The sequence below is a fragment of the Nyctereutes procyonoides genome, unplaced genomic scaffold, assembly GCF_905146905.1.
Source record: "Nyctereutes procyonoides isolate TBG_1078 unplaced genomic scaffold, NYPRO_anot_genome, whole genome shotgun sequence".
Lineage (NCBI taxonomy): Eukaryota > Metazoa > Chordata > Mammalia > Carnivora > Canidae > Nyctereutes > Nyctereutes procyonoides.
In genome coordinates this window covers 44,422,648-44,551,737 of record NW_026575140.1, presented here as the reverse complement: position 1 = coordinate 44,551,737, position 129,090 = coordinate 44,422,648, and the positions used below count along the sequence as shown (strand labels likewise).

General features: G+C 41.1%; 1 protein-coding gene and 1 long non-coding RNA gene across 3 annotated transcripts in view; one reads left to right on the top strand and one right to left on the bottom strand.

Moving 5' to 3' along the window:
- Positions 1-8,132: 8,132 nt before the first annotated feature.
- Positions 8,133-73,454, bottom strand: AK4 (adenylate kinase 4). Of its 2 annotated transcripts, none has more exons than XM_055306058.1 (5): positions 72,926-73,454; positions 37,513-37,632; positions 15,903-16,075; positions 12,121-12,239; positions 8,133-10,722 (listed from the first exon to the last, which is right to left on the bottom strand). In XM_055306058.1, exons 1-5 carry the CDS (start codon positions 73,068-73,070, stop codon positions 10,608-10,610), a joined length of 672 nt encoding a protein of 223 aa, XP_055162033.1. In that variant the 5' UTR covers positions 73,071-73,454; the 3' UTR covers positions 8,133-10,607. The 2 variants fall into 2 exon arrangements, with proteins under 2 accessions (XP_055162033.1, XP_055162034.1); XM_055306059.1 differs by lacking the exon at positions 72,926-73,454 and adding an exon at positions 72,442-72,679.
- A 53,620-nt stretch (positions 73,455-127,074) lies between these two features.
- Positions 127,075-129,090, top strand: part of LOC129497474 (uncharacterized) — a 3,671-nt gene continuing 1,655 nt past the window's right edge. Inside the window, exons 1-2 of the long non-coding RNA XR_008661949.1 lie at positions 127,075-127,261; positions 128,214-129,090. The exon at positions 128,214-129,090 is cut by the window's right edge and continues 647 nt beyond it. This is a non-coding gene — a long non-coding RNA (uncharacterized LOC129497474). The remainder of the gene's footprint in view (positions 127,262-128,213) is intronic.

Sequence of the window (129,090 nt, the reverse complement as noted above, 5' to 3'; positions counted from 1 at the left end):
GAAATCTCCCCCAATTTAGTATTCAGAAAAGGTTCCATCTACATAAAAATTAAAAGAATACTACCCTGGGTCCCCTTCACCCAGAATCAGCAACTATAAACATTTTTTGCCACATTTGCTTGATAATTGAAAGTCAGCTTGGCTTGATATAAAATCCTTAGTTCACACTTTCTTTCTTTGACGATGGCTCCATTGCTGTTTTGCTTTCTATTTGAACCACTTGGTCTTTTCGTCTGGAGGCTGAGAGGTGTTTTCCTAGATTTAGTAGAATGTCTTAAAGTTCACTGTTCTAAGTCAATTCTGACAGTTCCACAGTGTACCTTTTTAATATGTAGATTCAGAATTTCTTTCATTTATTCATCTTTTGGTAAGTTTTTATTAGATTATAGCTTTAAACATTGGTTTTGATTTATTGTTTTTTGTTTCTTAGATAATTCAATTATAGGTCTGTTAGATCTTCTTTGTCTTCTATAGCTATTATTTTCTTTCTGAAATTTCCACTTCTTCTTATTTTAATTCTCTTGGAAATTTCCAGTTCACATTCCTATGTCTTCTTGGTATGCTTTGTTGACTCTTTTCTTCTTTGTGCATGTTGTAGTTTAGTTCTAATTTGGGGGATCATTGTCTTTTCCTTCACTTTTCTGTGTTCAGACAATTGTTATTTCATAAATTTTTATTTTGTGTCACCTTTCTTCTGCATTTGTGAATATCTGATTTGTATTTTTTCATACCTGTTATTCTCTGACCAGACTTGGCTCATATTGGAGAAGTGTGGTACAGTTTCTTCTGCCTCAAGGTTAGGTCTTGAGTATTTTCATTGACTGAAGAATTTTTATTTTAATTTATTCCTTTTAAGAGTAACTTTGTGTGGATATTGTTTGCCTTTTCTTCTTCATTTTCACAACTTCTGGATTTTCTTGGATCAGGTATTTCTACAGATGGGGTTGAAGGATTTAAGTGGCTTACTAGTTTCTTAGTTCAAGAGTGCCCTCTTCAGTTGGTACAATGAAATGCAATTTCTTTAATGAAGAGCATCTTTTGAGGGTGGGGAAGGAGTATTAGGGAGAGTTGAGTAGGTCAACTTTCATGAAACTTATTTCTGTAGAATCCTTAATTTCCACCAAAATCTTTATTCTCCCCTGTTCATCACCAGACCTCTAAGAGATGCCTCTTCCTTTCAAGTTCCTTTGTTGTCTCTCAGAAGCTGTGCCCTCTCAATTCTTTTCCCAAATATTTCCTGCCTACCTCCCCACTTCCACATGGGCTCCACAGCTGATGCTACTGATTTCAGATATGTATTTTCCCACTCAAATGAAATGGGAATTTTCAGTCTTATATTTCCTGACTATGTAGTAGATATAACTAACTGTGTTGTGTGGTGAGTTACTTATGATTTTATTTGCTGTCCTTGGTCTCTGTGGTTTTTGTAAAGTGTATAGAAAGATTAAGGTTTAGACATCTGCCATTTATCTTCAAAGAATCTAACTATCTAACCCCAATTCATAAATGCCAACATTTACAAATTTTTAGGTGAGACTTTCATATGAGCATTAGATAACTGGGCTGGGTTTTTTGGCTTTAAATAGGAGAAATGCAGCAAAAGTTTTTATACAGATAACACATAGAAGGTGGTTCTTTCAAGTCTCTAAGCAATTTTAGCCTGCGCCCCCTTCTCTCTGACCCTGTCACACTGATAAAAGTTTTCCATAATGTGGTGGGTGCATATGATCAGATTCCAGAGTAGTTATGTCTGGTGGCCAACATGTCAAGAGTAGTCTGATACGGTAAGTACCTAGGATGGTTGATCTAGAGAGGTCAGTGTATGTGGGTCATTACTATGACAAGAGTGGCTGACCTGTCCTGATTTAGAGATGGACCATTCATTTTTCTATCACTGATTTTTCCTTGTCAAGAAACTTTTTTCTTTTCTCAGGGTACGTGGCTCTGAAATGGGGGCATGCAAAGTGTCAGTTCTTGATGGACTATGAGATCTAATCTTTCCATGGGAGGCCTTCCAGGCTCGTTAAAGGACTTGGCCATAGGATTCTGGCTAGGAGAAAGGCTGGCCATTGGAGACTCAACCCAGCTCAAGTCCTAGTCACCTCCAGATAGCAGGGTTCTCCACCCTGACTCGTGGTATTTCTGCCCAAGGCCAAAAGTGCCTTGGTTGCAGAGCCCTTAATTGTGGTTCCTCAGTGTCTTTGGGCAGTGAGAATCAGAATGAGGAAGAACAGCTGAATAATCATAAGTGTGCACTTGGAATTGGAGTCTCCATTCCACCACTTACTGGGTGAATGATCTTGAGCAAATAGCTTAATTTCTCTGAACCTAAAGTTCATTACTTGTAGCTGATATACAACACTTGGCCTATTGGCTGACACCACAGAGCAATCCTTCAATAAATTTTAGCTACCCCCCCAAAAAATTTTTTAGCTACCTTCTATTACATACACACACGTATTACATATATGTGTGTGTGTGTGTATATATATATATATACACACACACACACAAACATACACACACATTCATAATACACATGCATAGTTTAAGGAAGTTTACTCAAGTATGGGCATGGTTTTCATTTAATTATTGGATGCTTATATATTTACAGGCTAAAAAGAGTAAGAAAAATCACAGTGAAACCCTGGGATAAAAAGAACTCAGACTTATTTGAATAGATGGTACCCTCTGACAAAGCAGAATTCTATAAAACTACACAATGTTTTTGTTAATCAAAGGTAGAAAATCCTCCCTTCATACTCTCTTCCCTTTACACATCATACCTCCTTACTTCATAGACATCTATCCAGCCACTAAGATCCTCATTCCTAACCTCCTATGTGTCTTTCTCTAAACCAGAAGTCTCAAATTGACTTAATATGCTGTTTGGCCTGTGGAATGCTTTTTGAAAAAATTTAAATTGTAAACATTTAAAAGATTTCACATGAAAACATGGATTTCTGGCTTCTCTTAACAAACTGAATGATGGGGCAGCTTTGGGTCAGTATGCCCAACGTGGTGACAATGGGCCAGAGCTGAGCAGCAGTGACTCCCCTTTGAGAAAAAGCGGTATACTGCAGATTCATGGCTTCTGTCACTCCCTACAGCCTTAAACTCACCCCCCATTTCATTGCTTCCCCAACCTGTCCCTTGGAGATATTTAACTCTTTTTTTACTCCAGTTATAATCCAGCCTTCCCTTTGTTTGAGCTATACCACATTTTAGTTTAGACCTGTAATACAATTTTTTCATGTAAATGTGATGAGTCACTTTCTGGCATAGTCTACTGTCTACTGCAAACAAAGACCAGGTCAGTATTAAAAAAAAAAAAAAAAAAAAAAAAGACGAGGTCAGGACATCTTCCCAATACAACCTTTTTTCCCCAGGCCTGCCTGATACTTTTCTGGCCTTCACCTGGCATAGGTGCTAATACTTCTGCCCACACACCATTCCCTCAGCTTGGGTACCCTCTTTCCTGCATCATCCAGCTCAAATGTTAGTTCTTACTTGGTCTTATTGGCCAGACAAGAAAGTCACTACCTCTGTATTGTCTCCATTATAAGCCAGTGATTAATTCCAACAGTTATGTGTAGTTATCTATTTCCATCTCTTCCAGGAGACTAAGTGAAGGGTGAAAATTGGGTCCTACTCATCTTTGCATCCCCAGAGCCTAATGGTGCTTAATAAGAGAATCAAAGTTATAACTCAGTGACATGATATACTAGTCTTAGGCCCATTTTGTATCAGTCAGCATGGACTAAATTATGCTGTTGTACCAAACTCCACCCAAATCCCAGTGGATGATAAAAACAAAGGTTCACTTTTCATGCACACTACTAATCCATCCCAGAAAATCCTGCTCCACATCCATTTTAGGATCCCAGTTGAAAGAAGAGCCCCAGGACACGGACAGTCTCATTGGAGAGGGAAAGAGATTGATGACCATGCTTTGGCTCCTGACTTCCACTTAGAAAGTGGCACACTTCATTTCTGCTCACATTTCATTGGCTAAAGCAAATCAGTATGCCCAAGCATAATGCCAATGGGGCAGAAATGTAAAACTCTCCTAAAGGGTGAATGGCTTTAACATTAATAAAGTCTACCGACATTGCCATCATATCCAGTTTACCTTTCCAGGGGCATGGAGCCTGTGGAACATGTTTCTGTGGTTCCTATGTCAGCTGACTTTTGAACTCAGCTAATGGGAAGCCTCTGCAGGAAACTGGAGAAGGAGGTTAGAAGCCAGGGCATCCTCCGCACCCAAAAATCATAGAGAGGCTTCTGCAAAGGCTGCATTTCCTCCATGGCTCTAGCTTCCACTAGCCAGGCCTGCTGACTTTTCTGCTTCTGCTGAAAAAGGTCCTGGACACTATGACCTTGGACTCACACACTCTGATCCAGTCTCTTGATCTGCAAAACAGGGGGAGAATCTACTCACATCATTCAGTTGTTTCAAGAACAAAATTAAAGAATGTTTATGAAAATATGTAAAGAATAAAGTGCTAGACAAATAAGGTGCTTGAGTGTATACGAAGTGAGGCAACATGGTGTTGCAGAAAAGGAGACTGGGGATCACAATGCTTATGTGTTCAGGTCTTGCTCTGCTACCACTGTCACCTCATCCAGGTGACAGTGTGTTGTTCTCTATTCTCCTCATCTGCAAATTGGAGATAACACTGTTGATAATGAAGTGGCTGCAGAATAGCATAAATGAGAAGATGTATACTCTCGAGTGTAAAAATCTATACAAATGTTAAATTAATGCACTAGTTATAAGCAGAAAAAAAAACCTTTATTTCTATCAAATTAAAAAGGAGGAATCAATCTTCAAGCAAGATAACCAAAGTAGTCAATAACACAATTTAACAGTTAGGAGAGCATGTACAGATTAGAATACAAGTTTAGATACTTTTAAGCATGTACACCCAAATCAAAAGGGCTGACAACTTTCACACTGAGGAGAAGCAATGACTCATCATAAACACACAACTTCTGGGAAACTGGAGCTGACTTTTCACAGGACAGTAAACCGAAGTGACAAGCTGTCATTGGCTTAGAGAACAGATTTGAGCTTGATAGGGGTCACAGTGAAACACCATTGTAATGCAACAATTTCCCCCAGAGATCTGTTCATCTCAAAAATAGGAATATATAAAAATCAGTAGTACAAATTCTCATGAAACTAGAAAAGCCCTCTAAGCCCTAACACCTTGAAGCTTACATAAAGAGGTTTTTTCTTCCCTTTACTTCTCTAAATTAAATACAGTTTTTATTTAGTACATTTCTGACGTTACAGCTAAAGCTTCAAAACGAACAGTTTTATGAGATGGAATTAGACACACATCAACCCCAGGGAGAATTTCAAGGTGCACTACTCCTTGGCAAAGTTTTCAACAGGAAACCTTTTTATTTCCAGAATGACATTGTTGCCTGGAATAGCTTAATTATTACCAGAAGGAATGCATACCCATGTCATCCAAGGACTCTCATCCTTTTGGAGATGTTTACCATCTCTCCATCTCCCTCTCTCCCTACTTCTCCCTCCCTCCCGCCCCAGATGCACACACAAACACACTGATCAAATTGGGGGGATTCCCTGAAGCATACATACAGATAATGGCATTTATTTTGGCAAGACTTGTGCAATTTGTTAAAAGAGAGATAAGGTATGGCATTTATGAACAATTGTAATTATAGTATATCTCAACAGATGCAGGAAGCAGATTTATCTTCATAGTTGAAACACAGCTTCATGGTTTCCTGATATCTGGGTCTTGTAACATTTTTCATCTAGAAACCAGACTGAATCAGTTATATGTGGAAAGGGATGATAACTTATGACCAGACCACACCTCCATTTTAGAAAAAGTCTCCGTTGCTAAATTCTTCTTTTGAGACACTAAATAGACAAGGGAGTTACTAAAAATGCAGGGGAATTGAAAGTAATTCATACTAAGAACGTGACTTGGCCTTATGAATTAATTGCATTTCTGGAAAAACTGTGGGAAGAAAAAATACTGAAAGGTAAATATCAAAGTAAATGAAAGGTAATAAATGAAATCATCAGGTAGATAGGAATGTCTCCCAAGATCCTGTAACTCAGCAGAGTGCAGATGAGATGTATGCCCTCTGTTTATACAGTGTGCAACTACCACCGGGACCCACTGAGTGCTCATTTCTTACCTCAGCACCAGAGCACCAAAAGCAAAGATTCCAGGTACAAATAACACTGTTTTACCCATTAATTAGTATGGGGAGCTCCAAGGAGGAAAAGGTACAAAAAAAAAAAAGCCTTTTTTAATTTCCTGATTAATCCCTATAGGTACATGAAAACACAAGTTTAAGTAAACAGGATGTCTTCAGTTTTTACACAAGGAGGCAGGATAACCGAAGTATCTATCATGTAGGGTAATTGTTGAGGATTTAATTAGACAATGCATATAATATGCTTAGCATGAAGTACCAATCAATAGTAATTACCAAGACTCCCCGCAGGCTGATAAGCTGTTTAGCCAAAGTCAAATACTGAAATCAGTATACAGTGAACTGAATTTTATAAAAGTTCTATTCATGATTTTGCACAGGTACCCTTGTCCCGACAACTATCCTGTCTCAACATTTTAAGAGGTAGGAGAAGCCACAGCAGTACCTCTTTCCGAGAATCCTCCTCAACCGTGGCTCTTCTTACCTTTTTCCTTCCCTACCAAAAGCGGCACAGCCTGGGTAAAGTGGAGCTCATGTGAGCTTGGTTGCTGGAGGGTGGCAAGGAGTGACCTTGGGGAAGGTGGGAAGCGTTTCCCCCAGTTACTGCCAGAATTGTGCACGACAAGCAGAGCCACCATATCGGATGGCAGGCAAAGGTGTGAATTTGGCATTCAGAATCATGTTGATGTGTAGTGTGATATAGGAAAGATGGTACAAAAATCAAGGATTACCCTATGTTAGTGGCTCAATGGCCTTCTGTTCACCAGTCAGCACTTCAGGAAGGGCCAGTCTTTTATCAGGGCCTTATTAGGGGGTAAGAGTGAGGTACTGATTTGTTCTGGTATCAGGGGGAAAAAGTGAGTAGCATGTGGAGATCTCCCAGCAGCCCAGGTCTACAGTGAACACTGTAGCTGGGGGTGGCTCAAGGATAAAGGTCCATTCAGGGGTATAACACCATGAACACCAAAAGGGTAGGTGAGGAACAGGAACCTGACTCCTCCACAGATTTCGCTTGGACACAAGCCTAGCCTACTTCAACAGCCATTCATTTTATAAGTGAGTAGTTATAAAAGATCAAGGCTCAGACCTTCCTCTAGCAGCTCCCTTTGCTTAAGCAAAGGGGGGAAAAAAGGAACAGTCCTATGTAGAGCTATGTCACTTTTGCTCCTTTTGATGTGAGGCCGCTTGGAGCTACTAACAAAATCAAGCAGGCTCATCACCCTGGGTTGGCTGGGATAGGACACAGTAAACATCCAGGAGCAAAGTCAGGCTGCAGGTTAGGAAGCTGCAGGTTAGGGAAACCTGGGTGTGAGTCCTGGCTGTGCTGTTTACTGGCAGCAAGAGCCTGGGCAAGATGCTTCACATCTCTGACCCCTGCCTTCTTTGTTTATAAACATGGCATCATGCCTATCCCAAAGGGTGCTTGAAAGATTAAATGGGATGTTTGTAAAGGTCCTAGAACTGCTCCTATCACCCCCAAAGGCCTTCCATAAATGGTACTTATTTTATGTATGCCTTAGTGTTAAGAAAATATTAAACACAGCAATGTTTCCAAGTTCTAAGTACGTGGGAAGCCTGTTCAGATAGTGGAAAACAAAATGAATTCAGAGCTGGCTAGAATCTCAGAATACGGGGACAGGTTAGGAATCATAGGGACAACTACTTCCTTTGCGTAACTCTGAAGGAACTGTATGTGTGGCAGTAGAAGGAAAATGAAGGAAAAATGTTCCTTTTTGGGCAGCCCAGGTGGCTCAGAGGTTTAGTGCCGCGTTTGGCCCGGGGCCTGATCCTGGGGTCCCGGGATCGGGTCCCGCGTTGGGCTTCCTGCATGGAGCCAGCTTCTCCCTCTGCCTCTGCCTCTGCCTCTGCCTCTCTCTCTCTGTGTCTTTCATGAATAGGTAAATAAAAAAAAAAAATCTTAAAAAAAGATGTTCCTTTTGTTTTTGTCAAAATATTTTCAAGGGAATTTTAATTTTTCACAATACTGGAGGAAAACCTAGAGAGCTTGTTGAAGAAAATCAGACAGACTTTTTAGGCCACTGTGCATGAAATAAATTATCATCTTTCAAAGACCATGGGAAAGGTGTCTGTCTTTTTTATTGGTCTCACCAAGCACAGGACCCTCAATTGCTGGGCTGCCTCAGAAACAGCAAATGCCACTGACACACTGAAGGACTCTAATGCTGACTGTAACAGTCTGTTTTGCTGGAGGAGAGGAGGCAAGGACAGAGGACTAGGGCATGGTATCAGGGACCAGCCATTTCCCATTTCCCGTACCTCTCTCACGAACTCCAAAGGGAGTCTGGTAAAGACCAAAGAACTAAGGGAAGCATTTGTGAAGATCGGTCTGCTTCTAGTAGGACACAAACTTTCCTTTCTTGTATTCCCCATATAATAGCCTTAACGCTCTACTTTTCCTTGTTTGTGGAAATTGTCTCCATGGCAATACTAATCTGAATTGTGCAATTTTCCTCATTTCAGACTTGTTTTCTCTATATCTGGTTCCCCAGGATACCTGAGCTGTACCTATCTGTCTGATTTTCACCCTGATCCCACCAACTGACATTCAAACATGGCTCTTCTGAAGCACTCGGAAGACTGTATCACGCACTGATGTTTCATGGACCTGAACCGGGCACTTCTATTGCATAAACCTATAAAGTAACATGGTGATTCAGAGAATGAGGAGACCAGTCTACGTTTCCACTAGGGTAGTCAAAGAACAGTCACATGAAGGAATAGAGGGAGAGGAACCGGCAAGGGTGGGGCAGTTTTTGTAAGGAAGACGCAATCATTACTATACAGAACAGTTATGCCAGGGAATTAACTGGAGATTTGCTGGGACATCTTCAGAAAATAAATAACACATTGCAACACAATTGGCATGCTGAAATAGGTTTTTTTTTTTTGCCTCTCCAGTATGAAAAGTTAGTCAGAAGTCGCTCCCAGGAATAGCAAAGGACCTTCCTTAGGGACAATCACAATGCATGGAGAAGGGTATTTATTTTTAAGGCAACAGGAATAAATTTCATTGTCCTTCCCAGAGGAGAGCAAGAATTACATTAGGTGGCCACCAAGTCTGGAAAGTAGGCAAATCTTTAATAAATGATTTATTGATATTACAATTACAAAGAATGACAAAATTGTATTATCTATATTTCTAGACTTAATGGCCACCCCATAGAAAGCATCTTTGGAATAGAAAAAAAAGCTCTAAGAATTTGTTTTCCCATAATCATCAAGCTGTCATACTTAATCTGGACACAGCTAGTGCAACATTTTCCTCAACCCATAGGCTCCCTTCCCCTTACCAACTATTTATAATATGCTTGGGTCACTCACAGGAGAAAAACACTGTCAGCATCAATATTTAGCAGCATCTCAAAATACATTTTTTTGTCTTGAATAAAAAGCTAAACCATTCTTTTAGTGCAATAATTTCATATGGTGTTATTACTTCTATACACAAGATATACTTTAACATTTATGTCGGTAAGCATCTCTTTTTTTTTTGAAGACTCCCAAAGGCTTGGAGGATTTTATTTTTTCACAATAAAAGCAAAGGGCAGTGTCACCCCATAAGAGTCAGCCCAGCAGTGTAAGTAGACCCTTTGCAGAACTCTGTTCCTGGTGCAGGAAGCGATCTGACGCCCTCCCCTCGCTCTCAGTTCTTAGAAAGGGATCTGAGAGGGATAAAAGCAGTAACTATCTGTATTGCTTCATAGCCTAGGAAGGGAGAAAACAGATGTAAAAAAAAAAATAGTTTAATAAAAATAGTAGAAGCCAAATCCTTTCATTCCAGGATGTCTGCAAAGGAAAGACTCTATGGAGCATGGATGCAGAAAAGGTATCACTCCTAAGAGAAAAAAATAACTTGTGGACAGTCACTCAAGGCCAGAGCAGCAACCACAAAGAGCAACTGGCTTCCATCGCACAGTCAGCAGGAGGGGCACCTACCAGAGAACTTGGGACAAGGCTGTGGCCACTGCCCTGGGCCTTTTCAGGCCTCCTGATGCTGTGGTTCAACAGCTTTTGGGGGACAGGGAAACCAGAGGCCGACAGTGTCACGTGTGAGAAGGCTACTATGGCAACAACATGACGAGTGTAAATCAGCGAGAGTTTGGGTTAGACGCCGTTGGCAATTCAGACTGGACTTGCTTTCCTGTGAAGTGCTTGAGATGTGCAGAGGCATCTTAGACAAGTGTAGGTGACCCTTCTTGTGAAAGGCAGAGGAGCCTCTTCAGGAACGCATTCTACTCATTCATTTTCATTTCAGTCCACCAGTTAAACTAGAAAAGACGCTGAAAGCTATCCCCACTAGCTTCTAACTTGGACACGGCACCAATACTACACATACAACTGAAAGAACAACTTTTTCCTGGTTCTTCCATTGGGCGGGCTCAGTATGCTTCTTTGGACTGGATAGGGGTGATCTTGTTTGAGAAAAGTGTGTAAACATAGGGCCAGATTTTGTTAGTCTCCGTTCCAGAAAATTGGTGGAGCACTCCTCGGCTTCTGAAAAACAAAACCCAACACATGAAGGCATTTTAGTCTTCCTTATAACATGGTATTGGAACAGGTGAAGATCCTGGATATACAGCAAGCATGATCTCATGGTCTATCACACACACTGCCAAGTGCCAAAGCAGCCCCCTCAAATCTATCAACACCCGCACTGAGCGTTTTTACAGTTCCGGCATGCTTGCCATGACACCGCCCCTCTTCTCCTGTTTAAAACATATCCAAGAGTAACATTATATGAACAATCCCAAATCTGCCTCAGTATGCACTTTCAAAAAACAAATCATTGACAAACTCTGGTACTGTAAAACCCTTATCACTTAAAATAGATCACAAAACACAGAATGTATCATAACGACATGATCAAGAATTTCTGATCTAAAGACTTACTAAAGTATTTGGGAGTTAAAAGGTCAGCAGGAAAAAAAAAAAAGGAGGTCAGCAGAGGCTGTAGACAGCTGTCCTGAATGCAGTCTGCACATGGGTTTTGCTCAGTTTGCAAGATGTTAAAAATGTTATTTGTTGCCAATATAAAAACTGGGTGTTTTTTTTTCTCCCCACACAGCCAGATTTCTGCTTCTCTTGAAAAACAGGGATCACTGGCCACTCTGGGCCTGAGTACCCTGTGGTAATAACTGGCTAGAACAGCATAGGAGCTGTACAGTTCAACTGTCATTCAATTGCCCAGATTAACATCGCCCACGGAGTCTGACACTCATTTCTAGTAACTGCCTGGCCCGTGCAGCCATTTGAATTTGTCATCTGTAGCTTATAGCTTTAGCCTTTTTTGTTGTTGTTGTTAAATTCCCTCTAGACAGGGACGCCTGGGTGGCTCAGTGGTTGAGCATCTGCCTTTGGTTCAGGACATGATCTCCGAGTCCTGAGATCGAGTCCCACATCAGGCTCCCTGCAGGGAGCCTGCTTATCCCTCTGCCTTTGTCTTTGCCTCTCTCTGTCTCTCATGAATAAATAAATAAAATCTTTTTTTTTAATAAAATCTTAAAAAAAAAATTCCCACTAGGCATATCTAGGCAAAAGTACCCTTCTAATCTTCTATCCAAATGAGATATTTACATGTGGCAGTATCAAAATATAAACCATTGTATTTCAGATCCTTGAAAAGAACGATGACAATAATCCTAGACAGAATTTTACAACCACACAAAGATGATCAGGTTTTGGTCCCTGTATTACAAGAATTTCAGCATAAAAGACCGGACTGTTTCTCTCAGATACAATCCCAGCATTTCACTGGACTCCCAGGGAGATACTGGGCCTTTCGGGTTTATCTAGCTTAAAGAAACACCACCCTACCTCAGCCTGGCATCCTTCCCACTGGGCGCCACACGGTTCTAACAGCCATCTGCCATGAAAATGTTGAAATACACTCACTTGTATAATTCAATGACTGGCTTTGCCACATCCTTGTACTGCCTTAGCCTGGCAGCCACCGCTTCAGGTTTATCATCCTCCTGCTGGACTAATGGCTCACCCGTGATGTCATCAATCCCCTACAAATACCAGAGACATCAGTTAATACAGCCAACACCTGAGTCATTCCAAAAAAAACCTTTCTGTGCAAAAAAAATCCATGTATTCACCTTTGACCCTTACCACATGATGAATCAGGCCTGAGCGACAATGGTAACAGTGAAAGTAATTGAAAAAGAAATAGCACTCTTAACAGTAATGTTAACCTTTTGTGAGAGCTGACACGAAATCTTTATGAACTTCTCAGATCTTTCCAAACATGTTCCAGTGCTGTTGATAAATGATACTTTATTTTTTTATTTTTATTTTTTTTTTAAAGATTTTATTTATTTATTCATGAAAGACACACAGAGAGAGAAACAGAGACACAGGCAGAGGGAGAAGCAGGCTCCATGCAGGGAGCCCGATGTGGGACTCGATCCCGGGACTCCAGAATCACACTGTGGCCCAAGGCAGGCACTAAACCGCTGAGCCACCCAGGGATCCCCCGATAAATGATACTTTAAATTTACAGTTTAGGGCAGCCTGGGTGGCTCAGCGGTTTAGCGCCACCTTCAGCCCAGGGTGTGATCCTGGAGACCCAGGATGGAGACCCAGGATCGAGTCCCACGTCAGGCTCCCTGCATGGAGCCTGCTTCTCCCTCTGCCTGTGTCTCTGCCTCTCTCTCTCTCTGCATCTCTCATAAATAAATAAATAAAATATTTAAAAATGAGTAAATTAATTAATTAATTTACAGTTTAAAGCTCCATGCTGCCTCTTCCAACAAAAAACAGCTTTTAGACAATGTCACTCTGGCCCTCTAAACATTCCTCAAACTGCCTTGTTTTCTAAAGTTTGAATTATTAATATGGAAAATCGAATGTCTAGGGAGTGCCTCGGCTCAACTGGTTGAGCATCTGACTCTTGGTTTCACTCAGGTCATGATCTCAGATTTTTGAGATGGAGTCCTCCTCCCCCATCAGACTCTGCACTCAATAGGGAGTCTGTTTGAGATTCTCTCACTCCCTTCTGCCCCTCCCCACTCTTGCACACTTTCTTTCTCTAAAATAAATAAATACAATCTTTAAAAGAAAAAAAAGAAAAATGTCTCAAAAACCAACTAGTTTCCTTTGGATAACACAAATCTAGGAGAAGGCATCTCAGCCTTGCCTCTGCTAGCTTTCAAATTCTTCCCTGAGATTAGGCTTACTCAAGTTATTTTACTAGCTCACATAATGATGTACCTAAAGGTAGATTAGAATAGGCATGGATTATATACCTATGATAATCAGGAACAAACATTCTGAGAATAAAAAATTGCAATTTAGAAACCCTAATTTTTTATGTATTTTAACCTCTTCAGGAAACGTACCTAGTTATAAACAGCAACACAGACGTATAGAGGATCTTGCTTCCATGTCCATGATTCTTACCCACCAGGGGAGACAGTCACAAGAAACAAATCTATCCAGAAGCAGGCTAGAGCAGAACCAAAAGGCTCAGGAAACTCAACTGGATAATCAGAAACCAGTTATAAATTTGAAACACACTAAAATTCCATTATAGCTCAGGGCCTTGGCACATAACTTGTACTTATGATTTATTGGTGAGCCCCATAATCATCACATGTGTATTCCATGGTTGTTATCCTGACCCAACAGGTGAGATGGGGGTGGGAGAAGGCTGTACATCACCTATATTCTCTTCAATTTTATTTTACTTAGAGCTGCAAAGCTCAGAAGTCATTTCCAGGACCTCAGATCACCTGTAAATATAACTTTTTTTCTAGAAAAAGCAGAATGATGCTAGGGTGACAGCATCCCTCCTTCTGGGAGAGCTGGGCCACAGTGGCTGGTAGACAAACACTTTCACTGCGGTCTTTGGAGGCACCACTGTAATTGCAGGTGTTCTTTTAGGATACCCAGTCTTTGAATAACAACTCAGTGTTAAAGGTTCTCAAACTTTACTAGAATCTTTGCTTCAGCAAGTCTAGGCAGAGCTAAAATGTGAAGTATCTGTGCTGGACTTCAGTGCATATTCAGAATCCTCTTTACCCCTCCATCTGTTTTTTCCCCCATACTAATTTCTTGAGAGAGAAAGGAGGAAGGGACCTAAAAAAGGAATTCCAGAAGTATTTATTAGATTTTAAAAAGAAGACTTCAAAAGGCAACTAGTGCTTTGCCCAAATGAACAAGACTCACTGGAACTTTACCATATCTATGGCACTCGGGAGCTGGGAAGGCATCCCAGCTCTTGAAGTTGGTTTTCTGTAGTAATTATTGACTGACTATAATCAGGTCTACCAATTCCATATACATTAATCCAATACAACGGAATTGTCACCCCTTCCACATTTGGATGATCGCAAGTAACACTAACACGCAATAACTAGAGGTAAGAATCACATTGAACTAATTCATGTCTTTACCAGAAAGAACAAGCTCTTTAAATGAATTTGTTCACTTAAAAAGCTCCTTTAAACATGTACCTTTACATAGGTTTATTTCATGTAAACACATGTCATTTTTGGAACTGTTTATTCTTCTAGTCCTCCCAGTCCCTTTACACCCTCACTGTCATCACTCCCATGATATCACCCACTATGACCCCAGGTCTTTATGCAGGCCTAGCCCTATTTATCCCTGCTCTTATGAAGCTGGAGAGCACATATCCACATACAAACAGATATGTGTAAAGAAGGAGGGTCACTGTTTTCCAAAAATGGAATCATTGTGCTATTTACTTTTTTTTTAAGATTCTATTTATTCATGAGAGACAGAGAGAGAGAGAGAGAGAGAGAGAGGCAGAGAGAGAAGCAGGCTCCATGCAGGGAGCCCGACGTGGGACTCGATCCCGGATCTCCAGGATCACACCCTGGGCTGCAGGCGGCACTAAACCGCTGCGCCACCAGGGCTGCCCAATATTTACTTTTCATATTCAGTAATACTTGGAGGAAATAGTACTTCAGATCAAAGCGGAAAGCAAGAAGCCATTCTTTTCACTGAGTACATGATATAGATATTCCATGATATAGATATTCTCTCGTTCATTTAGTCATCCCCTATAAGTGAACATTCATTTCTGTTTTCAGATTTTGTTTTTTCTCTAAAATCATTACTGAAGTAAGCATCACTGTGTACAGGACCTTACCTGCTAATGCTTTCATTTCTACAACCTATACTCCCAGCAGTGGGTTGAATGAAATACATATTTTAAAATGTTAATGTACGTTGCTAGGTTGCTTTCTAAAAACACTATTAAGGGACACCTGAGTGGCTCGGTTGGTTAAGCATCTGCCTTCAGCTTAGGTCATAATCCCAGGATCTTAGGAACACACCCTGAGTCCAGCTCCCTGCTCAGTGTGGAGCCTGCTTCTCCCTCTCCCTCCACCTGCTGCTCCCCACTGTTTGTGCTCTTTCTCTCTGTGTCAAATAAATAAAATCTTTAAAAAAATAAATAAATTAAAACACTATTAAAACATTATATGCCTAATAAAGATGAGAGTGCCATTTTCCAGATCCCCACCAGCAACAGATGTTATAAACCTTAATTTGCGTTTCTTGACCACTGGTGAATTAAAAAATTTCAAATACCTGTGGCCATGTAGATTTGCCCTTTTTTGAATAACCTATTCATATCCTTCCTATACTTTACAACTTGCCTCTTTCTTGTCAGTCTGTAAAAGTACTTGGTATATTCTTACATGTACGTGAGGTGGATTGAAGTCCAGGTTATATACCCTTCCACTAGGAGGGTGAATCCAACGTCGGCTGAGACGATCTTTGAGTGTTTCAAATGGAATGTTCAAAGTGATCACTAGATCCAGCTCACAGATTTTGTCCAGGGCTTCAGCCTGAACTAATGTCCTAGGAAAACCTAAATGCCAAAAACAAAACATAATCAAATGCAAGACATTTCCCAATTCCAATGAGTCAATGAAATATTTTCAGTTGATAGAATAATCAAATTTATATGTATACCACCCAGAAAGAAGTTTTTATCAGGAATTTCCAAATTTTTATTTGGAACCTCCAAAAATTTATTAGAAGAAAATAGGCTACTTTATAACCCAGCTTTGGCATTTGAGATACTCCAAGATTAAGGAGTTACACGACACAAGTAGAGAGTGCCCTAAATTAAAAATCACCAAATTAGTCCTGACTTTGCTCTTAACTACTCATGTAACTTTAGGCAAGTCATATCACCTCCATTTCCTCTCCTATGAAAGAAGCAAAGAACAAAATTATATTTGTGTTCTTTTATAGCTTTAACAGCGATTAGTGTATTAATCTTATGCTACCCCCAAAATTATAGATATATATATGTGTAATTATATATCATATATTTTTTTATCTGTTCCCTACTGCTTGCAAAACTCAACTGTGGTCTGCAATCTAGCACAGTAACTACAGAAATAAGAAAAACGCATTTAGGAATTTTATAGCAATTTCACAGTAATTCACTTACTGTATTTGATAAAAGGATTGCTGCACAGTAGATTAGAAGGAAAAAAAGAAACTCAGCTTTCACTACACATAGTTCATTCTAGGCTTCCCTTGGAACTTATTTTCTAATTTCTCCCATAAGGGAAATTATCCAATGGTCCCCGCAATATCTAACTTGTGATGCTATTTATTATAGAAGGGATATAGAATAAGTTACATCTCTTCCAAAAAGACACAAGAATGAAGAGAGCCAACCCTGGGGCATGTTCAAACTCTACTGTTATGACAGGGAAAGAAAAAGCAAGTTTCAACAGAGGTGAGGAAAAGCTTATCTTGCGGGCAGATCTCAGTTCACTGGCTATGATGTGCCTAACCCAAGGTACTCACATGTTCCCAATGGGCAAAAGGGTTACTCCAGCATTACAGGTAACACCAGAAGAAACTGCTTTCACATGCTCATATGCTGTCTTTTGTGATCCCATCATGCATTCGGACTGGCCTCAACATAGAAATAGGTATTTCTAATCTTGCAGCCCAGGTGCTGCTTCTTGTACCAACAGCCATCTACTTGTACTGTCTCCTTCCTCTCATAGTGGCTCTATGCCTAAGCATCCTCTTCACAAAAAAGGTGCCCACATGTTGGGAAATTATGTGGGAAATATGTTCATGTGTTTTTTTCTGAGGTGGGAACATGAGTGATTCCTTTCCACTCTTCTAGTTTCTAATATTTTTTAATTGAGCATATACTTTCAGAATGGAAAAAATACTGCCCTTAATAAAGAACTGCTGACTAATTAGACTTTTTTTCAAATCTCACCATCATTTGTTAGATCAAGTTAGGACTACCTGACATTTAGGGAAGTGAAAGATCAAACTTTATCTGCCTAAGATCAAGTACATTATGGCCACTTGGCCTTAGCACTGGAAGACAGCAATGCCTGGCACACAGTGGGCAAACACTGGCATGAAACACTAGCATAGTTGTCTTCTAGTCTTCCCTTTGGTGGCCATACTTATTTGTCCAGTTGCCTTATTTTAAGCTCCCAATTTAATTCTATGAAATTATAGTACTCTGTCAAGCCCTGTAAAAGTATGTCATTTTTTTTCTTTCCACTCTGGAATGGCTTGACTGTTTGCATCCTAATTTATTAAGCAACTTCTTTTTTAATCATTAAGTACAAAGACAAACTTAATTTTAGAATTGGGGCTTCACAATACCTAGGTATATCCTAAAGCTTTAAATTTGTGATAGCTGCCAGGTAGATAACAAAGTGATACTATCTGGGTCACCAAGGAGTGAGATTTGGCTCCAGGTGGGCCCTCAGGGCTCAATTCCATCTATGGCAACAGAGGTTGTGCAGTGGGCAAGGAGTCCAGATAAGAGTCCACATATCCTCTTTCCCACCAAATTCCTTATTGAATACTATACACAGCCTCAACCAGGTGCTTTTTGCCACCTCCACCTCCCTTCCCATAACTGCTCACTGTAAGCCAGGTCTGGGGATGCTGTGGGAAAGTTCAGTACCTGGGATCTATGCTAAGTCTATGAGTCAACTTTAGCCTAGCTTCCCCTACACTATACACCACAGTCTGCTTTAGAAAATGAGTTTCCTGAAATGGGATTTAAGACACGCCTCACTCCCTTTGTTATCCTCTGGTACTGTACCTGGACATCCAACACTGAAATTCCAGCAAAGTGAGAAAGGCACTCTCTCACAGACGGCCAGGGCCCACCTTTTTCCCCATATAACGCGCTCTTCATGAAGGCTTCAAATTGACAACTGGAGCCTGCAGCCAAAACAGTCCCAATCTTGGGAGATTAATCTCCATGCCACTCCCCCAAATCCCTTTTTAAGGAAAAACCATTTTCTAAAGCAGTGGCTTCCAAAGTGACCCTCACTGGAGGGCAGAATGAAAACAACCTCTGTTGCACTGTTGTTTTGTTCATTCTTTTTAAAATTTTATTCTGGCGGGTATATTTTATAAGGCATATATTAATAAAATCATATTATGATTAGGCACATAATTCACACAATCCATATACTGAAGAAGTAAAGTCAACATTTTTACTGATAAACGTGCACAAAGAACTTAAGGGTTCATTCCTCTAAAGACCAAAGTTCTCGGCCTCGGTCCCTGGCCTTGGGTTCTACATCACTAACCACTACTCTGACAAGAAAAGACTGTTCTTTATCCTTTGGATAGAGGATGAAAGCTGAAGAATGCAGTAGGAAAGAACAGGAAGCCCTGAATGAGAATATAACAGTTCCTCCAAGGAATACAAACTCAGATTTTATTGGCTACAGTTTCCTACTCTACTGGATAGAAGCCAGTCTGCTCAACAACCCTACAACAGTTTCTAAACTCTGGAGCCCTCTGGAGGAATGGGTGGAAAACACAACTGTATATAATAAAAGTTGAACTCAGAAGGAACAGATTTCAAAAATGTTGGGTAGTGTCTACCTTTGGGGCTCTCACATTCAGAGCTGCTAAAGACCAGAGAATAATTATGGTGGCTTAGAGGTCTTCTGTTAGGACAGTGGCTCTCATCATATCCCCCTATCCTTGAAATAGGTTAAAGTAGAAAGAACCAGGGAAAACACAGAAACCTACAATTAAAGCTAAAATGGAAGAGTTATATTTTAGGATGTTAATGCTGTTGGAATGCAATCATGTTAATGGTTAAGAAGTACCAACAAGAGAACTAAGTCATTCTACAACTTTAAGAGTTTTCCATCTAAAAGGGGACATCCACATTATCAGGGAAGACTTAAAATGGTGGTGGTGGTGGTGGGGGGGGACGGAGAGCTTATTACTGCCCAGATTCCATGCCATTCTTCCCAGAATGGAATACCTAGGAGCAGGGCTTAGGTGTTTTTTAAAAAGTTATCCAGGTAACTCTGGCTGGTTAAGAACCACCAACCTTCTCAGTGACAGCAACAGTGGAAGAACAATACTAACTACATGTATCTATCCCATTTGGGGGAAGGTTTAACACCACTTCTAAGCAGGTTCAAACCACTTTGAAGAGTTTTCTTTACCTCAGTTTCATGGCAAGAGCACCGGGAAGTAAATTCCCAAACTGAGGCAAATCTTTCCAGATTCACTAAGCCCCTATCTCAAGTGACCTGTTTATGCCATTCCTGTCCGGGATCTTACCTCTAAGAAAGTGGTGTGGCAGGGGACAAGATACAGTAGAATAGTGAAAACTGGACAAGTCAGAGACCTGGGTGCCAGGCTGCGATTTCAAAAGTGAAGAGAAGCAGTGGTAAGCTGGAAAACTCAGAGCTCAGTGGAACATGTTAGTTATGGGCACAAGCTCTGGACCCAGACACCCCTGGATTTCAAACCCAGTTCTACCCAGCCATGACTGCAAGAACTTCCACTAGCTTTGTAATCTCTCTCTGGTCCTTAGTCTTCTCAGATATAAAACAAGGGTATATTAATTTACTAGGGCTGCCATTACAAAGTGCCACGGAACAGGTGGCTTAAACAACAGAAATTTATTTTCTCATAGTCCTCCTGGAGGCGAGGAGTCTCAGATCAAGGTGTTGGGAAGGTTGGTCTCTTCTAAGGCCTCTCTCCTTGGCTTGCACATATGGCTGCCTTCTCCCTGTGTCTTCCAAAGGGCTTTTCCTCTGTGGAAGTCTGCATCCAAATCCTCTTCTTATAAAGACACTACAGTACTCTACAGTACTCATATTACATTAAGGCCCACCTCAAGAACTCATTTAACTGAATTACCTCTTTAATGACCTCATCACCAAAGAAGAGTCAAATTACAAGGTACTAGGGGTCAGGATTTGAACAGATGAATTAAGAGAGGCACAACTCAGCCCATAATAAAAGGTAATGCCTACTGCATAGGGCTGTTGGAGAATAAAAGAGACAATCTTTGTAAAATGTGTAAGATGTAAAGTGTTAGGCCCATAGTGAGCACTCAATAAATGGCTGCTGTTGCTCTTGCAGAGCTCTTTTTTTTTTTAAAGATTTTATTTATTTATTCATGAGAGACAGAGAGAGAGACACACACACACACACAGAGAGAGAGAGAGAGAGAGAGGCAGAGACACAGGCAGAGGAAGAAGCAGGCTCCATGCCAGGATCACACCCTGGACGGAAGGCGGCGCTAAACCGCTGAGCCACCCCAGGCTGCCCATTGTAGAGCTCTCCTGAGAGTCCTGCTGGTTCCCCAATTCAGGCAGAAGGCAGAATGAAAGAGGTCTTCATCCCCCAACTTGCCTTGATTTAATGCCTTTCCTGAGATTTGCTCATCTGGGGAGTCCCTGGTGTTTTGTGCTCTCTACCACAACTACAGCTCAGCCCCTGCAGTCATTAGCTACACAGTCTGCACATTCTAGGTCCCACACACTCAAAAGGGAGTGCAACCCAGGCAAGCTCTGGATTGGGCTCAGCATGGCTGCTTCTGCCTCAAGCTTCCCACTCTGCTATTTGCCCCTGTCATTACCTACCTCATGTTTAACAGTAAAGCACCCTAAGTCTACTTTCCTCGACCCCGTTCAATACCTTATGATGATGAGCTTTAATCTGAGTTAAAGTTAAACAGGCTGGTAAAATTCAGCACAGAGGCTCAACCTTACGCTGACAGCAGCAGGACGTCAGTTCCAAGGGCCTAATCCATGCACAGGTTGCATTAACCGGAACACAGAATCCATGTCAAGAAAGGTGACATTCATGCAGTCTTCCCCAGGAAGCCTCATTTTGGGAAACATTCACAGATGAGGTAACTGTGTTTGCGGAGAACCTGGACTCAATGGCTTCTAAGTCCACGTCCCCACAGTAATTCAGCAAATATACCTATGCGTTGTGGTCTACTGTTTACAAAGCATTCGCAGAGATTTAGTTCTTATTCTTCACACCCACCCTGGGAGGAGGTGGGCAGAGCAGGAACAAGGAGCCTGGGTTTAACAGATGAGTAAGCTGGAACTCAGTGAGGGTCAGCAGCAGAACAGGATTTAGGGTCAGGTCTCTGGTCTTGCAAGTGCTCTCTCTAGTCTACTATGCTGCTGTTCCGTGGGTATAAAAAAATAATTATTAAAAGAATCCTAAACGTCACTCCATCTAACTTGCTTCTACCCAAAAGAGCGGAGCATCCTGATAGCACCCTCACCAGCACAGTTAGTATTTGCTGAACATCCCTGACATGTCGAAGAAAAGCCAAAAGTATGCAGGGACCTAGAGGGCCTACTCTTGCTCCTGTCACCTCTCTCCCCTCATGTCTCTGCCCATCGCTGTGCCGGCCACACTGACATCCTGGTCATTCTCAAACCGGCAGCCTGTTATCGCCTTGAACACTTAGTTTATGTTCCCTCAGCTTGACACACTCTTGCTTTAGGTACCTATGTGTGCCCTCAGCTCCCCCAAGGCTTGGCTTAATACGTGCCTTGCCCGGGAGAACTTCTCTAACCACCCTCCTACACTGCTGCTCCACCCGACCCATGGCGCCCCTCCTCCCCCTCCCTCCCTCCTTTTCTTTTTTCTTCTTTCTTTCCTTTCCTTTTCTTCCTTCCTTCCTTCCTTCCTTCCTTCCTTCCTTCCTTCCTTCCTTCCTTCCTTCCTTCCTTCCTTCCTCTCTCCTTCTTTCTTCCTCTCCATAGATTTCAACGGCATTTACTCTATATGACTTAACTTTATTTTATAAGTGTTTCTACTCTCACCAGAAGGTGAGCTAAATCAGGGCAGAACCTTTACAGTTCTTTACTACTACATTCTTGAATACTCAAACAGTGCCCGGCACAAAGTGATGCTGCATAAATATTTGTTGAATGAGTAGATAAATTATGTGAATAGTTACAATAATTCTGCAAGGTCGGTATCACTCCCATTTTAAAGTTATAAAAACTGAGGCTCAGAAAAGTTAAGTGACTTGCCCAAAACCACACATTTAAGAACTGAGGAACCTAGACCGGAACCAAGGGCTGACTCCCAGAATCGCACGCCACATGCCACCTGATGCTGTCTTCTTCCCATGCAGAAAACTGCAGCCCAGGAGAAATGCCTGCTCATGAGGACTGCAGGAGTCCACCTACGAAACAGCTGGAGAAATCAAAATCCTGTGCAACTTCAGGGACACCACCTGGCCTGGTGCTGCAGGCACAGCCACACAAGATTCTCCACACACACACACACACACACACACACACACACACACACAAATGTCTGGCACCTGGCTTTTTTCTTTTAATGTATCTTGGAGGTTTTTTCCTATATAGTACATAATGCTCTCTCACTCCCCCAGATAATTGCAGAGCATTCCACGGTTTGGATGTACCATAATGCAACCAATTCCCAACTGATGGACATCTAAGTTGCACATGACTTGAAGCACACTAGGGGAAATAGCTTAGCATATGGAATATAGGTTCCAAACTGCCTGGGTTTGATGTGCACTTATGCCACCTACTCACATTGTGACCCTGTATCCATCTCTCTGCACCTATAAAACAAGCATGGTAATGTCCAATTCAGAAGGTTGTGAGGAATAAGCAAATTACTATATGTAAATCCCAGCACAGGAGCTGACACACGGTAAACAGCAGGGGGGCCGACTGGCAAATGGGGCAAAGAGCCAACACTGGGGGAAAATGAGGCGATAACAAGAAAGACATGAAGGAAAAGATAAGTTCAAACTTTTAGAAAAGGATGGAAGGAGCAGGGGGAGACAGGTTAGTACCTGTCTACAGGTACACTACCATCACCCAACACGCTATGTTCACATGGGAGAACAAGTCTCCCCCATAACAGAAGAGACAAGAAGGTCGCATCCTAAGGGGAGACTCAAGTTTTCTTTAAGGCAGAAGATAGAGTATTCTGCAAAGAGTCAGAGAAAACTCAGGGAGGAGGGTAGAGAATGTTATAAGGAAAGAGGATCTAGAGGGTACAGTGGAAAAATAAAGAATTAGGAGGAAGGAAGAGGGGAATCAGTAATAAAGAAAGCAAAGAGGATAAAGAAGACAAAGGACACTGAGGGATGACTTACCCTTCCCTTAATAACCAAGCACCACAGATATAAAAGGCACAGTTGGAAGTTACTAGGATCAAATAGTACAATTTTCAGGGCAGGTATGGTGTCCTAGTCTCTGACGGTGTTACAAAGGCCCTAGCAATGGGCTGGGGCTCTTTCTGAAGTCTGAGATGCAGAATCACAGGTCCTCAAGAGCAGCCCTGCTACCCTGGTTAGGCATGAGGCAAAGGCTCCATGAAGAGAGAAGTGGTTATATGTCTACAAGACTCTCAAAATAGGAATATTCTTCAGCCTACATATCCTAATTTAAGGCTTCAGGTCATACCATATGAAACAGCATCCTAAAAGGCAGCATCCTTTGAAGTGATTTACATCAGTGTCTCGAGTTGTGCTGAGCAAATCAAAGCAATTCAGATGCAATTCTCTTATCAATCAGCTACTAAGAACAGACTGTCAGGTAAGGTGGAACCTGACCAGCACATTTTAAACCATTTTTAGCAGAGTATTATTATCCAGCAATACCTTTTTTTTTTTTTAATGAATATATTGTCAGAGGAGCACAATATGAAGACTAGTGGAAACTGATTATCAACAAAGAAGGCCCCTGTATCGGGGCATGAGATGTTCATTTTGACTTTGGTGAGGGAAAATGTAGGTATTTTGCTCTTTAATACATTTAGTTAGCATTTGATAGTCACTGATCTGAGTTCTCTTCTAAAGATCTATTCCTGCTATGAGATTCAATTGCTTTGCACCTCAAATTGCTAGGATATTGGGATTTGAAAAGAAACCAGTGATGTAGACTAGACAAGAGAATTTGCCACTCTACGTACAGGTGTGTATTCTTTAAACCTTGTTGTTTAGGGGGATCCCTGGGTGGCGCAGCGGTTTGGCGCCTGCCTTTGGCCCAGGGCGCGATCCTGGAGACCCGGGATCGAATCCCACGTCGGGCTCCCGGTGCATGGAGCCTGCTTCTCCCTCTGCCTGTGTCTCTGCCTCTCTCTCTCTATCTGTGTGTGACTATCATAAATAAAAAAAAATTAAAAAAATAAATAAATAAACCTTGTTGTTTATAGCTCTTACTAAAAATTACAAACTCCCTGAAGGCTGGGGCTGTGTTTACTCCGGAAGTGCCCAGGATATAGTCAGACTCCATGAGGATCTGGTATTCCTCGTGAGCAGGGATTACTGACCAAGGGGTCTAGATGCACAAATTATGTCAACAAGTGGCAGCATGAATAATTCTTCTATTTAGCAAGAGCTGCAATAAATTGTGGTATGCTTTTATCTTTACTAAAAGTAATCCTCAAAGACATGTTTTCTAAAGGACTTAAACAGAATTCCAGCTTCCTTAGATAACCTAATCCAAGTGAACATATTCCGCTAATTGTTAAGGAAACCAGAAAATCCAATCAGTAAAGTAAATAAAGAACCCACTTAAGTGCTGAAAGAGTTTGCTTTCCTCCCTTTAACTATACATGAGACTGTTCATCACATGGTTTCTTACCAGGAGGATAGAAAACCCACCTCATGCTTCCTACTAAGCTATCCCTCTCCTAACCTAGCCCTAGAAAAGCTGCTATGTCCTGTTGAATCAAATAACCAATCCATGTTGAACGCTGAAATTTTATGTAGTTAAATTTCTCCCAAAATTTGTCATGTATCACTAATTATGGTACCTACATATTATTTTTTAACCCCCCTCCCCACAAAAAAGATTCACCATGTGATGTAGGAAGATGTTGCTAAATCCCTAACGTGGTATGCTCCCAGCAGTGCCAACCACTGGGCCTTGGCACCTGCTCCTCTCAGACATGCCAAAAGCCTGAGGGAGGGCAGCCAAAGCAGGAGGTGCTGCAACAGCAAGCTGAGGCAGTGGAGGGGAAGAGGGAACTAGGACACTTCTGTTTTTCTAATTTGGAGTGCATTTACTCCAGAGGAAGGGTGCAGAGCCAGAGTCCACCACCACATTCCCAGGCAGAAAAGCAAGCCCTCTCTGCTTGATAGAAATAAAAGGGCAGTTCTGAAGGGCAACTTCCAACATCCGCCTGGGATTGGCAACTGGTGAAAAGGCCACACAACATCAAGGCCCCCTTCCTATGTCCATTAAGATCTGGGGCCAACAGGGACGCCTGGGTGGCTCAGCAGTTGAGCATCTGTCTTGGGCTCAGGGAGTGATCCCGGAGTCCCAGGATCGAGTCCCACATTGGGCTTCCTGCATGGAGTCTGCTTCTTCCTACTGACCACTCATCTCTTCCCAATTGTTGGGGAACCAAGAACCAAGTTACAAATATGCAAGCCACTGTCCATCACAATCAATCATTGAATGAATAAAGTTGAAAGCAGGCAGTTATTCTTGCAGTCCTCCCTAACCTAGGGGCATTCAAATAATTTACACCACCGACCATAAGCCCCCAGTAGCAACTTAAAATTAACACCGTCAAAACCTGTTTTATCAAGGCCTTTCCTGTCTTACATCTTATAATTACCTTATCTGTTTGCATAATATTTATTTGTACATGTATCCAAAACCTCCATATTCTACTTCATCCAGTTTTTATTAACAGATGGTGAAAAGAATAAGACACAGCTGTGCTCCAGATGTTGGCAAAAAGAGCTTCAGCTAACATCATATCACTTTGTGAGTTCCACATTTCCCACTGAGCAGAGAGCTTAGGACCCGCTTCCTGTCACTGAAATCTTTCAGGGACACTTAGAACTCTTCTATTACATTGAGTTTATCCTAGATTTGTAATAAGTAAGTCCTGCTCTCAAGGAATAGTAAATGATTTGAAAACCGAGGTATGCTATAATCACTTACTTATGGACCTACTGATAGAAGATAAATACTACCGAAAATTTGGTTTTAATCCATAAATTTGGATATTCCAAGTGGCTTAGTGATATAAAAGATGAATTCCTATTAGGTAGGGATTCTTGGGAGAAATCCCCAAATGGTGTTGAGAACTCTGACATCAGTGTAATGATTCTTCCTGTTTAAGGATACAGATGAAACCCTCTGCTTAGAACCTTTGTTCTTAAGTTATACTAAAACCATGAAGGCCCTTTCCCAGTGAAGGAAGATGCATACTACACTGCAGTATGGTAATCCTTATTATTGTTATGAAACAAGCAGTTAGGTAATCCTTTGCTTAAGGGCCCTTCCATTTAAGGATTCTGTTGACTTGTTCTTTAAACCTAAGGTTCTATATAAACAAATTAGGGGAAAACTGGTCTCACTCCATCTCAATTAAGACAAAAGGAATTCGTAAATGTTTGCACTATAGGCCCATATTTTTACTCCAAGTAAAAGAACAGAGGCCAACTATCCCCTACATAAGCCAGCTACCGGCTACAGGTGAGACCTCTCATCATCACACCATGTGCTTACAAGCTTTTTCTATGTGTCAAACACAACTATATGTACAGGATGGTACAAAATATCAAATACGCAGATAAATCCACAAGTCACATGATTATAAGGTAAGAAGAAAGAATGAAATGGGTAGATAGGATGGTACAGCAAGGACTCAGTGAGGAAGGGATATTTGAATGAAGCAATTCTCATGACAATCCAGAGGCACAGTGTTGTGTTGTGCAGTACCTACACTGCAGGTAGAGGAAATGGCAAATAAAAGGGCCCTGCATCATTAGCACACACAGCACATAAAGGTAAAGAAATTCTGAAGTGGTTATGGAATATAAACCAAGTTTTGCTCTCTCCTGCCCTCAGGAAAAGAGATCTGAACATATATGAAGACAAAAGGAACACAAAGGCTTGAAAATTTTCAACAAAATAGGATAAAGACAAAAAATATTCAATATAATATCCGATAAAACTGGCATCCTTGAAATAGAAAAATTGAAAAGGACAAAAAAAGATATAATATGGGACCCTCCTCTGAAAGGTTAGGTAGAACTGGAAATCAAGAGGACACACTACATATAGGAGGAAGGGCAAAAAAACAACACTGAGGTATTCTATTTACTTCATGTATAAAGAAACAATTTTTCAGGAAGTCTATATAGGAAAAAAAAATCATATTCAAAAAGGAGGAAAAGTCAGACTGGCCTTAGGGCTTTCCAGAGCAATAATCCCGGCAGGAAGAAGACCAAACAATGGCTACAAAGCTCCCAAGGCCACGAGGACCGCCCAGGAATACCACAGCCAACTGAACTGCTGTGATGAGGAAACATTCTCAAACATGAGAACTCAGGGAACATAGCCCCCGGTAAACCCTCTGCTATGAGGGAGGGAAGGAGGAGGGAGAGAACACAAGGAAGAGAACATCCAACGAAATCCAACCAACCAAGGTAATGATGAATGGAAAAGGGTGGTTAAAAGTAGTGTAGCTTTATCCAGATAGTATTTGCATGCAAACAATTCCTCATTTAAAGTGTATAATTTGAGGGGCACCTGGGTGGCTCAGTTGGTTACACATCTCCCTTTAGCTCAGGTCATGATCCCAGGTCCTGGGGTTGAGCTTCCCATTGGACTTCCTTGCTCAGCGGGGAGCCTGCTTCTGACTCTCCCAGCCAGCTTGTGCTCTCACTCCCTCTCTCATAAATAAATAAATAAATAAATAAATAAATAAATAAATAAATAAATAAATAAATAAATAAAATTTTTTTTGGAAAATAAAGTGTATAATTTGAGGTTTCTAGTCTATTCAGAGATATAACTAAAAGATGAATCAAAATAAGCGAACAGAGATGTGGTAGTAAGAAAACCAGAGCACAGAATTCATTTAAGTCTTGTAGATGTATGACCCAAAAAAACCTAGGAAATTCAAGTTACAGAAGAAAATTTATAATAGATTTTAGCAACAAAATCCAGCGAAAATTCAGATGAAGGGAGGGGAGAAGATGTGGGAGGAAGTATAAGTACATTAATCCTCTTACTGTTCACTGCAGAAAGACAATATCTCTCTGTCTCAATCTGAAATGTGAAATAAAAAAACAAATGTCCATCTCTTAATGCCTTTCATAATCTTAAAGAGCCCCTCAGGAATTAATATCCCTGGTGACGAAAAATTTATCTGAAATACAGTAACAATTCCTTCAGGTTCTCTTTAGCTTTGCTATTGTTAAATTTGTGTAAAACTAATAAATACTTTTAATAATACTGTTTTAAAAATGTTAAATTGAGTAAAACTAATAAATACTTTTAAAAAGTACATAAAATGTGGTGTCATTCTTACACACTTTGAGGTGAATAGGTACATGAGGTGATTTAATTGTTAATCCTATTATTTCTCCCTAGTGGGATTTTAGGTGAATAGGTGACTTCCCTTATATTTTTCTATATGCTTTGAATGTTTTATAGTAATCATGCATTACTTTTATAAGGACAGTGTAAAAAAAAAAAATTCCCTACATTTTTTCCACTTCTTATTTTTTCACATCTTTACTCTTTTTACCCTAATCAACTTTTTCATCTCTCCAAAATCTGGGTTTTTCTTATTAGTGATAGGACAATTAACAGAGTTTTATATTATTCTGTTTTATATTATTAAGTAAGGTTTAATGAGGATGGAGAATTTTGTTTAGATACACTTTGTCCTGGTGAACTTAATGAGGGATGAATATAATGATCTTATTACAATGACATTTTTCAGTTTCTCAGCCATTTATTAATGAAATTCTAAGTTCTAACATCTATGTCAGTGTCAGTATGTGTTTGTATGTATATACAACATCGATAGTAACATGTAACTACCACTTGACCACCTACTATGTTTCAGGATTCTACTAGGAGTTTTACATTTGTTAGCCAATCCTCGTACACCTATGCCATAGGTGCTCCTACTATATTATGGATGAGGAGAAAGAATCCAAAAAAGGTAAGTTTGCTCGCTCAAGATGACATAGTTAACAATAACATAATGATATTCAGGTATGAGCTAGAAGTCCATGCTTTTTCCACCATACTTCTGTTTTCCCAGTTTGGTGCTTTGTGTATAGTAAATGCCCAGTAATTGTTTCATTATTAAACTAGCAAAGTATGCTTCAGGTGCTTTGGATGAAGCTTTGCAATGAATTTTTGCAATTCATTCAATTCCTGAGATACCTGTTTCATAAATTAGGGAAGTAGGCTCACCTACCATCTAAAATTAGTAGTTTCATCCCTGTGTCTTACTTTATGGGCTTCTAATTAAGTGGCAACAGCACATGGGCTAAGTGTGTCTCAAAGTGTATGAGATTTGCCCAGATAGAGAGATATTATAGTTTAATATCTAAAGTAGATCAGGGCACCTGGGTGGCTTAGTGGTTGAGCGTCTCTGCCTTCAGCTCAAGTTGTGATCCCGGACGGAGTTCTGGGATAGAGTCCTGCATCAGGCTTCCCATGCCCGAAGCCTGCTTCCCCCTCTGCCTATGTCTCTGCCCCTTTGTGTGTCTCTCATGAATAAGTAAATAAAATCTATAAATATATACTTATATATTTTATATTTATAATAAATCATTATATATTTATATAATAAATAAAATATATATTCTGTGTCTCTCATGAATAAAATCTTATATATATGTATCTAAAGTAGATCTAAATTTAACATGTTAAAAATCTAATTAATTTTAGGGGTGCCTGGGTGGTTCAGTCAGTAGAGCATTGACTCTTGATCTCAGGGTCAGGAGTTCAAGCCCCACACAGGGCATAGAGCCTACTTAAAAACAAAAGAAAAAAAACCAAAAATCTAGTTAATTCTAAAATGTTGGTTAGAAAGTTAAAAAAATAAGTTATTCTTTCAAACTCAAGGTTTTAAATTTTAAACTTCCTTCTAACTCATTTCTAATATTAACTTTGATGTTTCCTCAGTGCCTTGCTTTTGAATTTTGTGAAGTGTTTAACTTTCTGACCTTGTATGCTCATATTTTCAGCTCTCAGACTATCCGATTACCTGTTGGTTTCCGGGAACACACATCGTTAAAACTCTATATCTTTTGCATATGATGTTCTCTCCACCAATAAAAGGTGCTTTTTATTCTCACTTTCAAAATTTAGCCCTTGGTGTCACCTTCTCCAGGAAGCCTTAATAAGCTGCCTCCCTCACCCCTAAGATAGGGTCAGTTCCTTTCTCCTCAGTGCTACCCTTCACCTTTCACTCCCTCCACTGGGGCCCCCAGGGTCCTAGACTCCAACTGTTTATGCAGTATTTGCTCCTCTTGGACTAAGCCCAGAAAATATGTTCTTTCCTCCTCAGACCAATGCCAAGCTCATTGGGACACACAAAAAATGTACACTCAATTTGTGTTTTGATCTCTGAACCAAGTTTTTCTAGGGTGAGTTCAAATATCTGTATACATATGTTTTCCATATGGTCCTTAATGCTTTGCTTGTTAATATCATTCTCTGAAAACACAGAGCAAATAAACAAAGTCAGGGTTGCCTACTATATGAAAATTGTTCCTCAATCCACAGCAGCGGTCAGAGCAATCAGAAGAAAGCCATTGGAAATGGATATGGGGACAGAGTCAGCAAAGAATTCAACCAAAAGAACAAGAGAAAAGACCCAAGGTTTTACCATGTTTTTTTGTCAGATCCTCAGAGCTCATACAGACACCAAGGACACTGAATGTAGGAAAGTCATAGGATAAAAACAAAGTTCTTATAGCTTGGATTGATTGATTGACTTATTTCTTTATAGTTTTATTTATTTATTCATGAGAGACACACACAGAGAGAGAGAGAGAGAGAGGGAGAGAGAGAGGCAGACACACAGGCAGAGGGAGAAGCAGGCTCCATGCAGGGAGCCCATTTGATCCCGGGTCTCCAGTATCACACCCTGGACTGAAGGCGGCGCTAAACTGCTGAGCCACCCGGCCTGCCCTAGCTTGGATTTAAAGCATAGAAATCAAGGACAATCTTTACTACCTAGGGAAGCACAAAAGTGGAATCATCACTAGATCCTAAATGCCACAAGGGCCAGGTTCTACCCACTATGTTGCTCTACTGTGGTGTCTTGGTGGTGCCTGGCACAGAGTTGGTGCTCAATAAATACTCAGTTGTAGGAAGAATTATGGATACTTAGAACCAAAAGCAATTTGCACAACTGCCTGGGACCATTAACAAAGAGGTTGCAGTAGCCTTAATGGAATCAATAGCTAGACATAAAGTCTGAATGGGCCCCACACTTTGGATAAGGTATATCACAAGATAAAAGCATGCTAAATTTCAAGTCAGGCATCACCAAAATGACTCTTCATAATATAATCTTGCTAAGTAATGGTCTTTTCCTGTGTAACTCATTATTATTCCCATTTAGTTTTATTTAGAGTAGATACAGACACCATTTCTTCTTTCTGCCTACTTTCCTCTGATGAAGTCATGTGTTCTCCCCGGTACACTATTCAATCTGAAATTAATTACATGACTATAAATCCTTTCATTTAAGAATATCTGAATATTTAATAATGTTAGAAAATATAATCAAATGTAGGTATTATAATTCCTCAGGTATTATAATTCCTTCTTTCAAGAAGGTGATTAAAAAAATGTCAAGTTTGTTTTAAAAGAAACTTTCAGATGCTCATTTTGGAGAAGATTATTATGGCTACATGGCGACCACATGCAGTTCGGTTTCCTGGCATTCACTTTTTACTTGCTTACCCAGGGCTCTGTGTAAATACGAACCTTGGAAATAGCGCTGGTCTGAGATCATTTAACTCTGAGGGAAAACAAACACACACACAAACACTACACACATTCAAGCAGGTCTGACTTTTGCTTAAAAAAAAAAAAAATCCCAGAATTAATTACAGAAAGCACCAGTTAGTCAGTATTCAACACTGTGCTGAACCACAAATGGAACATACCACCATGGACCCAATGGATGACTCTCGTTCCAAAGGGACCTTAATTCCAATGAAAGGCTTAAATTATATTCCACTCATAATGCCAGAATTTAATGCTTTTTCATAAACCAAATTCTGACAACAAATTTGAAATATTTTGATACCTCACCTATAATAATATGGTAAACAATTCTGTTATATCTTGCTACCTGGAGATAAATTAAGACTGAGTTTAAGAACCTGCAGGTTTACTATTTTAATACACAGGTCAGTAGTCAAATTTAGAAATGAAAAGCTCTATTACTAATACCTCTCCCCACTCACCCCAACCTGCTACCAGCCCGTTCTGTAAAAAGTGAAGAATTTATATTTGTTTTAGAGACGGTTACTGTCTCTTGAGGTTATGGTTTCACCTCAAGATCACCTAGTAAGCAGTAAATACTCTCTTTATATGAAACTAAAAACAAACAAAAAAAAAAAAAAACATGGGATTATAACAAAATTAGAAGGCTTATAGCACATTCCATTTCCCTAGAATATTTGTCTTAAAAATTAAAGAAAACCATTTTTTAAACTGTTCTCACACATTAAAGTTCCAAATAAATTAAAGAAAGACAGAAAAGTAGGAATAACCACACACACACACACACATATATATACATGTATTGATACATAAAACAGTGTTTCTTGCCCAGCTGAAAGTACACTGCAAAGATAAGGTAGTTAGTGCTGAACCATTTTTAGCAAAGACATAGCTGACCAAACCACAGAGCACTCAGCCACCCCATCCAACAAGCCCCCTTGGCTTGCATCCACTCTACTTGGTTCCACCCACCATTTGCAGATGCCTCTTTACAGACATATGGACTGAAATGATGAGTCATCTATCATCCAGAATTCTTTTCTTGATCTTTTCACATTCAATCACCTTTAGCACTCTCAACAGGCACGTCCTCCGCAGAGCATGTGCCCTGTAACATAAGGAGTCTAAGGCTGAACACAGAACGAGGCATTCCTAACACTCCTCGCTTTGCCAAATGGATTTCTTCCAGAGCTTTAAAGGAAAATCACAGCTGAAAAAGTGGCTAGATGAGTCTTCAAGAAGAAAGATACAAACTAAATCAGCTAGGATACTGACGCATTTCACTAAAAACAGGCCTGTGATGCAAAAGAACTTTAGTTATTTGCCCTGAGAGGATAAGTTATGGCAAGAGAAAGCACAAGAAGCATTCCATAACTGAAAATGATTTCCAACTTCACATGGCTAAATATTTTTTAAACTATTTCTGAACTTAACACTTCATGTAATCACACACACACACACACACACAATTCAGGACCTGTATATCATGTAGAACAAATAATAACAAAATATCAGACCTATATATAGCACTCATTATATGGCAAGCATTCTTCTAAGGATGTTACATTACATTCATTTACTTCATCCTTACAAACCCTTTTCTAATCCCTGCTAGAAAATGAGGAATAAAATGCCCACAGAGGAAAGATCATTTGCCAGGTCACAGACTGGCAGCAAATGGCAGAGCTGGGATCTGAGCGGGCAGTCTGGCACCCAACTGGAGTTAATGGTTATTACATTAACCACCCTTCCAAAGGAGTTTAACACAGACGATCCTTTTTTAAAACAGACGTCTATTCTAAGTTTACTAAAACTACACCAGTTTGCTTAACAAGGTGACAAACTTTACAATTAAAGAATTTAAACCAGTCAAGTGGTAGCAAAGCCAAAGTTTATCCATCATGTAGATATCCAAATATCTACACAGTGAGGATTAGAGGACTACCTTGTGTGAATCAGTGTGTAGCGCCTAGAGAAATTAACGTGGCCTAGAGAACTATAGGGAAGGTGAGGACAGCCAAGAAATAAAAAGCTCAAAGCTCGCAAGGCAGTAAAAGAAAACCCCAGGGCTGTAGTAGCTAACCTCAGTCATCATAATTCTTGTCAATTCTTCCCCTTCAATCCTTTCCATCCCACTGCCATTGTCAAACTCAAGCTTCCAATCTCCTTTGGTCCAAACATTCCAACAGTCTCTCTTATTTGGTTTCTAGCCTCACTTCCTCCCTGCTCCAGCACCTACTCTTTCCTCTACTGCTAACAGAACAGTCTTTCTGAAACACAAATCTCATCATATTATAGCCCTACTTAACAACTTTAGCCAACAATTTCTAGTTCTGCCATCTTTGTAGTGAATCAAACACCATCCACTCCAGGAATTCCCCTGCCTGCCTCTGCTTGCAGGCCCAGGAAAATACTAAGTTATGTCATCCTTCTCTTACCCAGTTCATTTGCACTTCTGCAGAGAAGATCTGCCTTCCAACCCCATTCATCAACCTGCAGAACCTCTACTCGTTCTCTTTTATCCATAGTTGATCCAATCCCTCCTCCCACCGCTAGAATATAATTTTCTTCTCTGTGCCTGCAAGGTTCCACATGCATATGCTTCTATGATGCTATCAGTAATATTTTACACATCTGATATAAGCCCCTTAAGGGACAGGAACAGTGTCTTAGCATTTTATCAACAGTACCTAATAGTTTCTGACACACAAGAGAAGCTTTATTCATTACTGCCTAAGGAATAAGAGCAGGCCTTCCATAGGCCATGATGGCCTTTCTCTTCTGGTTCTCTCTAGTCCCATGAGAACAAAGTTCCACATTTTTTTATTAAGATTTTATTTATTTATTCATGAGAAACAGAGAAAGAGAGAGAGGCAGAGACACCAGCAGAGGGAGAAGCAGGCTCTATGCAAGGGAGCCCAATGTGGGGCTCAATCCCGGGACTCCGGGATCATGCCCTGGGCAGAAAGCAGGTGTTAAACCACTGAGACACCCAGGTGTCCCAAGTTCCACATTTTTAAATCCAAATTCTAGAAAGATATGATCCACTTTATAGTCAACTTTTCAGAATGCCTAAAAAGTGAGGAATATATGTTAAATAATAGTTCACAAAGAATGCTGCATAGAACAAATCCTACAGGGTCTCGGTAGGTGTTGGGAATGAGGTGGGGGATTCTAAGATCCAATAAATGCAGAAGATGCCTCATGATGTCTCCTTCAGTGAAGAGTTAAACTGCATTGTGAAGAGCTAAACTGCATTATCATATTAGAGTTAAGTAAAGAAAACTTGTTTAATTTTGGTACTTACTTCCTTTGGGCACAGTAAGTGCTCAATAAATGCTAGCAATTTTTAATATTTAACTTTAGTTTTTTCTTGTCTAGCAATTACTAACACTGCACACTACATACTGTGAGAAACACTGATATAGAATTAAGATCCCATCATAGGGATGCCCGGGTGGCTCAGTGGTTTGGCGCCTGCCTTCAGCCCAGGGCATGATCCTGGAGACCCAGAATTGAGTCCTGCATTGGGCTCCCTGCGTGGAGCCTGTTTCTCTCTCTGCCTATGCCTCTCATGAATAAAATCTTTAAAAAAAAAAAAAAAGACCCCACCATATTAGTCATTTTGGAGATTCATGGCTCCAGAATTTAACAGAAATACAGGCAATCGTTTTAAATGTAGGATAATTCCTCTAGCTTCTCTGTGGCAGGTGAACATCAAGGTTTCAACTGTCACAACTTTCTGAAACTTCAGTTTCACCAAATTAAGATAGGATTGACTGCCTTGTATGAACTAAAAACAACTGCTCTGCAATGGAAAGAAGTTTCTTACAGATAAATCTCATCTGCCATGTTGGGTTCCTAGAAAGTAGTATATTCATCAAGTTTCTATTTTCATTATACCAAGAAATCTTACTATTTAAGAGTAACACAAATAATCCATCCAGTCCATTTTTTTACCTTTATTAATGGGCAAACTTAAAGTAGAAGACTCTTAATTATAGCTCCATGGAGAATAAAACTGCAATTTGTTATGTGTGAGCATCTGCATACATTTCCTATGTGAAATATCACAGCAGTCATCAAGGGGCCCACATGCCTGAAAAGCTTAGGAACCACTGAGTCTTTAAATCAGGTCCAAGTATTATTTAAATTCATATTTTTTTAAAAAAATAAAACAGTATCAGAGATTGTATCTGTTTTTTTATATCCTTTCAAAGTTAGCTTATGCATGTATTTCCATGGGTATATAGTAATACCATACCATCCTTCTGTATTTACATAAAAACAGTATATGATATTTATTCTACTGCACCAAGCTTTCTTCATGCAACATTATATCCTAGAGATCTCTCCACATCAACACAGAGGTATACAGTATTGGGTTAACAGACATACCAATATTTAAGGCATCCCTATGATACTTATGTTGTTATCAGAGTCTTGCTACTTAGGAACAATGCTGAACATAGACAACCCTGATGAGACATCTTTAGGAAGAAAGCTTGTAGGGAACAGCTGAGACAAGGAGTATAAAGATTGCTAAAGAGCCCCCCCAGAGGTTGCCAGTTGTATACTCTCAACAGTATTTATTTTCTATACCATCAATACAAGACTTGTAGGTTTCCTATCTTTGTTAACCTAACAGGTGAAAAATGCTAACTCATGGTTTTGATTTGTGTGGCCTATGAGTGAAAGAACCTCCGATTTAAAAGATGAGTTGTAGGGCAGCCCCGGTGGCGCAACGGTTTAGCGCCGCCTGCAGCCTAGGGTGTGATCCTGGACACCCGGGATCGAGTCCCACATCGGGTTGGGTTCCCTGCATGGAGCCTGCTTCTCCCTCTGCCTGTGTCTCTGCCTCTTTCTCTCTCTCTGTGTCTCTCATGAATAAATAAATAAAATCTTTAAAAAAAAAAAAAGATGAGTTGTATGTATGACAATAAGCACCACTGGAACTGGAAAACTGGGAACAGTAGTGGGAATTCAGTAAAGTCCGCTTCACGTCAATGGTTCTAGGAATGGTGGTCTGGCGACAGAGAAATGAAACGGCTTCACCACAGTGGGTTTCCATCATGTTGCCAAATTGGAATATATATGCCTAAGTAAACTGACTGAAAATTGAGAAGAAAAAGTGTTTTGCAATGTGTAAGAAACTACAGGAATGTGCAAGGGACTGTGCATAAGCAACTCTTCACAGAAATCCAGCTTACCCACAGGTTCAACTCACCATCTAGTAGCCAGTGCTGGAGGCGCCTGTTCTCCAGTTCTGACATCATCAGGCGTGTGATCACATGATCTGGAACCAAAAGACCCTTCTCGATGTACTGCTTTGCCATATCACCAACTTCTAGTAAAAAAAAAAAAAAACAAAAACAGGAAGAAGAGACACTCAAAAAAAAGCTTAAAAAAAAACTTACGTGAACTCCTTTCTGACGGTTTTGCCTTCCCTCCCATTCCTCCCTGCTGGTATGCAGGGAAAGTTACAGGTAGACTTTTTGGGGGTAATTTTTAAAATACTGGTTTCAATAATAATGGCTTTGTCTCCCATAGAATTATAAAAGCAGCTTTTAAAGATTTACACAGACAGAAATAAAAATAAGAATACAGATTAAGCAGAAAAGATAAAAGCAAGGAATAAAGCTGAGTCCCAAAGGAAGGTGGTACACAAAGGTCAGAAGAGAAGTCCTGGTATTTCCTCAAACTAAATCACGAAGTGGACATTGAGCTTCCCAACAGTTTATGACAACAAGGAAATGTGATTAATGACGCAGTTCATGGTTTACAAAGACTAACAGAAGCTGAGAAGCACAAGCAATCCTTAGGGACCAAAGGAAAACATTTCCACTGGTCTTCTAGATAGAATCCTGGATAATCCAAATAGGTTTATTTCTTTTCATGAACCTCAATATAAGTAAATGGCACCTAGCTGACACGGTTGTAAAAGCAACTTAGTGTTGTTAGTGGAATGCCAAGTTCATAAAAGGATATGCATTTTTTAATAGGGGGAAAATGCCTCTCTAATTTTAAAATAATTTCTTCTATGTGGAAATCATGAGTTGGTTCAACAGAACAAATTATCAGTTTAAATCTCTTAAATTTCTAGGAACTATTTTTTTTTTTTAAACCAAGATGAAGTCCTCTACTCTCTAGAGAAATGAAGAGTAGAATGAGCCACTGAGAACCATACTCATGACAGGCCAATTATGTTCTTATAAAAACATAAAGCAGAATAATGTTACTGGAAAAAATAGCTCAAGAATCACTTTGCCCCCCACCTTTACCTTGAATTTAAGGTAGAACCTTTCCTTCCCCAGACTGAGTCTATACTCCAAACTCCAACTTCAACCCTGAAATATGGGCTGTGAAGAGCTCCGTATCACTTGATTACTACTATTGGACAAGTAGCTCAAAGTTAGATCCAGTGATGCTAATTCAGTAACATGCAATGGAAACAACAGCAAGACATAGCCATCAGTGAATGTACTTAAGCATGCATGTGAACAAAATGCATTCATTAACCAAGTATTTACTGACTATACTAGGTGATAAGTAATAAGGTACAAAGGGAGCAGTGAATGAAAGTTGCACCTTACTGATATGTAAGTAGTGTTACTTTCATGAAGAGTAACAATCATTTAACAAAATAAGTAACTCACGTAATACACTATACCAAGCACTGTGCTTTAAGCACTCCAAATGTATTGTTGCATTTAATCCTCACAAGTTCCTCACCTTCAGATAGGAATACTCATATTTTTATGACAGCTTTATTGAGATAAAATTCGCACACCATAATACCATCTTACAGTGTGTAACTCAGTGATTTTTAATACATTCTCAATATTGTGCAACCATCACCACTATTAATTTCAGAACATTTTTATCACCCCAGAAAGAAACCCTATACCCATCATCAGTCCCTCTCCATTGTCTCTCTCCTCCCTTTATCTAGCCCCTGGCAGCTACTAATCTACTTTCTTGCCTTTACAGATTTGCCTATTCTGCATATCTCATATAAATGGAATCATGTGGTATTTTGTGTCCAGTTTCTTTCACTTAGCATACTTCAAGGAGTACTTCACTCATTTTCATGATTATTATTATTATTATTGCATTATATGGATCAGGTAATGGGCATTTGCACTGTTCCCACTTTTTGGCTAATATGAATAATGCTACAATGTTCATGTGCAGGTTTTTGAGTGAATGTATGCCTTCAGTTCTCTTGGTTATACCTATATGGTATGTATGTTTTATATCTGAAACATCACTGTCAGATAGTAGGCTGGGAGAAACTGGCAAGTTTGGTGCTGCCCTACTCTGCAGTGGGCAGGCCAGCCCCCCATGCCCTGTTCTTAGTCCCAATTGCCAAGCTTTAAGATAGATTTAAATAAAAAAACATACATATTCCAAGGTGAGACCAAGATGTGAACTGGCTCCAAAATCCCATGAGGAGACAGCGAAAGAGTAGGAAACGTCTTATTTGGAAAAGAAAAGACTCAGAAGAGGATGCAATAACAATCTGCCCATATCCTGACACTTGACACTTGGAAAAGGCATTATCTTACTCTGATCCCCAGGGCTCTAGATCAGGACTAGTTATGGGAATTACAAACAGACAGAAAAAGTTGTGTAAGAAATGTCTGAATGGAGATTCAAAGACTGCCTAAGAGGGGATATTGTGGAGTGATTCTGAAAACTTGTTGGAGATTAGGCTACACTAATGTTTAAGGTTCCTTCAGTTGAATATTTATGATATTGGGATACCTTTGGACTCAGGAGTCTAATGTAGAACAGTATTCCAAATGGTGCCCCTGAGGCCTCTGAGTATCTGCCAGATGGCTCAATATGTACTCCTCTGACACCTCAAACTTATCACAGCCAAAATCATTCTTTCCCTTCCTACTCTGTGCCCTTGCCCTGGTATTTCTTGCCTCAGTCAGTAACATTATTCTCCTCAGATGTCACCGAAGAGCAAACACCAGTTGTCTTCATTTTCTTGAGTTCTCCCTTCTTTTCATCTAACTGAACATGAAGTTCCTGCCATTCCAGCTCCACAGTCTGTCATATCCCAGACAAATGATCAAAACATAAAAGTGCAACAGTCTTGTGAACAAATGATTAAACTAAGGGGATGGATGCAGAACAAGTGAGGTCACTGTGAGGAAAGCACGATGGCCCCGGATGGCCATGGTGGTTAACGGGAAGGCACAGCTTATTAAAAATCAGAGCTCAAAGAATGAAGCAGTGAGTTATACTCCAAAACTGGTTCACGTATCTTTACATGGTGAAGAACTGACAACTGACCAAAGAATTAATAAAGGATCTCACAGCTAAGATCAAAGTGGGTCCTTTACTCATAGCAATCCTTGACCTGCTACAAAATCAAGACTGCTTTTCTTGTCTATTGTATATAAGTCAACCAAAAGAATAATTATATTAAAGTCAATTCTCAATTCTTAACTTACTTCACTTCTCAGTAGCATCTGATCTTGCTCCTTTGCATAATATTGTTAAAATATTAATATAATCCTTTAAAAAATCTGTTTTAATTATTTTTTTTTAATTTTTATTTATTTATGATAGTCACAGAGAGAGAGAGAGGCAGAGACACAGGCAGAGGGAGAAGCAGGCTCCATGCACCGGAAGCCCGACGTGGGATTCGATCCCGGGTCTCCAGGATCGCGCCCTGGGCCAAAGGCAGGCGCCAAACCGCTGCGCCACCCAGGGATCCCTAATTATTTTTTTAAAGTAATTTCTACACCCAACATGGGGCTCAACCTCACAACCTTGAGATCAAGACTGGATGTTCCACCAACTGACCTAGCCAGGCACCCCCTAGAGGAATCCTTTTAAAATGCAAGCCAACTGTGATACACCAATGGCTTCCCCTCTCATCTGCAGTATAAACCAAAGTCCTCACCTTAGTCTACAAGGCCTTGTGTAATCAGGCCACCGTTCTCTGACCCCATCTCCTACTCTTCTCTCCATTGCCCACTCTATTCCACCCACACTAGCCTCCTTATAGTTTTCAGAGGATCACAAGCATGCAGTCACTTCAGGGACTTTTCATTTGTTGCTCCCTCTGCCAAGAGCACGCTTTCCCCAGAATTTCACATGGATCAAGCTCTCACTTCATTCAGATCTCTGATTAATAAGTATTACCTCAAATACTTATTGAAGTAATAATTGATAGGCTTTCTGCCCTATCTAAATAGCACAAGGACAAACATATTCCCTCATCATCCTCTAGTCTCTTACCCTGTTTTGCACTATTTTCCAAAACTCCAGATCTTACATATTATATATTGATCTATTTTTTAATCCACTTTCTATCTCCCCCAACCAGAATACTATTAGCTCATTCAGAAAAAAATGGAATACTTTGTTCAATGCCATATCCTCAGTACTGAGTATATAGTCTGACATGTATGAGATACTTCGTAACAATTTGTTGCACAAATGAATGAATGAACAAATAAACACCTTGAAGATGATGGATAATCTCCCCGCAAACAAAAAAAATCAGTCTAATCTTTTTGTACATCTGGAACCATGATCCCAAGATCAAACATGGCTCTCTACCTTGCCAGGTATTAACTTTTCCAAGGGAGATAGGAGACAAAATATGAGTCAGTACTACTTGAGAAGGCCATGTCACATTTCACAGTTCAGTCTTATTTCATCAGTATTTTAAACCATGTATACAGATGAACCAGGTCAAGTAGGCAAAATGGGGAGAAGGTTACGCCATGAGCCAATGACGCAAAAGCAAGGGGCTGTTCAGCATACCCGGGGGAACTTCAAGTATGAAGAAAAACATACCATGAGATGATAGAGCTAGACAGGTAGGGTAAGGAGTATGGATTTTGAAAGATTTTTTTTTTTAATACGTAGTTTTAGAAATGCCATTCCCACAGCCAATACCAGCTACTATTTATTTATATTATAGGGCCCAGTGCAAAATGAAAATACGGAGCCTCCCTGTTAAAATATTTTTAAAAATCTCTAAATGGCAACAGCAGAGCATTAAACTGAGTGCCAAGTCCTCATGTTAGCACACAGGTGGTCATATGTTCACAACGGTGACATCTGAATTGTGTTGGCATGGTGAAAGCAACGGAACCTTTAACAATAATCCAAGCAGGAGACAAGGGACTGCATGCACTAAAGCAGAAGTGATGTGAGAAGGCATTCTGCCCCTTGAGAGTAACTTTGAGATAGGGAAACGGAAGGGACCCCAGGAAAGACTGCTTTTTGGTACCTCTATTCTCCCTAGGACCTCCACCCTGCCTTACACATGCCTTGAGGTATGTCCTCCTTGTAAAAGTCAAGGAGAGTTAATTATTTCTTTGGAGTCATCCAGCACAAGAGATAACGAGATAACCTAACATCGAACGGGTGACTGGGCAGGACTGTCATGGAGGTTTTTCAAGACTGACTCCAGACCTCTTGACACCATAACTCCTGGCTCTGGGGCATAAGTGATTTACAGAGGACACCCGAGCACTCATCCTTGTTATCCAGTTCCTGGATGCCTGAGAGGACACGAGGGCAAGACCATAATCCTCAATAATAAAAACCACAGACCCCAAGCAGAGAGGAGACTCATTCTCCTTTTCCTTTCTGAGTCTCCCAGACACTTGATCTTTACACCCTCAATAAACTGCTCTCACTTCCTACCAGCTCCCATTTGACTTCTACCCTGCACAAAGCCAGACTCTTCACCTAATCTGATACAAATTCAAATTTTCACCACACCTCTCAATCCCCACCTGAATGAAAACCTGGAGAGGTCAAAAGCCAGAGCCAAACAGACTTAATGGTATATCTGCATCTGAATGAAGACCTCATTACAACAGCAAATGGAGATAAAATACTGGTCAGAAGAGACAGGGGCCCATTCCAAAACCCAGGACCTTCATCTGCCCTTGTCAGTTTGCTTGGAAGAGAAAGTAGTATCGTTAAATGCTAATGCTAGCATGTTTGGATAACACGCATACCTGCTCCAATTTGTCAAGTAGTATTCCAAAGAAACTTACGGAGCTTTTGAACCATGAAGTGTGTACACAGACGTGCGTGTGCACATGTGCACGTGCACAAAAAAGTCAGAAACCACCAGGAAGTTTTCAAAAATAAACAATAAATTTAGAGTGCCAAAAATAGGCTAACAGCTTTGCATTTTTTAAGCTTCATAACAACCAAAAAGAAAGTCCATCATGTGTTTTGAAGACTGAACGGAACGTAATAATCAAGGCCATGTCTGGAAAAACTTTCCTCAGAAAGGAAAAGATGAAGCGCAAATTACAAAATGGTATATATTACAAAATTTTGTGTGCATGTGTTTAGATATATATTATCATCTTCAATGTTAAATATATTACAAAAAATCAATATTCCACCTATTTTACAACAATATAAATTTTGTGCATCTCATTTTGCAATTACTAGCAAATATAAATTAAGATCTTGGTAACCTTGAGATATATATTTTTTCGATTTTTTTTTTGGGGGGGGTTTGGATTTATTTGAGAAAGAACATGAAGGGGAGAGTGGGGCAGAGGGAGAAGCAAATTCCTCACTGAGTAGGGAGACTGATATGGGGTTCAATCCCAAAACCTGCAATCATGACCTAAGCTGAAGGCAGACATTTAAACAACTGAGCCACCCAGGGACCCTTATATTTTCAATTTCTAACTAGACCAGATAATACACAAACTGTCGAAATTTAAAGCAGTTGTGTATAAGATAATACCAAACCTAAAAATTTATGTTAACACAGAACTTAAAGACTACCTGTTAAGTCGATCAACTCTCTAAAATTTATGCTTTCAGGATACAGTAAAGATATTTTTATTGGCCTCATTTCTTTCACATTAAAGTTTACCACTTTCACATTAACTGACATAGATTATGATATTCAGGGCAGTAAATATGACAAAGCATTGTCAGATGTCAATGGGGAAGATGTTAGACTCATTATGAATTAAGACTAGTTAAAAAGAATGATCTTTTTTCTAAATAACTAGAAGAATCAGTTTGGCAAATGACGTTTCTTTAGAAAATTCACAAGAACACACAGATACAAACACACAGATATTTAGGTAGTACACAATCCTTGCTATTGAGCAAGTATCTATATACTATGCAGCAGGCCATATACCAACCTGAAAGGAGCTTAGAGCTTAGAGCCTAAATACTGGGATTGGATGCTAACCCACTGAATACTTTGAACAGCCAAACTATAAAAATTGCACCCTGTCAGGCAGAAAAATTAACAGTTAATCACAATTAAGTTATACAGGCTTTTACATTGCCAGTAAAGTTCCGTATAAATATATTATAAAATAGAAATAGGCTATTGGTCACAAAGTCAATGCATTTGGTCAAACGTTGAATTGGCCAGCTAATTCACCACTGACAACTGAGAAGTTATCCCTGAAATATTAGTCCAGAGTTGCAGAAAGCCAAGCAGATCCCTTAGTTCTGGAGAATGAAGACAAAAATGTTGAACAAAGACAAGGATTAAAATTTCAAGATAGGGGATCCCTGGGTGGCTCAGCGGTTAGCGCCTGCCTTTGGCCCAGAGGGCCCCATCCTGGACAGGCTCCCGGCATGGAGCCTGCTTCTCCTTCCTCCTGTGTCTCTGCTCCTCTCTATGTCTATCATAAATAAATAAATAAATAAATAAATAAATAAATAAATAAATAAATAAATAAATCTTTTAAAAAATAAAAAATAAATAAAATTTCAAGATAATCAACTCTAGTCAGATAAAATCCACCACTAGAATGAAGTCTTATGGGACCAAATATCAATTACTGTTAACTTTAAGTAAAAGCAACTGAGGTCTTTTTATTTCATTTGATTATGTCTTATCTCTCTCTTTAGCATCTGATTTTTTCAATAACAAACCCAGAAGGGCCAGCCTAAAGACAACAATGCCAAGTGAGTTTGGTGGCAGAGAGATCCAATCAGCTATGCAACAACTCTGCCAGCATCCTATAAGAGGCCTCCCATTTTACCTCAAATCCATCCCAGTCATGCCAATCACTCAGAACCACAAGTGAAGATTCTCTTTCCCACCTACCACCCAAAATTATCTATGCATCTACTACATGCCAGGCACCATACAAGGTACTACAGATACAGACGTAAGAATAAACTCAAGAAGCTTATTAAGTAGGAGAGGAGTAGAACAGAGTCATGGACAAATAATTATTTAAGAAGTGGGTGCCCTGGTGTACATGTAAGGAGCTTGGAAACAGCCACTTTATCCTTGGAGAAAGAAAAAGTTGACTAGACTGAAAAACCACTCTTCTTGGATTGACGAGCTAGGAGAGGACCCAGGGCAAACCACTGCCCCTCAAATGAGAGGGACAAACAGGCAAATAGAGGAGTCACATATTACCTGAGCAGAGACTCACAAATGGAGACCACCTCAGGAACCAGTGCTAAGCTGGAAAACTTGAACTGTAATTATAATTACTCCCAGGGACCCAGGCATAGTACCCCACACACACACACCCCGCTCAACAATATTATGAGATTTACTTCCAGGAGCTCGACCAGGTCCCCACAGTAATAAATACTGGAGAAAAATCCCAAGCTTCAACAGCAGGAGGGGAAAAGAAACCATTCTGAAATAGCAAGAGCACTCTATTCTTAGCAATCCACGATACATGTGAAGATGGAAGAGGTTTAACCAAAGGACTTTACATTTAACCTTAAGGTTAGCCTTAGAAAATAAACAGCTTCAAAGAGAGGGCTCAGAATTAGGCTACTGAAATTCTAAATGTCACTTTGCCTCTAGTATAAATCTCAAACTGACCTTATTTCCTCTTTAAATCTGGCTTTGATCAAAGATAGGATTTAATAACTAGGAGCTTCCTCCTAACACTACTTTTCCCCACAACCTCATGCCACTGTTTTCCACCCCGCAGCCAGAGTAACCAATTTGCACATGCAATCACATAGCATCCCTTCTTAACAGGTCTCAGTGGGGTTCTATCTATACTACCCATTCAGTGGCCTTTAAGTCCTTCCCAGACATGGCCCAAGCCTACTTCAGCAGCCTGGTAGCTTCACCCATGTGCTCCAGCCCACCCCATCTCTTCTCTCCAGCCCCAGGTCCTTCTTCCCACTTCAGCTTCCTCAAATGAGGTTAGGTCCCCTCTAAATGCTCCTTGGCATCCTGTCCTCCCACTCTGTAGCACTCATCAGGTTTGCAGGTCATTTCTCATGCCAGTCTTCCCCACCATACAACAGGGGATCATGTCTGGTACCCCACTGTCTCTGCCACATCCATTCACAACAGACATTCAGTATGCACTTAAAAACTGACTGGTCCTTCCAACTCCACCCATCCCCTAGAGGACAAGGACTAACTGAATCTTCTCTAACAGAGGTAGCTACTCACGACAGAACAATCAGACCTACGTACAAATACCTGGACTACGTAGCTGCACTGGAGATCAAGAATTTACACGGGAATATATGTTTCTCAGTGAGGACTTACATGTTCAGTTCAGTTGCAAAGAGGTATCAAATACAATTACAGGGAAGTTATCTTAAGTGAAGTTCACTGACCTTGCTATTATAATTCAGCCCTTTACTCAAAAATCTTTACTAAGCAACTACACTTTGTGCCATGCTATATAGCACATTTCCCTACATGTCAGGGGAACAATGGAGCATCAGAAGTTATCTCTTGTACATTTCTCATGGCTGGGCCAGGCAAACAGTTGACAAGCTGGCCTATTTCAAAACAAAGTCAAGCTCTAGAAATGGTGTCCTATCTTTTACCAGCACAACCAGAAACAAAAATAAACAAGGATTAATTTTATGTTTTCTTGCCTAAAGAATCTACCCATTTTTATAAAAGTCTAAAACTCACAAAATTAAACCTGTGTATTCCTCAAAGTACTGCTGAGGGATACATGCATATATGGCAAAAATATATGGTAAAGCAAGAGAAGAATAACCCTTAGATGTAAGATGGCAGCTGAGAGTAATGGAGAAAGGGCCTATGGTGGGGGCATTCTTACTCCTTCCGCTGAGTAGCAGACACACAACTATTTGAAACATATATACACTACATACCTCCTGTGTGTGTGTGTGTGTCTGTGTGTGTTTCTTTTTAAGATTCTTATTTATTCGAGAGAGAGTGCAGGAGCACAGGAGCGCACAAGCCGGGGGAGGGGCAGAGGGTGCAACAGGCTCCCCGATGAGCAAGCAGCCTGACACAGGGGACACAGGGGCTCCATTCCAGGAACCCAGGATCATGACCTGAGCTGAAAACAGATGCTTAACCCACTGAGCCACCCAGGTGCCCCCCTCTTTTGGTTCTGATTGCCTATATAGAAGAAGTAAGGGCAAACTAAACACTGAAGACTGAGCTGGACAAATGTCCACAAAGCAGCAAATTCCCAAGATGCCTGGCTAAATCACCAGAAACAGATAACTACTCAATGTACTTTTCATTGTTCAAGCTAGAAATGCTGAGTGAAAGGTCATTGTAAAAAGAGCTCTATTTCCTCATAATTCTACCCAGAATCACTAGAAACCACTGCCCGCTTCCAGTATCAAACCGTCTCCAAAATTTGTCACTGAGGATGCCCACACACATGCACAAACACACACACCTTCTAAGGCATGATCAGAAATGAACTGTAGTTCTGTGATTCTGCAACTACAGTTCCTTACTCCCCCAACTCATAAGAACATTTTGGCACTAAAGTCATTACAAAATGAAGAAAATCTTTGTTCTATAAACTGTTTATTGTTGATATCACTTTGATGAATCTCTTTTAGTAAGAAAATAAGCTTTACAAAAAATCATTGTTAATAGATATCAAAGTCCTTTAAATTTAAGGCAGAAATTATGGAAGAAAGGCATTTTGGCACTTAGCTCAAATGACTCATTTCAGATGTCCGGTATCCACCCTTCAATTGGCCTTGTTCAAAGCCAGGCTTTCTTTTCCTTCACAAAACAAAAAGACACGGTTTTTAATCACCCCCCCCCCACACACACACACACACTTGTTACTGGTACTTATGAAGAAGAGTCTGAACCTAGTACAATGGTCAAGAGCATACACTTTAGACAGGCTGGCGAGGTTCAAATCCTGGCACTGCCCCGTAGAGGCTATAAGACTGGTCACATTGTGTGTCTATGCACCACACTCCATGTAGGTCACGGTCTGCACAACCATTACGTGGTTATGTTTCTATCTACATTTCACTCTTCTTTTGTTAAGTGGAGTTGTTAACAAATCCTCCATACCAGATTATAATGCCCTTGAAGCTACAGACTATCTTATAACAATCAATTAACACCTTACTTGAGATGAAAAACTATCACATTTTTAAACTCTCCATCCTCCTGGTCTCCAAGGTCCTACAGATTATTAGATGAACTTCCATCTCACTCCACCCTCTACCTTACCTTTTATGTATTATATTGTACAACAATCCTAGTTAACCACAGTCATGACTTCAAGGCATTAAGATTCAGAAAAATCTTTTCAACCACAGTAATTATATGCAGTACTTTAAATGTTATCTTAACTCTTTGCCACTGAGTAACTGCGTAAAATAAATCTCTAAATCAAGTAAAACATTGTTATCTGATTTACCTACATAAATGGACAGTTCATCCTTTTGTCAATGGTTCTCACAGTCTATTCAAGCTGATGCAGAAAGATCATTACCACAAGATACATTTGGATCCCAAGCCTGACCTCTTAACAAGAAAGGATCTGTCCCTACAAGTGAATGTTTGCTCCTCCTAAAGCTATCTGACATTCTTAAACACCCACAAAACGTGTATGAGTCAACTCTTACAGATTTCTGAGATTAAGATTCCAAAATATACTCTAACAGAACAAAAAGTTTCACACATGAAGAACACAAATTATTTTCAAAATAACAGGTATGTACATGAAAGTCACCCCAAGTGAGAAATCATACTAGGCTAGACTGCCAAAAATCCGCTCCTTCTCTTTCAGCTGAATCTTCTTCTGGGTGTATCACAAAAATAAGCTATACCCAAAAAGTTTCGTTTTTTTTTTTAATATATTTTCATTGCATAGAGTAAGCACTGTGTGCTCCCTGATTAAAGATTTTTTTAAAAAGATTTTATTTATTTATTCATGAGAGACACAGAGAGAGAAAAAGAGTCAGAGAGACACAGGCAGAGGGAGAAGCAGGCTCCATGCAGGGAGCCCGACATGGGACTCTATCCTGGGTCTTAAGGAGGTCTATCTTCAAAGCCTGCCCTTTGCCAGGGTACAATATCTAGCTCATCATGGGGACAATTATTACTGGTATTTTAAGCACAGCAAATCGCAGCTAACATTATTTCAATCTGTGATCTATAAAATCAATCATTCCCTAAGTCAAAAGAAGGTTAATAGTAAAAAGATCTTTCTTTTAACCTAGATTTGAACCCAAATTTATATGAAGTACAAATGTGTACCTCTTACCACTAACTGTGAGAATAGAGATGAAAAAGTTGTAACATGGATTTTTTTTCTTTTGAGGTAAAACTGACATATTAGTTGCAGGAGTACAACACAATAACTTGGTATTTGTAGTTTTTTTTTTTTAAGATTTTATTTATTTATCCATGAGAGACACAGAAAGAGAGAGGCAGAGACACAGGCAGAGGGAGAAGCAGGGAGCCCGACGCGGGACTCGATCCTGGGTCTTCATGCCCTGGGCTGAAGGCGGCGTTAAACCGCTGAGCCACCAGGGCTGCCCAGTATTTGCAGATATTACAGAACAATTACCACAATAAGTCTAGTTACCTTCTGTCACCACACACAGTTACAAACTTTTTTTTCCCGTGAAAACTTTTAAGATCTATTCTGTTAGCAACTTTCACATACGCAGTACAGCATTATAGTCCTTATCTTGTACATTACAGCTCTGTGACCTACTTGTTTTGTAAGTGGACATTTGTACCTTTTGACTACATTCACCCATTTTGTACCTCCTCCCCACCCTCACCTCTGGCAACCATCAATCTTCCTTTTTATCTATGAGCTCAGGATTGCTTGGTTTTGCCTTTATGTTCCATATATATGAGATCATAGTTTATTTATTCTTGATATCTGCATTTTTATCACGGGACCATATCCGCTTAAACACACAAAATGGCTCCATAATGAAGCAAACAGACAATATGATACAAGGAATTAACCACCAGGCTGAAAATCAGGAGTCTAGGCTTCCAAGTCACTGCCCACAGGACTGAACACATCAATGTACCTGATTTATCATGGCCTCAGGTTTCCTCACCTGAATGAAGGCACCGGACCCTTCCAGCTGTCATTTCAGAGGTGGAATCTCAATTTCCTTTACCTGGTTTCGTGGCCATGTGTGGGAGCTGGAGGACCAGCTTCCCCAGTAAGTGTCAAACCACGCCAGTGTGTTTCAGATCACCAAGATTCCACTGGAGCTGAGGAAATAGACCTAACAGATGCTCTTCTCAGGCAGCCACAGCATGGGCCATTACAGGCCTTCTAGATATGAGGAGTGCAGTCCTCACCAGACCTCAGGCCTGTACCATCTCTAAATGCTCCATCACACCTCACCTGCAAGACCTCCTAGAAGTAAGGGCCAGTACTTTGTTTGGCCTCTTTGCTCTTTCCTCTCTAGCCAGACTGCGTATGTACATTCACTTAGTCTAACTTTGTACCCTGGGTCCAGTGGGTGTGTTTCTGTAACAGCCAAGATTAAAATTATGTATGGACAAAAGCCATGACTTTCGGTAGGAGGGGCTCGCATTACTGTGAGAGAAGGTGATCCAATATCTAAGTACAAGGTGAATCCAGCAGATTCTTTCTTTATCCTTAAGTTTTCTGTTCACACCAGCAGATCAATTATTATTTGACACTCCATACTGATTCAAAGAATAAAGTAGTGCAGTAACCTCATTTTAAGAATTTAAATCACGAAAGAAAAAGATATTGGAGTCTTATAAGCCAAAAAATTTTGGATGTCCTACGTCAGGAGAATTTTTTTGGCCCAGAATGGGAACACATGCATTTATAAACATACCATGAACATCTGGCACAGTACCACATGCTGCCTTATATAAGCAGCAGAGGAGAAAAAGCAGATTGGGATGGAAGCAACAGAAGCCGGGCAAGGGAACAAATGGGAAAAGGCAAGTAATTGCAAAGGGTTGCCAATATCATAAATGAGTCTTAGACCTAAAGTGTTTCACCATCTTCTCAAGCTCACGTTCCGCAAGTCTGTCCTGGTACCCAGCATACCAGGCAGTTTCAGCCCTGAGTAGGATCACATTCCAGATCTCACGGGCTCTCCGCATCTCCTCTGCCTCCCCTACAGCCTTATCACAACTCCATTACTAGGAGTATTCAGGAGTCAGGGAGGAATTTCACTTTTAAAGCAACATAAAAAGGAATTCCTTCCTATTGCAAAAGGCCCAGGATGTGGATCTGGCTGTGCCAGCCACCTTGTCAACTGCCTCTCCTCCATGCAGGATCTTGGCTGCAGATCAGCATAAGGGAAACTGCTGTTTCCTCCAGTGCCATCTGCTCAAACAGGGTGCATTCCTACTGCTGCCCATGAGTGGCTCTTCCCTCCTTCCCTCTCTCTTCCCCTCTCCTCCACCCTCTACCCTTCCCCCCTTCTGTCTCATAGCTTTCTGGAAATGCTCTGGTGGAGAACTACAGCAAAGTACCAAAGATGTGCCATACTCCCAGCCTCCTAGGGCTGACAGCAGACAGTCCTACGAAGAGAAAAAAAGAGGAAGGAAACAACCGATGCTAATATTCTGAGAGGGCTCCCAGCGGGATTATAAGGTTCACAGAATAGGCTGATCCACAATCATTTAACACCCAGCAAGAAGAATAACAATAATAATACCAAAGAGCAGCTACCACAAAAACAGTATGCAGGTTCTCAACATATTAAAAACAGAATTACCACATAATCCAGCAATTTCATTTCTGGTATTTATCTAAAGAAAATGAGAACACTAACTTAAAAAGATATCTGCATCCCCATGTTCACTGTTGCATTATCTACAATAGCCAAAATATGGAAACAATCTAAAGTGTCCAGCAATGGAAGAAGGGATAAAGAAAATATGGTATTAAAAAAAAGAAGAAAATATGGTGTGTGTAATGGAATATTACTCAGCTGTAAAAAAAAGAATGAAATCTTGCCATTTACAATACGCATGAAGCTAGTGAGTACTATGCTAAGTGAAATAAGTTAGAGAAAGACAAATACCAAATGATTTCAGTTATATGTGGAATTTAAAAGACAAAACAAATAAGCAAAAGGAAAAAAAAAAGAAGCAAACCAAAACAGAGAGAGCAAACTGATAGTTACCAGAGGGGAGGGGTTAAGGGTAGGAGAAGTAGGGGATGGGGATTAAGGAGTGTGCTTTTTTTTTTTCTTCTAAGATTTTTATTTTTATTTTTATTTTTAATAAATTAATTTTTATTGGTGTTCAATTTACCAACATACAGAATAACACCCAGTGCTCATCCCGTCAAGTGTCCCCCTCAGTGCCCGTCACCCATTCACCTCCACCCCCCGCCCTCCTCCCCTTCCACCACCCCTAGTTCGTTTCCCAGAGTTAGGAGTCTTTATGTTCTGTCTCCCTTTCTGATATTTCCCACACATTTCTTCTCCCTTCCCTTATATTCCCTTTCACTATTATTCATATTCCCCAAATGAATGAGAACATACACTGTTTGTCCTTCTCCGATTGACTTACTTCACTCAGCATAATACCCTCCAGTTCCATCCACGTTGAAGCAAATGGTGGGTATTTGTCGTTTCTAATGGCTGAGTAATATTCCATTGTATACATAGACCACATCTTCTTTATCCATTCATCTTTCAATGGACACCGAGGCTCCTTCCACAGTTTGGCTATTGTGGACATGGCTGCTAGAAACATCGGGGTGCAGGTGTCCCGGCGTTTCATTGCATCTGAATCTTTGGGGTAAATCCCTAACAGTGCAATTGCTGGGTCGTAGGGCAGGTCTATTTTTAACTCTTTGAGGAACCTCCACACAGTTTTCCAGAGTGGCTGCACCAGTTCACATTCCCACCAACAGTGCAAGAGGGTTCCCTTTTCTTAAGGAGTGTGCTTGTATGGAAGTACTGTTTACCTGAAACCACTGTATGTTAATTAAGTGGAATCTAAATAAAACCAATGACTAACTAAATAGGAAAATAGTACTAGAAGCAGCGGTCATTGAACACCTATGAAGTGCTAGAATAGTGGTTGCCAAACTTCTGTCAAGATCCCTATTTTGTTTTTTTGAAATTAAAAGACTATTTTGTGTACAAGTGTTTTGTACACAAAGAAGGAAAATATTGTAAATTTTCGGATGCGTGTCAGTTTTCTGTCTTTGTATGTATACAACTGCAAGGAGCATACAAGGAGCAATTTCACCTTGGGCCTAGAAACTTAAGTCAACACTATTCTGGCGCACATTTTTAAAAATTAAATATTGGACCAAACTTTAGTCTAATCCCATATATGTATTATCTCATTGAATTCTTACAACGCTAGGAGGTGGTATCATTATTTTTGTTTTGCAGTTGAAGAAATGGAGCCATGAAGTGACTGAGCCACTTGCGGGCTGGCTTCCCGTGGAAGTAGGGTCCTAGAGCCCGCACTCAACCCAGGTCCAGTAAGTGAGCAGCTTCCCACACCCACCTCCAAACTGGGCTTCCATGTCCTCAAGCAATTGGGTCTCTTCCTCCAATTCCTCCCACCCTTGAATCCTTGGTTCCACCATCTACCCTCCCCTTCCAAATGAGAACACCTCAAGGGCAGGTCTAGTTCAACTGAGTGACTTAAACTAGGCCTCAGGGAGCAAAGGATTCCTTCAAAAGTTTTTAAGTTGAGTAAGTAAATAAAGATGGGATTTTTTAAAAAAGAAAATAAAATGTAGCAAGAAAAAAAAAATCATAAACCCTGACTCTTGGGAGTCTGTCCCAGGTAAAGGGAAACTAAAGTCTTCATAACACTACTCTCTTTCTTAGAGCTACTACAGGGGAAATAAGAAACTTTATCTAAAAATTAAATCAGATTTAAAAAAACATACACACTAAGGTTTTAAAGCATCTGTCTGTGCTTTGTTCCAGGTTCTTTGTTCAGGGAAAGCGATTTAATGAGTTTTTAGCTCAACAAAGGTGGGACTAGGATTTATTTTGGGAGTTAATGGTGAAGAGGTAAACTGTCCTGGATAAGAAAGTAACAGGTATTAGAGGATTGAAAACTGGAAGATTAAAAAAATAAAAATAAAAAGAGCAAATTCTACAGAAAGGAAAAGAGCAAGAAGGTAACAAATTAACCCTAAACTAGGGGATGGGTGGGCAGCGCCCTGTCAAGACTCCAAACATCATGCCCAAAACTTCAATATGACCACCTCCTATTACAGGTCCTTTTGGGAGATGCAAATACAGGTAGTATCCAACAGGGGACAAAGGAACGCAGAAATGGGTGGGCCTCAAGACTGAAAAGCAGAAGTGAAGAAGCCTAGAGAAGAATGACATCTGAGAAAGAGGTAATTAGGGAGTGGCCAGTACTGTAAATGGTAGGATAGAGTGCTGCATGCTCACCAAGTAGATGGTGAGGGCCCAGATCTTTCTGATACCATGGATAATGCTGGGGGGACCAGTCAAGCACCCCAGACTATTCCCCCACAGGGAGAGAACGCCTGTCCCAGACAGTGCCAAACATCATGACTCAACACCAGTAACGGATTTGTGGTTGACAAATCTCTTTAAAACTCAGTGCAAGCTAGCCCAGAAGCAGAAAAGAAACAGTGAGGAGGAAGGGAAGAAAGCACTGCATTTCATCCGGAGGCTCCAGAAGTCTTACCTCACCAACTAATCCCAATATGAGCTGGTAATGAAATAGAGAAACTTTAGAGACCTCATGAAAAAATTTGCTCATTTTCCTGCTTCTATTCTTGCTAGGACCTACGCCCCTTCCCTACGCATGGCTTAGGGTACTGATAATGTATATCCTCCTTGTAAAGGTCAAGGAGTTAATGATTTCTTTGGAATCTTCCAGCACATAGGTAACATCTAAGGGGTGTCAGGAAAGTTCTCCAAGACCACTGACTCCCGACACCAAGACCTCTCTCTCTCCAGGGCAGAAGTGACATGGAGACCAGTTTCTGGATGCCTGAGAGGGCACATACAGCAGACATCTGTCCTCAATAAAAACCCCAAGCCTCAAGCAAAGACAAGACTCTTTCTCCCCATTCTGAGTCTCCCAGACACTCTCTCCTTTCCACATCTCCCAGACACTCTGTATCTGCCCTCTCTCCATATCTTCAATAAACTCTGCTCTCATTTCCTCTCGGTTTGTGTTTGATTTCCACCCCGCGCACAGCCAAGGACCCTCAGACCCTGCCAGCCTGCATCAGTAAATTACCCAACAGGAAATATTAAACTCTGCCCAGTACACCAGAGATCAGTTTCAGTGTAGGATGGCAAATTCCCACAATTGTCTCTCTTCCAAGTATAAGTTCCTAGACATCTGAGGATGTTTGCCTCATAAATCAAACTGCCAACTAATGTACCGGCCACTCAGTTTCAATCCCCAAGTTTATTCTCAAGTCTCTACATCTTCTTCTGCTACACAGTGCTATTCCAAGCAGCATATACATGAAATTGAATGCTCCACAGACATACTAATTTTAGAACTCACTTTAAAACTTTCCCACTTCATCCACCTGCCAAATGAAAGGAAGACAACAAAGCAGCTGCCACAGCTGTTCTCTAAAAATTAGTACAAAGGTGACATACATTCTTTTCAGACACGACGTTTTCAACTCTTTTTTAAGTGCAAAGCCAGAAGATACCTGGAGTCTCTAAAAATGATAACTTCGCAGTAGAGCCACTTCACCACAGCAAGGCAGCAATGCCTGGCAACAGCCAACAAAATAATGTTATGTTTTAAACTCATTCCACTTCAAGTGTATCATTGGATTCCACTTCTTTGCAATCTCAAAACAAAATGATAAAATCTTCAGGTAAATTTAAACCTAATTAAAGCCAATGTTAACTGCTATGCTGATTGTTTATTTAGCTCCATATATTTTATGCAAAATATCAACAGGATCCAGCTTATATGACCTTTTAAGAACAACTACCTCTACTTTGTGTAGAGAGCAACACTGGATAAATCTGTATAGGAAGGAAGGAAGGAAGGAAGGAAGGAAGGAAGGAAGGAAGGAAGGAAGGAAGGAAGGAAGGAAAGGAGGAAGAGAGGGAGGGAGGGAGGGAGGGAGGGAGGGAGGGAGGGAGGGAGGGAGGGAGGGAGGGAGGAAGGAAAGAAGGAAGAAGGAAGGAAGGAAGGAAGGAAGGAAGGAAGGAAGGAAGGAAGGAAGGAAGAGCAAGCAAGCGGGCACTTTAACAGGGATCATGTCCTAACAGACAGCTGCCTTGCCTTGTGTAACACTTCAACTGTCAAGAACAGAGGTTTAAAAATTGATCCTGCAATTTTTTTTTTTTTTTGCCTTTCAAGGGCCAGTAACTATGAAACAGATTTCCAAAACATGTTTATAATCAGGTCTATATAACCAAAAGCAAACTAGAGCAGAACCAGAACTACAAAAAGATTCTATCATCTTAATTTAACTTCCAGAAACACCACTTCCTACCCTGCAATGGGCTCCTGGCCTCTGCCACTTAGAACATCTCACGCCGAGTAACAGTAGTTCCAGTTATGGCTCAGCCAACCATCTGTGGCTGTCTTTCACAATCCTGGCCATTAAGGAAATGCAATGTTTCAGTGCTATTTGGTTTGGCTAGATTCCTCTAGACATAAGCTAAGTGCACACATTTTTTATTCTCCAGGGTTTGAGCTCCAGCAGTGTTTGTAACATGACATTCAAAACCTAAAATTGACCTTGACTAGGAGATTTGGACTGGCATTCTGAGACAACCTAACAGAACTATCTAAGCCAAAAACAAAACAAAACAAAACAAAAACAAAAAAACCCTTCTACAAGGCTCTTAAATGCATTTCCTCTACAAAACTAACATCACCACAATCCACTACTAACAACAAATGTCACACACTGGCTGATCAGATGGGTGAGGCACTCACCTTGGGTGAAAAAATTGAAGTGGGCAACCAAAAAAAACAAACTCCAGTAATCAAGATAACTAATATTTGAGTGCCATTCATATTTTAAAGTCTCAAAATTAGTGCAAAAAAATCTACAATGAAAAAAAAAAAACTGCGATGAAAATCGATCCAAGCCTCCATTTATACAACTCACTGTCACCCATCTCAGTCCTGCCTCTCAATCTGTCAGGTCTGTTCTTTATTTAAAATTTTTGAATTTTGTTCATTTATTGCATTAAACTACCACATCTCTTACTTATTGAGTTTTTTGGGCACCCCCTTAAATTTTTCACTCGAGGACAGTGGTTCACTCACTTCACCATAGCCTCAGCCCTGCCAACACATATTAACTTAATATTCATGGGGAAATCTCCTGTGAGGTAGCCCCCACCATTACTCATTTGTAAATGAGTAGACACAAAAAGGCTAGCTACTTTGCCCAAGATTGTGGAGCAAGGGTCACCAAGTCAGATTCCCAAACCCAGCTATGTAGCTCAGAGTCCACACTTAAAGACAAACATCCCACCTCTCAGAAATTGGCATCACAAAAGCATTCAGCATAAAATCATATAGTCCTGAATTTTAGGAAATAAATAATATGTGAAAACTATTCAAATAAACTATAATTAATGACAACCTGGGCAAATTTGGTAGTGATTTGCTCATCACTGATCAGTGTCCTGCAAAATTTAGGCTAAGTGTTCATTCCCCCAAACTCCTGGAATTTTTCTTTAAGCCATCCTAATCCTCAGAAAGAACCAAGGGAGAAGACAGGTCTGACCCCTCACCCAAAGGACAGGACTACAGATTTGAGTAGCCTAGAGTAACTAATGTCTGTGCTGAAGTTTGGAGATACTCTCACATACTGTCGGCTTTACAAGGCTAATTGAGCTACAGTGCACATCACAGGACAATGTTCAGAAATACTCCCTAATAATGTGTTCATTTAGTAAGAGAGTAGAATTTAGAAGTGAAGTCAGGACAGCTACAATGGTCCCACCATATTTAGCCTGTTGTTAGTGATGGTGGCCATCACAGTTTAAAAGGGTCATAACGAAACGAGGCTGAAAAGAATCTAGAAAAGTTAAGGAAAGAATGGTTGAGAGAGCCAGGGGCTATTCTTTTGGGGTGGTGAAAAAGACAACTTAAGTCAGGCAAGTGGTGCCTAGCAACTATTTTCAATTATCTTCAGAGTTAGTGGATTTAATTTGTGTGACACCAAAAGACTGAAGTTGGACAAGTGGACAACAGTCTATGGATGACAGTTTCAAGGACTGGCTTTCATCTCAGTATAAAGAAAAAAATCTTCCAACAATTAGACCTGTCCAGCATTGAAAAAGCCTGCCTCCAGAGGAGGTGAGTTGGCTGGCAGCTGCTATAGAAGGGACCCAAAAGAGATGGCCACTTGGACAAAAGGACTCAAATCCCTTCCAACTCTAAGACATTAAGAAATGGAACAAATAACTAAACTTAACACATTTATTGTTATGCATGGTGCTTAGTTCCTAAAAACTCTAGAAAACTAAAACAAAACTATGAGCTCAACAGGAAGGAGGTCTTGCACTTTCATTGTATTTCAAGCTAGATTCTTGATTTTTTTTAAAACCAAGCCACTGAAATAACACACATTAACAATTAATCTCCCTCATGGAAAAACTAAATTGTGTCCTGAGACAGTATTTATAGTTACTGTTTAAGAAAATTAGGAAGCGGGCAGCCCCGGTGGCGCAGCGGTTTAGTGCCGTCTGCAGCCCAGGGCATGATCCTGGAGTCCAGGGATCGAGTCCCACGTCGGGCTCCCTGCATGGAGCCTGCTTCTCCCTCTGCCTGTGTCTCTGCCTCTCTCTCTCTCTCTCTCTGCATCTCTATGAATAAATAAATAAATTCTTAAAAAAAAAAGAAAAAGAAAATTAGGAAGCTGTACTCATATATGCAATCAGTATTTTATATTTCTCTCACAAACTACATTGGCTAATCTTACCAAGATCTACAGAAACCATGCAGAAGAAAAAAATACAGAAACAGCGGAGTTAGAATTTAGGAAAACAAAGCAAAGTAAAAGTTGAATCGATGTATCAGCAGCCCAGTACATTAAAAGACCTCGAGAAAATCTATCCAATCAGACATATAAAGTTAGAAAAATGTCCATCTTAATGATGACACAATTCCTTTTTTTTTTTTTTTTTTTTATGATAGTCACACACAGAGAAAGAGAGAGAGAGAGGCAGAGACACAGGCAGAGGGAGAAGCAGGCTCCATGCACCGGGAGCCCGACGTGGGACTCGATCCCGGGTCTCCAGGATCGCGCCCTGGGCCATAGGCAGGCGCCAAACCGCTGCGCCACCCAGGGATCCCCGATGACACAATTCCTAAAAAGCAGTTTTGGGTCCAGGGAGTCTTCCAAAAAGGTACACACATAACTTTAGTATAAGTATGTTTGTTTGGACAAGAATGGAAACAAGACAAGTTAAAAAAAAAAAATATATATATATATATATGTATATAGAAGGATGACACAAGTTTAAAACAGTGAGTGCTTGTAGCTTCTGCTGCGTGATTGAGTGGTGGGTACACGTATACATACATGTACACACACACACACACATACACACCCTATATATTGCCTAAACACCACTGGATTATGCCAATGATTCCATTCAAAGTACCACACCATATTTACTGAGGAAGATTTCAAGTGAAACCAAAGTACTGACTCCAAGGAGGAAGAAAAGAACCCCACCAAGAGAACCTACCTACTTGCCAGGCATTTTATGAGATGACCCCATTTGATCCTCCCAATAGCCCCGTGAATGTGGGGGGTTCTTACAAAGGATGAAATCAAGTTAATTAACTTCCCCCAAAGTTTACCAAGCCAGTAAGGGGTTGAGCCAGACCTATGACTGACTCCAAAGCCCAACCTTAATTTCCTCTGGGCCATACAGCCAGCCAACTGCCTGTGCTTGTCACCTGCTAGGCCAAAACCCACTAGAAAACTTCCACCTAGGGATGCCTGGGGGGCTCAGAGGTTTGGTGCCTGCCTTCGGCCCAGGGCATGATCCTGGAGTCCTGCGGTCGAGTCCCGCATCGGGCTCCCTGCATGGATCCTGCCTATGTCTTTGCCTCTCTCTGTGTCTCGAATGAATGAATGAATGATAAATCAATCAATCAAACAATCAATCAATCAATCAATCTTTAAAAAAGAAAAGAAAACTTCCAACTGGAACTTCCTGCGGGTATGTTAAACTTGTCATTATCCCCAATCCTTGATCGCCTTCCGTCAGTTACATGGAGCCACTTTTTCCCACAATCACTGACGCTCAACCCTTTGAAGGGTGGCATCTGGCTCTGCCCTCTCTACCATTCCCACATACAATCAATCCTATTAGGTGCTATCACTACCTCAGCCTCTCCCAAATCCCCTTGTTTCCCATTACTTTTACCCTATACCAGACCTGTATTTTGTGATGCCAACTTAGCTATGCTCCACTTTCTCTCCACAATCCACACCAGACTTCACTATGAAAAACAACAATCATGCCACTAAAGAAGTGTGAGAAAGGCATTGACTCCCCACCATCTTCCTAGTTATAAACTCAATCTGGAATCACATGTAAGCCCCAAAGGACAATTCCAATTTCCATGCCTATGTAATTTTTCCGCCTCTATGTTTCAATCAAAATACCCTTAATCACCTCCTCTCAGTTATGATCCCTCCAATAGAAACACCTTACTCTCACTTTTACCTGCCAGTATGTTACCCATCCTTCCCTCAAGGCTCAGTTCTAATGCCATCTCTCCCACAACTTTTGGATGAACAAGTCAGTGAATCAAACTTTTAAGCACTAACTGTATGTTAGACTTTGGAAATACAAAAAGAACTCAGTAAGTTTATACAAATAACTTCAATGTTCCAAAAAAAAAAAAATCACTATCACTCAGTATAACCTACCTTATAAAACAATTAATTGGGTGTATGTTTTATCTTATCAATTCTTTAAAAGTGGAGAGCACTTCTTATTCCTATTAACAGGATGCTATTAGAATATAAAGTACTTACTGATGTTAAAACATTCAAACTGGGGAATCCTGGGTGCGCCTGCCTTTGGCCCAGGGCATGATCCTGGAGCCCCAGGATCAAGTCCCACATCGGACTCCCTGCATGGGGCCTGCTTCTCCCTCTGCCTGTGTCTCTGCCCCACTTTCTCTCTCTGTCTCTCATGAATAAATAAAATCTTTAAAAAAAAAAATTGAACTGTCCTCCCTACTTTCACTCTAGAACCTTCCAACCCAGTTTCCAAATAGCCTGAGTGATCTATGTAAATGTGACCTGGACTGTCAGTCCCATATCTAAAAACAAGGACTTTACTTTGGATTAGGCAATGACACCAAAAACCCTAAGCAACAAAGGAAACAATAACAACAAACAAAAAACCCAGAATTTGACTTCATCAAATTTAAAAACTGTGTGCTTCTAAAGACAGCATCGAGAACAGTAAAAAAGACAGCCCAGAGAATGGAAGAAAATATCTGCAAATCATATATCTAATTAAGGGAACTGTATCAAGAACCCAGAACATATAAAGAACTCAACCAATGAAAGAACAAATGAGCCCATCTGAAAATGGGCAAAAGATCTGAACAGAGTTCTCCAAAGAAGATCTATAAATGGTCAATAGCTCCTGAAAAGATGTTCAATATCATTAGTCCTCAGGGAAATGTAAATCAAAATCACAGAGATACAACTTCACATCCACCAGAGTGGTAAAAATCAAAGGCATACTATAACAAGTGTTGGATGGGATGCCTGGGTGGCTCAGCAGTTAAGGGTCGCCTTCAGCTCAGGGCGTGAGCCTGAGGTCCCAGAATCGAGTCCCGCATCGAGTCCCGCATTGGGCTCCCTGCATGGAGCCTGCTTCTCCCTCTGCCTATGTCTCTGCCTCTGTCTCTGTGTCTCTTGTGGATAAGTAAATAAAATCTTCAAAAATAAATAAATAAATAACAAGTACTGGCAAGAATATAAAAACATTGGAACCCTCATTCATTGTCGGTGGGAATAAAATGGTTGAGCTGCTTTGGAAAACAGCTGGCAGTTCCTCAAGATGTTACCATATGATTCAGCAACTCCACTGCTACATACCTGAGATGAAAACATCTTGCATACAAGGACTTGTAAAAATAATGTCCGTAGCAACTAATGTGTCCGTTAACTAATGAGTGAAGAAACGAAACATGGTATATCCATACAATAGGATATTATCTGGTGATAAAACGGAATGAAGTACTGATACATAACTACATACTTGAACACAGCTGAACCTCAAAACAACATGCTTAGTGAAAGAAGCCAGATACAAAGTCACATCTTATATGAGTCTATTTACATGAAATATCCAGAGAAGGCAAATCCATACAAAGAGAAAGCAAATTAGTGACTACCAGGGACTGGAGGGAGAGGAAAATGGGTTTCTTTCTCGGGTAATGAAAATGTTCTCAAATTAGACAGTGCTGATGTGATGGTTTCAGGATTCTCTAAGTATACTAAAAACCACTGGTTTATAAGGATAAATGTTCTGGTATACAAGTTATCTCTCAGTAGAGCTGTTATACATAAAATTAATAACAATAACAAAACCCCAATCACTTCTAATCCAGTTGCCCTATTAGTCCAAACTCAAGGCCCTATGCTACCTTTTGCAGCCTCCCTTCTAGTATGTCTCCTCCTCACAGTGTTCCAGAAACACCAGCCTCCTTTCCTCCCTGAGAAAAGCTCACGCCTACATGAGGGTCTCTCCACTTGCCTTCCTCACATACCTGGCTCCTACCTTCACTAGAGGCTCAGCTTAAACATCAACTCCCCAGAGGCCTCCTCCGACTTCACAGGCTAAAGTGGTCTTCTTCCCAGTCACTGGCACTAATCATATTTTTTGGTACTACTTATATAGGATATAAGGCGTAAGGCATAAGATGTATACAAGGTTACTTTGATTATTTTTCCCTTGTCTATAGCACATTTCCCCTCCTGCCATAATGGACTATCAAAACATTTGTTGAACATGTGGGCATGAAGGAATTTGCCATTTAGGTGCTGAGAGACTAGTTACAAAATAGATCACCCAACAGGGAGCCTATAATGAATGCCATATTAGGGGTACAGATGGTTATAAGAGAAATTTCAGGGAAGAAAATTATGTATAGCTGCAAGAGCTGTGGAAAATCTTCATGGAAGTGATGAGATTGAAAATAGATTAAGAAAATTGTGAAAGGCATTCCAGGAGAAAGATGCACCTGAACAACGCCCTCCCTACCTTGTCCAAGATCTCAACACTTCACCCACACACACATCCCACCATGACTCATGGGAACATAATGTGAAACCTAGAACTTGAACCCAAGTCGGTAGCCTCAAGGGTGCCTCAAGGGTACCTCTCCGACGCCTCCTCAAACCTAACGCAGGCATAGAAACATCTGCCAAATGACTAACAGCAGGTTCAGGTATTATTCCAGAAGTCTTATCATTACAATGAAAGGCAATTTCTACCTCCTCACAATTGCGTCAAATTTCTATTTTAGCCTTTTTGGTCTTTTCGGGGGAAAGAGGAAGTCAGTGTTTCCTTATTTAGATTTTAAATAAAAGTGTTTTAGGAACAGAGCAACAGCAAACCACATACCTCTAGCCTACCCTTAAAGAACCTGCCAAATCTCAGTGTATTTGTGGACAGCAGAGCTGCAATCCACCACTCCAGCGTGCTGTTTGTAAAACAGGAAGGGGATTATCAATGGGTCCCAGAGCACCTGCATGGTAGCAGGACTCCTACCTATGGAGTTCCAAATTTGAATACTAGTTTCTCTAACTAGCTATTTTGACCTAAGGCAAGTAATGCAACCTCTCCGAGGCCACTTCTTCATTTGTGAAAGGATGGAGTAACAACTGCTCTGCAGATCTGTATGTAAACTAGAGGGTAATACACATACATCAGCCAGTGCAGGGCCTAGCACATGCTTGACCCACTGCAAGTGTTAGTTACGATGACCAAGTCACAAAGTCACAGGCTGCTGGCCAAGAAGAAAGTGCTGAAAAACAGAAAATAATTGATTTCTAGCCTCTTGGGAATGTGATGAGCAGGAGTGACTTTGCATTATTTCAATACTATCAGCCTCTCTGGTTAAATAAGGGATGCTTGCTGCCAGGCCTGTCGTTTATAACTAGTACAAGAACTCTTGGAACTTGGGACATGAGACTGTTAAACTATAACATCAGTCATCTAATTGCACTTCATGAAACTGTAAAAATGAGACCTTCTGTACCATGTCTTAAAGGCCAACTTGAGAACTAAACATTAAAGTGAGGGGGCTGGGGGAAGCACTAATTTAAAGCCTCTACTACCTGCTTGAGCTTTTTTTTTTTTTAAGATTTTATTTATTCATGAGAGACACACAGAGAGAGAGAGAGAGAGAGAGGCAGAGACATAGGCAGAGGGAGAAGCAAACTCCCCACAGAGCAGGGAGCCTGATGTGGGACTCAACCACTGAGCCACCCAGGCGTCCCCTGCTTGAGCTTTAAAAAACAATCCAGTTTGCTAAAAGACAATACATGGTCGAACTATCTGATCCATTGTAAAAGCACACTAAGTAAAACAATTTCCAAGTCCTTGAATCTTCTTACAACTTGGGTTACACAGAGTGCTAAAAAGCACACTAGCCTAATGTAATACCATTTAAGGACTCACTTGGTAGACTTTAAAGGAACTAGGCAATTCGATATGTCCTCTATAATGGGTGGATTTGTAGCTAATAATCTGGTACCTAACTTACTAGTTTCATGACCAGGTGCTGTCACTTGAGTTCTAGGAAGTTTGAAACAAAAGTTCAAAAGCTTCATAAATTACGATGTGGCTATGTATGTGTATCTTAAAGTAAGCCCACATAATAAAAGCTGGAAAAGGTAATATGGAGCAAGTATAATAATCCTTTCCATTGACAGTCTAATAAGAGGTGAATAAAGACTAAACGATAACATACAAGATGTGATCAAGGCACAAAAAACAATAATCTCTTGTGGACCACAAACAAGCTCTAAAAAGAGTTCAGTTATGTGGTGGCAACGACCATCACATCTCTTCACCTGGTAGCTGCACTTATCTGTCAAAATTCAGCTCAGCAATCATCTCTAGAAAGCCTTGCCTAATCCCACCACCTTCTCAATGCTGGGTCAGCCACATTTCTCTATGTGCTATGGGACCTACACATGCACACAGCTCGGCCTCCATTACTTTATCCTTTATAGGTAGATGAGGTATCCTCATCTACCTATAAATTCAGAAGCTTCTGCAGAAAACAGACCTTGTCTCACTTCTTTGTATCCCACAAGCCAACACTACTCGGCACTGACATTTGTTGAAAGACCTATTTACTAGACTTTCAGGGAAGCATGCTTGTATACCAAAAACACTGTGAGTAACCTAAATTCCAACAACAGAAGACTAGTTAAATCAGCAGTTCTCCAAGTGTGGTCCAAGGATCCCAAAGGTCCATGAATACCTTTGCAGGGATCTATGAGTTCCCTCCTTCTTTAACTACACATCTATGTGAAGCCAAAATAACATAGTACACAAAACTGAATTAAGAAGCAGATATAAGAATCCAGCTTTTGGGATCCCTGGGTGGCGCAGCGGTTTGGCGCCTGCCTTTGGCCCAGGGCGCGATCCTGGAGACCCGGGATCGAATCCCACGTCAGGCTCCCGGTGCATGGAGCCTGCTTCTCCCTCTGCCTGTGTCTCTGCCTCTCTCTCTCTCTGTAAGACTATCGTAAATAAATAAATTAATTAATTAATTAAAAAAAAAAAAAAAGAATCCAGCTTTTGAAGTGCCTGAGTGGCTCAAATCAGTTGAGCAACTGACTCTAGGTTTCAGCTCAGGTCATGATCTCAGGGTTGTGAGATTGAGCGCCACCTGGGATTCTCACTCAGCGAGGAGTTTGCTGGAGATTCTCTCCCTCTGCCTTCTGCCCCTCCCCCGTGCTTCCTGTGTCCAGGGGTGCATGCATACTCCTCCTCTCAAAATACATAAAGAAATAAATCCTTTTTTTTTTAAGATTTTATTTATTTATTCACGAGAGACATAAAGAAGCAGGCTCCTTGCAGGGAGCCCAATGCCGGACTCAATCCTAGGACCCCAGGATCACAACCTGATCCTGAGGTCATGAGTGAGTGGCTGAGTGAGCCAAAAGCAGACACTCAACCACTGAGCCACCCAAGCACCCCTAAATTTGTACTTTTTTAAAAAAGAGGCTACTGCTATGTCTATATATACTATATATATGTATGGAAATTCTCTGGATGAACATCAAAGAAAAGTTAACTAGTAGGTATCCCTGTAGAAAGTAACTGGGGAACCATGTGTCAAAGAGGGGAAGAGACTTTCCACACCATGCCTAGTGTATTAATTTGAAAATTCTACCCTCAGGGCACCTCAGTCAGTTAAGCATCCAACTCTATTTCGGCTCAGGTATGATCTCAGAGTACTGGGATCCAGTCCCTGCATTGGGCTCAACATTCTGCGGGGACTCTGCTTGAAGATTCTCTCCCTCTCCCTCTACTCCTCCGCACTTGCGTGTCCATACTCTCTCTCGAATAAATTTTTTAAAAAATATATCATTTGCATGTATTACCTTCTTGAAAATCAAAAATAGGATAAAAATTAAATTGAACTAGCACAGGTACATTAAGCTCACATTAAAGACCAGACTAACAGCCCTGGAAAATGTTACATAATATATTGTGAAAGTAAAGCAAGCAGTTTTCAAAACAGAAATATACAGTGGGCTTTTTTTTTTTTTTTTTTTGAGAGGGAGGAGGAGAGACGGAGAGGTAAAGAGAATCTTTTTTTTTTTTTATTAAATGGAATTTATTTATTTCAGAAAGAGAGAGCAAAAGAGAGCATGATGGGTATGTGTGTGTGTGTGTGTGTGTGTGTGTGTGTGTGTGTGTGCATGGAGCAGGCTCCCTGCTGACCAGGGAGCCCAACTCGTGGCTCGCTCAATCCCATGACCCTGGGATCATGACCACAGCCAAAGGCAGATGCTTAACCGACTGAGCCACCCAGGTGCCCAGGAAGAGAGAGTCTTAAGTAGGCTTCACTCCCAATGCAGAGTCCAAAGCAGGGCTCGATCTCACAATCCTGAGATCATGACCTGAGCCAAATCAAGAGTCAGGCACTTAACCGACTGAGCCACCCAGGTACACCATACATAGTATGGTCTTGAAAATCAGTCTAGAAGGATATACTGTATATAAAGGTATTAACGGTATTTTTTCTTTCCAGTTAGTGGGATTACAAGTGGTTGTCTTATTTATTTTTCTTGGTTTTCTAAACTTTTGAAAAGTATACATACTATCTTTATAATCAGAAAAACAAGGAGAGAGTTTAAATACATATGTATCAATTTATGCATATCTATGTCTATACTTAAATATTTAGTAAGCAAAAAAGTACATGAATAAATTAGAATCTATTACCTACATTTATAGAAGACCTTGACTGGATATTTGTAAGCTAGGTTTAAAAAAATTCCCTTCCTGGTCTCCCTCTGCCTGTGTCTCTGTCTCTCTCTGTGTGACTATCATGAATAAATAAATAAAATCTTTAAAAAAAAAAAAAAAAAAAAAAGGGGATCCCTGGGTGGCGCAGCGGTTTGGCGCCTGCCTTTGGCCCAGGGCGCGATCCTGGAGACCTGGGATCGAGTCCCACGTCGGGCTCCCGGTGCATGGAGCCTGCTTCTCCCTCTGCCTGTGTCTCTGTCTCTCTCTGTGTGACTATCATGAATAAATAAATAAAATCTTTTAAAAAAAAAAAATTCCCTTCCTGGGATGCCTGGGCAGCTTAGTGGTTTGGTGCTTGCCTTCAGCCCAGGGTGTGATCCTGGAGTCCTGGGATGGAGTCCCACGTTGGGCTCCCTGCATGGAGCCTGCTTCTGCCTGTGTCTCTGCCTTTCTCTCTCTCTGGGTCTCTCATAAATAAATAAATAAATAAAATCTTTAAAAAAAAAAAATTCCCTTCCTCTATAGTTTAAAAACTAAAAAAAAAAAAAAAAAAAAAACTACTCTGGTCCAGTCATTTTATTTCTAGTAACCTATGCCAAGGAAAGTATATTTGCTCAATGATTTACATACAGTGACATTTATAAGAGCATTACAAAGCTGCAAGTAACCCAAATATTTCATACCGGATTGGTTAGGCATATTCCTGTTCAACCCTAAGCCACATTCATCCAAGATGCTCAGGCCAAAATCCTAGGACTGACTGTGAGCTGCTTTCTCTCCATCACCCCTCACAACCAACTCATTCATTCTGTCCAGTTGGCTTGGCCTTCATATGCATCCTAAAGCCCTTCGTTTCTTTCTGCCTTCACCACTACTGCCTAACCCAAGCCATGGTCCACTCTCCTCATCTATACTGGTTTTACTGGCACTGCTCTTGCTTAACTGGAGTCAATTCACACCACATCCCAAAGGTTAACTTTTAGAAAGTAAATCCATTCATGTCAGTATCCTATTTAAAACCTTGTAATAGCTTTCAAGTGCCCTTAGGATAATATTCATTTCTTATTTTCCAAATTGTGTACAAGACAGGACTCCAATCCAGGCTAGAAAAAGCTCCTTTCAAAAACTGGGGGCACCAGTGTGGCTCAATCAGCTAAGCATCTGCCTTAGCTCCGGTCATGATGGGGGGGGGGAGGCTCTGCTCAGCAGAGAGCCTACTTCTCCCTCTTCCCTGCTTATGCTCTCTCTCACTATCTGTCTTCTCTCATATATATAAACAAAATCTTAAAAAAAAATAAAATGACCACACTGGAAGAATGCTCAGATTCAGCTGTGCATGTGGCCAAAGACATAGTGTCAGGGGACACCCTGTTCAAATCACAAATATTTCTCTTTCAATACCCATGAAAACCCTCAAAGAAACCAGAAAAAAATAAGACGTTGTAGAGTGGATCTGTGGAATGGAGAAATAATCCAACCTGGTGAGACACCCTTGACCAGGGCTATACCCCAAGTCTTACCAAGCTGGGGGTGGGGGGGGAGAGGGGAGAGAGAGAACACAGCATACTGTAGAAATCCTGTAATAAGCCAAGACACTCTATGATCTACACAAAGGTTAAATAGTTGTTTTAGATACCTTGTTCAACTCTATCAAGTCTCTCAAATACAACCTCTCTATTCTCCAATGCTCAGAAGTTTTCACTCTTACATAAGATAAGACATACATTTATACTTAATGAATACAAACACAAAAAACAAAAAACAACTGAGCCCTCTGAACTAGGTCATCTTTTCAGAGAAAAGAGGCTCAGGCCATAGTCTAATTTGAAATGCTGGTCCCATCTGCAAACCCCACAAGAGCTGCAGTTAGTATTAATTAAGAGCAAAAACAAGTTTGTTCTTGAACATCATTTCTCCCAAACAAGTCCAGGATGCTTCCAAATGGAAATCTGCCAATTTTCCTGTGGTTGAGATAGTAGATCCAGTACAGAAAAATGTGATTTTTTTTTTTTAATGCCACTATCTGTCCAACCCTTAAAGCAGGATTCTCACATCCTTTCAGAGGGAGGTTTCAGTCACCATCACTCAACAAAAGATAAAAACAGTTCTAACAGGACTCACTTAAGTGCCACCCATGCGTGTGTGTGCATAAGCTTATACATATGTGTGCGTGCACACGCACGGAAAAGTTCATATTCCTTATGACAGAGTGTAGGACCCACCTCCTGGCAATCTATGAGAACTCTCCCTTCTATTTACTCATGCAATGTACTAAGGAAAACCAAAGAGAACCAACGATTTGGATGTGGGTTTTCAAATAAAGTGATTAAGTCTCAGTCTGCACTGCTCAAGGCCAACGGGTGACAGCTATCAGGAGGCTAGTCTCAGGTCCACAGTAAATGCAGACTTTTACTTTAAATCAAAGCTAATTACACAGAATGGACTCAACTGCTGGCAGCTGTCTTCTGGATAGAAGACAGAATTTGTGACTGACGCCTTCAACACAGACTTGCTGAACTCTTTTTATGCATTAAGTACTTTGCCATCCATATTCCTGACCTTGAAGTCTCTTCAGTGGGAACTGGACCACGGTGAAGGCAGGAGAGACAACAAGGGGCACATGGTTATCTTGAATATCGCTACAGCCCCCAGTACCTTGAACAGTCTGACATACAGCAGGTGCTCAGTAAATATCTACTGGATGAATCAGACAGACATTTGCTGTCCCGCATTATTAACTGTATGTGATAGCAGCAACAGAACCAACAAGCTATGTGAGCTACGCCAGGGCCAGTGAGGGTGAACTTCCTAGAAGCAGTGAGTAAGTAGCCCTTCCCTGGATGAGCAGCTTTTCAGCAGGCAATGGCTGCAGGAAGGCCATGTGGACAGGAGCATGCTGGAATCAAGGCTGGAGCAGATGGCTTGAGGTACTTTCCAACTCAAATTGCCATCAACCTTCTATTTCCTGGGGTTTTATTGTGTTTCATCATCTCCTTCAAACTTGCAACTTTAATATATAGGTACATAGAGAGGGGCGGTTGTGTTTCTCTACCAGAAAATTAGTTAAAGGCAAACAGCAGGTAACAGAAAAATACATACTGTGGAATGTTTTATTTACCAAGCAATGAACCTGTAAGACTCTTAGAACCTTCTGCAAGAAAAATCATCTAAGAACACCCTCCAAGTCCACCAGAAACAAGCCACTTTGAAAACAAATTGCTGCCCTCCGCTTTCCTTGTCTTTCGCTGATCAAGCTTTTAAATTGGCTTATGCAAAAACTGCTAGGTTCCCAAGAGAAAAAGAAAATCTAAACATTTCACAACCGCATCTTACTGCAGGGAGAAATTCTGGGAGAACACGAAGGCATGTGAAAGAGAACAGAAACTAAAACCCAAAATCCAAGGAAAATTAAAATGAAAAAAAAAAATTAAGAATAAGGGAAAACAGCAACTGGAAAGTTTTCTACACCTCTAAGAAAGTTCAGAAGTAAGCCACTTCCCTTCACATTCTCTTTAAAAAATGGAAGGGCCCCTAACCCAGTCTGGGATGGACAGGGTGAAGTCCTTCACCCCAGAAGTAAAGCAGTCCCCAAGTCAGGTATAGTAGAGAATGCTAAGAAATTGGCTCGAAGCCACTGCCCAGTTTCCTCCCCTCACCCAGCCTCTGGCTCCCTGCGCTGAGAAGCCAGGAGCCAATCACAAACCCCTCCGGCTGAGAGCCAGCCTTCCCTCCTCTCCCACCGCTCTTCCTCCAAACTGCATTCCAAAACAAAAAGAATAAAATGCATTTAAATGCAGCGTTAAAGTTAAACTACACCCAACAGCGGTTAAGAAAGCCAGGGTGTGCAACCTGGTACAGAGAACTCTGGGGATGGGGGGGGGGGGGGATGGGAGGCCGGGCCTTTTTGCGAATCAAAATAAAATCTGGCTTTTGCAATAACTGAAGAGATAATGAATAAAACTCTGCCTTTGAGTTATTTCTTAATTCCTCGCTTTGAGGCTGTTTTCCAGCACCATCCTCCGCCCCACCTCTTCAAACTGATCTGTACTTGTGTGATGAGGCTCTCTGGATAATTAGCCCACAGATGGGCAGTAACCACCACGGACGCCGCTGAGGCCGGGAGCGAAGGTAGAGCACGCCGCCTGCAACCAACAAGTTTTCATAAAGCAGTTGCCAACTGTGAGCATGTGCATCCCAGGAGGGTTCCGTACCAGCAGCGCAAAGGCCACCTCGAGCCTTTCCGTGCCAAGTCATCAGCAGCTGGGGCGGACGCGCGGTGGCAGGAGAGGGGTGAGGGGCCCCCCCGGACACCCCACACCGACCACGCCAGCCAAGGGAGGCATTCTCAAGAAGCCATTTCCAGGGGGAGCGGGACTGACGTGTAGTTATCGGACCGAGTCTCCCGCTACGTGGTCTCCTAACGGCCAGGCCCGGGCCTGGGAGGGAGGGAGGGCTGCTGGGGAGGGTTTACCTTAGAAGGCGGCCGCGGACAGACAGGCCTTTCGCAGCCAGCGGGGCTCGGCGCGGAGGCCCCGGGCGGTGCGGAGGGCGCCCCGCGGCGCCACAGGTTCCCCGGCGCGCGGCGGGACCCGACTCCCACAGGTGGGCGACGCGCGGGGGGCGCCCCGGGGGCGCGGGGACGTGTGGGCGGAGAGCGGAAAGCTCGGGGTTTTCGGCTACCCTCCACTGGGTGGCTACCGGCTTTCCCCCAGGACGGGAGGGGCCGCGAGCACCCCCCAGCCGCCTCCGGGAGAGCCCCGGCCTCCTCCGGGGGCGCGGTTAAGCCGCACGGCCGCGGGCCACCGTTTGCATGCTCGCAGGCACGTAGGAGCCTGCACGACCGCACGCGGGCGGGGGAAGGGCGCCCGGGCACCGAGGCCACCCGGCCCGCCCCATCCCGCTAGGGCTCGCCCCCGCGCCCCGCGCCCCGCACCCCTGCACCCCGCACCCCTCACCGGTGTTGGCTCGGATGTTCTCCCGCAGGAAGTGGCCGCTGGAGAGATGCTGGAGGCCAAAGCTCTGAGCGATCCTCTGGCACACGGTGCCCTTGCCCGAGCCGGGCGGCCCGAGGATGACCGCGCGCAGGAGTTTGGAAGCCATTGCCTCGGCCAGGCGGGGGGGGGGGGGGGGGCCGACCAGGCAGCCCGGACAGCAGCCTGCGAGAAGCCCCGGGAACTTTGCCGCCGCCGCCGCCGCCACTCTCCGCTCGCGCGGGGACTCGCCGGGCGCCCCTGCTGGGGGAAGGAGCGACTTCTGAGCCAACCCCTCCCTTCAGCCCCGCGCCGGGGCCGGCTCGAAGGCGGAGAAAGGCGCCACGCTACCCATCCCCGCCCTCCTCGCCCCCACGCCGCGCTTCAGCGAGTCCCGAGGCCCCGCCCCCGGAGGGGTCGACCCCGGCAGCTCCGAGGGCCGCCCGGCCGGGCCCACCCCGGTGCCTTCCTCTTGGGCTCCGCGCGCGGCGCTCGAGGCAGGGGCCGGGCGGCCTGGCATCCCCGCGCCGCTCCCCGCCGCAGCCGGCGGCCTAGGGGCCGAGCCCTCGCACGTGGGCAGCGCGGAGTCCGCGCCCCCCGCCCCTCCCGCCCCCGCCCCCGCCGCGCGGGCCGCGCAGCGCCACCTCCGCCGAGCGAGGACCGGCTCGCCCCCCGCCGCGAGCAGCCCGCGTCCGGCGCCTCCCCAGCCCGGATCCCGCTGGGCGGCGCCGCCTCCGCCCGCCCCCACTCGGAGCCCCAGCCGGCCGCGCGGGACCAGCGCCTTACGTAAGCCGCCGAGACCCGCTCCGCGCGAGGCGCCCCCTCCCCTGCCCGCCGCGCGGCCCAGCCCCCCCCCCGCGCCCCTTCTCTGGCCGTCGCCTGGGCACCCCGTCTACTGTCAACGGGGACGAAAAATACAACTTGTTGAGCGCCCGCTGTGCGTTCGAGCTCCGCGATTTCCTTATGCAACGACCGTTCCAGATAGAGGATCCACAGATGAGGAAAGGAGGCTTGGCGCATCGCCGCTCGTTCAACAGATGTCTCTTGAGCGCCTACCAGGCTCCAGACACTGTGTTAGGCGCTTGGCATGTAGCCCGGAGCCAGAGAGGTGGGATCTGGCCCCACTGCAATATACAGTCCAGCCGGAGTTTGGAACCCTCACTTCCGAAGCCCAAGCTCCTTGGGGAAAAAAGGAAGGAGACGATGATCACTGTCTGTGCTCAGGTTCTTAGAGCCAACTGATTTCAGGACCTCGGGGACCAGGATGTTGACACTACAGTTAATTCACCGACTCCAAAGGGTGCTCTCCTCCCTTCCCTTCCCTTCCCGTCCCACTCCATATTTTCTTAAATCTGTTCCTATCCCTTACCCCCCCACCCCCCCCCCACACACACACACACAGGCAGCCTTCATTTCCCGCTTGGACTAGTGTGATAACGGCCACCCCGTAAGTCTCTAGTCCATTCTCAGTGCAGTGCATTGCCAGAAACATTGCTATAGTGCAAATCAATTACTGTTATTTCCAAGCCTCTGATAAAAATCGTCCCTTTAGGTTAAAAAATCTTCAGCTTTCTATACACCTTTGCAAACCCCGCCCCCCAGACACCTACCTTTGGGGAAATCCCTTGCAGGATTTTGAGTGCAACCACAAATGGGGAGGGACAGCATGGAGAAGAGCCTCCTCTAGAGGCCTGGCTCTACTGTCTGTGTTGGGGCACTGAGTGGGCCTGGCAGGGTATTCCTTTCTCTGTCTCCCTGGTACCCCCAACCCCTCTCGTCCAATACCCCCTCCATAGACAGCCAGGCAGCCAATGCCTAGTCTACAGCTACCTGGAGCACACCCAGCCCACCAACCTCAGCCCAGCATTTGTTCCAAGGTCACATCGCTTGTCTAAAATATCTTGGAGTTTGCTGTAGACATCAGGAGGCTGTTACACTGAGCCCCTTGAGCCCTTCACCTGGGAACAGAGAGAAGAGCTTCTGGGGAGGTGGGAGTGACTTAAATCTCCCCTCTCTTTCACTCCATATGCTGTAAAAATATATAGCAGATACTTTGCAGTCCTCAGAACTGAGTATGCATCAGAAATATCTCAGAGGGCTTGTGAAAACAGGTTTGCTGAACCCCCCCCCCACACACACACACACCCTGCCCCACAATTTCTGAATAGGTGGGGCTGAGGTGGGCATTTCTAACAAGATCCTATTTAATGCTGAGGCTGCTGATCTGGAAATCAGAACTTGAAAAGCGTGGTTTCCATACCCTGAAAATCGCTACTCTACTGCATTGAGCATTGAGACATGGGAGATGTGTAACCTCATTCCTGTGTTGGCTGTGGGATCTTTGTCCCTTAACCTCTTCTTTTTCTAAAATGAGGACATTGGATTTAGTACTCCCAAAGATCCCTTTGTATCTATCAAACATCAATTCTGTGAGTTTCCACAGGAAATGCGTTTCTAGCCCTCACAAACTGGATGAACTATATCCCACCTTCCCTATCACCCAGTTCTTTTGCCTACTTTTGAAATGCCTTTACCAACATCACCTTATAATATCATGAAGCAGCATTAGCCACTCACATGGTCCTAGGACTTAGTGCTTTAGGAGTTTAGGAGCTTATATTATGAAACAGAAAGAGTTGTGACATAGGTAAACTCAATAAAGAAATCCAGCCGAGATTGGAACCTAGAGCCCTCCATGAGCCTTCCCCCATGCGCAGCCAAATTAGGCTCCCACAGTCCAGCTGTTGATTGAAAGCAGTAGAACTGGAAGAAAGGGGTGTTGGAGTCAAATACCCCTGGGATTAAGTTGCAACAGCACCATTCATGAACTCTGCAGATCTCTTGATCTCTGTGAGCCTTAGTTTGCTGATCTGTAAAAGGGAGATAATACATATCCCTTAGGCTTGTAGGGAGGCTAAAATGAGCTAAGGTACAGATAGGGCATACCACAGTGCTGGGCATATAAGAAGTACTGTCATGAACATCATCACTATTATTAACCATGGGACAATTATTTAGCTTCTCTGATCTCAGTTCCCTAACTGTGAGAAATAAAGGAGCTAATATGGCAAAGTATTTAGCAGATTCCTTGGAAGACACTTCATAAACGGTAGCTATTTTATCACACATACACTCATATAATCAACTTCTTCCTATTTCCTGTGCCTAGGGTTTTAAATCTGTTTATTTATCACAGTGCACAAATTGTATTCATCTTTCTATCCTCAAAAATATACAGAACTTTGCCTGTAATAATGCTCTGTTAAGGGATCCCTGGGTGGCGCAGCGGTTTGGTGCCTGCCTTTGGCCCAGGGCGCGATCCTGGAGACCCGGGATCGAATCCCACGTCGGGCTCCTGGTACATGGAGCCTGCTTCTTCCTCTACCTGTGTCTCTGCCTCTGTGTGTGTGTGTGTGTGTGACTATCATAAATAAATAAAAATTTTTAAAAAAATGCTCTGTTAATGTTGGCAAATCTCCCTCCCCCGCTTACCACAATATCAAGCCCTGGCCTTTCTCTGCAACTTCACTGGATGGTAATATGAAGTCTACATTCGATCACACTTTACACATTCCTTCCTCAGATTCTCTTATCTGGACTGCAGTGCTCTTGTTTAGTAAACTTTCATCATTTCCAAACTGCTTTCACAATTTTGCCATAATCTTGTACCACCTTGGTTTTTATCCACTTATCATGTTTCTTTAATATCAACTCATTTTGTTCAAATAATTTATTTAAAAAAAATGAATGTAACTCACTAGCCATAAATAAAAGGACACACTTAAATACAAGAAAAAATAAGGCTACCAAATTCTAGCTGGAATCTACTAACTGCCTGTTGAGTTTCTGAACTTAATCTTTTTTTAAAAAAGGAGGGGGATGGGTGTTTACCAAGTCATAAAGAGGTGTTTAAGACATATAGCATCTAAATGAAACTTTCTGTTTATCGAGAATCACATAGCTCAAAATACAATTAGAAAGGGAATGCTTTCTTAACATTCAGTTTAATAGTATCCAAGGCCAGATCCATGTGCCACCTAGAATCCTCTCTAGTCCCATGTGAAATTATCTTTTGCATCATCAAGGATGTGTGTCACATACCCTATTGTCCTTAAAAGTAAACCTTTGAAATATTAATCATCAGGATTTTTTAAATGATCTCACACCCCAACCACAGTTCACAGATAGGATACTGATACCACTTCAAAAATTACGACACCATCCCACCCCCGCTGTTCTTCAAGCTATCACTTATTCATCACTATCTTTCTAAAATCATTTCAGGCTTACTCCTGCTATATTTGTTGGAGACTCTAGGCTCCTTGAACATGGCAGCTTCATCCCAGTCATCATGGCCTCCATACAGCTAGGTGTAGAGACCAGACATGAAGAGCAAATATTATTGAACAACCCACTTCCTGCTGAATGAATGAATGAATGAATGGACAAAGTAACTTCTCTTTGCCCTCTGTAAAGCTTCTCTGGACAGACAGAAGAAAGACTAGTTACTTGGGCATGTTGAGATTCCGAAAAGCTGGAAAATGGGAAGAAAGGAGAAGATATCTGGCCCTGTGTGCCTGCTGCCTTCTCCTCCACAGGCACTCATTCAATACTCAAGAAGCCAAAAGGTTGCATTGAGAGAATCAATGGTGAATAAAGGACAAACATGGCATTATTTGTGACAGTAGTGAATTCTTACAAGTGAATGAATCATCCCCCAATTTTACTAGGTGATGTGGTTATTAACCTAAAACATAATCTTGAAAAGAGGCGGCAGTGTGTGTTCCACAAGCCCGCTCTCTCAGACACATACGTGGCCAGGCCGAGCAGTTAAAACAGGAACTGGGATGGATGGAATCGACATTCTTCCTATTTACCTGGTATGACCCATTATTCTCCATGACCAACGGACTATTTACAAATCGCTCCTAGAAAAACAGTCTATAACCGAGGGCCTCTCCCAAGGGATGAAGATGTCAAACTACCACCTTTGGTCTTTTCACTGTGAAATCCTGGAAAGCAGAGTAAATCAGTTATGCTGTCCCCTCCGTATATAACGATACAATGATGATGTCTTGCTCAGAGCTTTGCTCTCTGATTTATACATTTGGCAGCAGACATGGACAAGCCTGTGCCATTCCTCTCTTCGCTCTGTCTTCCTAACCACAATCAATAACAGAGCTCCTTCTAGAAGTTGCCTTGGGGTTGGTAGGCATGTTTGGAGATGAAATGCCTTCGGGTGTGTCTTTCCTCTGTGCTAAATTAATGCATGTTCTTTCTGCTCCAACTGGTAGGAGGGACTGGAAATGAGCCGTGAGTTTATTCTGTGGTGGCGGGGGGGGCAAAGAGGAGTCCACCTGCAGGACCCTTTTAAATTTGATCTTCTGATAAAGGCAGTAAAGAATATATTATACATCACATATAATATTAACTCTTGCAACAGCCCTACATCATAGATGGCCCATGATTGTGTGTCCATTATATAGACCTTAAAACTGAAGCAAGACCGCGGGTAACTTGCCTGAGGCCTTATAGCCATGAATGGAAGATTAAGGACATAAATCAAGCATCCTGACTCCAGAACCCATGCTCTTAAATCACTATGTTATGCTGATTCAGAGACCTCTGCAGTAACATTGTTATCTTCTTATTTTATAGATAATGAAATTAAGACACAATAAGGTTGAGGGGGCCCTGAGTGGCTCAGTGGTTGAGGCAGACGCCTTTGACACAGGTCGTGATCCTGGGGTTCTTGGATCGAGTCCCATGTCGGGCTCCCCACAGGGAACCTGCTTCTCCCTCTGCCTGTGTCTCTGCCTCTCTCTGTGTGTCTCTCATGAATAAAAAAGTAAAATCTTAAAAAAAAAAAAAAGACACTATAAGGTTGAGTAATTCATCCCTTAGTGTCGAGCCAATAAGTGGCAGAGCTGGGATTTGAACCCAGGTATCAGGATCAAACCACGTGGCCACTAGACCCTATGCAGTCTCCCTAGTACTTGAGTGAAGAGGGTCCAAAGAGTCTCTCAGAAGGGTTCTACACTGGATTGCTTATTATCTATAAAGAAATACTAACAAAGAGAAAGTTACTCATGTCCAAACCGGCTTGTCTCCCTCAACAGCCTATGAAAGGCTCTTTCCACTAGGATTTCCCTCTCAGGAGTCTCACCGGTTTTAACTTACATCTTTCCTTCCTGAACCTGCCAGTTCATCTGTCAGTTCATCCAGCAACCTGTTGCCAAATCATTGCCGTGTCCCAGATTTTGGTCTTGCTGCCAGACCCATTTGACCTGACACTTGGCTCACTGTTGATCTGGTTCTCAAATGGCATTCCCACTTTGTTCTTCACCATGGCCACATGCCAGCCTGCAAACTCTAGGGTCAAGTTCCAACTGTCCTCGCCTGCCGCTACCACCACCTCTCTACCACACCAGTCCCAAACGTGGCTCCCAGATCCCCAACCCAGATCATAGACTCCACTTGTCTGAGAGATCACTATGGACAAGTCATCCTGGGAGACAAACCAAAAAGGTAGGAAGAGAATAAAATTTAAGAGATGTGTCTTGGAGAGTTGCACAGAACCCAGAGGAGAAACAAAGGTCAGAATCACGCTGACCACTTGTAAGACAGATGGATTAAATGAGGCTTTCCAAGTGAATTCTAAGTATGGAAAGGCAATTTAGCACAAGAGTTAAGAGGATGGACTCTATAGAGAGACAGATTGACAAGTTCAGTCCTTAGCTCAACTGCTTACCAAGTGTGTGACTATAAGCAGTTCCTTAATCTGTGCTTCATTTTTTCCACCCGAAAAATAGTAGCAGTTTCTATCTCATAGGATTGTCGTGTATACATGAGTTAGTATATACAAAGGCGTGGAACAACACTTGGCATGTGGTAAACATATAGGTGTAAATGTCATTATTATCGTTTCTTCAACCCCCACAAAGAACAATGTGCTTGTCACTAAAGGCAGGTTCTTGGAAGAATTCAACCTTATGCTTTGCCAGACAAATTTATCCTACTACCAGTGCTACCCTCATGTTATGTGTGTGTAATGTTTTTGAATAGATTTTCATATGTTAAAAAAAATTGTCTTGTTCTATCTGAAGCTTCTCTCTCTCTCTCTCTCTCTCTCTCTCTCTCTCTCTCTTTTTTTTTTTTAAGATTTTTTTAAAGGTTTAGGGATGCCTGGGTGGCTCAGTGGTTGAGCATCTGCCTTTGGCTCAGGGCATGATCCCGGGCTCCTGGGACTGAGTCCCACACTGGGCTCCCTGTGAGGAGAACTCCTTCTCGCTCTGCCTGTGTCTCTGCCTCTGTGTGTGTGTATGTGATGAATAAATAAATAAAATCTTAAAAAAAAAGAATTTTTAAAAGTTTACTTATTTAAGCAATCTCTATGCCAAATGTGGGATTTGAACTCATGATCCCAAGGCCAAGAGCCACATGCTCTACCAACTGAGCCAGCCACGCACCCTGAAATTTCTCTTCATTATGCTAAATATTCTGAATTTCTCAGCTATTCCTTTAGTAATATAGTATCTTGCTAAAGACTAACATACCAGTGTGTCTTTTGCTGCTTAAGTAAGAAACACTAGACAGTTCTCTTGTTCATCCTCAAAAGATTTATAGAGAGCAAACATATGGATAAATGTTTCCCTTCTTAATGGAATATAACAATAATGATAATAGCCAATATGTACTGAATATTACCATGCCATCTACTAGATCTCATTTTGCAGTATGCAAATTCCTGTGAACTCAGATAAGCCACAGAGGATCCCCAAACAGAATGATGGGATTTTCCACATAGATTATATTTCTGTTCATAAAATGTTCTGATTTCCCTTCATGAAACAGCCCTCCCCATCCTGTTATCTCAGGAGTAGCCACATGACTTACTTTGGCAAATGAAAACAAATTTTAAGAGCTGGGGTTCCCATTGTCCCTTTTTTCTTTGCACAATGGCCAGCAAATGGTTTTCGAACCCAAGGTAAAGATGACATCACCTCCCTACAAAAGACTGAACCATGATAGATACATGATGTGAACAAAAAATAAATTTTTATTGTGGTAAGCCACCAAGATTGCTGAGGTCAGTTATTTTCCCAGCATAAGTGAACCTACCTTGACTCTTACATCATCAACCTTTGATGCTAAATGATACGGAAGTCTTATTGACTATATTCATATAAAATTATTCAGAATCCCTTCACATACTGGGTATTCTTTGGATGAATATGTTCCTTCTAAGGTGACATACACAGGAATGCATAAGGCATTCCAGATGTAATCTGATAAGCAGTCTCTTGTTCAGGCTCCCTGCTTGGTGGGGTGTCTGCCTCTCCCTCTGCCTCTGGCCCCTCTCCCCAACTTGTGCTCTCTTTCTCTCAAATAAATAAATAAAATCATTACAAAAAATACACATATTAAAAAATAATAATAAAGGCATTTGAGTTTAAAATCCCTGACAGATGGACATGAAAAAAATCCCACATGATTCCCCAGGTGCCTTAGCAGAATAATTCCATTTCCTCAAAAGAGTGGCATGAGGAGAGAGAGAGAGAGAGAGACAGGTCTCCTGTGACTGCAAACCAGATGTAAACAATGATGTTTCAGTGAATGCCGCTGTGGATGGGTGACAAGCAGACCAGGACACTTCCTCAAAGTTATGGCACTTCCAAAATCCCACTCTCCACCAAAACTGGGGCAAAGCATTAGGGACATTGAATTAACTGAAATGAAGTTTTTAACACCTACTAAAATTTATGTTTTGAGTTGAACATTGTGGTTGGCGCCTCAGCATCTGTTCCTTCTCTTTCACTGAGTACCAGAAATGAAGCTTGAGGAAGTGACCTTGACTCCAGTGATGTACCTGATTGGTCCAAGAGTATTTCAATTACTCTTGCTATTAATTAATTCAGGAATGGATATGTGACCCAGATCTGAGCAATTATGAAGAAGCACTTGCATAGAAGTTTCTGGGAAGGTTCAGAGTAACCAATGGGAATCAATCAACTGTTCTTTTCAAACAAGATGTCTTTTAGCCTAATTGTTTTTAACGGCCACCTTTCAATCATGAGGAGGACGAGCATTAGTTTGAAGCCAACAGTGTGAACGGTAGAACAGAAAGATAAAAAGAAATTTGGTCCTTGATGACGTAAGTTAGCCTCTATACCAACCCTGAATTCTTCCCTACTTTTGGACTTCCTCTTACATATTAGCCAATAAACTCTTTATTATTTAAGCCAGAGTGAGTTGGATTTTCTATTGCTTGCAGTTAAGGCATCCTGACACAGGCTCATAATAAATATGAATTTTAGTTATAGAAAAATTTTAAGTCATCTTCTCTTTTTTTTTAAAGATCTATTTATTTACTTGAGAGGGAAAGAGAAAGTGCACACACATGCACATGCAGGTGGGTACGGAGGGAAAGAACCTCAAGCAACCTCCCCATTGAATGTGGAGCCCGACATGGGGTTCCGTCTCATGACCCTGAGATCATCACCTGAGCAAAATCAAGAGTTGGATGCTTAACTGATTGAGCCACCCAGGCGTCCCAGTCATAGAAAAATTTTAAAGTTACAAATTTTCACATTGTGGTTGAAAGACCACAATTATTTTTGCTAAAATTTCATATATTCTAAAATTGAAATTGTTGCTTTTTTGGCAAACCCAGTAAGCATTACTTCATACTGACATAAAACTCTGAAGATATTTCTCATGATTGTTTATGGATAATCACTAGAAACTAGACAGTTCCTACTCTCTAATTTGGCTTCATTCATTCATTTAACAGTATTTATAGAGTGCCTACTCCATGCCAAGCACTGAATCAGCTGGGAGAACACAATGGTGTTTAAAATAAACCTTATTTTCATTGGCTTACAGAGTATCAGATTCAAGGAATTCAGGTTCAGAAGGTTTAGGAACCATTTAAAGGAAAGAAAGACATATGAGTTATGTTCTCAGATGAAGGAGAATTCAACAGGAAGACATCTCCAAAAACTAGTCAAATCAAGTATGAGTTGAGTTGAGTTGGTTGTTGGAGCCAAAATCTCGAAGGAATTTTAATTGGGAGCATCTGAAGAATGATTTGTATCATGCTATATTTGAGGTTTTTCTTTAACTTACTCCAGAAAATATCACTGTCCTTTCTTCCTTAACATAAATATATGTAGGGGATCCCTGGGTGGCTCAGCAGTTTAGCACCTGCCTTCGGTCCAGGGCTTGGTCCTGGAGTCCCGGGATCCAGTCCCAGGATAGAGTCCCACATTGGACTCCCTGCATGGAGCCTGCTTCTCCCTCTGCCTGTGTCTCTGCCTCTCTCTCGCTCTCTCTCTCTATCTCTCATAAATAAAAATCTTTAATATATATATATATAAGTATATATAAATAAGCCAGGTTTCACTTTATTCATTCAACATACATTACTGAGTTCCTACTATATTCCAGGTTCTAAGCTAGGTATGAGAGATACAAATTTTTTTTTAAAGATTTTATTTATTCATTCATGAGAGAGACAGAGAGAGAGGCAGAGACACAGGCAGAGGGAGAAGCAGGCTCTATGCAGGGATCCCGATGTGGGACTCGATCCTGGGACTCCAGGATCATTCCCTGGGCCAAAGGCAGACACCAAACCACTGAGCCACCGAGGGATCCCCAGAGATACAGATTTGAACAGGGTCCCCACCTTTAGGAAATGCTAAGCTTAGGGCGCCTGAGTGGCTCAGCAGTTTGGTGCCTGCCTTTGGCCCAGAGCATGATCCTGGAGTCCCAGAATCGAGTCCCACATCAAGCTCCATGCATGGAGCCTGCTTCTCCCTCTGTCTATGTCTCTGCCTCTCTCTGTGTCTCTCATGAATAAATAAATAAAATCTTAAAAAAAAAAGAAAAAAGAAATGTTAAGCTTAATGAAGGAGTCGACATATAAAAACAACAAAAATAAAACAAAACAAACCCCCAAAAATTGAAAGAGTGAGTTCTACTGTTAAAGGGACCTTAATTAGGAACTGGTGCCTACCATTTATAAGCCGGTTGATGTGGATCCATTTGTTAGCTTCAGGGCTCTCATAGCTACAAGGGGGAAGAATAATAATAATACTTATTTCATAAGGTTTCTTGGTGATTAAATGCTTTCTGAAAATAAAGTCATTCATCAAGCACATAGTAAGCACTCAACAAATACTTATTATCCCTACTATGCATTCAACACTATGATTCAACACTATTCTCAATGTTTGAGATGCATCAGTGAATAAAATCTGTGATATATCACAGACAAAAATCTCTGTCCTTGTGCAGATTACATCACTATTTTCATGCAAAATAATATGAAGGTGTATATGAAAGCTGACCATTGTATTCCTGGAATCTGGCTTTCTAAGCTTGGGACTCTCCCAGATCCTGAGAAAAGGAATTGGATGCAATTGGATTTCTTGGAGAGGTATCCTCGAAAGCATGGTGAGGGAGAAGAAAAGTGAAAAAAGGAAAGGATGGAAAGCCAACAGAGTACATATGGATGAGGACGTCACCTCTGTGGGCAAATGGAGCTCATTCTCACAGAGGCCCTCTAAATGGCTGTTTGGAACACACCTCAGAATTGTCCTGGAACATTAGTTTGGAGGGATTCCTCAAGCAGAAAGACACAAGAAGCCATCTGCACAAATAGGAATTCTCTGCAGGTGATCTCACAGAAGGGTTAAGGGGCAATGGGTGAGGACCAACAGCTCTGCTATACTAGCAGAGTGCCCAGCATGTGGTAAACATTGGATAAAAACATAAAAAAAGGGGCACCTGGGTGGCTCAGTGGTTGAGCATCTGCCTTGGCTCAGGGCGTGATCCAGGGGTCCTAGGATGGAGTCCCACATTAGGCTCCCTGCAGGGAACTACTTCTCCCTCTGCCTGTGTCTCTCATGAATAAGTAAATAAATAAAATCTTAAAAAAAAAAAAAAAGGAAAAAAGAAAAGAAAAGTGATTAAGAAATCACTTACATCTGAGCGAGACAAGGAAACCTATCCAAAGACACTAATAATTCTTTTTTATTAAAGATTTTTATTGGGCAGCCTGGGTGGCTCAGCGGTTTGGCACTGCCTTCAGCCAGGGGTGTGATCCTGGAGACCCGGGATCGAGTCCCGTGTCGGGCTCCCTCCATGGAGCCTGCTTCTCCCTCTGCCTGTGTCTCTGCCTCTCTCTCTTTGTGTCTCTCATGAATGAACAAATAAAATATTTTTAAAAATATATTTTTTTACTTCTTTATTTGAGAGAGAGAGAGCTCACACACAAGTAGAGGAGAGGAAGGGGGAGGGGCAGAGGGACAAGCAGACTTTCCACTGAGTGAGGAGCCTGAGGCTGGGCTTGAATTCCAGGACCCTGAAATCATGACCTGAGCCAAAGTCAGATGCTTCGCCAACCCAGCCACCCAGGTGCCCCAAGACTAATAATTCTTGAGGTTAAGTTTGGAGGATGCATCACTAAGGGGACAGACAAAAGCACAAAGGTGTATCCCAGGCAAAGGGAATGACATCAAGGACGTGAGATAAGAAGATCCAGAATTACTAGTAGTTAGGGAATAAAGAAGTAAGGATAAAAAAGGCAAGAGAAGTGGCAGGAGTCAGATCACAGAAGATTTCTCTACAATCCTAATGGAGTTAGATTTTATTTTAAGGGAATGGAAAATCACTGAGTTATACAAGAGTGACATAATTGATTTTGAATTTTAGTAAGATAAATTTGTCCTGCTTGCTGACACCCCAGTAGAATGGATTGAGTCTGATGTCAGGCAAACTAATTAAGAAGATGTCAGTCAACAATATTCTAGGAGAGACAGTGGCAGGGGAGATAGAAGAGATGACTAAGAATTTTCTAAGAAATAGCATAAATTGTTCAGATGTAGGGGAAGAGAGAAAAGCTTAGGTTTTATGACTAAGGAAAAGTGGCACCCCCTCACTGGGCCAGGAAACACAGGAGGAGGAAGAATGGATGAGGGATTCTTTTCACATATATCATATCAAGGGCCCTTGAACCTTTGTGTCCCAATATCTCCTAAGTCATTTTGAAACATGTAATCCTAATACATTTTTAAAAAATATTTTATTTATTCACGAAAGACACAGAGAGAGGCAGAGACACAGGAAAAGGGAGAAGCAGGCTCCCTGCAGGGAGCCTGCTGTGGGACTTAACCCTGGTACCCCAGGATCACGATCTGAGCCAAAGGCAGACACTCAACCACTGAGCCAATAATACATTTTGACATCGACTATTAAAATTATACATCATAAATGCAAATGTGATACAGAGTGTAATTTCCAGACATATTATAAGGCTAAAGTTTTAAAACAAAACTTGTATCCCGCTTTTAAATGTATTGGAATTTGGGACATCTGGGTGGCTCAGCGATTCAGCGTCTGCCTTTGGCTCAGGGCATGATCCCGGGTACAGGGATCAAGTCTCACATCGGGCTCCCTGTGAGGAGCTTGCATCTCTCTCTCTCTGTGTGTGTCTCTGCCTCTCTCTCTGTCTCTCATGAATAGATAAATAAAATGTTTGAAAATAAATAAATAAATGTATTGGAATTTAAATACCATAGCAGATCAATAACCAAGATCATCCTCTTGAAAATTACATGAACAAGCTCTTCTACTTAGTCAAATTCTTTTGCAACTTAGTCAATTCTTTTGCAACTCAAACTTACATACCCATTCCCATTTCCCCTCAATTTTATTGTGAGGTGATATGTTTTCATTTTTGTGTTTTCTCGATTACCCTAGTATATTTTGCAGCAAAAATATACAGATGGAAATGAATTTTGATAATTTCGTATAATTTTTAACTTTTTAAAAGAACTCAATTATAGGAATTAAGTTATCATTATAATTATTAGTCATATACCACTAATCAAAATAACCAACATATCACTAATTTTGAACAAAATTATGAAATAAAAATATTTTTTATAAATCACTTCTATTAAGATGAATTATAATTTAAAAAACTAGTTCATAACTCAAAAAATAAAATAATCAAATAGATATTATTGCTAAATAGAATTCAGCATTAATTTCTATTTTCCGTTTTTATAGATGTAAATGTTGAGAAAACTTGTTCACAAAAATCAGAGGATGGGAATTGAGGGAGTTTTGCTGCAGCAACATCATTCATTTATTTGAACTCCTTCCAAGTTATATTCCAAAGACCACAGAGTCATCTATCATTAAAATGTATTTTTTTTAAATCATCCATTGGCTGACACTTGATTTTTCCCTCAATTCTGTTGCAAGCAAAGAATTATAAAGCACCTGACTTGCAAATGCATTTACTAGGGCATGAGACCCATTCACTTTCTGGATTTCTGAAAAGTTTATCAAAAAGGCTTTCTCAGGGCGCCTAGGTGGCTCAGTTGGTTAAGTGTCTGTCTTCAGCTCAGGTCAAATTTCAGGGTTCTGGGATCAAGCCCTGCAATGGGCACCACGCTCAGTGGGGAGTCTGCTTCTCCCTCTGCCTCTGCCCCTCCTTCCTGCTTATGCTCTTTCTCTCAAATAAATAAATAAAATCTTAAAAAGCCTTTCTCAAGAATTGTCAAATGATTATTAAAATCATATCTGTTACTTTTCCCTCTAGAGGCATTTTAATTAACCTGACATGTACAGAAAGGATTAGAAAAGATACTATTAATTTCAAAGGACCTTGAGTAGGGGATCCCTGGGTGGCCCAGCAGTTTTGTGCCTGCCTTTGGCCCAGGGCGCAATTCTGGAGTCCTGGGATCGAGTCCCGTGTCGGGCTCCCGGCATGGAGCCTGCTTCTCCCTCTGCCTGTGTCTCTGCCTCTCTCTCTATCATTAATAAATAAAAATAAATCTTTTAAAAAAAAAAAAAGTACCTTGAGTAAAAAAAAAAAAACAAAAAAACAAAGTACCTTGAGTAAAAAAATTTTCACAAGGAATTCTTCTCTCTTAAATCATGTGATTTAAATATATTTTATTCAAAAACCTTGGTGCAGTATTTTTAGCTCATTTGATTTATGGAAAATACCCATCTACCGCCTAACTAGCAAAGTCACCCTTCACTGTCAAACCAACCGACCAAATCAGATTTTCTCTGTCACAAAAGATCTGACTACATGTTTTCTATTCAAATAAACATGTTAAGACACATCCCCATGACAACCAGTTCACTTCTGAATTCAAAGAGATAGAGAGAAAAGAACCTTGCTGAGAATTTGTTCCTGAATAAAATAAAGAATATAAAGGGCCATTCTGTTTGATATTTTTTATCAACCTGCCCCCTCTTTTGTTTGTTGTATTTTTTTTAAGATTTTATTTATTTATTCATGAGAGACATAGAGACATAGGCAGAAGCAGGCTCCATGCAGGGAGCCAGATGTGGGACTCGATCCCAGGACTCTGGGATCACACCCTGAGCCAAAGGCAGAGGCTTAATCACTGAGAGACCCAGGTGTCCCTGTTTGTTTGTTGTCAGAAGACTCTCAGTCAGAAGTGTGACAGATTCTTTGACAGTAGTCAGAGGATGGAAAGGCTGAGGTTGTTGAATGAAAATTGTCATGATACCCTACTTATTCTACAATGGAGCTAGATTCAAAACATCCCAACAGGGGCACCTGGGTGGCTCAGTCGGTTAAGCATCTGCCTTCAGCTCAGGTCATGATCTCAAGGTCCTGGGATCAAGCCCCTCACCTGGCTCCCTGCTCAGCAGTGGGTCTGCTCTTCCTCTCCACCCCCCTGCTTATGCAGGTGCTCTTTCTCTCTCTCTCAAATAAAAATCTTCATCAACAACAAACAAAAACAAAAAAATGCCAACAGGGGCCAAAAGAGTCCATTCCAGATGCCACCTTTCATTCTTCACAGGATGTGGGTAAGTCAAGAAAAAATACAAGCCCTGCTTTGGGTGAAACACTGCCTGGATTAGAAGAGTAGCCTACCTCGGTACTTTGAAAGGTCTCTGTGAGGCCCTGAGGGGCTTTACACCCAGTGCAAGATATATTAGATGAGGAGCAAGTATACCTTTTTATTTTCTCAAAGGAGATAAAGGGGATTATGAAAAGGAGTTGAGAAAGGGAAACTAGTGTAACATCTCAACACTCAGCATTTCCTCAGAGAAATCCCTTCTAGCAGAATCACATAAAGAAATCAAGATCTGGAAACTGATTCCCTTAAAATGATCTGAACTACCGTATCTCTCACAAAGGCTCTGCATCTGTCTTCGAAAACCATCTGACTTATACCATTTATACCATTTGATCCTCACAACAGCTCTGTGAGTTTCGTACTTAAAAATTATTCATGTGACTCTTCTTTACCAATGAGGAATCTAAGGTGTAGCAACACCACATCAATTACCCGAGGTCACCTGAACCCAATTGATATGACATCCTGGCCTCTTTCAGCAGAGCCCTCTCCTGGCCCAGCCAAGAAGACCAACAGCACCCTTTCTCCCTAGAAGGCCTCGGCTTCTCCTCTCTGCCTCCTCATAGAATGCCAGACTAAATGACACTGAGTTTTCTACCAATTTCTCACTGAGACTCAATCAGCATGTTTTATCTCTGGCTCAAGCTAATTTTTCTCAACATTTTCTTATGAAAAAAAATTTGAAATGTATCTAAATTGAAAAAAAGTTTTATACCCACCTACATACTCATCTAGGTAGATTCTACTATTAATTTGACCATACCTGCCAATTTTAATCTTTGGCAGCCTACATTTCCCCCTTCTATAAAACAGGAAAGTACCATAGCACTTTCATCTAAGCTGTTTTCAAAGAGTATGGCTTCTGACCCACAGAAAACTCTAAATTTTCTCCTCTCCATTGGTTCAGGTCATTCATTCAGTCCAATGGTACCAAACCCCGAAGAACATTAGAATCACCTAGGAGTTGTTAAAACACACCCTATCCCAGATGGACTGAGTCAGAATCTCTCAGAGTAGAGACAGGATTTTAGCATTCAACTAGCCAGGAAGTAATGAATGCATACCATTAAGTGTTTTCTGCCTTTTAAGGCATCAGAGTGGATAAAGGAAGTCCTTGCCCTCCTGGAGCTCCACCCTCCTGCCTCACCACAGAATTCCTTTCTGGAGTGTGTTCCAGCCCCTTCCATCTAACTGTCTTTCCCTCTCAGATTTCCAGAACCTGGTTCAGTCTCCAGAGTATTATTCTTCTCACCTGGCCCTTGTAGCCAGTGAATCGCTTGCTTGCTTCTCAGGAGTCCTACGGCTGGTTTTTCTCATCATCCTTATTGTAGGCTATAGCACCTCGTGCTAGGGTTTCCGGTTTTTTGTGTGGGACTCCACTAACTGAAGAGTCAGAGACTGTTGTGTTTGACCTGGTACCTTCCTCATGCAGGAAAGTGCCTGGAACATGGCACCATTTCAGAACATAACCAAACGGCCAGTTGATACTATTATTGAATGTAAGGCAATCACCTCTCTGGAATGTGTGTTTCCTGACTCTCATGCTGAGTTCCTTCCAGATGACTTGTTTGATGGATTGAGGGATGGTCTGTTTTACCCAAAGGGACAGAAGCTAGGCTTTGTAGCCAATGGACCCAAGATAATAAAGGAGGCTTATAAATTGTGCTTTGGATTTTTCTAAGTCCTCCAACTGAAAACTAAAATTCCTTTCCCTGCCAATAGAATTTTGTAGCAAGCAATGTCCTAGAGAAGCCATGTCATGAGAGTCCGCCCGGCTTGACAGAAATTGTGTAGGCTCTGAAGTCAAATGGAACAGAGGACGAAGTCTCACCTCGACCCCTACTGTCTGTTTGACTTAGATGGTTTGCTTAACCTTTCTGAACCTCGGTGTCTTCACCTGTATAACACTGACAAATACTCTCTCCCCCTTCTCCACATCAGACCCTAAGCTTCATGAAGAACAACATTAACAGCTAACATTTACTAAGTGCTTACCATGTGCCAGGTACCTTGCCAACTCCTTTACAATTCTATACGCAGACCCTTCAAGGTACCCTGCTTTACAGATCGTAGTACAGAGACACGTGAAGTGAGCTGTCAATGATTGGGCAGCTAGCAAAGGGCAGATTCAAATCCACTCTTTTTTTTTAAATTTTTTAAAATTTATTTATGATAGTCACACAGAGAGAGAGAGAGGCAGAGACACAGGCAGAGGGAGAAGCAGGCTCCATGCACCGGGAGCCCGACATGGGATTCGATCTCGGGTCTCCAGGATCGTGCCCTGGGCCAAAGGCAGGCGCTAAACCGCTGCGCCACCCAGGGATCCCCTCAAATCCACTCTTATCCATGTCCTTGGGCCCTTGTTTGCCTTATTCACCCTATATCTCCAGGTCCTAGAATAGCAACTGATACATGGGTGCTAAAAATAACTTTTGAATGAATCAATCAATACCTTCTTGCAGCACTGATGTAAGGAGCAAAGAAGCTATATTTATTGAGTACTCACTACCATGTTTCAGGCTCTTTTATGTGTCTTATCTGGCTTAATCCTCCCTGGGATTATTAATAGTTATTAATAAATTATTATTATTATTAAATCCATCTTAACAATAGCATGCACACAGGGGAGGAAATTGAACTTAGAGAGCTGAAGTCACTTGCTCATGGACACACAACTGACACTCACAAAGCCTGCACTCTTTCCTCTCTACCTGTGGTCTTTCAGTGTTTTTGCTCACCTTGTAACTCTTATGTTGACAACTAGAATTTTTCATTATTAATTTAAGTAATTGCAAAGGCCATGATTTCCCAGGTATTATAAATATTGACATTTTTAAAAGAGGGCATTATCTTGGGAGGGGGTCACTTAAAAATTCCTTAGTGTTTTATTCCTCTACCACTAGCACAATTTACAAATAAGGGCAATATGCATGATGCAATTTAACAAATAGGAAAATCTATGACATATAAAAAAAAACCTCCGGAAGGCACATCTAATGGACCGACACTGCGTTAATCATCAATTGCACTTTTTGCAAACCATCAGCTATGGTGGACCTGATAAAAAGTTTCTTATTTAAGCTATTAAGTTTAAGTTTCCTATCTAAGTAGCTTTTCTGGCTATGGGGGGTCATCTTTCCTTTTATGGCAGATTTTCTGTAGTTCCTCGAATGCGTTTGAGACAAATGACTCAAAGTAGCCTGTAACTTTCCTGACAACTCTTCATTCTCTCTTTTGCTAAACACTGTAGCCCTTTTCTGATGAGGTTTTAGAATATTCTATTACCAAATCCACCACTCCAATCACCATATTTATAACCACCACCATGGGACTGCCTGAGCTTCCTCGCCAACTGTACCCCTTCACTGGCCCATAATTTAATTGTTGTTGTCCACTATAATTTCCAAAAACATTATAGTTCCATATCCTTTACCTGGGTTTGCACATCCTGTTTCATCACCCCATACCTTACGATAACGAGGACCACATCTACCCTTATTGCCACCATCACCTCCAAATCCTCTATGTCCACCTTTACATCATTTATAATGATCTGTGCTCCCACCACCTCCAGCACCATAGCCCCCTCTTCCACTGAAGTTACCACTACAGGCAAAATGCCCTCTACCCCAGCAGCAGAAGTCCCCCCACAGCACATAAAGTTGCCAGACCTCCCCTCATGACCTCTTTGTGATCCAGCAGACTGCGCTTACTGTTTAGATAGAGACTTTTCCTGTGACTAGAAAAGCCATGGGAACTGCTTGAGTATTCATGGAAGGCATGGTGAGAACTAATCACAGAATTAATTTGCAGGGGCAGCCCCGGTGGCTCAGTGGTTTAGCGCTGCCTTCAGCCCTGGCATGATCCTGGAGACCCGGGATTGAGTCCCAGGTCAGGCTCCCGGCATGGAGCCTGCTCCTCGCTCTGCCTGTGTCTCTGCCTCTCTCTCTCTCTTTCTCTGTGTGTGTGTGTGTCTCTCATGAATAAATAAATAAAATCTTAAAAAAAAAAAAGAATGAAAAACTTAAAAAAAAAACTAATTAATTTAGGGGGATATAAGGAGCAAGAAAACAAATCGCTTAAGAGCCAAAAGAAAAAAAGAGAGAGAGCAAGGCCCTCTCTTCATGATTAGGCCCATTAACAGTGCACTATTTCTTTTGTTGTTGTTGTTAAAGATTTTATTTATTTATTCATGAGAGACACAGAGGCAGAGACACAGGCAGAGGGAGAAGCAGGCTCCATGAAGGGAGCCCAATGCGGGACTTGATTCCCGGGTCTCCAGGATCAGGCCCCAGGTTGAAGGTGGCACTAAACGCTGAGCCACCCGGGCTGCCCAACAGAGCACTATATCTGAACAACAATTGTATCAACTATGTAATCAAAAATTGCAAAAGCAAATCCTCTTTTCCTTCCACTCTGCTTGTCTTCCATGGCTTCTGTGGTTTCAATCTTACCAAACTTTTCAAAGTAGTCTGTCAGATTATAATCTTCTGTAGCTTCCTTAATACCACCAACAAAAATTTTTCTTCACTCTGAGTTGGGGACCAGCCATTAGGGAATCCTCTCTGGAAATAATTTCTTTGGTTCCACTACCTGCCCATTGACTTGCTCTAGACACATGGTGGCATTCACCCCTTTAATATCAGAGTGAGCCACAAAACCAAAGCCCCTGGAACATTTTGGTTGGAGGTCTCATCACACAGTGGATGTGTGTGCCTCATCTCTCAAAGTGTTCTCTCAAACTATTATCTGTAGTTTCAAACGTCTTACCAACAATAGAGACTTTTATGATTATTCTGGTTCTTTGTCCTGTGGTGGCAGCTGGAGCCTAGCTGGGAGCCAGTAAGTAAAGGGTTTAACTCCATTTTGAGACCAGACTAGCATCTTACAACTTCAATTTGGGTTCAATCAAGGACCAAGAAAAATAGGTGCATCACTTTTTAAGATTTATCCAGTGGGATTTAAAATTAAAAGTGAGTATATATCCACATTATCTATTTTTAAAATACATGAACAAGTCTATAATGAATGGAAATCTTCCCTTTTCTTTTTGGATTCCTATTTCTCTTTCACTGCTTCCTCAAAGTTGTTTTCTACTGTGATTTATGTATGAAAGTCATTTGTTGATCATCCTTGCACATCCCTCTTTTTAAAATACATATATTGAAATTTTGATAAGTAATTATTACATATTAAAAGCAATTTTATTGGAAATCTATTTTTCAATGAACTGGTTGTGCTTTGTGTTTTTGTTTAGTTTAGTTTTGTTTTGTTTACTTTTATTTATTTATTTTTTGCTTTTTCAATTTGTTCGTGAATCCATGGATTAATATGAACTATTGTTCGAATGGATAAAGTTTCATTTTAATTCTATTTCTATTTTTTTGTTTGTTTTTATGATAGCAATAAACCTGTTTATATATAATTCAGTAGACGGAAAAGGAAGTTTTGTTATAGAATGCCACTCAATTCTTGGAATTACTTCTGAATTGTATGTCAAGAAACAGTTACATGTCATAAAAAATAATTTTAATGATCTATCAACTTAAGTTTTCCTTCACTTTTGTTAAAAACAAAAAATCAGAAACCATTCGCTCAAGATGTGAGAATTGATTTCTTTAAAACTATACATGCTTATGTTCCCCTTGGAAGTCTTTCTGATTTGTAGGATACACATACCCCAGTTTGATGATCATTGTCTCTCTATACTCTACCTGGAGTTGTCAGGATGAGAAGTAATCGAGGTTTAGTGCATAAAATGGACACACTATAACACCTAATTGTTATTACTTTTTAAAGTAATCTAATTTACTCAGAGGAATGAAGAGTTGGAAGCTGGAACTAGTTCCATCCAGTGAGGAGGACCAGACCTTGGGGGAATGAGTGCTGTGGAGGCCGAGAAAAATCAAGGCCATTCCACCTCAAGGTTAGCATTAGCACAAGTACAGCCATCTTAGACCCCTGTGAATAAGAGCTGAACTTTACAGGAAAAACTGCAGAATGTCCTGGGCAGGGAATCCCATATCAGAAAGACAATAGAGGGATCCCTGGGTGGCGCAGCGGTTTGGCGCCTGCCTTTGGCTCAGGGCGCGATCCTGGAGACCCGGGATCGAATCCCACGTCGGGCTCCGGGCATGGAGCCTGCTTCTCCCTCCTCCTGTGTCTCTGCCTCTCTCTCTCTCTGTCTACGTCTATCATGAATAAATAAATAAATCTTTAAAAAAAAAAATAAAGACAATAGAGCCCACGCCCTTGGTAGAGTCCCATCTTAGAATGAGAACAGAGTTCAATGCCCTTGAAAGCCCTATATCAGAATGTAAACAGAACTTGAGAAATTCCTCCACCCCTTCTGAAAATCCCCTAGACCAGCCCATAAAAAACCCAGCTGTAACCCACTTCAGGGTCCAAGTCCCTGCTCCGCTGTGTCGGGTATACTTGGACCCAAGCTCGAGCTTGCAAATAAACCCTCGTGCACTTGTATCGGTGTCGGCTCCTTGGTGGTTTCTCAGATTCGCAATCTTGGGCACAACAAGTGCAAATGCAGATTTAGGTGGAAGAAATTAAGTCTGACCATAAAAATAGTGTCCACAAGAACGACCAAAAGTGGGGACACAGTCAAAACTAGATAAAAAAAAAAAACTCAGGACACAAAGGCAGATGTCTAAATGGGTGAAAAGGGAATAAAGAATGAGACTCGGGAGTGATGGTAGTCAACTTTGGAAAGGTTTACCAAAGGCATGGTGAATGTGAAATAAAATCTTAAACAGAAGACTACTATTTGAGTCACATCTCTGCAACTGACTTACCAACTGCATAAACTTACCCCTCACCCCCAGTTTTCTAAAAGCTAAGTTGGTAATCTTTCATAGCTGTTGTTTGGATTAAGTAAAATGGCAGCATAGTGCCTAGCAGAGAAGTACTCAATAAATGGTAGCCATTTCAATAGGAAATTCCAGAACTACCCATGTCTCTCACATTCATCTTTCTATCATTCTTTTCTTTCTTACTGGAAGAGAAGTCCCTCCACCCACACAAAGTGAATTGATTCACCACTACTCTGAATTTCATCCTTCAAATTATCTTCTCTTTTGTATTTTCCACTTCTCTTTCATTATCTTTTTTCCCATTCTGATTGTTTATGCCAGCTCAAATCTTTCATATCTTGAGCTCTCTCCTTCCCTTCTAGAAAGAATTGTGTTCACTCCATGGTTCCTCTTCCTTATCTGTCATTCATGCCTTAGCCTATTGCAGTCTGACTTCTGCCCACCCACCCACTGAAATTCTTCTTATCAAGATGACCATTCAATCCCTTAACTCTCCCAATCATATTTGTTGAAGGCCTGCTCTGTACCAGACACTGGGAATGCAGCCAGAGGCAAAAGAAAATCACTGTATTTACAGACTTCCCATTCTAGTAGGGGTGACAATTAACTAAAAAAATACAATGTCAAGTAGAGATAGGTACTATGATGAAAAATTCTCCTGGATGGGGGCTGGAAAGAGATTGGGGAGCTACTTTACATAAAGTGGTCAAGGAAGTCCTCTTTGAGAAGATGGCATTTGAGCAGAGATTTGACCAAAATTAGGGAGTAAGACATGCAACTATCTGGGGGCTAAGAGGAATTTAAGAAGAAGGAATAGCAAGCACAAAGATCTTAAGGCATGGGACACCTGGGCGGCTCAGTTGATTAAGCATCTGCCTTTGGCTCAGGTCATGATCTCAGGGTCCCGAGACTGAGTTCCATGCCAGGCTTCCTCTCCCTCTGGCCCTCCCCCCTGCTCCTGAGTGTGCACGCTCTCACTCCCTCTCAAATAGATAAATAAAATTTAAAAAAAAGAACTTAAGGCAAATAGTCAAATGCGAAGGAAGAAAGGACTCCTTAAATCCAACAAAGGCCACTATCTATATTAACCAATAACACTTATCAGCTGTTGACCACTTCTATTGTCTTTTACCATGCCATTCTCCTGTAGTTTTTCCTGCCTTTTTTCTGCCCATCTCATCTCACTTTTGTTCTTCAGCTCCTCATCCTCTAATTCTTTTTTTCAATTTTATTGAGGAATAATTGGCAAATATAAGTATATATATTCAAAGTGTATAAAGTGATTACTAAATTCAAGATAATTAATACAACCATCATCTCACTTTTTGTGGAAAGAATGCTTAAAAATCTGCTCTCAGGGGCAGCCCAGGTGGCTCAGCGGTTTAGCACCGCCTTCAGCCCAGGGCCTGGTCCTGGAGACCCTGGATCAAGTCCCACGTCGGGCTCCCTGCATGCAGCCTGCTTCTCCCTCTGCCTGTGTCTCTGCCTCTCTCTCTGGGTCTCTCATGAATAAATAAATAAAATATTTTTTTAAAAAATCTGCTCTCAGCAACTTTCAAGTTATTAGTAACTATAATTATCATGCTGTACATTAAATAGTTAGAACTTATTCTTCTTATAACTGAAAATTTGTAAACTTTACCCAAATCATCCAATTTCCCCCTTCCCCTAGCCTCTGGCAACCACTATTCTATGAAATCTGCTTTTTTTTTTTTTAAGATTCCACATATAATTGATACCATACATTATTTATCTTTCTCTGTCTGGCTTATTTCACTTAGTATAATGCCCTCCAGTTTCATCCTGTTATAGCAAATGGCACCTAATTCTTAAACAGGGGTATTATTTTCCTACAGCTTTATCTCTGATCTGCTTTTCTCATCACTCTCTATTCTTTCATTGAGTAATCTCAATCATGATTTGGCTTTAGCAACCACTCATATGTTGATAAAGCCAAGGTTCATATTTCTAACCCATACTTCTCTTCTGAACTCTGGACTTATGTATCTAATTGTTATGCACACCCCTACTAGGATATATCTCAGGAACTTCAAACTCAGTATGTCTACAGATGAGCTCCTCATCTTCCCACTTAAAGAAGCTTCTTGTATAATATTCCCTATCGAAATTGGTGGGAAGCACCATCTACCTAGTTGCTTAAGCCAGAAACCTAAATATCTCCAAAATTTGTCCTACTTTTCCCTCCATTTTTGAAGAGGCATAGGACCAGTTTATTCTATCTACTATTGAGTTCTCCATGCCCAGTGCCACTGCCTGATGCAAATCCCCTCCCATTTCTTGCCATTTCTTACCAACTTGCTAGCTTCCCAACTGGTTTTTTTTTCTTCCAGTCTCTTAACTCTGACTTAATTTTCTGTACTGACCCTAGAATGAACCTTATGAAATGTATATCAAATCTTGTCACTCCTTCACTTAAAATTCTCTTCATTTCCATTAGAATAAAACCCACACTTCTTAGCAAGAAACATATGGTCCTTCAAGATTAGGCCTAGGTGGCTCAATGGTTGAGCATCTGCCTTTGGCTCAGGTCATGATCCTGGGGTCTCGGGATCGAGTCCCACATCAGGCTCCCCTGCAGGGAGCCTGCTTCTCCCTCTGCCTGTCTGTCTGTCTGTCTCTCATGAATAAATAAATAAAATCTTTAAAAAAAATTAGGCCCTCCCTACCTCTCCAACCTCATATTCCATTACTTTACACATGCAAAATATATTTCTGCTACTCTAAATCAATCACAATCACAACTTTGATATGTCATGTTCTCACCAATCTCCATGCCTTTTCAATAGCTTCTTCACCTTCTGTAGGGTTAATGCTGGCAAAATTCTATTCAATCTTAAAGTCATATATTAATCTTATAGACTCTTCTTACTGTCCTTAGTCCCAACTGTTGCTATGTTAGTGTTTGTTCTCTGTTTTGTGTTGCCTTTATACTTACATATATCTTTGCTATTCCCTTGTAATTTTATTTTATTTATTTATTTTAAGGAAGGAGAGAGAGAGAGAGAGAAGGGGAAAGGAGGAGCAGAAAAAGGGAGAGAGAATCTTAAGCAAGCTCCATGGCCAGCATGGAGCCCAACATGAGGCTCCATCTCACAATCCTGTGATCATGACCTGAGCCAAAATCAAGAGTCAGATGCTTAACGGACTGAGCCACCCAGGCATCCCTCCCTTGCAATTTCAAGTCTACTGATTTTTCTTCCCCTTATTTGTAAGCTCTTTGAGGCCAGGGTCTCTGTTTTTCTTCTTTGTCTCCAGAGCCTAGCTTGGGATCTTACAATAAATGTTCTTTTGAAAGCATAGAGGGAAGAAAGAAATAACCAAATGCAAATGTATTAAGGAGGAATGCAGAAACTAGGAAGATGAGGCCAGACACAATGGGGAAAATAGACCAAATGTCCTAGGGCCCCTCGTAACTTGAACTCTAATTAGTCTGTATGAGGAGAAAACTGAAAAGTAATCGTGAAAGACTTACATTGAGATTTGTCTCATTCATCTTGCTCCCTTTTTTTCCCTGTTCTACAAAGAGAAAGAAGATATGTTCAGGTCCTGTAAGCCAATAGTTTTAGAGGTGCCATCATTTAATTATTTACCTATTAAAGCCCAGCAATGCACAATCCATCCTTCTGTGCATCCTCTTCCCTATTACCTGCCTTTTCATGAAGGGGAGGAAAAGGAATAAAAGGCTTACTGGAGGAATATGTGGTTGTTTAATTTGGGTCTCTCTTGTATCCTCTAATAACCCAGCAAACTGGTAATTCTTATTCCTTGTTGTATTACAAAGGATATATTATCCCTGCCCTTTCTACTGCAGGAGAATAATGGTGTGGGGAAGGAAGAGAAAAGGACATTATTTTTCCAGGCCTTTTTTCCAACAAAGAGAGAAAAGCTATCGCCAAAGGGCTATGTGTTTTGCTAAGCACTGAATTTTTCTCTTTGGTAATATCTAAAATCCTCAGGTGAACCTAGAAATTCAACATTTAGAAATATCTTCCACCAAACAAAAAAATATGAATAGATGAGAACATTGATATGTGATATTTTTATGCAATATTATTTGAAGGAGCAAAAGACAAAAATTCCCAAAACCACTTAGATATGTATTATAGGGGAATATGTAAATGAAATGTGGTATATCCTAAACTACAGATATTATGCATAAAAATAAGTTAAACCTCTATGTATTTACCCAGAGAAATGTCAATGAAATATAGGTGAAAAACAGCAAGTTATTTTATGAGTTTATACAGTCTCATTTCTAAGGAGTATACATACGTGAAAAAAATTTCTATGTGAAAAAAATATATGTACAGATACATAGTGTATGTGTACTTAGATATATTTAAACACACACACACATAAATAAGGTTGTGAAAAGATATAAACTGAAATGTTCCCGTTTGTTATGGTGGGGGCAGCAGATTAAGCAGAAGAGGACATTGTTGGCTGTTTTACACAATGGTATGTTTGGTTTGTTGACTCAAGCTGGCATTACATTTGTACTTCAAAGTGAAAACCCAAAAAAAAAAAAAAAACAAAGTGAAAACCCAAATTCTTTTTTTAAAAAATTGAATTTATTTATTCATGAGAGACATATAGAGAGAGAGGCAGAGACACAGGCAGAGGGAGAAGCAGGCTCCATGCAGGGAGCCCGACGTGGGACTTGATCCTGCACTCCAGGATCACGCCCTGGGCCAAAGGCAGATGCCCAACTGCAAGCCACCCAGGCGTTCCTGAAAACCCACATTTTACAAGTATACATGTGCACGCGCACAAACACACACATTTTAAAGATAAAAGTCTTCAACTGCTGTTTTTAGCCTAAAAATCATTCTAACGAGTAGGATTCCTTTGACTCCTCCAGAAGGCCCCCCTGGTTAGCTCAGTAGTGCAGTATACCTCAAGGAAGAAGGGAAAAACAGAGGCTAACAGCCTCTGGCCAGACTGCATAAATCCTTCCTTAAATTGACCAGCCTGCTGAGTAACAGCATGGAGGGCTGTGGAAGCCCAAGCTCTGGAATGGTCCATCAGAACTCTGTGTTCCAAGGGAAGGAGAAAAGTAGAAAAAGGCGGCCTGATTGCCTCTTGGCACGGAGCCAAAGGAGTTGCTCGTGGTGGGAGTGGAATTTTTCCATGGCAAAGGAAGAGGAAAAATCAGATCACATTTCCTCCAGGCAGAGCCCTATTTATTCAGGAAGATCTTGGGGCCCTCGCTGTTCATAACAGGAGCCTGTTCACTGGGTCCTGCCTTGATTTACACCGTGAGAAATCTTTTCACTCTTTCCTCTTTTCCTTTATTTCTTTCTTTGCTTTTTTTTTTTCTGTTCTTAAGTTGGCAGGTGTTGCTCCCTAAAATGCAAAGGTTCTAGAGAAGTGCCATGTGTGACCATTATTAGACTCAGTGCAAAATGTGTTCTGTCATTTCATATAATCCTTGTAACATCCCTAGGAAAGATTTACTGGCTGGGTAACCTCAGATCCATCACCTAGTCCCTCTGAGCCTCCATTTTCAGCCTCTGTAAAATGGGGATAACAGCACCTCTTTCACAGGTTTTTGAGGATTAAACGAGATAATAGATGCAAAGTATATGGCACATAACAAATGCTCGATAATTTGTTAATTTACTCAAAATACATTTCTCTCTTAAGGCCTTACTCTATATATGCAGCTTAATCATTCAAGGACATCGCATTCCGTCTGAAAAGCAGTGACAAAGAAGAATATATGAAACTTCTGGTGCTTATATAAAGAAAACAAGACCCAGGAACTAAAATAACTACAGAAATAGAAGATCAAGGCTGCTCTGCAGGAGATCAGTGAGCCACATATCTCCCTGGCATAGTGCCAGGCCCGGAACAAGGAACATGCAGCCTGTGGTCATGAAACTTTGACGAGACAGACAACCAACCAGCCTCAGACCAGGCTTCCAAAGCACCAGCAGGCAGGAAAGAATGATGGTGGGTTTTCGAGCATTTAATCCATTAATTTATTCAATAAACATTGTAGAACACTTAGTATGTGCCAGATGCGGTGCTCTGAAAGAGGAAGACAGGGGCCAAGTTCAGTGGAGGCACGAAGGACAGAGAAGATGTCAAAAAATGACCTTCTTGTTTTTCAAATCTTATACTTGAGCAAGGGGCAAGATGTTATGTTTAAAAAGCACTGGGCTGAGGGGCACCTGGGTGGCTTAACCGTAAGCATTTGCCTTTGGCTCAGGTCATGATCTCAGGGTCCTGGGATTGAGCCCCACTGCTCAGCAAGGAGCCTGCTTCTCTCTCTCTCTCTCTCTCTCTCTCTCTCTCTCTCTCTCTCTCCCCCCTTCCCTCCATGCATGCACTCTCTCTTTCCTTAAAATAAGTAAATAAATCTAAAAAAAAAATACAAAAAGAAAGCACTGGGTTGAGACTCAGATAGCAGTTCTAAACCCTTCCTGTTTCTCTTTGGTTTGGACAAATATTTTCAACTCTTTGGGCCTTTGTGTTCAGCTTAGGCCAGGCAGTGACCTAAGCTCTCTGTGTATCTAAGTTTCCTTGTCTGTAAAATGGGGATATAACAATACTTCCCTCAGAGGACGAAATGGCTTAGCATTTGTAAAAGTACTCGGAACAATGCCTGATTCACATAAGCTTAAATAAAACAAATACACTATCCTAATGGTGTGTCGCCAGGTCCCTATCGCAAGCTTCTTAGTGAAAGTCTCTTCTCTTAAGGGACACTTCCAGGACCCTACAAGCTCCAGCAAGGGGTCTCGTATCATCAGACCACACTGCCCACCCCCCTCCTTGTCGCCACCATCTACCAACCTTTGGGCTGCTGCTGCAGCTTCTGCTTCTACGGGACTTCTCTCCTCACAATCCCTGTGATCTCTCACCCACGAGTCTCCCAGGATCCTGCCCTCTTCATCCACTGACTTGTCATGTTCTCTGGGGAACTCCGGGCATGGGTCACACTCTTGCCACTGCCATTTTGACTTCTGACAGTGGCTCGTGGTTGAGTGTTTGCCTTTGGTTCAGGTCATGATCCCGGGGTCCTGGGATCGAGTCCCACACCAGGCTCTCTGAAGGGAGCCTGCTTCGCCCTCTGCCTATATCTCTCCCATTCTCTGTGTCTCTTATGAATAAATAAATAAAATCTTAAAAAAAGAATATGTCTTATTTTTATCTTTACTTAAAGAGTTCCCACTCATTCCTAGTTTGTACGGAGCTCAATAAAACATTGAGTTTTATTTTTTTTAATTTTTTTATTTTTTAAACATTGAGTTTTAAATAGGTCTCTAGTTTTTCTGATAAAGGAACTAAATGAGCCATAAAGTAACGGGGGGGGGGGGAGATAATACTGCTAGTTACAAATTAAGTAAATTAATTCCATTCCTAAAACAGACGTTTTTTATTTTAGACATTTCTTACTTGAAAGTCGAAGTCCTAGGAGATTAAATGGGTAGTCCCTAACGTTAATGAATGGATGGAGCTGGGGAGAGCCTTTTATTGAGATTTTCAGAAAGAATCTAGGTATGTCAAGTTTTTATTATGGTGAGAGACAGAAAATCTGTTAAGATTTAAGTAAGACCCTGTCTTCCCTTCCAAAGTATTCTAAACAATTCTATTCTAATTTTTTTTCTAAATAAAATATTCCTCTACTCTCTCACACTATCTTCATCAGTCCTCCTTACTCTTCATCATGGGCTTCTTCTCCTGTGAGTACCGCCATGGAATTCCATGGTCACCTGGACAGAAGGGGCTCCTCTATCTTCAGCCCTCACTTTGTGGGATTGGGCTCCTCCCTGGATCAGTAAGGATATTTGGGACCCTGCTTCAGCCTACCCTCAGACTCCAACCTTCCAGAATCTTGATCTATTGACCCAGCCTCTGCAACTTCATGAGGATTCCAAATTTCTTGCTTATACTTGAATTCTTCACTAGGATTGAGAGCTCTTCTCTGAACCTCAGTCTACTTATTTGGGTCTTCACATCCTGCTTATCTCTTGCTGGAGTCCCAACTGTCACTAGTTGTGAAATCTGGGACAAGTTACCTTAGCTTTCTGAATCTCCATCTTCGTTTGTTTGTTTTTAAAGATTTTATTTATTTATTCATAAGAGACACAGAGAGAGGGAGAGAGAGACACACAGACACAGGCAAAGGGAGAAGCAGGCTCCATGCAGGGAGCCCAACGTGGGACTCGATCCAGGGTCTCCAGGATCACGCCCTGAGCTGTAGGCAGTGTTAAACCACTGAGCCACCCAGGCTGCCCAACTCATCTCAGTTTTGAGTGCCATGTCCGTTGCTTCAAGCTTCCTTGAGCCTCCAGGAAAGCCTGGGTTTCTCATACCTTCACAGACAGTCCTATGTCTTCCAGGCCCTCTTCCATCCTCTCCGTTCCCAGCCTGTACCACAGAGGCCCATAATAAGATCCCCAGGTGATTCCTGAGTGCACTGCAGTTTGAAAAGCACTTCACTAGCTGACTCACTGGGGTTCAACTCAAAGTCATCACCTCTGTGAAAGTGCCACTGATCCTCCTACCTGACCTGTCCACTTGCCTCCATCTGGGCACTGTTATTTACTTTCTCCTGTGCTTCCATGTACCCAACCACTCACCCATCCATCCATCCATCCATCCATCCTTGAATCTGCAAACACAGTGAGGGCTTATAATAGCAAGACATTCTCCTTACTGATGAAGATAAAAAGATAAACCAACCCTACACATTCGTTTCCTCAGAGAGCTCCAGTCTTGTGGAGAAGGTAGCTAGTTTATAGACAATTACAAGATAATGATACGTGCTATTTGTTTAGGAGTCACAAATATTTACTTTTTGCTAAGATAAGATTCTGGACAGGAGGCTAGAGAGCACAAAGGGCGGGGGGGCACCCCAATCAGCCAATAAGATCAGCATTGACATCCAAGCTGTGCTAATCCTTTACATCTCAGCCTATGCCTTCCTCCTCCAAGAAGCCTTCTCTAATATCCCTCCCTCTACTAGGTGCTCTATGTTCTATCCTGCAGTAATCAGCCTGCCAAAATGCCAAGGATACTCATCCTCAGGCTTGGAACAGCATGTGCAAAAGTCTGCAGGCCAATAGTATCATGGAGTATATGTATATTAATATATCCCCTACATTGCCATGATTTCTGTACATATCTGTCTCCTCTACTCATGAGGTGCATAAGGACAGGAGTTATGATTTGTTGCCCTCTATATTTCTAGCACCTACCACAGTACCTGGCATATAGTAGGTGTTCAATAAATACATGGACAAGACAGCAACAGGAAGATAAGTTTGGAGAGGAATTTCTTCTGGAGTTAGTCATCATCTTGGACTCCCTTCTAGAGCAGTAGGATAGGATCACACAGAGGAAAAACAGGTTTTGGTTTAAAAACAAAACAAAACAGATTTTTTTAATCAAATGGAAAAATTACAGATTATAGCAAGTATATGAGTCCTCTGTAAGCTAAAATTATCATTAAAAAGATTTATCTCATTCATTGGTAATAGTCAAAAGGGTAGAGAGGAGAAAGTTCAAGCGTGGTCAAATAGTAAAACATGAGCATATGTTTTTGCTTTCATTGCCTTTCCAGTTTCAAGTCCAAGGGCACATATGTCCTTCACTAGATACTCATATACATGACTTAGTTACAGCCTCTGCGTTACATTTCTTCTTTATATAGTACAGAGTAGGGTGCCTTTTCTGCTTATTAATGGGAAGGGAGCCCTGAGGTCAGTTGCTTTGTTCTGGTTACATGAGTTGATATTGAGAGGAGTTGACTCATACTCGGTTTTAAAAATTCTCTCAGGATTATGAACTTCAGAGTCAAACAGGCATTAAAAACCTTCTAGCCCACCAGTTTCTGATTTGTAGTCCTTGGCTCCACTGGAGTTATCACAAGAGGTCCATGAATCTATATTGGGACCCTGCACTGGTGTAGATTGAAATATGGTTACACCTTGCCCAAATAGGTTCTATTTCACAAATCATAGTCATTCAGAACACTGACTCTGGAGCCAGACTGCCTGGGTTGGAATCTTAGCTCTACTTTTATAAGCCATGTACCTTCACGCAAGGTACTTTTTGTGCTTCAGATTTCCCATCTGTAAAATGAGTATAATAATTATACCTCTCTCATTAAGATTAAATGAGCTAATATTTATATAGTGCTTAACATAGCATCTATAAATGTTGCTTTAAATAAAACAAAAAAAGCCTGGTTGTAGCATAATACAACTGTAATAATAATTGTTTGTACACATACTTAAAATTGTCTATAAGGACATGGGAAAGCCATGTTGGCCTTTTTCTTAATGACATTGACAGTGCTGGGAGAGCAGCCAGGACAAGGTCTTGGCTGGACAGTTATGTGGGGTAGGCTCTCCACTTCTTTCCACACTGCATCCCTCCGCTCAAGAAGCTATCATGGGGATCCCTGGGTGGCGCAGCGGTTTAGCGCCTGCCTTTGGCCCAGGGCGCGATCCTGGAGACCCGGGATCGAATCCCACATCAGGCTCCCGGTGCATGGAGCCTGCTTCTCCCTCTGCCTGTGTCTCTGCCTCTCTCTCTCTCTATATATATATATATATATATCATAAATAAATAATAAAAAAAAATTTTTTTTAAAAAAAAGAAGCTATCATGGCTCCCTATTTCTTACTGTACCAAATCCAGGAATATCAAGGCCTCAGTAACCTGTCCACGTTTGATTTCTCTGTCCCATGCAGTCTCAATAAGGGCAATATCGCCCCCAAGGGAGCAAATATTGGTTCTCGAGGATTGAAAAAAAAAAAAACTTTCTCTTTTTATGTCTATAGCATACTAACAGATCCACAGGACGTAACTGATACACAATGTATATGTGGTATTAAGATTTCACTGGAGAGAAGTAATTAGGAAAAAATTCTAAAAAGGTTTCTGGGCAATACTGAATAAAACTTCAACACACAGGTGTCCCACCTTTACTAATTCCTGTCGTGCCCCTTCCACAAACTCCCAGAACTTCTCCTCCCCATTTGAGGCCCCACATATTTTAACATGCTGCCCCCTCTCATAATACTGCCACCTCCCACCTCCCAGGATGTGTGAGCTGGGATTTGAGTGATGGATGGTTTCTGAGAGCTGTAGGAATACTAAGATTTCTGACTGCCCCCAGCATGGTGCCTGGCACTTAATAAGTATTTACTGAGTGAAAAATGTATGAATGCATGAATGAATGAATGAATTATATATCTGTATCCTTCTCTTTTCTCATCCCCATCCCTATTCATGATGTTCAAAGCAGCAATAAAACAAAATATGGGACGCCTGGGTGGCTCAGTGGTTGAGTGTCTGTCTTTGGCTCAGGGTGAGATCCTGGGCTTCCAGGATAGAATCCTGCATCGGGCTCCCTGCATGGAGCCTGAGTCTTCCTCTGCCTATGTCTCTGACTCTCTCTCTGTCTCTCATGAATAAATTAATAAAATCTTAAAAAAAAAAAACAACCAAGGGAGGGAGTGAGAGGACAGGGTAACTGAGTGATGGACATTAAGGAGGGCACGTGATGTCATGAACACTGAGTATTATATAAGACTGATGAGTCACTGACCTCTGCCTCTGAAAGCAATACTACATTATATGTGAATTAATTGAATTTAATTGAATTTAAATAAAATTTAAAAACAAAACAAATATACACACAACAAAAAACCAAAACTGGACAGGGAAGGTCGCCCCAACTTGGGTGTCTCCAGAAGCAAACCATGAGATAAGGATCGGAGTGTGAGTTGTCTATTTGGGAGGTGACCCTAGGAAACACTGGTAGAGGAGATGTGAGATCAGGAAGGAACAGATACCAAAAAAAAGTTGTGTCACCACTACAGGAAACCAGAGCTTAATTTGCCTGGAGAATTCTGGGAGCCCGTGTAGTTACCCTCATAAGAGAGGAAAGAGTTGGGCGGACTATCCACCAAGTTCTATTAGACAATGGTAGAGAGCTATATCAGGGGGCTCTAACTCCCAGGTAGTTCCAGCCTACAGTGGTTGAGGGCACAGCAGGGGCTGGATCCAGAGAATGCCCTCTAGCAAAGAGTCCTGGACACCAAGAGCTCTATTCTGGCCAGAGACCATGGAAGCAATTAAGGCCAAGGGATGTGGGGGGACCTCCAGTGTCTGGTATCGGGGTACAGTGAGGGGGGACAGGGGAGGTCTACTTGAAACTTTTTCTTTTGCGCCTTCTCCAAGTCCTAAGCACAATCCATCCCAAACTGATAGAAAGACTATCTGACTTATGTAAGACCCTTGGCTTGCAGATAGCTGCCTTCTGGCTGGGTCCCACACAGTCCTTCCTTTGTGCTGTCTCTTGGTGTATACAAATTTCCTCTTCTTATGAGGACACCAGTCAGACTGGATTACAGCCCACTCTATTGGCCTATTTTAACTTAATCACTTCTTACAAGGCCTTATTTCCAATTATAGTCACATTCTGAGATACTAGGGGTCACAGCATCAATGAATTTGGGAGGATATAATATGGCCCATAACAAGATGTATGCATTACATATGTTTTAAAACTGCATGTTCTAGAAAGAGTTAAAGAGGTACTACAGGGGTGTCTGGGTGGCTCAATCGGTTCAATGTCTGCCTTCAACTCTGGTCATGATCCCAGCATCCTGGGATCGAGCCCCATGTTGGGCTCCATGCTCAATGGGAAGTCTGCTTCTCCTTCTGTCCCTGCCCCTGCTTGTGTGTATGCGCATGCACTCTCTCTCTCCTTCAAATAAAGAAATGAAAGGTTAAAAAAAAAAAGAGGTATTATAAGTTATTTGGTTAATTTAGATTTCAGATGTAAATTCTCTTTGATGGGAAGACCAAGAATTTGGTATTATTAAATGTGTAACTGGCTTGAAGAGGACTTTGAGAACTGCCTTAATGGAACTCCCAGAATTATTGATCTTGATCAACAATTCCAGGTTCATTCTTAACAAGATTGCGCCTTAAACTCCTGTCTTATTTCACTTTGTATTCCCAGCCCAGCATCTAACCAGCATTCGATCATTCCTTTTTTTTTTAATGCAGTGAAATCAATCACCGCAAAGCTCTGCTCCTTCTGCATTCCAGTTTTCAGTCTCACTAAGCATCATTTGCTTTCCCATGCATATCTCTCACTCTTTTGTGTCTTTACATGTGGCATCATTTCAGCCTTGCCTGCCCCTTCCCAACAAAACCAATTTAGTCATCAAGACTAGACGCATATGGGCAGCCCTGGTGGCGCAGCCGGTTAGCGCCGCCTGCAGCCCAGGGAGTGATCCTGGAGACCCTGGATCGAGTCCCACGTCAGGCTCTCTGCATGGGACCTGCTTCTCCCTCTGCCTGTGTCTCTGCCTCTCTCTTTCTCTGCATCTCTATGAATAAATAAATAAAATCTTAAAAAAAAAGACTAGACGCATATGATGTAGATAAATACTTCCTTCTTTATTCTCTTGTTGCACATGTACATCCTACTACTTATTAGATACCAAAACATATTTTAAAGGTCAGTTTTCCTGGGCTGGCTGGCTCAGTCAGTAGACCATGCAACTCTTGATCTTGGGGGAGAAGGGTCATCAGTTCAAGCCCCATGTTGGGCATAAAGCTTATTTAAAAAAAAATTAAAGTTCAATTTCCCTGTCTCCCTCACTATGCTTTATGGTCCTTGAGGACAAGAAAAATGTCCTATCACACAGTAGGGACTTAGTAAATGTTAACTAGATAAATTGGTCTGCAATTGTGTATGGTGCTGTGGATGGTGACTATACAAATGGATGGACCCAAGGAATAAGTTTGCTTTGGCCCTGTGTTTTTCCTAGACCCAAGAACATCCACAAACCCAGCCTGACTCCAAGCCAAGCAGAAGTAAGTGGTCCTTCTGTAATAAGGCCCAAGGACCCTTAGGCTTACCCTCAAGGAATGTCCAAAGCAAAATACAGATTTGGAAGTTAACTACCCCATCTCCCCTGCCTACATTCCCTTCTAAAAGCTGCTCTGCCATCTGACCCTAGTACAAGGAACTTCTCTGTTCTGGTCTCAGGATGCACTTAAGAATGAACGAGAATGATCTGTCTTTGAGAAATGTGCATGGACATTTGATAAATGGAAGAAAAGGAGGGATATTTTATTATGTACATGACTGCAAGAGAAAACACAAAATTGCTAATAAATATCTCTGCGAGGTGATATTATGAAAGGTTTTTACTTTATTCTTTAGAATAGGTTGCATTGTTTACACTTTCTACAAAGAGCATGCTTGACTTGTATAATTAAGAATAAAGATACACATGATGAATAGAATAAAGCCCCACCATTGAATCCTAGCTGGAGCTCCATAAAATATAATTGTGTTAAATGTGGTATGGTGTCTTGGTGCTGAAAGGCTACTGAGATGACCAGGGAAAACCAGAGCAGCCAGCTAGAGGGTATTTAGGGGTCAGTTCATGCCATCCCAACCTGTCCTGGTTGTGGTTTGGCATTTCCAACTGGTGGTGGAGAAGAGCAGCGATTTGCACTCTTCCAATCGTCTGACCCAATACTGGCGACAATTGGCACCCCTCGCAACATGGAACTCTCTGCCTTACTATATATACCTTCTCACAGGAGAGATGGGGAGATGATTTGGGAAGTGGTAGGGTCAATTGCCTCATATCTGAACTTGTGTTATGAGGGAAGATCATTATTACCTTGGGAGGTGTGGCAACCACAAAGGCAACACACTCAGATCTCCCTTCAGGAAAGAAATTGCTTCTGGGTTCCTGGGTGGCTCAGTTGGTTAAGTGTTTGCCTTTCACTCGAGTCATGATCTCAGAGTCCTGGGATTGAGCCCCACATTGGGCTGCCTGCTCAGAGGGAATCTGTCTCCTTCCATCTGCAGCTCCCCCTGCTTGGGCTCTCTCTCTCTCTCTCTCTCTCTCTCTCTCTCTCTCTCTGTCAAATAAATAAAATGTGGTACCTGGGTGGTTCTGCGGTTGAGCGTCTGCCTTTGGCTCAGGGCTTTGGCTCAGGTCATGGTCCCAGAATCCTGGGATTGAGTCCTGCATCGCGCTCCCTGAAAGAAGCCTGCTTCTTCCTCTGCCTATGTATCTGCCTCTCTGTGTGTCTCTCGTGAATAAATAAATAAAGCATTTTTTTTTAAAGGCAAAACATTTTTTAAAAAGTTGCTGTTTGTCTATATGGAGCATAGTTAGCTGATAGCGTCTGCTTATTGGCATCTTTGGGATCTATCTCAGCTATTGAGCTAAAGGCATGCTCTCTTTTCAGCAGCCTCACCTAACAACTAAGCATGGTGGAGATACTAGGGCCTGGCTGTTTTTGCCCAATGTTGGGCCCTTCTAATGGACAATGTTTGTTACAGAGATGCCCTGTGGGTTGTCCAAGACTTTCTCAGATCTAAATCATGGCCTGAGCCTCTTCTCACACAATCCTGCTCTTCCCTCCTTGTATCTTCTACAGGCATTTTCCTCAGTAAACCTCATCCACTAGTAACTCTAGGGTTCAGTGAACCCTACTGACAGTTTTACACACACATACACACATACCTAGAGATAAAGAACCCATGGGTATGACTACATGTAAGCCATCCATGCAGCATGGGAAGATCTACTTGTTGAGCTAACTAACATAGGCTAATTGCCTACTCTGTGCAGGAACATTGTTCCTATCTCTCAACAAAGCTTTGTCTAATGAGGAAAACAGAGGGAAAAATAAACCAGCAAAATACAAAATACAATGTGATAGCTTTGTGTATACATGCATGCTTCTAATTGTTTAAGTAAATGGAAACTTCTAATGAGTTCCCAAGGTTCTCATCCTACTGTTTTCTTTAGTTGGGTGAACACCCTCCTGCAACCTTGTTCTTGTTTATTATTTTGCTTTGCAAAGTCTTTTGCTTCTGACACAACAAAGTTAAACATGAATGCACATCCAATTGGGGAAAGCCTAACAAATTCTAAGTTGGGGATTTGAATTAATGAGTTCCTGAATAACAGAGTTGATTATCTTGTCCTTAGTATTCCAGTTGCTGGTGTTTTGTTGGTTTTGGCCCTGGAATGACGGATAAGCAGCAGATCTAATGATGACAATAATGACTGAAGCCCAGAAATAAGAAGGCTTAAGCCATAGTCATATTAAAGCGAATAACAATAATAAACAACTACCCATACATTAAGGCCTTAGCTCACTAATCATACCTGTAACCAAGGACGCCACAGCAAGAGACTGCTGAGAGGAGAACCAGGAACACAACAGAGGAGCCAATATTCTGTAGCATCACAGTTGGATTTTTTCTGTTCTAAGAAACTCTAAAAGGATTTGTTGCTACACTTGGGGAGTTCACAGCAAGGTAGAAGTTGAGCCACATACTGGTTTTCTGAATCACTTATAAAAGGGCCTGAACTATATCTTTGACACAGAAGTATCTAAGTATACCAGAGCTTCTGGCATTTTATGTACATTTGCATATTATATAATACATTATAGTTTTATATATTATTGTTATATATCACATATATTTGAAATCTGGGTCCCTCTTTTCAGGACTATACGGAAAGTCCAGCACCTCCCCAAGATTTCTGGGGTGGCTGGAAGTCTCCTTCAACGGCTCACTTGGCCTCTCTGCCCCTGGGTCGATTCCTCTTGTGCACCCTGCACACCATCAAGCCTCTGAGGTTGCTCTCCCTTCTGACCCTCCCTTTGTACCCCTGTACCTCCATATTCTTTCCCCCCTTCATTCTTCATAGCAGTACCAACACATGGCTATTTAAGTTACAAACTCTACTGACTGTATAAGAATAACAAAACCAGGCACAAGGCAGCATGAGTCAACTAAAGAATTCCTCTAAAAATATAATAAAAGACAACCAGTTTTTTTTTTTTTTTAATGGAGAAAAGAATCAGCCTGGAACTGAAAGTGAAGACTTCATTTACCAAATCTGTCCAAAAGAAATGGAAAAAGCCTCAAAGTGAAATGGTTTACCCAAGGCCACAGAAAGGGTTGATGATGGCAGAGGAAGGAGAATTACTCAAGATTTCTTAATTCCTGCTTGAGTCCTACACCCCATCCCCCACCCCTACCACCAATACCTGCCCAAGTCAGGTTGCTTCAGAACCACCGAACCTTCCAGAATGTCCACACTGATAAGTCAACTGGAAAATCTGAAGCAATTCAAGTAGGAAAAAGAAACTAAGCCAGGCCAGAAGAGCAATGCAACAGGCCTGATGGGGGTCAAGTCCTCCCACTCCATCTTCATTTCCTGTGACAGGACAGGCTGTCCGAACACAGTTCCTGATATCCAGGCAGATTCTGAGGCTCACCCTAGACAAGGAAGCTAGCAATCAGCCTGAGAGCAATGATGGGACCCTGCATCTTGAGTCTGACCATGCCATGGAGGGTGATAAGGAGACCTCCTGTTTCCACCTCATCAGGGAGCTCTGGCATTGGCCCAGTAGCCTCTTATCTGAGCCCCTGTCCCAGGTAGGTCAGACCACAGTGAAAAGGCACCCCCTAGTATGGCCCCTAGGCTCTTCACCTGCACCCTCAGGTGCCACTCGCCCACCACCTCCTCCCCGTGCCCTGATACACTTTCAAGACTCTAGCTGCAGAATGTTATTTATTCAGAGAGCACCTGGGTGAGAAACCCCCCAAGAACAAGCCTCCACATGGCAGCAACTGTATCCTAGCTCTGCCCTGGCTTCTCCAAGCCCAACCTTCTGGGTTAAGATCTTATATTTTTAAAAACAAACAAACAAACAAACAAACAAACAAACACTTTCAATCTTTTTTAAAACTTTAAACCTTTTTTTCAGCAGGGAGGGAGGGAACTGACTTTTTTTCTTGGAAGGCATTGTAAGCTAACCTGACCATTTATGAAGCTCTGCATTTCCCTCATAGAGTTCCACAGATCCACTTCTAGGGAAGAGGTTTTGTGCTCAAAACTGTCTGATCAACTCTCTGTCCTTTCTTTCTTTTTTTTTTTAAGATTTTATTTATTTATTAATGAGAGACACACAGAGAGAGAGAGAGGCATAGAGACACAGGCAGAGGGAGAAGCAGGCTCCATGCAGGGAGCCCTACGTGGGACTCGATCCCAGGTCTTCAGGATCATGCCCTGGGCGGAAGGCGGCACTAAACCACTGAGCCACCCGGGCCCTCTCTGTCCTTTCTACCAAGATAAGTGACACCTAGGACCCAGGAAATAATTGCTGATGGTTTGTGGGGAAAAATAAGTAAAGATAAAAATGGAGAAGACTTCAAAATAGACATTTCAAAAAAGAAGACATACAAATCACTAGTAAGCACATGAAACAGTGTCCATAGGTGTTCACGTAAATATCATGTAAATTTCCATGGCTACCTCATCATTCATTTTCAAATGGAGAAAAGAATCAGCCTGGGAATCAGGGAAATACAAATTAAAACTAAAGAAGAGGGGCATCCAGGTGGCTCAGTCAGTTAAGCATCTGCCTTCCACTCAGATCATGATCTCAGGCTCCTGGGATCAATCCCCACATTGAACTCCCTGCTCAGCGGAGAGCCTGCTTCTCCCTCTCCCTCTGCTGCTGCCCCTGCTTATGCTCACTCTCCCTCTCTCTTTCTGTCAAATGAATAAAATCTTTTATGAAAAATAAAAATTAATAAAATCAAAGAAGATGTGAGATATATGTGATATATATATATATACACACACACACAATGGAATATTACTCAACCATCAGAAAGAGATGAAATCTTACGATTTACATCGACATGGATGGAACTGGAAGGTATTATGCTGAGCGAGATAAGTTAATTAGAAAAAGACAGTTATGTGATTTCATTCATATGAGGAACAGTGCAGAGTATCATAGGGGAAGGGAGGGAAAAAAGGGAATGGGAAGAAATCAGAGGAGACAAACCATGATAGATTCTTGGTTATGGGAAAGAAGGGCACCTGGTGGCTCAGTAGTTGAGCATCTGCCTTTGGCTCAGGGCATGATCCTGGGGTGCCAGGTTCAAGTCCTGTATTGGGCTCCCTGCGAGGAGCCTGCTTCTCCCTCTGCCTATGTCTCTGCCCCTCTCTCTCTGTGTCTCTCATGAAAAAATAAAGATAAAATCTTTAAAAAAAAAAAAAAAAGAAACTGAAGGTTGCTGGTGGGGAGGTGAGTGGGGGGATGGGGTAACTGGGTGATGGGCATTAAGGAGGGCATGTGATATGATGAGCACTGGGTGGAACTGATGAATCATTGAACTCTACATCTGAAACTAATGATGTACTATATGTTGGTTAATTGAATTTAAATTTAAATTTAAAAAATTAAAAAATTAAATTATGGGGGCACCTCACTGGCTCAGTTGGTAAAGCATGCAACTCCATCTAAAGGGTTGTGAGTTCAAGCTCCAGGTTGGGTGTAGAGATCACTTAAAATAAATAAATAAAATTAGTAACTACAACAACAATCATGGAATACCATTTCAAACCAACCAGAATGGCTAAATTTTATTTTATTTATTTATTTTTTTACAGATTTTGTTAATTTACTCATGAGAGACACACAGAGAGAGGCAGAGACACAGGCAGAGGGAGAAGCAGGCTCCATGCAGGGAGCCCAATGTGGGACTTGATCCTGGGACTTCAGGATCATGCCCTGGGCTGAAGGCAGATGCTCAACCACTGAGCCACCCAGGTGTCCTGAATGGCTAAATTTTAAAGGGATGACAAAATACCAAGCGTTAGCAATGATTTAGAATACTGGAAACTTAAAAAAAAAAAAAGAATACTGGGAACTTGCATACATTGCTAGTGGAAGTATATGCTGGTACAGTCCTTTAATAATCGATTTGGCAGTTTACTGTAAGGAATATATCCACCCAGGAATTCCCAGGAATTCCAGTTCTAAGCATTGCCAAGAGAAAGAAAATATATGCCCACGAAAGACTTGTGCAAGAACAGTAGTAGCATCCTTATTTATAACAGTGAAAACTGTAAACAAACCAAACACCAGCCAAGAGGAGAATGACTACGCAAATTATGGTATTTTTGTTCATCAAAACATAATGATAATAAGAATACTGATATACATATCAAAATTGATAAATCTCAAAAATGTTTCATTGCGCAAGACATAAATGAGTACATACTGTTTGGTTCCATTCGTAAATTTCATACGAAATTCAAAACAGTCAGAACTAATCTATGCTGATAGAAATTAGAACATCTGTTACCTAGGGTGGAGGTGGGACAAATTGACAAGAAAGGGACACTTTCTGTGTAATGGGAAAGTTATCTATCTTAATCAGGGTGGTAGTTAAAAGAGGACAAATAATTGTCAAAATTGATTGAACTGTATACCTACGATCTGTATAATTTATTGCATTAAATTATACTTTAAAAAAATCCTAATGCCTAGGCTACATCCTGATCCAATTAATCAGAGTCTCTGGTGATAGAATGTAGGCACCAGTATTTTTAAAAACTTCCCAAAAAGGGCTTCACCTTCTGCAACTGAAAATTCTACCATGGTGGAATGAAACTAAACAAAATAAAACACCCTCTTTGTATCTTTTAAAAGAGCCAATCAAACCAGAGCCAAGTTAAAAAAAAAAAACTTCCCCCCTCTCTGCATTCCTATTTTTTAATGGATCACCACGGAGAATGAAAGAGAAAGGAACTAACATTTATTGAACATCTACTGTGTGCCAGGCACTATTCTCTAGAGTTTATACTCATCATCTAATCTTTGGAATGAATAATCCTTTTGGTAGTTATTATCTACATTTTGGAAAAGAAATCCTGAGAATCCAAAAATATAGATAATGTGTCCAAAATTAAGAAAAAGGGGGGGCACCTGAGTAGCTCAGTCAGTTAAGTGTCTGTTCTTGATTTCATCTCCGGTCATGATCTCAGACAGGAGATCAGCCCTGCGTCAGGCTCTGAGCTTGGCAAGGAGTCTTCTTGAGATTCTCTCTCCCTCTGCCCCTCCTCCCCATGTACACGTGCTCTCTTTCTTAAATAAATAAATAATTTTTTTTTAAAGCACCATGGAGAATAAGATTCAAATGTGTTTGACTTGCAAGATTTGTTTCTTTTCCCAAAGTTTTATTTATTTATATTTTAATCTCTACATCCAACGTGGGGCTCAAACTCACAACCCAGCAATTGAGAGTCCCATGCTCTTCCAATGGAGCCAGCCAGGTGCCCCAGACTTGCGAGGTTTTATATTATATAGACACTTTTTAGAAAGTGTCTCTATATAGACACTTTTTAGAAAATCTGACCCATAGTAAAAATTACATTTAAAAAATCAAGCCTTAAAAAAATAAAAATAAAAATTCAAGCCTTAATTCTTAGTTGCTATAAGTTGAATTGTTTGTTTTGTGGAAATCATACCTTTAAGATTTGTGATTTTTTTTAACTTCCACACATAAGAAGTGTTGTAATTTTTTATTTTATTTATTTATGATAGGCACACAGTGAGCGAGAGAGAGAGAGAGAGAGAGAGAGAGAGAGAGAGAGGCAGAGACAGGCAGAGGGAGAAGCAGGCTCCATGCACTGGGAGCCCGATGTGGGATTCGATCCCGGGTCTCTAGGATCGCGCCCTGGGCCAAAGGCAGGCGCTAAACCGCTGCGCCACCCAGGGATCCCAATAAGTGTTGCAATCTGGCAAGTGGTATCTGGGTTTCATCGCAATGAGTCCTAGATTCCACATTTCAGCTGACCATTGTGGGGCAGGCTATCTTCTCACAGAAATAGCATTATCATTGGTGGCTCCACTCTTGAACTATGTTTTTGGCATCAAATAAATCAAAGAACAAAGCAATAATAAAACCAAATATATACCTTCATAATAATTTCGAATAATCAAACTATGCTTCCCAGCCTAAAACGTGACCAAGGGTCCCCAGAGTCCTCTTAGAAACTGTACGTATGGCAAATATAATATACAAACCTAGGATATCATGAAGTGAATCCAATATTAATAGTCTAGCCATAACATATTAATTAAACATTTAAATAATTATTTGCTTGTAGTTTTAGAATTTTAAAGGGGTTTTCAATGTTCATGGCAGCAATGTCCATAATAGCCAGACTATGGAAAGAACCCAGATGTCCATCAACAGATGAATGGATAAAGAAGACGTGACATAGGGACGCCTGGGTGGCTCAGTGGTTGGGTGTCTGCCTTTGGCTCAGGAGTTCCAGAATCAAGTCCCACATCGAACTCCTGCATGGAGCCTGCTTCTCCCTCTGCCTGGGTCTCTTCCTCTCTCTGTCTCTCTCATTAATGAATAAATAAATAAAATAAAATAAAATAAAATAAAATAAAATAAAATAAAATAAAATAAAATAAAAAGATATTGCAATGGAATACTACTCAGCCATCAAAAACATGAAATCTTGCAATTTGCAATGACATGGATGGAAGTAGAGGACAAAAAGAGTGAAATAAGTCAATCAAAGAAAGACAATTATCATATGATCTCACTCATATGTGGAATTTAAGAAACAAGACAGAAGATCATAGGGGAAGGGAAGGAAAAATAAAACAAGATGAACTAAGAGGAAACAAAGCATAAAGGACTCTCAATCACAGGAAACAAACTGAGGGCTGTTGGAAGGGAGGACAGTAAGGGGATGGGGTAACTGGGTGACGAACATTAAGGAGGACATGTAATATAATGAGTACTGGGTATTTATTATATAAGACAGATGAATCACTGAACTCTACCTGTGAAGCTAATAATACACTATATGTTAATTAATTGAATTTAAATAAAGAAAAATAAATATACTAAATTAAAAATAAGTAAAAAATTAAAAAAATAATTTTAGAGGGATTTTAAAAGATTTTAAAAAATGACTTAAATGAACTATAACTCTGTAAACTAGGTACTTAATTTACAAATAGTTTAATCAGGGGAATGCTATAGACATAATGTATCTGAATATCTTCAAGCTTTGGAGACATCTTGGTAGGAGATTGTCCAAGATGAATGTTAATAAGAATCATTGCGACAAATATTTATTGAGTGTCATACACTGCATCAAACACTCTATGTTACTTCATTTAATCCTTTAACCCTATAAAAATGTCACTGTTCTCACACTATTTTACAATGAAGAAATTGAGGTTCAGAGAAGTTTAGTAACTAGGAAATGACAAGATGAAGATAAAGGACATGCTGTTGACTATAAAACCCTGACCTTAGCAAGAAGAATGACTCAACTTCTTGAGCATATATACTGTGGTGGGCACTGTTCTAAGCATATTGCAAATGTTTGTTTAATCATTTAAATATCACAATAGTCCTCTGAGTTGGGTACTAAAATTATCATCATTCTATAGTAGAGGAAAAGGAAGCACAGATAAATCAATGTGTAACTAGCTGAGCAACCATTCTTGAAGAGTGCTAATTGCTGACTGCACAAAAGTAGAGGGAAGGTCTCCAAGGCCACAGTGAATTGTTCCCACTCTGACCTTTTCATTCCAAATTTACTTGGATAAAGACTGTGATCTATTGCCCAAATATGGGAAAGCATGAATTTAGTGGGGTAAATGATACTGGATGGCAGAAAATCAGGATGCAGTAAGATCTCAGTGGTCTGGAATAATGACTTGAATCTAACAAGATGTAACTGTGAGAGAATTAATCATCAAGTCCTAAACAGGTCCAAAAAATAGATCAGTTGGAGGTAAAATGAATTAATAGTGATACATGTAAAAGAATTGTATAGAAAAAAAAGAATTGTATAGAGTCTAGGTGACTAAAAGTGTGGCTTGAGTAATGGATAATAACCAAGTGCTACCACTAGGTATCCATTTCCACCCCTGTGCATACACACACACACACACACACACACACACACAGCATTTGGAGATTAAAAATAGGAACAACCTTTAGAGTTACTACAAAATAAGTAATAGGTCAGGGAAGACAAAGACAGCTTCACTAGAGACAGAAAGCTTCCTGGCAAGGGCTTTACTTTAATCTGGTTAAATGTATTACCATACTTCAAAAGAAGAATAGGGACACCAGTAGGGTGTTTGGTCAACAGTAGAAGCGAAGATATAGGAGAGTCACAGGAGCAAAGAGGAAAAGAATTCGAGATTCATCAACACAACCACTTAGTTCTTGTGACAAGTTTATCTTTGTAGAGGAGATGAATATGGAAGATTACCATAGATTGGGGGGGAGTCAATACAAGTGTTAGTGGAACATTCCAGTCTTTTGAAGGAATTTGAGGACACTCTACCCTAACCTCATAGAAGTGTTTGACATTATCAAGAGTAAGGATATTTTAGGACTGTGGTGTTGGGTATTAGAGCAAGCAAGAGGGTTGACTGAGATTCAGTGAGCAAAGAATTTAAAAGCTATTGTGATTCTCAGGCAACATGATCATGTATGTAAAAAATTAAAGAGGGAAACTTTGTACACTGTTGGTGGGAACGTAAACTGGTATAGCCACTATGGAAAATAGTAAATTATACAAGAGTATAATTTAACTTCTTGCCTGAAGATATTAAAAATAGCACCACCATATCCAGAGACAACAAAATCACTATTTCAAAGAGATATTTCTTCTCCTGTGTTCATTGCAGCATTATTCACAATAGCCAAGACATGGAAACAACTTAAGTGTTGGTCAATGATGACTAGATAAAGAAAATGCAAGATATACACACACACAGGGAAAGGTACCTACACACACACACACACACACACACACACAGAGGAATATTATTCAGCCTTAAAAGGAGGAAGTCCTGCTTTATGAAAACATGGATGATACTGGGAGGGTGTTAGGTTAAGTGAACAAACCAGGCAGAGAAAGAGAAACACTGCATGATATCATTTATATCTGGAACTTTAAAAAAAAATTTGAAATAGAGGGCTGAATGGTGGTTCCAGGGGCTAGAGGATGGAGAAAATTAGGGAGATGCTAGTAAAAGGGTACAAACTTTCAGTTATAAGATGAACAAAGGATGAGGATTTAATTTATAGCATTGTGACTGTACTGGTGAAAATACTGTAATATATAATCGAAATTTGCTAAGACAAAACTTAAGTATTCTTATCAAAAAAAGGGAGGAAAAAAGGTATATTTATGGGAGGTGATGGCTGTGTTAGTTAACTTGTTAGCAAGAATCCTTTCATAATGTATATGTATATCAAGGTATCACATTGTAGATTTTAAATATTAAAGTTAATTATTAAATTGTTGATTAATTTATTAATTAAATATTGCTTAATTTATATTAAGTAATAAAATATGTTACCGTTTTCTTTGTCTCTTATACTTCAACATGGCTAAAATTTTTTAATTGCAAAGAACCTACAAAAAGAGCTAGAACTAAAAAGTGTGTTTAGCAAGATTGTAGGATACAAGATCAATATACAGAAACCAATTATATTTCTATAAACTATTAGCAAGCAATTTTAAAATGAATTGATTCCATTTATAATAGCATTACAGTACCTAGAAATAAATTTAACAAGAGAAGTGCAAATCTGTGTGCTGAAAACTACACAACATCATTGAGTGAAATTAAAGAGGACTTATAAAAAATGGGGAAATATTTAATGTCCATGGGTTGGAAGATTCACTATTCATAAAATGGCAATTTTCCGAAATTGATTTACAGATTCAATCTAATACTTATCAAAATCCCAGTAGGCTTTTTTTTTTCTTTTTTGGTGGATGCTGAAAAGCTGTTTCTAAAATTTATATGGAAGTGGAAAGAACCTAAAATAGTAAGATAATTTTGAAAAAGAAATACAAAGTCAGAGGACCTTACTTTGTTTTGAAACTTACTACAAAGCTAACAATAGACATTTAGGTAGATGGAAGAGAATGGAAAGTCCAGGAATGGACCTGGATATATATATATATATATATATATATATATATATATATATATATATAGTCAATTTTATTTTTAAGAAAGATGCCAAGTAATTAAATGAGGGGAAGGATAGTTCCTTCAACAATAGATGCTGAGACAATTGGATACACATTTGCAAAAAAATGAAACTCAACCCTTACCTTACTCCATACATAACAAATTAAAAGAAAACATAGAATGAAATCTTTGCAGCCTTGAATTAGGAAGACAAATTGGACTTCATCAAAATGAAAACTTTTGCTCTTCAAAAGACACAAGAGAATGGAAACATTTTTAAAACATATACCTGATAAAGATCTTGAATCCATAATATATAAAGAACTTGTATAATTCATCAGCAAGAAGACAACCCAATAAGAAATGGGCAAAATAATTGAATAATCACCTCACAAAGAAGATATACAAATGGCAGGTGAGTACATGAAAAGATGTTAAATATTACTAGTCATCAGAGAAATGCAAGTTAAAATCAAAATGAAATAACACTGTCCACTACTAGAATGGCTAAAACAAAAAAAAAGCCAACCGAGTGTTTATTAAGATATGGAGAAACATGTTCATTGCTAATGGGAACAGAAAGGGAGACAGCCACTTTGGGAAACTGACACTTTTGCAAAAGCTAAACATACATTTATCAATTGACTTAGCAGCTCAACTCCTAGGTATCTATCCAAAAGCAAAGAAAATGTATGTCCACAAAAAAACTTGTATACAAATATTTATTGCAGTATTATTCATAATAGCCCCAAATTGGAAAGAGTGTCCTTCAACTGGTATCAATTTACAACTGGTAAATTGATAGACAAAATGTTGTGTGTCTATAGAGGGGAATATTATTCACAACAAAGGCATAATACTAAATGGAAAGAGACAGACACAAAAAACTACATATTATATGACTCCATTTATATGAAAATTTTAGAAAAAGCAAAATTGTAGAGACAGATCAGTGGTTGCCTCGGGCTGGGGTGGGAACTGAGATGGATTGCAAACAGGCACAAGGGGACTTTTTGTGGTCATGAAAGTACTCTAAAACTGAATTGTGGTGATGGCTATATAATCATATAAACTCACTAAAATTCAATGAGGTTACATTTATTGGTAAATGGGTGGATTTTATGGTATCTAAATTAAAGCTCAATAAAGATGTTTTAAACAAAACAGAAAGCTATTGTGACTTCATAGCACCCTTTCTGGCTCACCTTTGAAATATGTGGTGACTGTATAACTCTGGTAAAATAGTCCTTGAACTTTCCTTTCCACATTCTCTAGAGACCTCACAGAAGATCAAGCAGCTCTAATCCTGCTAGAGGGATTTTCTTTCTCTTGGAGAAGGTTAGAAGGAGAGAATTGATGAACAGGAGCATGTGTAGAAGAGCATGATCAGGATGAGGAAGACCTTAAAAATCATATCTTATGGTTGCCTGGGTGGCTCAGTCCATTAACTGTCTGCCTTGGGCTCAGATCATTATCTCCAGGTCCTAGGATCTGGATCAAGCCCTACATCAGGCTCCCTGCTCAGTGGGGAGTCTGATTTCTCTCTCTCTCTCTCTCTCTCTCTCTCTCTCTCTCTCTCCACCTCTGCTCCTCCTCCCTGCTCATTCTCTTTCTCTCTCTCTCTCTCAAATAAATAAATAAAATCTTTTAAAAAATTATATCTTAGTCATTCATCATTCTTCTGTCAAACACCTTTTGGATTTTCCTGTTCAGATAGAGTACTGTGTCTATAAAATGGTGAACAATATGAACGAGGTCCTTGCCCTCCCAGAACTTATATTCTAGTAGTGTGAAATAGAGGATGGATGGATAGATAGGCAGAAGGACAAAGGAAAGTAAAAGGAAAGTGCACCTAAGTACTCAGAAGAGAGTTAAAGCTTGATATTAGAAAATGACTGAACCACAAGAGGGAGCCAGTCTTGCAAAGAGCAGAAGGAGGAGCATCTTAGGCACCATTTTTTTTCCCCTGTACTTTGTCCCTTGAGGCTGTCTGTCTATTCCTTTGCTCAGCTTAAAATTCAGAGTTGGTAAATATAATCACTCCCTCAACTTCCTTAATCACATCAGTCTCTCACACTGGTTGGCAAAATCACAACACTATTCTAGATCCAACTGTCCAGCTAGACTGGTCTTACCTTAAATTTGTCACCAGGAGCTTAAGAAGGACCTTGCTGTTGCCCAACTAACATCCCACGTCTCCCTCATCCACTCACTTCCCTACATTCTAAGTTACTATATTCGCTTTCTTCTCAAGGACTGTTGTTTTTCCTCTCTTCTCCCCCATTCTCCCTCCCAGTTGATGAGTGTCTTTCTTTCCTCACTGAGAAAACTGAACAATCAGAGACAACATCCACTGATTCCTACCACATCCCCATATCTATATGGGTGTATCCCCTTAGACCCTGCCTTACCTCCTATCAGTCAGGATGCACACTTAGGGCCCCTGTATAAAAACTTCCATTGGTGCATGAAGTTCCACCTTCTTGTAGGAACACGGAGCCAGCAAACCCTTGCTCTCTATTCTACACCATGAATTTATCCTCTAATGGATCATCACCATTGGTATATAAACAAATCATTTCAAACACGTTAAAGACAGACAAACAAAAATCTCCCCTTGACTGTATTTCCCCCATTTGGTTACCACCTTATTTCTCTGTAATCTTTTGTAGCCAAATAGTTGTCTGTACAGTATTTGCTGCCTCTAATTCCTCTTCTGTTCTCTCTTAAATTCTCTCCAGTCCAGCTTTTGTGCCACCTGGTCTTTTCAAGGCCAACAAAACAAACATAACTAAAACCTTACCATAAAGAAAAATGAATGAAACAGCACTGAGTGAAAGAAGAAGGTAGAGAGTGGAAGGAAAAGATCCTGAATGATAGCAGCTGGGTTGACCACCTGTATCATAGGAATTCTTTAGATAATTAGTCTTCTTTCCACTTTATTTGAACCGTACCTCCTTTCCATATGTTTCCCTGATTGTCTTCAGAATCTACTGTTACCCAGCTTCTTAAAGCAGTCTGAATATCAGATTAATCTGCTCACTATTCAGGGAGAAGAGAGTAAAACAAAATCATAGCAGTGAATGAAGAGAGTCTTCATTTATGTTTTGTATCTGAAATTAATGTGAAACCTCAGAAACCTAAAGTCTCTGTGATCCAACAAGGAATAATTTTAAAAGTCTGAGAAAGGTGGGGCATCTGAGTGGCTCAGTCAGTTATGTGTCCAACTCTTGGTTTGGGCTCAGGTCATGATCTCGTGGTTCTGGTCTTGAGTCCCCCGATCAGCTCCCTGCTCAGTGTGGAGTCTGCTTCAGATTTTCGTTCCGTCTCCCCTCTCCCCCTCACTCTAAAATAAATAAATTGCCATGTGTGATGATTTTACAGCTCTTCGTCTCTGTAAATGGCCTCACCAGGAATTATATATACTAACCTCAAGCAGCTTAGAAAGTCTGGCTGTAGTATACTGCTTGCTGATGTTACCAGCAGGAACAACTATAACTCACTTCAGTGAAGTGGCCTCAACTCCTTTTGTGGACAAGGTGGATCCTACTGGAGATAGCACCAAATGACTTTTGACAACTGCCCTGGTCATCCAGAAAGAGAGAGAGAGAGAGAGAGAGAAAATAATAGAAATGACAACTGCCCTGGACAGTTGGTTAATAGAGAAATCTCATTAGATAGTGCAGATCAGTCTTTAGTCCAATGCAAGTCACAATCCATTATCGGATTATGAAATTAACTTGGTGGGTTGACAAATTTTTAAAAGGTGAAGTAGAATAGAAAATATCAGAGTTAAAAAAGAAAGAAAGAAAGAAAGAAAGAAAGAAAGAAAGAAAGAAAGAAAGAAAATATCAGAGTTCATTACCCATACTCAGAATGTGACATAGTTTGTGAGATTCTGGTTGAGTTCAGAAGAGGTATGTCCTGGCTATAAAATTAAAATTTTAAAAATTAAAGCCACTGACCTAAATCCATTCATAATAAAATAGCCAGTGTGATTGAATGCACTAATCAAAATTAGAGGACATTTGGCAAATATCCCCATCATTTTCAGCATCATATATCACTAGGCATGAGCAGAAACAAGGGAAATCCAGAGCACCTCAAAGAGGGGCTTTCATCCACACGACCAGGTGAAGAGCTTGAAAACTAAATTGCCATCATAGAGGCTTTATACTTTACAAACCACACTCACAAACTTCATCTCGTTTGAGTATCTTGTCTTCCTTTTGTAGTACGTGAGACGGGAAGGTTGCAGCATCTTGAGGCAGGTTTCAATGATCCATCCAGTGTAGATCTGGAGCCCAGACAGCAGCTGGGAGAAAGGATCTAGCCCCACAAGCCTCAGGGAGAAAGTTGGCAAGGATAAAGAACTGTGTGTGGGTTCCGGCCAAATTAACTAGGGTTCAGGGCAGAACTCCAGTTCCAGGAGGGAGGAAGGGAAAGATGAACAAGCACTGGGGCAGAAGCCCAGATATTAAACAAAGCACATTGATGTCCAGGCCCACCTCCAGCACAATGGATTCCGTGCTAACACCTGCAGGGGTCCAGAAGCCCACAACTGGCTTTTGAAGAGGAAACAGAAATATGCCATGTGGATAAAGGACAGAATGGAGAGGTTATCAAGCACCTACATGAAGAGACTAGTGCGGAATGGCAAGTTAATCATTCAGACTAGCATGAGTAGTGTTGCCAAATAAAATACAGGATGCTTATTTAAATTTGGATTTCAGATAAATAATGAAAGCATTTCAGTACAAGTATGTCCCATGCGATACGGGGACACATTTACACCAAAAAGGTGTTGTTTATCTGAAATGTAAACTTAACTGAGCATCCTGTATTTTTATTTATTAAATCTGGCAACCCTCACTTGTGGGTGTTACAAAGAAAGATGAGGTGGGAAGGTTTGGTAGAGCAAGATCACAAAGATCACCAAAGCCAAGATCACCACACTTGGTAGTTAAGGAGGAGCCTCGAAAGTCTTTAAGCAGGAGCACAATTTAATCAGGTTTGCATTTTAGAGTCAACCTTGGGAGAATGAAACAGAGTTCAGAAAGTCAGGGACTGAGAGACCAGAAAGCTATTTAAATAGCTTAGACTCCGGGAGAATTGACTCTAACTTGGTTCACTTCATACTTCTGCCTAATGCTAGTGAGATTCCAAGGTTCAGTGGAACTGTAGAGACCATTTTTTTTCTTTTTTAAGAGTTGTTCTTTGTTTTGAGAAACAAAGAATGTTCTTGGGGTGGGGGATTACATTTTTTTGCCTTGCCCAAACCTCGTGTCAATCAAACACTTCTTGAGGGCCATGTAAAGATAACGTGTATATATCGATCCCTTGCTAGTAAGCTCAGTGTCTTTTTCACCACTGCATCCCCAATAGGTAATCAATAGACATTTGTTGAATGAGTTCCGTAAGGGCAAAGTCTATATTTTCATTATCTTTGTTTCGTTAGCACCTGACCCAGGGCTGGGAATAAGTTTCTCAGAAAATAGTTCTTGATTAAAGTGGTCTAATTAATTAACAACCAGAAGTGCTTCCTATTAACTACACTTCTCCAACATTATTTCAAAGGTACAATCTGGCATAGTTTTCACTTGAATGCAAAAGAAGCCTGCCTCTTATACTGGACCAGAAAACTGTTTTCAAAAGCTGCAGAATCATACAAATTGGATGGAGTTTTAAAGGTAATCTTCCTTGTGTATGTGAAAATCTGATGGTTTGGGAGTGTGTGTGTGTGTGTGTGTGTGTGTGTGTGTGGCATTTTCCTAACTGCTTCCATAAGCTTTGTCTTTGCTTGGGTATTAGTGAAGCTAGATCTTTAGCAAATGCTTCTCAATTAGATCACCATAAAGTGGTATGAATCAAGTGTTTGTCTTCCATCTACCAGTATCAGTACAGTTACTTCTGTATGTACCTTTCCAAGGCTGAAGTGTGAACTTCTTTTTTTTTTTATTTTTTTTATTTATTTCTGATAGTCACACAGAGAGAGAGAGAGGCAGAGACACAGGCAGAGGGAGAAGCAGGCTCCATGCACCGGGAGCCCGATGTGGGATTCGATCCCGGGTCTCCAGGATCGCGCCCTGGGCCAAAGGCAGGCGCCAAACCGCTGCGCCACCCAGGGATCCCTGAAGTGTGAACTTCTTGAAGACAGGACTTATTTATCTTCATAGTCACAGAACTTTCACTAATACTAGGTTTGTTGAATTGTCAAGAGCAGGAAGCCAAAAGGGAAAGAATAATTCTAGAAAGCACATGGGATAAATAAAAATATAATTTAAAAAAGGATTTTATTTATTTATTGAGAGAGAGAGAGAGAGAGAGAGAGAGAGAGAGGCAGGCAGAGATACAGGCAGAGGGAGAAGCAGGCTCCATGCAGGGAGCCCGACCTGGGACTCGATCCCAGGTCTCCGGGATCACGCCCTGGACTGAAGGCAGTGCTAAACCGCTGAGCCACCCAGGCTGCCCTAAAAATATAATTAAAAATTTATTACAGCCCCCCATTATTGAAGATTATATTCTAAGCATCATACTAGGGTGGGGCTTTATATATGTTATTAAGTTCTGATGAGATTTCAACCCTAAAAGCTTCTCTTTGAGGTAGGTGACATTATGTTCATTTTCTATTTCTTTACACAGGATCAGAACTGATGAGAAACTTGCCCAGCTAATAGATTGGCAGAGCTCAGATCAGAGACTTATTCCAAAGTCTGGGCTCTCATACACCTAGAATTGTCATTTATTAAAGTGTGTTTTGGAGAGATGAAGAATATTGTTAGAATGCCTATAAGAGCTCTACTTTAATCAGCAACCATGTAGTACACTGGAGGACTAAAGTTTGATCTTCTTTGTGATGATGTGTGAGTGTACATGTGTGGAAGAAATATGGAGGTATTTTTTATTTATGCTCCCTTTTTATTTTCTCTGTTCAGCTTTGTACTTAAGGGAGCACGTGACTTTAAATATAATTAGGTGCCATCTCCACCTTCCTAGAAGGTGATATTGCTATATTTAAAATTGTTATCACATTGTTATTATCCAGGATGAAACATACGGACTTTAGATGTTACCATCAGTAATACCAACTTCATTTGCCCCATCCAAAGGAATACTTGTAGTTCATATTCAGACATGTGATGGAACCTCATTGATCCAGATGTGTAGGAACTCCTCTGTGGGACAATCCAGACCCTCCTCTGAGCTGTCAATCTGATTGCATACTTCAGTTATTCTCAGGCCTATTAAGTTGCAAATGTGCACTCTTTGTCCAGATGCTCAGATCTTTTCAGCAACCCTCTGCATACTGCTCAACTGCCAGCCTCCTCACTGTGTTCCAGGAAGAATGAGAGTCTCAATAAGAATGCTGCCTCTGGTCATTTGACTCCAGGCTGAGGCAGGTTAAATCACAGTTTAAACTTTACCAACCTTTTGGAGCCTGAGAAAGCAAAAGTCAAAAGGCAAGCGATGGCATAACTAATGGTATGAATTAGAAGGAATGTGAAGAAGAGCACCAAAC

What these genes read in the sequence shown, in the direction of transcription:
- AK4 (XM_055306058.1), bottom strand. Translation starts at nt 73,070, where the DNA reads ATGGCTTCCAAACTCCTGCGCGCGGTCATCCTCGGGCCGCCCGGCTCG. An exon ending in TCAATCCACCTCACGTACAT is followed by an intron (nt 12,240 to 15,902) that starts GTAAGAATATAC and finishes TGGTATTTGTAG; the next exon opens with GGGATTGATGACATCACGGG. An exon ending in CCAGTCATTGAATTATACAA is followed by an intron (nt 10,723 to 12,120) that starts GTGAGTGTATTT and finishes TTTGTTTTTCAG; the next exon opens with AAGCCGAGGAGTGCTCCACC.